General features: G+C 39.2%; 3 protein-coding genes and 1 long non-coding RNA gene across 6 annotated transcripts; 2 read left to right on the forward strand and 2 right to left on the reverse strand.

Annotated features, from left to right (window-relative positions):
- Window positions 1-22,391: 22,391 nt before the first annotated feature.
- Window positions 22,392-77,831, reverse strand: LOC116711210 (voltage-dependent calcium channel subunit alpha-2/delta-4-like). 3 transcript variants are annotated; one of them, XM_032550617.1, is made up of 39 exons: window positions 77,089-77,831; window positions 75,564-75,645; window positions 74,408-74,524; window positions 70,307-70,366; window positions 67,734-67,896; window positions 67,516-67,647; window positions 65,883-65,943; window positions 64,987-65,137; window positions 63,773-63,847; window positions 62,773-62,862; window positions 62,516-62,629; window positions 61,599-61,677; window positions 61,362-61,495; window positions 61,191-61,208; window positions 60,562-60,639; window positions 59,494-59,574; window positions 59,325-59,399; window positions 58,371-58,457; window positions 58,006-58,077; window positions 56,073-56,134; window positions 55,796-55,863; window positions 55,528-55,573; window positions 54,543-54,640; window positions 54,346-54,436; window positions 54,127-54,219; window positions 53,532-53,653; window positions 53,361-53,429; window positions 42,874-42,935; window positions 41,028-41,042; window positions 40,906-40,950; window positions 40,736-40,798; window positions 32,703-32,773; window positions 32,547-32,622; window positions 32,325-32,377; window positions 32,038-32,093; window positions 26,302-26,322; window positions 26,055-26,172; window positions 23,470-23,853; window positions 22,392-23,329 (listed from the first exon to the last, which is right to left on the reverse strand). In XM_032550617.1, the coding sequence occupies exons 1-38, from the start codon at window positions 77,187-77,189 to the stop codon at window positions 23,703-23,705; spliced, it is 3,150 nt and encodes a 1,049-aa protein (XP_032406508.1). In that variant the 5' UTR covers window positions 77,190-77,831; the 3' UTR covers window positions 22,392-23,329; window positions 23,470-23,702. The 3 variants fall into 3 exon arrangements, with proteins under 3 accessions (XP_032406508.1, XP_032406517.1, XP_032406525.1); XM_032550626.1 differs by lacking the exon at window positions 61,191-61,208; XM_032550634.1 differs by lacking the exon at window positions 26,302-26,322 and having other exon boundaries at window positions 77,089-77,830.
- Window positions 44,468-51,170, forward strand: LOC116711229 (leucine-rich repeat and transmembrane domain-containing protein 2-like). Its single transcript, XM_032550644.1, has 5 exons — window positions 44,468-44,732; window positions 44,830-44,919; window positions 49,335-49,455; window positions 49,615-50,289; window positions 50,381-51,170. Exons 3-5 carry the CDS (start codon window positions 49,422-49,424, stop codon window positions 50,842-50,844), a joined length of 1,173 nt encoding a protein of 390 aa, XP_032406535.1. The 5' UTR covers window positions 44,468-44,732; window positions 44,830-44,919; window positions 49,335-49,421; the 3' UTR covers window positions 50,845-51,170.
- Window positions 77,832-116,351: 38,520 nt separating the features above from the next.
- Window positions 116,352-128,899, reverse strand: LOC116709935 (uncharacterized). The gene is made up of 3 exons (XR_004337002.1): window positions 128,608-128,899; window positions 124,474-124,488; window positions 116,352-116,362 (listed from the first exon to the last, which is right to left on the reverse strand). It is a non-coding gene; the product is annotated as an uncharacterized LOC116709935 (long non-coding RNA).
- A 2,065-nt stretch (window positions 128,900-130,964) lies between these two features.
- Window positions 130,965-133,578, forward strand: myod1 (myogenic differentiation 1). The gene is made up of 3 exons (XM_032547618.1): window positions 130,965-131,779; window positions 132,566-132,635; window positions 132,951-133,578. Exons 1-3 carry the CDS (start codon window positions 131,027-131,029, stop codon window positions 133,181-133,183), a joined length of 1,056 nt encoding a protein of 351 aa, XP_032403509.1. The 5' UTR covers window positions 130,965-131,026; the 3' UTR covers window positions 133,184-133,578.
- Window positions 133,579-135,395: the final 1,817 nt, after the last annotated feature.

Genomic DNA, 135,395 nt, shown 5'->3' on the forward strand with positions numbered 1-135,395 from the left:
GGTTTCTCAGTCACAAGCTGGTTGCACACCTGAGGCCAGCAGGTGTCAGTCAGTTATGGTAGAGCTGAAATTTGGTTTGATGACCTCAATATGAGAAGCTACAGACTGATGGGAGGAACCAAAGAGCTCTGTAAAGGTAAAGGCAAATCTTCTGAAGTTGGGATATAATTAATTTAATTTCACATAATTACCACGGTAGAAGCCATTTGTCAAAATTTAATGAAATATATTTGTTCTATTTGATGTTTGTTGTGAATGACGTAAACTCACAAACGAACGAGGTAATTAGTCCAACATTTAGAGACTACAGTGGCTGTAATGCGCCACAGCAAAGGTAAACAAAGATAAAATAACCCGAACAGGTGACCAACTCAAAACCACTTGTACCTTTTTACTCTCTCTCTCTCTTTGTAGTTTAAGCACACCTGTTACCGTGGCAACCGCCTGCGCGGCGCAAGACGAGCAAAGATTACTTTAAAAAACAACATTCAATCCGTTACAATATCAAGTTTCCAGGCTTGATATTTATTTCTCGGTTATTAATCAGCGCTTCCCTGAACACAACGATGGTTGATTGACTAGCTGTACTTGGTGCTAGAGTGGCTAACAGTCCAAAGCCTTTTCTGCTAAAATAAAATCTTTAGTGTATGTCAGATACAGTACACATTGCATATTGATCTGTTTAGCTAACGTAAGACTGTGTAGCAGACAGGCTTGAAGGTGTAGAAGTTGTATCAGTGCTGCCATTATGCTGTAACGGGAAGAGTGTGTTTGTGAGACGGCCACACACGTGACCACGTAGAATTAGCATCAGCCAATGAAAATCAGCCCCTCTGGTAAGGTCCATGCTTGTCAGGTCTAAATACCTATTAAACAAACACAGGAAAGACAAGAGAGTTAGATTCTTTGTTTCTCGCGAGGAGAGCAGACAGAGATGTGCTTTCAGTTACAAATCTCCAACCGCTCTGAAAAACACATCTCCCGCTCCTCTGTTTTATTGATTTTAGGAACCCTGCCACACGGGGCGCTGCAACTCTAAAAGGGTGGAGGGGCACATAGTTGCAGCGCTAATGACATTCACTAATCTAGACACATGTTATCTATACTCTAGATCCCTTTTGCTCCAAGCACGGCATCAAATCGGACACGTTGTATAGCTTCAAAGCAACGGCTTTGTAGCACAAAGAAGCACAGAGCAGAGTTTATTGTCAGGCTTGTAAAACTCTGCTGGGAGCAATTAACACCTCCATTTCTCATAGGAAGTCCTGCAGGGCAACAGCTGCTGAGAGTAGCTGTCACCTCTCTCTTCCAAGGAGGGATTAGGAAAGAATCAGAATTAATTAACATACAGAAACATTATCTAAATGTAACTACAAGGCTACATGATACAACAAATATTTGATAATTACTAATAATACAATTTACCTAACAATGCTCAAAAGAGCAATAGAGCTTTGGAACGTGACGTCACTGCTCTAGGCGTAGGGATATGAGCGCCATCTTGTGAGGCCATATACATAACCGACAAAACGACTGTCTCAGATATTTTGAATTTTTGAATCTAAGTTACTTAAAATTATTTAGCAATGGTTCAAACTTGTTACGTTATTGGATGTAATGTCCGATCACACGACCGAAACGGTAAAAATATGGAAAACCGACTTTAGTTTCACTGTTTTCCTGCCTGTATACAACGGGAGGAGGCTAAGCTATCGGAGCTAAACAATCGGAGCTAACAAAAAGGAGACGAATGTCCTGGGTATCAGCAATGAGACGTCCTGATATTACGTTCTCCAACATCCCAAGATATCTACGAGTTTGCTCCAGATATTTCCATTCTGGTGAGTGTTTAAATTCGCTTTGTTGATGTTGTGTCATAATGTTTTGCTGTGATTTTGTCCAGGTGTACACAAGTTCAGTTACGTTGAGTTCATTTAAGTGGGTCAACCTTGCTTAGGTCGGGCTTATATTTTTCATGTAGCATAGTCCGAGTTTTGTCAGTGAACATCGAGGTTATTCCATTATTGTGAAGTAAACTATTTTACTAGTGTTATCAAATTTACAGTATTAATACTGATGTGTGTTCCGATATGTCCTCTTCAAGGCAAACCGACGTATGAAATGGATTAGATAAATCCAGATGGGTTCCAGAGCTGAATCTGGGTCACTGCGAGGTAAACGCTGCAACATCGGACCGACATGGGCGTCAATTAAAGAGGCGATACAGCAAGACCATGGTGGATCAACAAGTTACAGAGACTGTGTTTTTATGATTTACCCCAGAAGAGGTAAATCATAAAAACACAGTAGTAGAGGCTATAGAAGAGGAGCAAGTTGTAGAGGCTGAGGAGGAAACCCCAGGAGAGAAGCTCAGCAAGGCTGCACACTCTGAAGAGGAACATGAACCATTTGTGTTGAAATATGTGTTCAGTTGGAAGTGGCTGTTTTCTCTCATTTAATAATTTAATCTGGTAAACATTCATGAAACGTTTGATTCAAGCACTTCAAGTTGCATGTAAACAGGTGATGAAATGAATCACATTTTAAGTGAAAATTTGATATTTAAAATATTTCAGGTAATAAACATACATGTAATGAAAGATTATATTTTTAAATAAACATTTTATGTGATTAAAGTAAACAATTATATAATCAGACATTTTGCAGTAAACATTTAATGTAACAATCAAACCAGATGAAAGAGCCCATCTTTTTTTTTTTTGAACAAAGACTTTATTTTATCAGATCAATATTCAAAATCAATGATTAATACAATAAGTCAGAAACAACAATTTCCAATACAACCAGACAAACAGTTGAACAACAACAACCAAACAAGTCGGCGAGCTGAAGATCAAGGATTTTTTACATGGGGGATGAAATAAAAGAAAAATCTTTCTCGAGTGACTTTTGTCTTTATTATAACGGAGATATGTGTTAAATCTACATATAAAATATGTGCCTGTGTGTTTACATTTATCTTACTTACTACAATATTAATTGGAAATATGTCTTCAAAGGGTTCCATCTTTTCTTAAATAAGTCAGTGGACAAGTTTAATTTTGCTGTTATTTTCTCCATCGTATAAACGTTCACTAGTTTCTCTTTCCATTGATTTACAGTAGGGGGTAAAAGTTTATACCAACATACTGTTATCATTTTTTTGGCTACGAGAACAAGGATTCCAAACAAGTACTGTTCTTCTTTACTGTTGGATAAATTGTATTTTTAGTAATTATCAAATATTCGTTGTATTATGTAGTCTTGTAGTTACATTTAGATATTGTTTGCTTATATGCTTTTACTCTTTATTCTTAGTATAAGTAATGCTTCTGTGTGTTAAATAATTCTGATTCTTTCCTAAGGCTTCCTTGAGAGAGATAGGTGATAGGTATTCTCAGCATGACTCCCTGGGAAATGGAGGTGTGAGTTGCTCCCAGCAGAGTTTTACAATCCTGCAACAAACTCTGCTTTGTGATACAAAGCCGTTGCTTTGAAGCTATGCAACGTGTCTTAGTCGACGCCGTGCCTGGAGAAAGAAAGATTTAGAGTATAGATAACATGTGTCTAGATTAGTGAATGTCATTAGCGCTGCAACCATGTTTTGACCCCACCCCATAGAGTTGCAGCGCCCCGTGTGGCAGGGTTCCTAAAATCAATAAAATAGGGGAGCGGGAGATGTGTTTCTAGAGTAGTTGGAGATTTGTAACTGGAAGCATCTCTCTGTCTGCTCTCCTCGCGAGTATAAAAGAATCTAACTCTCTTGTCTTTCTTGTGTTGTTTAAATTGTCTCTAATAGGTATTTAGACCTGACATTTACTTAAATTATTTGGGGGAATTCCCAGAACAAAGATCCGGGGGTTCCAATCAATATAAGTGTGCAAAATATTTGAAATTTCCTCTCTAATTCCCTCCCAAAATTTCTTAATCTTTGGGCAATCCCAAAAGACATGAGTGTGATCTCCAACTAGTCCGCACTGTCTCCAGCACAAATTTGATTTAGCTTGATCAAATTTGGAAATAATATATGGAGTTTTGAAATATCTAACGATTATTTTCCAATAAAATTCTTTCCATGTTGGACTGTTAGTCAGTTTATGTCCAGTTGCACACACTTGCTCCCACTCTTCATCTTCAATCACAACATTCATTTCTAGTTCCCATCTTTCTTTTATCCCAGGAGATCCCGTCGACAGACATGATTGTAAGCATTTGTATAAATTCGACACAGTATTATTAGATTTTTTTTCTTTGGTGATCTTTATAAAGAATAATTCTAAATCAGTAGGTCGTGACTTAAGAAGGGACCATTCGGTGTGGGACATCAGGTAACTTCGCAACTGTAAATATCTATAAAAATCAGATGTGCTCAATCCGTACTTCTCCTTAATCTGGCTAAAAGATTTCAGAATCTCCCCTTCAAACAAGTCATCAATAAAAATTAAGTTCTTGCTTTGCCAGGTTCGAAATCCTGGATCTTGTCGCCCTGGTTTAAAGTCTATTATATCCAAAATTTTTGTAGCTCTGGATATATATTGAGGAGCTTTCATATTTTTTCTAATCATGTTTAAAGTCTTTTGAGTGCTTTTCATCCATAAATTTGTAATTTTGTACTTATGCCAGATTTCAGTCGAGCAGAATACATGGGCCTGTAAAGAAAGTTTAGGGCTTGCGCTCTGTTCCAATGTCAGCCATGTTGTTTCTTTGTTCTGTGTTAGCCAGCCTACACTTGCATGTAGTTGTGATGCCCAGTAATATAATTTTAAGTTTGGTACATTAAGACCTCCATAAGGTTTACCACTGGTCAATTGAGTAAGTTTTATTCTGGCCTTTCTCTTCTGCCAAATAAATGTAGAAATCATTTTTTGCATTTTATTTAATTTTGTCGTTGGAATCCAAATAGGAAGGGCCATAAACAAATACAACAATCTAGGGAGAATATTCATTCTGATTGATTCAATCCTTCCAAAAAAGGAAAGCGGTAAAATATCCCATCTATCTAAGTCTTTTTGAATTTGGTCCAATAGCTTCCCAAAATTTGCCTTATATAATTTGGAAACATCCGTGGTAATATTGATTCCCAAATATCGAAATCCGTCAGGTGACCAGTTGAAATTCACTGATTTGGATAGTTCTGCGGGCCAGGAGCCTCTTAGCATCATGGCCTCTGACTTTGATTCATTAACTTTATATCCTGAGACCACACCAAAGTCCTTCAAACATTTTAAAATATTTGGTATAGAAGTTATTGGGTCTCTTATATACAGAATGACGTCATCAGCATACAGTGATAGTTTGTGAGTCCTGATTTTATCTGGTATGCCTAGAACTGATGAGTCTGTTCTTATTAATTCTGCTAGTGGTTCTATACTGATAGCAAACAGGATTGGTGAAAGGCAGCAACCCTGACGAGTTCCTCTTTTTAAGGGGAAACTTTCTGACATATAACCATTAGCGCGTACTCTAGAGGTTGGACTGGAGTACAGCACCCCAAACCAACTGATAAAGTTTTCATTAAAGCCCATCTTCAATAGAACCTGCTTCAGGAACAACCAATCCACCCGATCGAATGCCTTCTCGGCGTCTAGGCCGAGAAGCATGGATGTGTGAGGGCTTTGTTGTCCAATTGAAATTATATTTAGGGTACGTCTGATATTATTTATTCCGAGTCTATTGGGAATAAAGCCTGTCTGATCAGGATTGATAAGTTTATTAATAATCTTTTGTAGTCTTTTGGCCAAGATGGCACTTAAAATCTTAACGTCATTACACAGCAGACTTATTGGTCTGTACGAGGCGCATTGTGTGGGGTCTTTACCTTCTTTGTATATGACCGAGATAATTGCTTCTGCCCATGTTTTAGGTGGATCTTTGGAACCTAGAGCATAATTAAACACTCTGTATAAGAGTGGGATAAGCTCAGCCTGAAAGCATTTATAGAATTCTCCTGGAAATCCGTCCGCTCCAGGTGATTTATTATTTTTAAGCTTTCCTATAACAGATTTTATCTCTTCTTCGGTAATTGTCCCCACTAATGATTTAGCCTCCTCCTCGTCAAGTTTATTAAGATTAATTCGTTGCAAAAATTGCCTAATTTTATTTAATTTGTTAGGATTAGTCTCCGAATTATATAGTTGTCTATAGTATTTTGAAAATGCATTTGCGATTTCTTTGGGATGAGATACTAGTTTTTTGGATACTGGGCACGTAATTTTTTGAACGGTTCGACTTGCCTGCGATTTCCTTAGTTGAAATGCTAATAGTCTACTTGCTTTATTTCCCTGCTCATAGTATTTTTGGTTTGTGAAACGTAAAGCGCCCTCTGCTTTATAAGTTAGTAACTCATTCAAATCTTGTCTACATTTTCTAAGTTCCTGTAATACATTATCTTCATTTGTTCTTTTATGTTTAATCTCAAGTTTCTTAATCTGTTCTTGTAAGTTTTCTTGTTTTTTCTCACGTTCCTTTTTAACTTTTGAAGAGAATGAAATAATTTTACCCCTCAAGTATGCTTTGGCTGTGTCCCATAGAGTAGATGGTGAAATCTCGTCCTTATCATTAATATCTAAAAAAAACTTTAATTCGTCTTTTATATATCGGATTGTCTCCGGATTATTTAAAAGTGATACATTCAATCTCCATAACTTAAAAGGTTTCTCCAGGTCGACATTTAAAGACATTATCACAGGTCCATGATCTGAGATAGTTTGAGGTTCAATATGACAGTCCACCACTCTGTGAGTTGCTTGTTTGGGAACGCAAAAGAAGTCTATTCTGGAATGGCTTCTATGAACTTTTGAGAAGTGAGTATAATCTCTGATCTTTGGATGTTTTGCACGCCATATATCAACCAGCCCCAACTCCTCCAATAGGCTCTTCAACGCTTTTGTTTTTGATAATTGATATTTTTGTTCTAATGGAAATTTGTCCATGTAATGATTCAAGACACAATTAAAGTCTCCACCTAAAATAATCGTTCCTTTTGAATGACCCGCTAAAATTTGGGCTAGCTCTTTAAAAAAACCTGGATTATCCTCATTTGGGGCGTAAATATTCATAATTGTAAGAGTGGTTCCTCCAACTGAACCAACAACCATTATCCAGCGGCCTTCTTTATCTTTGAGTACGTTTTCTGCTACAAAGCATAAAGAATTATGAAACAGTATTGCTACTCCTCTTTTTTTGTAGTTTCCATAGGATGCGCTAAATATCTGTCCCACCCAGTCTCTCTTTAATTTAGCATGTTCTATCTCATTTAAATGAGTTTTTTGTACAAGCCCAATTGTACTTTTTAATTGCGTTAGAATTTTTTTCCTTTTTATAACGTGATTTACTCCATTAATATTGTAAGTAACAATTTTCAAAGTCGTCATATTTATATGAAAACAAAAAAAAAGTTACATACCTCCAGTAATATATTGATCCCTATGCAAATATCTCTAACATTCAAAGTCAGCTCGCCGAAAAACAATGAACAGAATGAACAAGTAGTCAGATCTTCATCTTCACAGAACTTCCAAGTATTCCATGTGCTGCCCTTTTGGAAAACACAGGCAGCACACTCCTGATGTAAAATGGACAGGGATAATGGTCTCCCTGGGCGGAGTACACCTTGTGTGTAAGCAGTAGACCACATAGTCTCCTATTCTACTGCACTAAATGCCCAATAAAAAAAAAGAAAAAAAAAGGAAAAAAGTAAAACACTCACTGCGAATACGCCAACCGATAGTCCATAAGTATTAATGTAATATTTTACCTGCATGTCCTTATTTATACTTTTAACAAGATCCACCTTTAAATAAAATGTCGGTTAAATCAGGATAGAATCAGGTAAAACAGTACCGTCTCAACCCTGCTTGTGCTGATCCACCGAGTTTAGTATGGCCCTGATGTCCATGTTATCCAGACCTGGATCGGCCCTTCCACGTCTCCCCTGGGTCTGCCAATTGTTGTTTAGCAAATCTCTCTCCAGGACGTCCCGCTCATCCACCTCCACCGGGATCCCGAGTTCCTTCAGAGTGGATTGGGCCTCCAAAAGAGAGGAGAAGGTCTTGACACCCTTATCCAAAAACAGTCTAAGTTGAGCCGGGTATGGTGACTGTGCCTTTATGTTGCGTTCCTTCAGCTTTTTAATGACTTCACGCACTTGTTTTCTTTTTCTCTGTACCTCGGTGGAGTAATCTTGGTCAAAGAAAATTTTGTTTCCCCGAAACTCCACGTCCCGCTGCTTCCATGCACACTGTAGTACCAGCTGCTTAACATTGGAATCCAGGAAGCGAACTATTATGGATCTCGGTGGAGATGTCGGCTTCGGCTTCGGAACTGTAGCTCTGTGGGCTCTTTCAATGCAAATGTCCGTGCCTTCAGGCAGCTTCAGCGCAGATTTTAAAAAATCTTTAATAAACGGGATCATCTCTTTTCCTTCTGAATCTTCCTTTATCCCATACACTCTTATATTGTTCCTGCGCATCCTATTCTCTATATCATCCAATTTTGCAGCTACTTTGGCGTCTTTTTTGAGTAAGTAAGCTAGCACCCTTTCCTGCTGTAGGCCACGATCTTCTGCGTTACTCACTCTCTCTTCCGCTGTGTTCAGTCTCTCTTCCAGTGAATCGATTCTCTTTTTTATTTCTGCAATCGATGCCTCCATCCGGGATTGGGATTCTAAAATGTCTCGTTGCGCCGTTCCAGATTCTTCTCGAAATTTGCGGAGCTCTGTTAGCATTAGCAAGTCGGTCCCTGTTTCATTCTGAGTTAAGCTAGCATCAAGTGTTAGCTGTTTCTGTGTCGTCTTCGCATCATCATTTTTCCCCATCTTTTGTTCTCTTCTTGTAGACTTTTGTGACGAGGTCATTGTAGTAGCGTCTTCTGGAAATGTAGGTGGAATTAAATTTTAATAACAGGTAAATTAAAAGATATTTCGGTCAGTGCGTCGTCTGCAAGCGTCTCTACTCAGGCATGCCGGAAGCGGAAGTCAAGAGCCCATCTTTAAACATTTGATGTGTAATTAAACAGTTCAGAGTAAACAATAAAGGTGACAAGTAAATGTTATGAAAAGATCACACTTTAAGAAATATTTGTTGTATTTAACATATTTTTGGTAAGAAGTGAACATGTAATGAAATAGATCCTGTCCTAGAATTTTATGTACCGTAATTGAACATTACAGGTAACAAATGTGATGATCATCTGAGGTAATACATTTTATGAAAAAAATTTTTTTAAACTTTTTTTAAAATATAAAATTAGTTAAAAAATAAAAAAGGGGTCAAAATGTAATAAAGATGAGTGTGCTTCATCTATACACTGTAAAAATAATTAGGGTGATTAAACTTAAAAACTTGAGTTCAACTGCTGCCTTAAAAACACAAGGCAGCAACTTGAAATAATATTTTTTTCCAACTTAGGATGGCAAGCTAGAAAAGTAGCCCAATTGCTGATAATTCATTGTTTAAATATGATACCATAAGTTGAAATGACTAACAGAACATTATTCATTCTCCAAAAATTGAGTACTCTAGTCAAGTAAAATTACAATCATATTCTATTTGAACTCAAATAATTAAGTTATACTACTTGTCTAACTAATGACTACTTGTTGTATGAACTTCATACTCTGAGTTTAAACAACTTGCAAAGTGACATTATCCATTCAAAAAAACTTGTTTTACTTTGTTAAAGTAGCAAACAATTATATATACTTTCAACTCTCATTTTAAAGTTAAACTGACTAACTGTATTCGCACCAATGACCTTTTTGAGTTAATTTAACTCAAGAGTTTAAGGCAGCAATTGAACTTAAAAATACAATTTAAGTAAACTAACATTTCCAAATATTGTTCACTTTCTCCACTAATAATGCCAAGTTTACCAGTTTCCTAAAAATAATTACAGTGAACCCTCGCTATTTCGCGGTTCACCTTTCACGGTCTCGCTGCTTCGCGGATTTACATCGTGCATTGTGTTCTGCATTCTGATTGGCTAAACAGTCTCTCCGCTTCTTCTCTACCTGTGTGTCAATAACTTTGCGGGTAACATGTACACGTACGTAAAACAGCTTGCCAAATTTAACATAATCGATGGTGGCATGTCGGTTTATAAGAATCTTTTTGCCCAGAAGAAAAAAGAGCGACAACAACTACAGATAACCATGTTCTTCTCTTGAACAAACACACCTGCACCGCGGGCTTTAGAAGAAAAAAAAAGAACCCGCTACAGAGCGGAGTCAGGATGCAGCGGCTCAGCCAGAAGAGAAGTGAAATACACGTGAGTCACTATTTATCCTACTGTACTTTTTTTTTTTCATAATCATTTTTAATTTTCTCCCGTTCTAATCCAATGACTCAGATCACGGTGGGGCGGCGCTGATCTCCGCAATTCGGGCACAGGAATCCGCCTTCAGTTCGTATTAAAATTATTATTTTACAGTACAGTAGTTATTTGTAAAAAAGGACCAAAACTGACAAAAACAGAAATACATTTTTTGACAAATAAAAACAGAACTATTTTTTTTAATATAAATCTCAATAAATAAATGCACTTAAAAGGCACCAAGTAAGAACTTTAACTAATGTTTTATTAATTTTATTGACCATCTATAATGTCCATATTTATTTTTCCACCTTAGTTCCAACAAATTATAGATTTTAGCACAATTTACAGTTTATCATTCTAAAAATTTTGTTTTTACCCTTTACTTGTAGATTCATTTATGACTCTTAAATGTTTATTTTTATCCTTTTTTCCCCCAAAACTTTTTTTTTCCAGGAGTTGCTTTTACATGTCTCATGTTTTTACTTTACCTTATGCATTTCTGCTTTATTGTGCAAATAAGGTGGGCAGTGACATTTTTCTAATGTCAGCTGGCTGTGGGGACCATTTTAAGGGGGGCTGTCCTTCTTGGGTAAGTTCAACTATTGGTCAACAGATCTGCACATGGAGTCTGCTCCTTCCTGTCTGTTGACCAGTAGTGGAGGAGCTGACCCAAGAAAGACAGCGCACCTTATTTGCAAAATGAGGCCTAACAAGACAGATATGTAAAAATAACAATTAAAAAGACTTGGGGGAAGGACACACACACACACACACTCTTAAGACATGAATGCATCTACAAGTAAAGGACAAACACACATATGTATTAAATTATGTGCTAAAAAATATAGTTTGTAGGAACTAAGCTGGAAAAATATGAAGGTAAATTATAAGACATGAGGTGAAGTTCTCTTATTTATTTAATTGGTGCATTTTAAGTGTATTTTATTGGTGAGTTTCAGTCCTCCATAGAAATTAGACCATTATTTTAAAAAACATTCTAACCACGTTGAACAGTGACAGTGCAAAGTCAATACAACTAGCTGCCATCTCTCAAAAACAGTCCAAAAAGTGCAAAACGATCAGTGTTTTAACAAACTCACAAAAACCCTGAAAGAGAGGTTTTTCCACGAATTCAGCACAATGCTAAATGTTTTAGTGCATAAACCATTAGTATTAACATTTAGAAAATGTGAATAAGGCATGTTTCCATCAACTGGCTTTGAGCAAAATAAATCAGGATACACAAAGTAATTACATCAAATTTTGATGTTATGTATGGCTGTAGTAAACAGGAAGTAATGTCTCTTAACAAGGACTAAAAATAAGTTTTTGCAAACACAAATGCTACAAAAAGATTTTAAAGAAATGATAGCAAGAAAGAGGAATAGGTAAATATGTAAACAGTTTTTGTAATAACATTTGTTAGTCTTACATCACACATCCTGATGACAGTTGATGGATCTTCGCCAGATATGTAGCGTGGCAAACCAAGCAGAGCAGCAGCCGTTCTCCTTTCATTTGTGTCCTGCAAGAGATGAGACATGCAGTAAGATGAATATCTTTTAACAAAAATAACAAATTATGCCTTGTTTTCTAGCCATCTTCAGTTCTGCTCACATCTTTTGCAAGGCAGTCCAAAATGTCTCTGAGTGGCTGCTTCTTTCCAGATTTGGTTGCTGCTTTGTAGACCTCCAGCAGTCTTAGAACCAGGCCATCAAGTCAGTCAAGAAAAGATTCCAGAAGGTCTATAGTGACGATTCTTGTAAATTCTGCCCTAATCTGAGGTGATAGAATATAAAATTTGTCAGGACACAGTTATTAAATCACTAAATCTCTTGGTGGAACTAATTCATTTGTGTGATTACCTGTCTCTCATGGAACAGAGCAGGCCATCGGGAGATGAGCTCTGTGATGTGTGGTTGATCTCCTATAGGCCTGTCACGATAACAAATTTTGCTGAACGATTATTTGTCTCAAAAAATTATTGCGATAAACGATAATATTGTTTGAAGACTTTTTAACACTGATGTAATGGAAATGACGTAATAATGCATGCGATTTCCTGCCAAAGATAGATACACTTTATTTTCAAAAGAACACTTAACACTGGAACTGATAAACAAAATAAACAAAACAACCAAAAACAAAAATAAAATGGATTCTCAGTCTCCATTAACAAAAAACGCACTTGAAAAAAAAACTAAACAACATAAAGCCAAAGTGGAAATAAATACTGCATTCAACCAAAAGAATAAAAATTATGAAGTCTGTATACTATGTTGCCCTTCAGTAATAATTAGATTTAAATAGAGAAGATGGGCACATCCGACTACCTGATGCAATAGTTCACACTACATGATTTTTTGCTACTATTTTTCCCCTTATGACAATCTTAGAACGTTGGTCTTTCTAAGAGTGTGTGGTGTGTTATGGTAGATCGTCGTTGCCACTCCGATCTAAATCAGGGGTTTTCCCCGACTGGGAGCTTTAATACAGTAATCTGTCACATTTTACATTAGAACGGGATTTACCAGAAAGTCTACACTCTCGTCTTTTCAGGAAGTCTTAATTTTTGTGCCATGCTTTCAGCCATCCTCTTATATCAGCAATGAAAAATTATAAATACACACTACGTGTTGAAAAACTGTGTTTTGGTGACTGACTTTTATTTCTGTCAGGCGTAAGTGACAAAAGTTGGAAAAAGACCGATTCTCTTGGCGTTTAAAATAACACAAAACAGCGTAAAAAGACCTCGTTTATTTAATTATTTTTACAATTTTGTAAACAATAGCTGCCGATTAAACTAAATGTTACAAGCTTGACATGATTAACTGAGTTGTTTTTACCGAGAAATCGATCAGAAGCGCCGTGAAAATGGTCAGATCCGCCTCTCCGGCTGTAGTGCGCGCTCCCGACACAGGGTGAACAGATTTTCACAGGGGAACAGAATTACGCACAAGTCCTCTTACCATTTTAAAACTCATATTGTCAAGTTATGTTCACACATTTAAATTTATATTTCACTGAACTGACTCACATCCTCGAGTTGAAATGCCAATAACTCAGGAAATTAAGTTGAAATTACATAACTCATTATGTTAATTGGAAGTAACTTATAGAAAAATGTTATGATAACTAATCGAGGGCATGACTTTTAACAGTGTACAGTATAGTAGTACAATTTCACACTGATTTTGAGTTAATGGGGCACACGATTTGGAAACTATTGAAGAAAACATTATTTAATATTCAAATTTTTTAAATACTGAATATGACTTAAAATTTTAATAGAGGATAGTGTGTCTCGTGTAATAGCATGAATGATCACTTTTTTGTATCAGTTGGTCACAAGGGAAGGCATTTATTTACAGGAGTGTTTGGTTCGGAAATTGACGGTCTCCGAACCAGAGAGCTTGAGGAGGGAGCGGTAGAGAACAGCTGGCCGGAATTAGCGTTCATAAATTGGATCAACCTTGAGCTAAACGCCCCTTAATCCGCGGAGCGCGAAAATTCAATATCCAACTTGAAAACAACTTCAATGCGGTCGGTAGCACAATGAAAACAGGAATGAAGTTTGTTTTGATCTGTGGCCTCAAAAACTGGCGCAGAGCGACTGCGCGAGATCTAAACGTCACACGCAGTGATGTCAGTTCCAAAGCTCTATAACCGGATTTAAAAATTGACAAGGCTTTTATTTTGACATTTTTATTAAGATTAATTTAAAATTGCCACACTAACCCTGTGTGTAACAATGGTTGGTTAAAATCAGTTATAAAATGCCCAAAACACAAGCAATTCTAAAGGCAGGCTCATTCCTCTTCTGTAGTAACTGACAGTTCTGCCATGTTGTAGTTCTAACCTGTATGTTCTGCCACAGTTCCATAGTTGGGGCCTGCCATGCAAAGCAATGGCAGGAACCTATTGCTATTCTCCCAATTCTTTATTTTTCATCCGTAACCGTTAATGCGGCTCGTACCGCTGCGTGCACACCTACAAATGAGGTATCAAAACGTGCAGAAAATTCACGCCATTGGAGCTATTACTTTTGGTGGGATTCGGGGTTAACATGGCGACATAATTCGCAAAAAACTACGAAAAAAAACCCATTATAAGTCAATGGGAAAAATCCTAGAAATACCCTATTTTTGAGGATTTTCTGTGTCGTCACGAATTCACGTAGAAATGCCATTCAAATTTCATTTTGTAGATACGTCTGTGATCTCTTCGAAAGTGAAGACGGCTCATCGATACCAATTACGGTTTGTCCACAATTTGTCTCTAAGCGACCCAAAGTTTCTCATTTTTCCTAAAATTAGAGTGCGTCTCTCACTGATTAGAGTGAGAAATCAAGAGAACTTTTTCACCCCAAAATAATTTTGAAATCGCCATCACGCCCACAAATATCGCACGATTGGTATCAAAATCGGTCCTGACATTGATACGCATGTCTGCTCCGGTAAAATGTTTTCGAAATTTATCTAGATCGTACGGTTTTCTGTCACGGTGCTTCAGAGCAAAGTCATGCGACAGGATTTTCTAGGCTGTCTCAGGCTCTGTCACTAACAGTTCACACCTTGGTGAGAAACTTATTTAACATAGCAACGGAACTCAAGAGGCTATTGGCTGCTGATTAGGACTACAAATACGCATCACTGTAGTTCTATCTATAGTGGAAACCTCAGTTGAAACAGATCAGGACTGAATTGGCCTTTAGAACTACTTGCTGCTATGGGCTGTATATAACTGATTTAACTCAGTAACTGTTACACATGGGATTAGTTTGGAACTTTAAAATTAAGCATAATAATAATTTCAAAATAAAAGCCTTGAATATAACAAAAATTCCAAAATAAAAGCCTTGAATATTTTTACATGACGTAATTGCTCTTTTTGGCTTTCTTTGACTTTTTCATCCAAAGCACTGTTACACATGGTATTAGTTCGGAGCTTTAAAATGAAGCATACTGAAAATTTCAAAATAAAAGCCTTGAATATTTTTACATGACGTAATTGCTCTTTTTGGCTTTATTTGACTTTTTCATCCAAAGCACTGTTACACATGGTATTAGTTTGGCCCTTTGAAATGAAGCTTAACAAAAATTTCAAAATAAAAGCCTTGAATATTTTTACATGACGTAATTGCTCTTTTTGGCTTTATTTGACTTTTTCATCCAAAGCACTGTTACACATGGTATTAGTTTGGAACTTTGAAATGAAGCATACTGAAAATTTCAAAATAAAAGCCTTGAGAATTTTTACATGAGATTATTGCTGTTTTGAGCATTATATAACTGATTTTATACAATGACTGTTATTCATGGGATTAGGTTGGCCCTTTGAAATGAAGTTTAACGAAAATTCCAAAATAAAAGCCTTTAATATTTTTACATCAACTACTTGTGTTTTGAGCATTATATAACTGATTTTATCCAATGACTGTTATTCATGGGATTAGTTTGGCCCTTTGAAATGAAGCTTAACAAAAATTTCAAAATAAAAGCCTTTAATATTTTTAAATCAACTACTTGTGTTTTGAGCATTATATAACTGATTTACCCAATGACTATTAGACATGGGTTTATTGGGGCAATAAAAATTAAGCTTAATGAAAATTTCAAAATAAAAGCCTTGAATATTTTTACATCATGTAATTGCTCTTTTTGGCTTTATTTGACTTTTTCATCCAAAGCACTGTTACACATGGTATTAGTTTGGCCCTTTGAAATGAAGCATACTGAAAATTTCAAATTAAAAGCCTTGACAATTTTACATCAGGTATTTGCTCTTTTGGGCATTATGTGAATTTTTTATCCAAAGCACTGATAAACATGGGATTAGTTTGGCGCTTTGAAATGAAGCTTAACAGACATTTCAAAATAAAAGCCTTTAATATTTTTACATCAACTACTTGTGTTTTGAGCATTATATAACTATTTTAACCCAATGACTATTACGCATGGGATTAGTTTGGCCCTTTCAAATGAAGTTTAACAAAACTTCCAAAATAAAAGCCTTGAGAAAATTTTAAATCTTACTGAATGGTGCACGTCCACCTTACTTAACGTTCTTGTGATTCTCCACATGCTATTGATTACGTTGCAGCGTTCTTTAGCATCGATGCTAATTTGTAGCGTGACAACGCCGGGCCCAAACCGATGGGCACGCCTTGGCAGGCCCCGGCTAAATTTCTTCCGAAATTTTCTAGTTAGAACTACAGTGATGCGTTTTTGTAGTCCTAATCAGCTACTCTCCCCTGCTCTTTGTTCTGTTCTCTGGTAATGAAGCCTGTCTGTCAGCTGTGAGTGTGTCTCACTCACAGCTGACAGAATACTATTTCTTTGAGCCAGCCAGTTTGACTGAAAAAAGCAGTCCGAAAAACTCCTTCTCGTTTGGGAACTGTGCTACGTATTCGAAAACCGTTTGAAGCGTCTGAGAGAGCTATATGTCATCTCCGATAGTACCACGATTCATATCTCTAGCTCACTCAGTAATAACAGTGATGAGAGAAAGATGGTGTGCGCTGAGCTCAGAAATTTTTCAGAAATACATGGAAGTCAATCTGTGATTATCCTCAGAGGGATATTAAGGCTTTTATCTTGAAATTTTCAGTAAGCTTCATATAGAATTGTTGTTTGGGTTAAATGAGTTATTTACTGGCAAACAGCCAGTTGTTCTAAATGGCAGCTCAGTCCTCTGTTTTAACTGAGTGTTAGCTAGAACTACAGATATGGCGTATTTGTAGTCCTATCCATTAGCATTAGCCTTTGACCCTTTCCCTTACCTGAAAGAACAAGATAAAGCAGGCTAATATTATTGCATCGCCTATGGCGGTGCACTAATCTGACAGGAATATTGTGGCTTTTATTTTGAAATTTTCAGTAAGCTTCATTTAAAATGGCCACACTAATCCCATGTGTAACAATGGTTGGGTAAAATCAGTTATAAAAAGCCCAAAACACAAGTAGTTCTAAAGCCAGCTCAGTCCTCCTCAATAGTAACTGACAGTTCTACCATGTTGTAGTGCTTACATTCAGCTCTGACCTCTTTTGTAGGCACTGAGTGTCCTCCATGTTGTAGTCCTAACCTTGAGTCATTGTAGTTCTAAAGAGCAGCTCAGCTGTCATGTGTGTGTGAGACAGAAAGGTGGAGAAAGAATTCTATCTTTGTGAGATACCCAGTCAGTTTATATGATAAAAGCAGTCCGAACAACTCCTTCCCATTCAGGAACCGAGAGATGTATTCAAAATCCGTTTGAAATGTATTAGAGGGCTATTTGTCGTCTCCGATAGTACCGCAATTCATATCTGTAGCCAGTGATGGCATAGCTACTTTGAAAAAGTAACTTTAATCGGATCACTGATTACTCCTTGAAAAAGTAACTCAGTTAGATTACTGACTACTTGATTTGGAAAGTAACTAAGTTACATTAAAAGTAACTTTTTTAGTTACTTTCAGCAGCTGCTAACAACAACACTGTGAAAATTACATTGATCTTTGCCAATACTTAATTGAAAGCTATTTTATAATGGTAACATCAACAATGTGTCTCCATAAGGTTGAACTGAAGGGGAGATTTTTTAATGGTTACAGTACAAAAAAAACGTTAGTAATTTGTGCATGTTTCTGTATGGTCCACTATTGTCTGGAAAACTCTAAGAAGGATTTTAAATCCCCCCCACCCCCCAGCCTCCAGGCTGCGTTACGGCCCTGCGTTTGGTGTCAGAGCGCAGTGCTCCTCCTGCGGCTCCACAATTCAGATGGCTGCTGCACAGATTTGTGACACTTATCTTAATATTAATAATTATAATGGCATTTAGTTGCACAACTTTACGGACTCGTTCATTCGTGGCTGTTTTCACATTTATTGCGCTGTTCATATTAGTCTCGATGTTTCCAATGTTCTGGATAGCTTGACGTAATTGACAGGTATTAACTTGACATTAACACAGACACAGCGGGACGGATCATCCGGGAAATGGACAGGGAGAGCCTGAGTAAAACTAATTGGAGGTCGGACACATTCTGGGGTTTATGTCTGCTTATTTTCAAGCCCAAATGAGCAACTTCACGTTCAAAAACGAGCCCAAAAAGCGCAACCCGTGACTCATTAAATTTGCTAGCGACTTAAAAAATAAATAAAAACCCACAACCGCTTATAATAATCGGACTTGGCGACAGAAACTCAAAATAATTCCTGTTTTTTTTTTTACCAACAAAATGCGCATCTCCCTCTTCCCTCCATTGTTTACGTTTCTGTCGCTGCTGATACTGTAGCATAAAAACGGCGATCACTCGACAAGACGCGAAGAGGAAATAAAATAAAATTCCAAAAGAAAATAGTAATGCACAGTACGCAAAAATGATTTTGATAAGTAACTGCAGTCTGACTACTGGATATGAAATAGCAACACGTTAGATTACTCGTTACTGAAAAAAGTGGTCCGACGTCAGTAACGCGTTACTGATATCACTGGTTATGAATGTTACCTGTGATCTGTTTAGCCATATGTCTTTCTGTGAGAATGTTTATGTACAGAAGAAAAAACAAAAACAAATACATAGTACACTGCTCAAAAAAATAAAGGGAACACTCAAATAACACATCCTAGATCTGAATGAAAGAAATATTCTCATTGAATACTTTGTTCTGTACAAAGTTGAATGTGCTGACAACAAAATCACACAAAAATCATCAATGGAAATCAAATTTATTAACCAATGGAGGCCTGGATTTGGAGCCACACACAAAATTAAAGTGAAATAACACTACACGCTGATCCAACTTTAATGTAATGTCCTTAAAACAAGTCAAAATGAGGCTCAGTATTGTGTGTGGCCTCCACTTGCCTGTATGACCTCCCTACAACGCCTGGGCATGCTCCTGATGAGGTGGTGGATGGTCTCCTGAGGGATCTCCTCCCAGACCTGGACTAAAGCATCCGTCAACTCCTGGACAGTCTGTGGTGCAACGTGACGTTGGTGGATGGAGCGAGACATGATGTCCCAGATGTGCTCAATCGAATTCAGGTCTGGGGAACGGGCTGGCCAGTCCATAGCTTCAATGCCTTCATCTTGCAGGAACTGCTGACACACTCCAGCCACATGAGGTCTAGCATTGTCCTGCATTAGGAGGAACCCAGGGCCAACCGCACCAGCATATGGTCTCACAAGGGGTCTGAGGATCTCATCTCGGTACCTAATGGCAGTCAGGCTACCTCTGGTGAGCACATGGAGGGCTGTGCGGCCCTCCAAAGAAATGCCACCCCACACCATTACTGACCCACTGCCAAACCGGTCATGCTGAAGGATGTTACAGGCAGCAGACCGCTCTCCACGGCGTCTCCAGACTCTGTCACGTCTGTCACATGTGCTCGGTGTGAACCTGCTTTCATCTGTGAAGAGCACAAGGCGCCAGTGGCGAATTTGCCAATCCTGGTGTTCTCCGGCAAATGCCAAGCGTCCTGCATGGTGTTGGGCTGTGAGCACAACCCCCTTCTGTGGACGTCGGGCCCTCATACCATCCTCATGGAGTCGGTTTCTAACCGTTTGTGCAGACACATGCACATTTGTGGCCTGCTGGAGGTCATTTTGCAGGGCTCTGGCAGTGCTCCTCCTGTTCCTTCTTGCACAAAGGCGGAGGTAGCGGTCCTGCTGCTGGGTTGTTGCCCTCCTACAGCCTCCTCCACATCTCCTGGTGTACTGGCCTGTCTCCTGGTAGCGCCTCCAGCCTCTGGACACTACGCTGACAGACACAGCAAACCTTCTTGCCACAGCTCGCATTGATGTGCCATCCTGGATGAGCTGCACTACCTGAACCACTTGTGTGGGTTGTGGAGTCCGTCTCATGCTACCACGAGTGTGAAAGCACCACCAACATTCAAAACTGACCAAAACATCAGCCAGACAGCATAGGTACTGAGAAGTGGTCTGTGGTCCCAACTGCAGAACCACTCCTTTATTGAGTGTGTCTTGCTAATTGCCAATAATTTCCACCTGTTGTCTATTCCATTTGCACAACAGCAGGTGAAATTAATTGTCAATCAGTGTTGCTTCCTAAGTGGACAGTTTGATTTCACAGAAGTTTGAATTACTTGGAGTTATATTGTGTTGTTTAAGTGTTCCCTTTATTTTTTTGAGCAGTGTATATTGTTTATATAGTAAAATTACTGGGAGTTACCATGAGAATGAAGTGTGTAGAATAACTTTCAGAAATCAAAATAAGGGACGGCGCCTCGTCCTACTCTCATGGGGTGGGACGTCCGCTGCAGTGATATACGTTATTTTATGGCAGTGTTTTTTGTCTAAGTGATCCATAGAGCAATCGTTCATGCATAGAGGTCAGTTAGAATACCCCCAAATTGTGCTCCAATTAGGGTAGCATACCTTAAACAAGTGTAAAAAGTATTTGGTAAACTTCTCAAGTACTGAGTAATTGATCATAACACCTGATTTAATATTCAAAATGTATCCTCAGACTGCTAAAAGCATATAAGTTATGTGAACATTCTGGTATTGTAAAGAGTATTACCAAAATATTTATACAAATATTCATGCAAAGAATATAGGCCTATTCATGCACTGCAAGCCTCTGGAGGAGCCTCCACCTTGAGGCTCCAGAGGCACCAGCAGCTTCAAATAACTGTTTGCTGCTTTGTTAGGGCATTTTAACAGCTGCTCTCTTAATCCGATGAATTTGTCTAACAGAAACCTTTCTCATTATGTCTTTATCTGTACAAACCCATAAACCCATCTTTGTTCTGAATCAGTCACAAATCTCTTCACAGTACAATAACGCTTCAGTTTTCGTTAAATATCTAATGTTCTCATACCTTGTCATACGGCACTACACTATCTGATGATTTTCCAGCAGAGAGATCCTTTCTCTTTCCCATATTGCTTGAAGCCTGTGGCCTTCTTAATAATGTGGAACATCCTTCTTACGTAGATTCCCTTTAATTGAGCTCATCAGACAAACTAATCAACCAGCTCTCTGAAATTAATTATAGTGAATCAAAGAGCCCTGACACACAATACCATCTATAAATTTAATAGCACAACAAAAAATTTTTATCTTTATGACAAATCCAATTTGCATAATAATTTGGAACACAGTGTAAATGCAGTGTAGATTTTTATCCAAACATGGTGCCTGTGATTGTGGCCAAATACTTAAATTTTGGACTCATCTGTCCAGAGAATGGACTTCCAGAAAGGCTCTTTTTTGTCCGAGTGCTTTCTGGCAAAGTTTAAATGGGCAACTTTGTTCTTTCTTGAGAGCAGAGGCTTCCTTCTAGCAACTCTCCCATGAATACCATGTTTATTGATATTTCGCCTGATTGTAGACACATGTACATTTATCCCAGAGGTCTGCAGCTCTCTGGAGGTGATGTGTGGGTTGATCTTTACCTGCATTATTGTTTTTCTGATGCTTCTTTGTGTAAGTTTTGACAGCCATCCACTTCTTGGCAGAGTTGTGGTGACTCCTAGTGCCCTCCATTTGCAAATGATTTTTCTTACAGTGGATGGATGAAGCTGGACTCTTTTAGAGATGGTCTTGTAGCTTTCCCCAGACTGATGGGCAGTCACCACCTTCTTCCTGATGTCCTCAGATGTCTCCTTTCCTCTCGTCATTGTTGATCTGTTCTTTATGCCTTGACCCAACAGTGGTTTGGTTAGTTTCCTCTCCTTTGCGCCTCAAAACTTTTCCCAATTATGTCTCATTTGATTGGTCTGCTTAGTTGATTACTTGAGCAATCACATGTGTTACACCTGAGTCTTTTACCTAATTGACTTTACCAGTGCAGCTGTGGTTCAATTACTTTTGCAGATGCTCTAATTCCATGTTTCATGTAGTCTGCTTGCAACTCACACATTTCCCTCAAAACAAGTACGGTAAATGGAATCGATGAACATAAACCTGACATTTCATATACAAAAACTGGTAATGAGAAAATAAGAAAATTGTAGTTAAAAAAAGAAGAAAAATCTAAACTACTCAACCAGTTCACAAGCTTCCAAGCAGCATATATATATTTATATTTGATCTTCTTTCACTACTTGGAGAGATGGCCACAGTGTCACTTGACAGTATGCTTCATTGGGTTGCTAATCCCTTCACAATTTACATAACATCCTGCCTCAGTTGTCATCACTGTAATCCAGCCTTTAGTATAATATATATTAATGACAATGTCTCAAAATATCAGTTAAGGTCAGAAGAAATTCTAGAAGATTCAGGACCTACTAGGTGCAAGATAATTTAATGTCTTCTGAGTTTACAGCTAGCAACTAGATTATTTCTGACTCACCCTGTTGGTGCTAAAATAGCTTTTTCTGTCAATAACTATGTTGTCTTTGTTTATAGGTTCAACTCAAGGAAGTCCACAGGAATATGCTGATCCATTGTGTTTTGGGTACTGAGTGTTTCATGAGTTAATAAAAACAAACAAAAAAATAAATATAAATTTAAAAGACTTGGAAAGTCTTGTGATATTTACAGAGTGGTGTGTTCCCGTTTACCTCTGACCAACAGATTTTTTTTTACAATGTAAATCTGAACGCATACACAACATTTCTGTATGAAAAAGCAACAAGAATGCTACATCTCTGAGTACAACGGCAACGACTCGCACGCTGAAGCTGCACTTCTTAACCCTGACCAGCAGGAGGCAACAACTTCCCCCACCACAAGTCAGCTCAGGAGAGTTGGCTGCTGTTTCTGCTTCTACATATTTTTGATCCGATAATACTTATTTCAAAAATATTCTAAATTGAATTAAACAAAAAATATTACGGAAAAAAATAGTCCTACACACAGTTAGCAAAGAAAAACACAGAATGCTTGTTTAAAACTGACTACAGCAAAAAATGCTTGGTGTTTTCTTGTCTTCTGGTGGTTTGATGGGTTTTTCCTGGTTTATGTCCACTGGAGGAGCACTGAGAAAAGCAGAGATGCAGCAAAAAGACAAAGAGACATGGAGATGGCAGATGCTCCTCCACAGTCCTTGGCATCCTCCTGGTGGACCAATCACACATTTTGACATTTTGTTAAAAATAATATTTGCTAAAACATGCCCAGATTTTGCCTATGTAGTTGCTCAGCACTTAAAAATATAAACTTGCAACAACATTAACATGTTCACTCTCAGCACTGACCTTTGGGTGGTAGGAGTGGCAGGACTCTGGACGCCTTCGCACCTTCTGAGATTTCATCCTGTTGCACTTCACAGTTGCGTTATGTTTACAGATATTAAGAAAAGCTTTCCATACACAGAGGGCCGATGCTGAGCAGATCTCAAGGTACAGAAGCTACTGACGAGACGATATCAGAGATTTCGCTCTTATTTTTTATTCTTTTTCCAAGACCAGAACAGAACCTATGTATGCATTTAGTTGGGAGCCGTTTTGAACAGTAGAAGGATATATTTAATTTCCTTTGGCTGCAGCAGGATGGGTCCAAACTGACGGGAGCAGTCACAGGTGGCTTGTGTCACAACCAGAACCAAGTTACTGTCAGGAACCTGCTGCACCACAAACATCCTGAAACACAAACGATGATGCCAAGTGAATTTAAAGCGACAGAGACCCACTGTCAAGGCCTTAAATTACAAAGTCAAATTTCCTTTTAAATCCTATTTGATATATATATCATTCTTATATAAACTGAAGGCACCATAGTAACTTGATTATGCTACACTGTTGAAAATGGACTAATTAATATAACTGTGTGTGTAGCACTTTAAGAGCTCAGGAAGCCGCCTGAGTAATGTTTGCTGTGATTGGTTCTGAGCAATGTTAAGCTGATAGTGAGAGCACATGTTCAGTGGTAGACAAGCAGAAAGTTGAAGAAGTTGGAGATCGTTCAGAGCTGTTGTACAAGAGACTGAGAGCGTGTAAATGAATGAAAGTAAGTCTTGTTAGTGTTCGATCAGCATTTGTATACCTGTGCAGTTTAAACATGTATGGCAATGTAAAGAGTTAAGTTTGTGATAATGTGCTTTGTGGTTGGTTTGTTTGTGATCTCTTGCTGCCATCTGGTGGACAAATGGGAAATAACCGTTTATAGCGAGCGAAAAATAATGGCTTTTTTGTTGTCTTCTGTATTTCTTGTAGAACCACTCTCAGCTCGGTTAAAAAACCAAGACCGGAAAACTCTCCTCATTCTTTACCGGATGCTCGTGGTGGCTGTACTATTTAAGGAACTAACACACAAAATAAAGGGAGCACAACATATACAATAGCACGATGTGTCTGGAAAATAGATACTGCTCCTTAAAAGCTGCTTCTTTTATTAGTATCATCTATATGCCACAAGCCTTAATCTCCTTATTTTTTATGTTGACAAAGATTAATAGGAGGTTGAAATTAATATCTGGATCATATATTGAATAAAGGTCTATTTTATTGCTTTTAAGGAGCTATTTGTTTGTATTTGAATGAAGTTATATCAGATTTCTTAAAAGGTTGAACAGTAATTGAATGCAAACTTCAGAAATTCAAAATTGGTGATGTTGATAAGGGAACAAAACGATGAGGCGTTTTAGTTTTAAGCATATCTTTTTTTTTAACAAAGTGATTTTGATTATGAGTTTTGTTATGGTTTAATAAACCATAGAAGAGTTAAACATAATCTTATTAAAAATATGTCGCTTAGAATTTTTTGAACGGAGATGAGTAAAAAAAACAAAAGCTGATTATTGTCCCACGATGCAGCCTCGCTAAAGCCCGGACTAAGTTAATACCTAGCCATAATAATAACAACTCATAATTCAGTGGCTTTCCCTTCAAAACTGTGTTGACAGACAACAATACATTAAACATCTGCACAAGCAAGGTTTATCAATAAAAGCATTAGCTCCTTTCTAAAAGCAGTTCTGCAATAAACTCGCAAAGTTGAACTGCCTCTAAGCTCTTTATGACCAGTCATAAATCAATTGAAGATGGCGATATGCTGCAGAGCTGGCAGTTTTAACAAAATAAATCCTGAATTGTAAAATACCACAATTCCACAACAACACCTGCTATCAATGCAGGTGTTGTGCTGCATCAGCAGCAGCATGCATAATATCTGAAGGCTCTCAGACCATAACTCCATATTACGCTCTACGATAATTTGTGTCTTCATTGTAGGTTTGTTCTGGATTCTTGGAGCCATTTTGCTCAGCCACACCCTGCTGGGAAGCTCCACCACTGTTGTTCACTGAAGTTCCAAATATTTAGAAATGGTTTTCCAAACTTATAGATGTCAGTTATTTTGTTTTTCATTTATTCTTAAATGTCACTAGACTTTAAGAAAAGTCTAGTGACTTATGTCTTACTTCCTTAGGAAGTAAGATATGTTACTTCCTGAGGTCTTTCAGCATCCTTCAGATGGGATCTATTTAAATAATTATTGATTGTAGAAGTAACCATGTGCATGGCTAATAAGACTGATTCCAAGAAATTGGAAATCATAGCTCATTTTTGATTTAACAAAGGGGCATTTACTTGGACATCTCTCTCCCCAGTACATGGAACCATTGTTTGAAAACTGCAATTTATTTAAACCTAAGGTATATCTGATATTAAAATTTGCTTAAAGATGTTAGCGCAGTTTGGTCCCTTATAAAGATGATCTGAATAAAGAAATAGGCCATAAAAACAGGAAGTTATTAGAAAGTTTTAGATTTGTGTGTGTGTTTTTGTTTGTAATACCTTGTGGGGACATGTGTGTGTGTGGGTGTGTGTGTTAACATTCGTACTTCTGACAGCGTCCACACTTGATGAGACTGTTGGCCTCCCTGACCGATGAGTCATACATGAAGCCGGGGTAAGCAGTGTCACAGGGCTGCAGCGCATCCACTTTCTTTTGCTTATGAGCTGAAAATACAAAAGCACAACATGAATGAATGTTTACATTTCTGATCAGTTCAGATGAGATAAATTTAAAACAGGATTTTCTTAGTAGTTGTCCTAATACCACCACACACTCAGGCATGTTGTACTCACATGTGTGATAGCCAGCTTTGGCTGAATGCATGGAGAATGGTAGTGACCACACAGAGTGAGAGGATGGTGTTGGAAGTGATGATGATGATGATGAAAATGAAACAGCGTGTTGCATTTGAAAATGAGAGATAAAGCTGTCATATGACGAAACGTAGAGCAAAAATATCACATCTCCAGACATCATGATTATCACACACAGTTTCGGAATGAGTTGGGTTTCTGGACAAAAAGAACTAATGAAGCAGCACCTGTCATTAACTATGAACACTTCCTATTGAAATGATTCCAGGAGCAACAGATGAGCCTGACTACTGCAGCAAGACAACAGCTGCTCACTCAGTCTCATCCATATCTTACGGAGTCCCCTAGGGAGCATGGGGGGAAAAAAAATTATTTTGCATTCCCTTGCAAAAGAAAATTTTGCAGGAACTATTGCGTTACCACTCAATAAGTTTTGCATTCCCTCACAAAACCTATTTTGTATACAGTCAGAAATGTCAATTCAAAATTTCAAGTAAGAGACTCAGTGAAAACGTGTTTATATATTCTTAACTCTGGTGCAAAAAACTGATTGAAAACTGATTTATTCACTGCATGTTTACAAAACAAGGTTAAAATGACTTAACTTCACAAATGTTGTCAATAAATCTAATACAAAGAAAGTACAACACAATCATCATAAAAAGTATCAGAAATAATTAAAGCTAATCTAATTCTTCATCTAGTCGACAACATACAAGTGGTCATATGATTGGTTTCACTCAGTCTGTGTTTGGATGCAGACTCATCTAAATACTTTAGAGCTGCTTTATGTTCTAAAGCAGCTGGTTTTAGAGCATAAAGCAGCTCTAGATGATCACAGACACTGTTTCAAATTCAAAATAATAAAAAAGAAATCATTCCAATCATACATACATTCCAATTGAGCCTAGTTACTGTGCAGTGCATTCAGGTTCTAATTACTAAAAAATTGGTTCAAAATGTTTTCTGTTTTAAGAAATCCAGTAGATTGCATCGAGTCATTCACTTTCTGCATCCACTCCTGGACATAGCAACAGCAGACAACGACCTGCATTATGTCAGTAACTTTGCAGCAATCCACCGACTGGTGGTTTGAGAATACACAGCACACACACAAAAAAGAAATAGGAGCTCTAATTCCGGAGTACTGTGTATAAGTCAAAAAGAAGACATTAATAGCAGTTGTAGCTCTCTTAGTAGCTTCATTTAGGAGAGAAGCATCTCTGAGATGAGTTATGAGCTGGATTTAAAGGCTAGAGGGTAAAAGAGAAGATATGCAGTTAGTCACAGCAAAAGCTTGACTAGCAGCTTTACAGGAGGCCGGGCTAAACACTGAAAAACACGATCAGCTGTATCATGTATAGAAAGAAAACATTAAAACTGCCAGATCAGATGTGGCTGTAATGAAGAGTAACAGACATAGAGAACATAAAGCTTAAAGTTGAAATAACAGCAAGTAAGTTAATTTGGAGACGAGCAGATCCAGCGCTCACGTAGCAGACCTCACTTCATTTAAGCCACCTGACTCTAACTTCCCAGAGGATCCATCACTCTGCGTTTCTGAGGTCTGAGGCCGGGGTCCAGATTTTATCTTTACACCCTTCTTACTCCAGAATGTGTCTGGCCCCCCGGCACTGCAGAACAGGACATTACCTGTCCGGGTCACTACAAGAAAATTTACAAGAAACAGAAACATAAAATACAGCTGTTTTAATTCAAACATCAGACTGTTCCCTTGCCTAAAGGAACCTCAGACTGAAGAATTCTTGGCTCCAAGTCACTTAAACTAGCTCTTTTAAATACAAGATCTCTCTGTGCTAAAGCTCTATTAATTAATGATTTCATCACTGAGCATAATATCGATGTTATGTTTCTGACAGAAACATGGTTGAATGATAATAATGAACCGATCGTACTAATTGAATCTGCGCCTCCTAACTACAATTTCTTCAGTGAGAATAGAAAACATAAAAAAGGAGGAGGCATGGCTTCAATATTTAAGAATACCATAAATTGTAGTAAAATCTCTTTGGGTCACTTCACCTCTTTTGAGTGTCTTGGAATTGAGGTAATAGGCCACAAACGAACTTTGACAGTAACTCTATACAAAACTCCAACTTTTGTGGAAAATTTCTTTACTGACTTGAATGAACTTCTATCTCTCATATGTATTGATTATGATTGTTTAATAATTGTCGGTGATTTCAACATTCATGTTGACAACCCCCAAGACAGAGGGGCAAAAAAGCTCTCTAATATTTTAGAGACTTTTGGTCTAACACAACATGTCAAACAAGCAACACACACTCAAGGACACACACTGGACCTGGTTATCAGTAAGGGTGTGAATATTTCCAATCTCTCTGTAACTGATGTCGCCCTGTCGCATCACTTCCTGTTATCTTTGAAAGTTCTTTATCTTTTAACCCACTTGGACAAACAGCAACCATCACAAAACGTTCTCTCACTGAAAACACAGCAGAAACTTTTAATCAAATCTACTCTTCTTCTTCACCCTTAAGCTGTAATGATGTAGATAAGTTGGTAAATGATTTTCAGTCTAAAGTCTCAGATATTATTGGTTCCATTGCCCCAATTAAAATGAAGGTTGTGTCTGGTAAAAAAGAAATCTCCATGGAGAAATACACAAACAGTTAGATCTGCAAGACAACTCTGCCGTAGGGCAGAACGAAAATGGCGTAAAACTCAACTCCATGTTCATTGTGACATCTATAAAGAAAGACTACGTAACTATCATTTAACACTAAAACATGCAAGAGAGGCTTACTTTGCAGATGTCATAAACAAAAACATTAACAATGCTCGAGCTTTATTTGCAACAGTTGACAGAATCACAAACCCTCCTGTGGTGTTACCGCCTGAATTCCAATGTATTGCCGCCTGCAACCAGTTCTCCAGCTTCTTTTCAGAGAAAATTCAAAAAATCAGAGGATTAATCTGTACATCCACTATAAAGCCAGTACCAGTGCTGTGCCCAAACAAAACAAATACAGGAAAAATGACCCAATTCCAACTACTTAATTATAAAACCCTACAGGAAATTATAAGTCAACTAAGCTCCAGTTCCTGCTGTCTGGATATCCTACCCACACATTTCTTTAAGAAAGTCCTGCCTGTTATTGCTACTGATCTGATCCAAATAGTAAACTCATCACTCTCATCAGGCGTTTTGCCCCAGGCTTTGAAAACAACAGTAATCAAACCACTTATAAAAAAGAACAATCTGGACAAATCACTACTGCAGAATTACAGGCCGATCTCCAACCTCCCATTCATCAGCAAAGTTATTGAAAAAGCTGTGTGTAAACAATTAACTAGCTTCCTAACAATAACCAACCGCTTAGACTCTTTCCAGTCTGGTTTCCATGGTTACCACAGCACGGAGACCGCCCTCGTAAAAGTGCTCAATGACATCCATATAAATACGGACTGTGGGAGAACCACAGTGCTGGTTCTGTTGGACCTCGGTGCAGCTTTTGACACTGTTGACCATGACATATTACTGAATCGACTGGAGAGTTGGGTCAGACTCTCCGGTCCAGTGCTTAACTGGTTTGAATCTTACATAAAGAACAGGGATTTCTTTGATTCAATTGAAAACTTTTCATCAAAGAGGTCAAAGGTCACATGTGGGGTACCCCAAGGTTCAATCCTAGGACCCCTTTTATTCAATAGTTATACGCTCCCACTAGCTCAGGTTATAACAGGAAATAATATTAGCTACCATAACTATGCAGATGACACACAGCTCTACATTACGATGTCACCAGGGGACTCTGAACCCATCCAATCACTGAACAGATGCTTAGAACAGATAAATGTGTGGATGTGCCAAAACTTTCTCCAGCTGAACAGAAACAAAACTGAAGTTATTATTTTTGGACCTAAAGAGGAACGATCTAGAGTCAATGCACAGCTTCAGTTATTACAACTGAAAACCAGCGATCAGGCCCGAAACCTGGGAGTAGTGATGGACTCTGACCTGAACCTCCAGAGCCACATAAAGACAGTTACAAAGTCGGCTTTCTATCACCTGAAGAACATTTCCAGGATTAAAGGACTAATGTCTCAGCAAGATCTAGAGAAACTCATCCATGCGTTTATCTTCAGTCGTATTGATTATTGCAACAGCGTCTTCACAGGTCTGTCCAACAAATCAATCAAACAGCTGCAGCTGATCCAGAATGCTGCTGCTCGTGTTCTCACTAAAACCAGGAAGATAGAGCACATAACACCAGTTTTAAAGTCCCTACACTGGCTCCCTGTAGCTCAAAGAATAGACTTTAAAATACTGCTGGTAGTTTACAAATCACTGAATGGCTTAGCACCACAATACATTAAAGATCTGCTGTTATTGTATCAACCCTCCAGATCTCTCAGGTCTTCCGGTTCTGGTCTGCTCTGCATCCCCAGAACCAGAACCAAATGAGGAGAAGCAGCATTCAGCATCTATGCACCACAAATTTGGAACAAACTTCCAGAAAACTGTAAAACAGCTGAAACACTGACTTATTTTAAATCTCAACTAAAAACTCACCTGTTTAGAATTGTATTTGAAATGTAATCAATTACAAATTTAATGATGGAACTTGACTTAATGTCATGTTTTGATTATTGATTCTATATTGCATTGTGTTTCTGTGTTTGTAATGATGTAAAGCACTTTGAAATGCCTTGCTGCTGAAATGTGCTATACAAATACAATTTGATTGATTGATCCAGGAGAAATGGTCAGTTTGTCCTCCTGCAGACTAGATCTACAGTATAGCAGCATAGCTACAGAGGTTAGCCTAAGCTACTATAAGAGTACTATAAGGTAGTATAGCCTAAGCTATAAGTTTTAAGCTTAGTGTTAAAACAAGACAGGGTGTCTGTGTCACAGACTAAAACTGGGAGCTGGTTCCACAGCAGAGGGGTCTGAGAACTAAAGGATCTGACTCATATTCTACTTTTGCTAATTCTAGGAACCAGCAGTGAACCTGCAGTCTGAGAGCAAAGTGTTCTGTTAGGAATATATGGACCAATCAGGTCTCTGGTGTATGATGAAGTTGGTTATTGAGAGAATCTTATATTTTATTCTGGATTTAACAGGGAGACAATGAAGAGAGGCTAAAACAGGAGAACATAGAATAAATATGATCTTTCTAAAATTATAATCTCTAAGGTTCCAGTTCTGTAAAAGATGTTAAATCTTACCTTAAGTCCATCCCACCACAACAGCTATTCACTAGTTGCTTTATTTTATGATAAATCCAGGTCAAACTGGTTTCCAATATGTGTGCAAAGAAGCATAACGCTAGACCTGCTCAAAGTCATATGCCTTTACTTCAAAACGCCAAACTCTCCCTGCTTCAGAAACACGGTAGAAGACTGTGCCTCAAAGTTCTAACTCACACTGCAAACATCAGAAAAAAATGTCTCTGATCACCTGGCGTTATGGGACATTTTGTGAAATAAACTCATCTCAAATTGGAAAAATGGATGTTCGGTGCAACATCCATTGCAATCAGTTTATAACGCTTTCTTACTAAACTAACTTCACAGAGTTCTCATGTATAGCTTAGCATTTTTGGATGAGTACACACATTTTTATTTGAAATATTTTATTCAGACTTTTTCTGTTTTTAACTGTGTTTGGGAGAGCTTAAAAATATACAATAACTAAGATTGATGACCATATTAACTTCATCTTACCATCAACAAAATAGTCAGAGTGCCAGAGACCGCAGAAGTTGAAGTCCAGCACAAACCTAAAGGATAAAACAGACACACACCTTAGAAAAAAACTGTAGTTTGATTTACCAGGAGTCACTGAATGTGAACATTAAAATGCTGGGTTGGGGCCAGTCTAATTTTCTTCTCTGTTACTGACCCAACAGTTGAAACTTTCTGTGATACCAATGTTTGAGTGGTGGAAATCAGATCTACAGTAATCACAGAGTATACGGCACTGATCCTCCATTACAGATACAGATACTTACATCAAAGCGTTGGAGAAGAGCCATCTCATCAAAGCCAAAATCATGTAGAACGGCTAAACAGGAGGAAGGAATTTGCAGATTTCAAAGGAAAAAAAATATGTTGAACTACACACAATAATAATAACAGTCATAATAAATGATTTCCTGTGATTCACTCTGATCTATGCTGTCAGAACTCTATTATATTATATCACAAGTTGCTAAGTATGCGGAGAGACTTACACTAAGCAAAGGTCGAGCACTGCTGGCATGATGGTGGCTGTTCTTGCACATAGCCTGGTAGTCAAACAGAGACACTCTGCAAATAAACATTCAGGTTGGGTTGAGGTTGGCAGCAAACAGAACGGCTCAGCTGAAAGGTGTCTGACAAAGTCCTACTTTTTAAACATTCCCATTTTGATCAGTGAAGCCATGACGGACCCATCCACCTCCCCAAAGAAACGACCAACCTGCAAAGAATATTGTGTTTTATTACACTCCCATAACATAGACATATAGAACAGTTCTATTTAAATTAATGTTAGCATTTAGCAAACAGGTGCTTCATGTACTGTACACTGTACTGCTCTTCTGACTGGTTTCTGTCAGAATGTAAAAAATACAAGTCAGAGCACATTAACACTGAAGATCCAGTCTGCGGTCACCTATAACAGTACTTATGTGAAAAATGTGACTATGCTTGTGATAATCAATGGAATACCATTTGAATGAAGGAGAGATTATCATTTTTTGCATATTAGAAGTTTGACAACATCGGACTGTTTAATGAAATTTCTTGTAAAATTGTTATAAAAGTCACCCTATGCTTTTACAAGTGTAGCCCAAGCTATAACACTGTTATAGCTTTCTAAATTAGAAGGAGTTAAATTAGAAGGAGTTCTGACCACAGGTGACCTTCCTGTTTACATAAATAACCAACTATTGTTTAGATCTGCTTATCCGGACAGGGAAGCTGGTGCCTATCTCTAGCGGTCACTAGGTAAGAGGCGATGTACAAATCTCTAGTCCATCAGACTGTATGACAAACGACCATACACGCAAACCAATTCAGTTTATTTATAGTGTAGCGCCGATTCACAATGCATTTTTCACAGCACTCAAATCATACAGTTCAAATCACACACACGCATTTCAGTTGCATACATTCCAAATTGATTCTACAATGTGCGCACAATTATGCAAGTCTTAATTTGAGAATTGATCAATTAATTGCCAGCTACAGGGCTCCCTTAATCCAAAATGTTTATATACTGCAAACATCAACGTTTAAGAAAGCAAATGAGGTTTTGGTTTTCTTAGGAGAATATCTGTATATCACTGTCATTGTGCAGAATTATTAGGCAACTGTCATGACTCAGCTCATGCCAAAACAGAGCAGTAAACTGCTTGCTATGGGGAGAGTAAGAGCAGTCTGTGGTGGAGTTAGTAGCTGACTATGTGATCCCAGTCAGCTGCCACACCCACTTCACCAGAGGCATAAAAGAACAAACATTAACCCAGGGAGAAACAGGAGTTGTCACATCCACGACCAAAAAGAAAGGATCCCAAAGGGAACCCTACAAAAGTTATACAAAACAAAACTGGCAAAAATGTCTTAGCCAATGCCATGGCTAGACCTAGTGATACTAGGTCTGTCTCACTACCTTCCTCACTCTGGAAACTGGAAAAAGTGTAAGGGGTTTGGACGGAGCAATAAAGAGAGCCTTAAGAAGTTACATGAACCCTTCATATGTCTTTCCTTAAACTTGGGTCAGGTTAAATGACCCAACAGGGCATTTATTACACAGAGATTTGAGATTCTTTATTGGACTATACACCATTTGGTCATCCAAACAGTTTGCTTCTAGGAGGACAGCATGCTCTGCTCTGCCTAGCTGGATTAATCACTGATTTCTACTTATGAAGTACAAACTAATTGTAAATGGCCTTTACTTCTATAGTGCTCTATCAAATCCAGAGGACCCCAAAGCAGTTTATACTACATTTACACAGATTCACACCCTGATGGTGTCGTGCTACATCATAGCCACAGCTGCCCGAGGTCAGATTGACAGAAGAGAAGCTGCCATGAACCATCGGCGGCCACCAGCAGACAAGGCAGACAACTGAGACAGACAGTGTGGGAGTTAGAACCGCCAACCCACCGGTTACAGGAAGAACTCCTACCTAGGCCTGTCACAATAACAAATTTTGCTGAGCGATTAATTGTCTCAAAAATTATTGCAATAAACGATAATATTGTTTGAATACCTTTGTGCAGTGATAGACATTATTTTATGGCAGTGTTTTTTGTCTGAGTGATCCATAGAGCAGTCGTTCATGCATAGAGGTCAGTTAGAATAGGTCGTCAGTGGTTTTCCATGGCAACACTTGAAAAAGAATGAAACAAAAAAAAACAGAGCAATACTTCATTTGAATAAGTGAGCCAAAGAGCCACTTGTGTCACCAGAGATCCAGGTTGCAGATCCCTGGCAGATGGAAAGCATGATCATATACAGTAGCTAAAAGTGGAGCAATATAATTTTTAATTAATTGTTAAAGTAAATTTGTGAAGGTTAAAAAAATCCACCACTGAATATTAACATGAGACATTTAGTATAATAACTGCTCTCCCTATGCATTGCTATGGGCAGGGCCCAACTAGAAAATCCCTGAAGAAATTTAACTGCCTGCCAAAGTGTGCCCGTAGGTTTGGACCCAGCGTTCTGATGCTAAAAATTAGCATCAATGCTTAAAAAAGCTGCAATGTAATCAATAGCATGAGGAGAATGACAAGAATGTCTACTAACATAGACTTGCACCATTCAGTATGATAAAGTAAGTGTATCAGCTAAAATTAGCCAAAATGCTAATGTTAGCATGAATGCTGTCAGTAGCATGTGGGGCATCACTAGGATGTTGTCTATAATTGACTTACTCCATTCAGTATGCTAGACATGGCTAATAAGTCAGAAAAATAGCTAATACCTTATTTAAGCTAAAAGGTTAATGCTAATGGACCCAGCGAACTGCCTTGCATAGCTCCCTTACCTGAGAGAAAAAGATAATGCAGGTTAATATTATTGCACTGCCTGTGGCGGTGCACTCGTGGGGGACAGTGAAATGTTAATGTTTTTGCTAATGTTAATATACTGCCTTGCTAAGCAAGGCAGTGCACTAACCTAAGAGAGAAGGATAATACGGCTAATATTATTGCACCGCCTATGGCGGTGCACTAACCAGGGGGGAGTATTAAGGCTTTTATTTTGAAATTTTAAGTAAGCTTCATTTTAAATGTCCAAACAAATCCCATGAGTAACAGTGATTGGGTTAAATCATTTCTATAATGCTCAAAAGAGCAATAATCTCATGTAAAATTTGTCAAGGCTTTTATTTTTACATTTTCAGTAAGCTTCATGTTAAATGGCCACACTAATCCCATGTGTAACAATGGTTGGTTAAAATCAGTTATATAATGCCCAAAAGAGCAATTACCTGATGTAAAAATGGACTGTTCATTCAGCAATAAGCTGTAGCACTCATAAACAATTAGCATTGTCATTAACGGTTCAAGGAGAAAATTTTAAGCACCTTATGAATGTTGGAGTTAGTTCTCTGAAAAGACATTTCAGATTAAACTTGTCTAATCTATTTTTATATAGAAAAATATTTAATTCCTTCAGTTTTCTAGTTTCTAATCTAGAGGATGAATCACAGGTATTTGGATATAATAGTTAACATTTTTGCAACACAAACTTAAAATCTCTGCTCAAGCCTTTTTTGTTTTTTGCTGGGTCGCCATGCTCCCTACAATTTTCTCTGCTCTTGTTTATTCTTATTAGTAGTGATGTCATTTCTCTACTGTAAAAGTGTTTGTTGCAATATTCTATAGGCCTAATGTTTACGCAATGGTGGTGTAGCACTTGGTAGATTCTCAGTGTTTCCACACCTGCCTGCAAAACTCAGAGCTCAGCAAACACGTCAAAGCAGCACTTTGTCATATGCTTAGTAATGCCACTGGGAATACAGTCAACATGCAAATGAAAAATGAGCTTCTTCTGCAGGTCACTTTAGATCAGACTATATCTGGGTACGTAGTTGTATTTTCTACATTTGAACACCACTTAGCTGGTAAGTCTAAACCTTACCGATTAAACATTTTTGATTTAAAAAAAGGTTTAAATAGAATAATTTATCTGTTTTGTAAAGTACAGCCGACCTGCCGGACGTGTGTGAATGTGGTGAATAAGTATATTTATAGCAAGTTGGTGGGTTTAGGATTAATCCTCATGCTATGATTCTTAGCAGTTAATCCAGATCTCACAGGCAGCTGTAATGTGGACATCTGATTACTAATCCATTTCTGTCTTGAGTATACAGTATTACACTTCTACACAAACTCCAAAATTTTACAAATCCTGCCCCAATCAGGAACGTAAAAAGTCTACTGACATAATTTAATAAGTCTAAAAACAAGCTGTACTATTTGATGCATAAAATAAATGCACAATTTGCAGATTCTAACCAAATCCTGAAAGACCAAAAGTGCTGATTACTAGCAAATAGCTCTCCTTATGCATTGCTATGGGCAGGCCCCAATAAAGAGGAGTTCTATTGGGTGTAGAACAATAGGTGCCTGCCATGCAATGCATGGAGACCCATAGCAAAACAATGTCTCACAAAAGGACTTATCCTTCAGGGAGGGAGAAAAGAAAGAGGAAAAATAGAAAAAGCCAAGATAAAGGTGTATTTTAATGTGTCTTGGTAACGTAATGTAATGTAAAAGATTTATAAAGCTGCTAACAGAAAATTAGCTTGATAGCGGCCTGGAATGGTCCAGTTCAACAGCCAAACATTTATGCTAGGGTCTTTGTGTTTGTATGAAACTGAGTTTAAACTTTAAAGGAGTTGATTCTCCTGCTTGGCTCTGTATATTTCTGAGGTATTTTTGACTTGAAAACAGTGTGTTTCATAACGTTTGATAACAATAATTAAAACTTGTCAATGTTTGACATTGTCTAGCAAAATGTTTTTACGTCAGGCTACATAGCTGCTACATGGACCTTAAAAAGCTCCACCCACAACCGACCCACGTGACCGCAAGTCTCACAAACAAAGCCTCGCAGCGCGTTGTTTCTATGTAAACATGACTTGATTAGTGCATCATTTCTACCGGATTTTCACAATATATCAGCTACTACAATGGACAGAGGAACTAACAAGTTCATGTCATCATCTGGGAGCAGGTTACTGGTTTCTCAGTCACAAGCTGGTTGCACACCTGAGGCCAGCAGGTGTCAGTCAGTTATGGTAGATCTGAAATTTGGTTTGTTGACTGAAATATGAGAAGCTACAGACTGATAGGAGGAACCAAAGAGCTCTGTAAAGGTAAAGGCAAATCTTCTGAAGTTGGGATATAATTAATTTAATTTCACATAATTATCGCGGTAGAAGCCATTTGTTTGTTAAAATTTAATGAAATATATTTGTTCTATTTGATGTTTGTTGTGAATGATGTATACTCACAAACGAACGAGGTAATTAGTCCAACATTTAGAAACTACAGTGGCTGTAATGCGCCACAGCAAAGGTAAACAAAGGTAAAATAACCCGAACAGGTGACCAACTCAAAACCACTCCTACCTTTTTACTCTCTCTCTCTCTTTGCAGTTTAAGCACACCTGTTACCGTGGCAATCGCCTGTGCCCCGAAAGACAAGCAAAGATTACGTTAAAAACATAACATTCAGTCCGTTACGATATCAAGTTTCCAGGCTTGATATTTATTTCTCGGTTATTAATCAGCGCTTCCCTGAACACAACGATGGTTGATTGACTAGCTGTACTTGGTGCTAGAGTGGCTAACAGTCCAAAGCCCTTTCTGCTAAAATAAAATCTTTATTGTATGTCAGATACAGTACACATTGGATATTGATCTGTTTAGCTAACGTAAGACTGTGTAGCAGACAGGCTTCAAGGTGTAGAAGTTGTATCAGTACTGCCATTACGCTGTAACGGGAAGCGTGTGTTTGTGAGACGGCCACACACGTGACCACGTAGAATGGGCATCAGCCAATGAAAAACAGTCCCTGTGGTAAGGTCCATGGATGAACTGCTCTATGCTGTAGTTGGGGATATGTTTCTTGCTGCTGAGCATAATTATTTTGTGACTGAAACAAACATTGTTTTTACATCAACTTCTAAGTTATGTGAAACTTCTGTTAAAATCATTTGAAGGCTCAGAACCGGTACCGGTCCACATTATCAAGTGAGAAAAACTCGCCTGGTATAAATTACATTTTTAGCTATTGGAGTAACGCTTAAGAGAAATTTATTTAATCAAAGAATGTTATGAATATGTGTGCATGTATTCCATCTTAAGTTGGACTGCACTGATTGCAGTTTTCTGGCCGATCCCTGGTTACTGATCTTTAAAAAGCCTGACCTGCCAATTTTGATTTTGGTTGATATGAATTTTTTTTTGTCTGAAATGTTGCTAAATGTAGCAAGAAAGTCGCTGAGTTGGCAACAGTGAATATTGCTAAGTCTAAATGTTCAGACCTGACCTGGTGGGTCAGTCTGTCAGTCACACCTCTCACTGAAGAGCAGAAGAGGACAGAGACTGATTTTTAAACCTTTGATGACGAAGATAAGATTAGGAGATAACATGGGGTTCACATGTAAGTACCGGCCAATCATGATCCCCCAAAATTAAGGAAATAGGTGCCCAGAAATCAACTGGTCGATAAATCAGTTGGCCAATAAATGTATCCTATTATACATGTATATAATGTAAACAGCACTGCCAGAGATGCAATACGTTTATAGCAGGTGTGTGAATGGTCTAATGATCGGACTGCTGATTACAGCCAGTCCACAATGTTAGCAGAACTAGAGGGCCCCAAAACCAAATTTTGCTTAGGTTCCCATGGAGGCTTGGCCTGGCCCTGCTGTTCAGTCTTGTCTGACAGACATAACATTGTAGTTTTTTGAAAAGCAGGTTTGATGAATTTTCCCTGCATGGATATAAACCATCAGACCTTCTGCAAACTGGCACCTCTCTATAATGCTCCACCAAGGTCAGATGACGCTAGCAGGTGTAACAGCTGCTGTAATCTCCTTAATGCAGCATAAACACGTGGGTTAAATCCTAATCTGCATTTAAATCCCATGAACCATCCAGATGTTTTTGATAAGACCATAAAATGATCCAAAGAGTCGCAAAACCCTGAAATTCCTTTTTCATCCAAAATAACAGTCAGAGAGATGAAGAGCAGTTCCACAACTAAATCTGAATAATTATAAAAAAAATGCAGCTTTGGGATTCCAAGTAGCCTGGACTTATTGGTTCAAAAATAAATAAAACTTAAATTAATTTCAAAAAGACTTTGCTCACCACCATAAGGAAAAATATCTTTAGAAAGTACTTAATCAATATGTACCTTTTGCTTAATGCAGATCTTTGAAATACAATACAGGACTACTGAGCATTGCAGATGAAACTGATGCATTTTATGACTTTATTCTTATGTTAGGTTAAACCCCAAACTACTTAAATCATTGGGAGACTTTGGTAAAAAGTCATATTTTTATCAGCATTTTTCTTTTTACTGGAAGAAATATTAACATCTGTTCCAAAATTCTCAAAATATTCAAAAAACTATTTGTTTTTTGATAATTGCATTGAGAAATCAGCTGACCGGGAGTAACTATTTAAATGTAACAGACTCACATCGAGGCGATTCCCACTTAATAAGAAAATTACAATATTAATAATAATCACAAGAAAGTCAACATGTTACTTTAAATGTTTTGTCATATTTAGTAGGATTTCTATTTGTTGGCGTAGTCAGTGACATTGCAAATGAGAAAGGTACTAAGACACTTTGAAATACCTACTGAAGAAAAACCAAAATACAAAAAAACATATTGATAATTTGTCAATATTGCACAAAGAACCATGTGTGATTTCATATTTTGCTTCCAAAGTTTTAGATTAAGAAACCTCTGGGAGCAGAATTCATTACTCAAAGAATCAGATTAAACATTTCATTGTCTGGTTGTGCTGCCATTTTGTTGCGCTTCTCTCTCAGACTATTTTAACGAATACAAAACTGTTGTCTTTAAATTACTACATGAGACAAGATGTCTTCAGCTAAAGTGAAATAAATAACTAAAGGCTAATAAAGTCTCCAGAATCAAGGTTTTATTAAAGAGGAATATCATAGTGTTTTAACTCCATTATGACCACATTTATATGCCTTACTTACGTAAGGATTCCACACAGACAGGCACCAGATATTACTTCTTGTTTAGCTGCTCTCATGGTTTAATTGTAAATAAAATATAACTTACCTGTTATTGCACAACTGTGGTATTTGTTTAAAGCTACATCCGAGTTATAACAAGAGCAGAATTGCCGATGAAACTTACTTCATTCCTCTCTTTAGACAGCAGGATGAAACCATTGTTGTCAACTAGGTAGCAACTCAGGTCCTGATAAAATATGAGCAAAACTAATTCTTGTAGTTATTTGTTGTTAAAATCAAAGGGAATAGCTTTTGTGAAGATCATCATATAAAAAGGTAAAGTCATGTACTTACATCACTTTCACAGCTCAGAGGACACACCCCCTCAACATTTGAGCACTGAAAACAAAAGAAAGAAGGTCATTTTAACTTGATGAGAGTAGTAAAAATAATAATAATAAAACCTAATTACTTACATCTGTGTCACTGGGCTAGAAGAAACACACACAAAGAAAAGTGATGAAGACCAAAAGCTACAGATTTAAATCAGTTCAACATTATCATGCTCCACACACCAGTCAGTCCTATATTTATGACTTGGGAGGGAATAATTTGAGGGAATGGGAAAACAAAAGTATTTTCTGATGCATCAAGATGGATGATTCTGACTTTATTTACAAAAGACAAAATTTGATTATCTTCATGATTTGAGAATCTGGGCATTTTGATGTTGAATATAACATGAAAAAACAGAATCACTTTTCCAGGATCCATGGCATGGGCAGAATGAGTGACAATGAAATGAAATTACTTGAAATACAAAAAAATAAAAAAAATAAAACAATACTAAAAGTTTCAGTTTGGAGGTTGATGAAAAACAACACTGCAAGCCAGAAGCCAGTCAAGCTAATGATTCCAAACATTTCTTGTTACTCAAATAGGCATTCCACTAAAACCTGATCCTGAACCTTTACCTACCGAACACAACAGGTAAAAAACATCTAACAGTGATCTCTTTTGATACAATCTTATGTCACATATGCATATTGTCATACATATTTTCAGCATGGTGTCTGCTCCAGACAGGAACAGTGAAGAAGAATCATGAGTGTCCAGTAGAGGGATTTAGTTTAGTTAGAGATAAATCAGGTTTGTGGCTGGTCCCTCCCACCTCTAATCAACAGAGCAAATCACTGATTCCCTTCTTTTCACTTTTGCTTTATCTCATCTTCATGTTTGCATAAGTCTGGTTATGGTTAATTTAGGAATGTCTATTAATAATGATAATAAAAATGATTATGATTGTATCTTCTATTTCATATTATCTTAAGGCACCAAGATAAAATATAACTTAACATCTTGTTCCATGATTGTCTTCCATTTTTGTTACCCAAACAGTATTGACCAGTGAACAGCAAAACACTAAGCAGATAAACCAACAAAAAAAAAAGAAAGAAAAAAACCCTGTATGAGTCTTTTGGGGGTCTGTGAGCTAGCTGCTGTCGCTCACCAGACATTTAGACTTTGAGTTTCAGTTTAGTTGAGGACAGATATTTAATACAGAATATATACTTAGCTACTAAAACAACAGCTGGAAAAAAGTATCTTTAGCTTGCTTTTTTTTTTTTTAGTGAATGTAAGTACCAGAAATTAAAAAGGGATTTTTGGAAATGTTAATAACATTGTGGAAAAGATTCTTTGTTATGTCACTAAGCAAAGATATGTTTAGTTCTACATTGTGCAACAAGCAGTCTGTAAAAAGATGTTTTTATGTTTACAGAAAAACTATCTCAATTATTCACTTTTTCTCACAGATTGAGGATGACGCATCAAGAAACACAATAAAATAAGGAAGGTTCAATGGTAGTGTGAGGTATCTATTAGGAGTACACCAATTGCAGTTTTCTGGCCAATTACCAATCTTTAAACGCCTGACCTGCCGAGTGAAATGTCGCTAAATATAGCAAGAAAGTTATTGAGTTGATAACAGTGGGAACGTTTGGACATGACCTGGTAGGTCAGTCAAGCCTCTCTCACAGCAGAGCAGAAGAGAACAGTTGATTTGTAGAACTTTGGTGAGGTAGATAAGATCAGAGAATAAGATCAACTTCACATGTAAGTATCAGCCGATCATCAATCCCCCAGAATTAAAGAAATCAAGGCTGATTTATCAGCTGGTCGATTTATCGATGCACCCCTAATAAATATGAACTTGAGCAAAGGAGGGCACTTAAAAATGAAAAGAGACGACTAACAGTCAACATCATTCAGTTTATCAAACATCCCACAAATTGCTCATGAGTGCTTTCGTCTTGCATTCACCTGCTTGGCAATGGCCCAGAACCTTTTTTCCAGCCAATCCAAGGACATCTGCACCCCTATAGCTAAAAATAGGAGACACAAACACACACACAGTGTCAGAACAGCTGCAAGACAAGTTGGAATCTGCAGAGGTAACACTTTGTTTTGTTTGCTGAAGAAGGACTAAGGGCAGAAAATCGCCCAAAGCCTTACCTCTGTCTGTACAGAGGACGGAGCTGTTAGCACTTTTGCTTACAGTGGCATCTTTCTGCTTAGAAATGAGCATATCCCACCTGTGCATAAATTGGTAGGATACATGCACAGGTAAGAGCTTTCTCCCCCTGCCCCAAAACATGCAGGTTATGTTTACTGGCCTCTGAGTTGCCATTAAGTGTGAGTGTGTGCATGTTTTTTTTTGTCTATTTTTTGTGTCTCTAGTTTGTCCGGTGTTGGACCTGCGACCTGTCCAATGTGGACTTACCTTTTCTCATAGGAATAGAAAATGGATGGATGGATTTATGGAAATAGGAATTTAACCTTTGCTTAAATGACTGTAAAGTTTTACTGCCATGTGTTCTGTTTCCCTCCATGATAAATATAGAAGCTGTCAGACAAAAGTCCTGTATCTTCATTTTAGGTAGTGGTGGGACTCTATTAAAATTGCAGGGTCTGTAAATAATTAATCATAATTAATCACGTTTTAATCAAACTATTTATTATCAAAATTTAGGTTATTTAAGCATCAGAATGGTGCAAAGTGTTGCTATACCCATTAGAGTTCAAGTGTTTCAGGAAATGTGAACTGTGAGTGTTAGCATTAGCATTGGGGACATCTGTGCTGCTGTTAGATGTTTAACATTGAGATGCTATTTTAGTCTTGAAAAGCTTCACTGCAAGGCTAACTGCTTTTAGCAAACCTTGAACACAGTCTTACAGAGAATTAGCTCTCACTGGGAGAAGCAACTTAATCGTCAACGCTGTTGTTTCTAAAGGCTGATTGTGCATCAGATTTATGGGCATACCAGAAACACACAAATACAAAGGCACCTTTGTATGTAAAAAAAAAAAATTATTAATTGCGTAAAAAATTTCAATGTGTTAAAATCAATGCAATTATTTAATCAAAAGTAACCACGGTTTATCCTGGTCCTAATTTTAAGTAATTTAGTTTTTGTGTAAGAATCCAATCTACTGGTCATCTTTTGTGTTGCTGTCTGGTTCCCATTAATAAACTCATATTGGAGATAGAAGGTTTAAGTTCAACAGAGATAACCATATTTATTTTTTTATAGAACATAAATTATTAGTCAAACTCCAAGTGAAAACTTTTAGGTCATCTGTAAAGAATGACCTTTAAGTCATTAAATGTTCAAAGAAATGATTATGATGATGATGCTGATGATAACTCATCTGTATTATAAAGAAATATTTCATGATAGAAAACATTAGATTAGGAACTATTTTGGAAAACTAGGTGGAGTTAAAATAGCATAAAAGCTTTCCAAAACTTAGTACTAAACCTAATCTAAAAGCAGCACTTCTTATGAGGCCCAGGCTTCGGGAACGATAAGAAGAAAAACATAGTATTTGTTGGGAAATACTGTGGAGAACTCTGTGTGTGTGTGCAAGAACACACACCCCAACACACGCCCGCACACACACAGCAGGAGCACTGTGTGTCTTGTCTAGTCTCTGTTTGCTCTCTTTCTCTCTCCTCTGCTCAGTAAGTTGGCAGATTGCACGCTGGATGGAGAGCTCTGCCTGACCTAGGAAGCTCAGTGAGCCAGTGATGACGATGAAGAGGAGGAGGCAATAATCACGGGTGGATGAACTGGACTCAATTTCAAATCCAGCTATAGATTCCTACTTTACAAAGAAGAGTAAGTTCCTGTAGCTTTTATACATTTTCCCTTTCAGGGTAATTCTAGCTCGTTCAGAGTCAAGATTTTTTTCAAGCTAAAACCCTTTTCTGTATAGCAGGTACCTCAGTGAAAAATGCAGATAAAGAAGAACAGGAATGATCTATCTTCGCTGCCTCTCTCTGGAGTCTAAAAAGCCGAGCAGACGGTGAGTTGCTTGACAGTTTTGTCCAGATTATGTGCACAAAATACAATAACCTAAGTTAAGTCGTTCTTCTGGACGTTGTAAAATTTCAATGCTGCAATAAACCACACATAATATGGTAATCATAATAGCTTACAATCTATTTCTTATTATCTTTATCTAGTTTGAAAACTATTTGAAAAAACAACTATATCTTAGTTTTCTAAACTTCTGTACAGTACAAACATTTTGCAGATGTGTGACAAATGTTAGTATTTCTGTTTGCTAAATAAAAACAGCAAAAGTCGGTTTGCCGATGTGAGTGGGGAAAGATGTAGGAGGATTTGCAGAGATTTTACCTTCACCGCAGCCACTGCCTGACAAGTAAGGTTATGCTGGCTGAGAGAAAGACCTTCAGTGCTGAGCTTCTCTTTTTTATTGATGTTCTGTAAAGGAGCAGCAGCATGACCCTGAGGATCAGCAAGCACATGTAACACACAGAGATATAGCAGTATAGTCTGTAATCCCCATGATGTTGGTGACATTAATTCATTGTGATTTAAAGTAAAATGGGCGCACCGTTATATCACACTGAGTGTGTATGTCTGTGTGTAAATGCATTAGCATACTTTTTTCCCTGCTCATCTCTGCCTCAGTCTGGATGCTGCAGTGTGATGGTACTGCAGAACTTTTGCCCTGCTGTTTCTCTCGAGCTGTTTGAAAGAAAAATTGCTGCACTGGGGCTCAGGGGAGTGGGGTGTTAGTGAGATAGGGATGTTAACTAAAAACTGGAGGAAAGTGGAGAAATTGCAAACAGCAAAACTTCCAAAAATGATTGGAAGTTTTACTCTGAAGAGTAAAACTTCCAATCATAAAGACAGACTGCTAGTTTTCATGAAACAGAATGCTACTTGTGCCTCCTGCCAAAGGTTCCTGCCCCCTTTATTCGTAAAGGTCCTCCCTTTACAAATAAAGGGAGGACCTAAAACTCCAAAAGTGAGCTTGAGGTAAGACAGCTGCGTTGTCTAACTTTGTGTTATGATAACATTGTGGCAGCAGGTAAAGATATTTTCTATTCTTTTAGCTGTCTTCAAATATGTAGGTGTTGTGGTATAAAATAAAACTTCTTTGGGAAAAGAAAAAACAAATCCAAAGGGCCACAAGTGACTAAGGGCTGTCATAGGAGTAAAGCTACTGCACATTTCAAGAATATTTAAAGAGGAAGTAGATGATTTAGAACTAATTTAGTCACTTAGCCTATAGTAGAAAATGTTATATCTGTTCCAACAAGTAAAAAATGGAAAAGTAAACATGCCAGATTTACAGGGAGTTGTAATATGACTGCATTGGAAATAATTATGTTGAATAAAATTAATTAGATTGCATGTAAATAAGAATTCATTTGAGGGACCGGGCCAGGTGTTTGACCACCATCTGAACAGGCTCCTGGAGCCTCAGTCTTACTCCACACCCTTCAACTGTTGTGTTAGCTGTCTAAACTAGCTGCTGGTGCCACAGCTGTTTCACTGGCCCTCTAGTCATCATTCCTCTTCAGCAACAGCACAAACTTTTACTGGAACGTTTGCAGGGCTGGTCTGGTTGGAGAAAAACGCTGGTCAACCGATCAATCCTTACTTGGCTACACCCATGGGCGTAGGTTTGGGTATGGACGGTCGTGACATGTCACGACCAATATTCAAGGGATATAAAATAGTCCCGACCAATTTTTGCCATATTAATTAAAAAAAAACAACATATGTATTTTTTAACAAAAACAAAATAAATAAACGAAAATCTAGATTGATTAGTTTAATATTTCAATATACTACGCAGTGGTAGCATTCATTTTAAAATTCGCTGTTATGAACTATGACGACCCATGCCGCTATTGGCTCAAAGAACGTGGATCTCCGTACTTTGATTAGCTGACAGGCGGCGGCCAGCTGGCCACACGCGGAACGGAAGCTTGGTCCATGGTGCTGAAAGTGAACGCGTCTCCTTCTGAGTTTGACATTTATTATGAGTCTCCGAGACCATGTCGCCACCAAAAAAGAAAAGGACGACAGACATTAGAAGTTATTTCGCTACCTCGGCTGTAAGTACAGTGAGTGGACCCATAAGTTAGATATCTATCACGCAACGCATTTGTTGTAAAGTCCGGTGTTTAGTAAGGTCAGCACTGAATGTGAGGTAGAATAGGTCTGTTAATTATGTAATATTTTTTCACATAGGATGCTCAGACAGCAGAGCAAGGGGCAGAGCAGAACGATGGAGAGGTGGCTGGAGCTTCAAATAATTTTATGTTGTTATCTGCAATTGTGTTTGTTGTATAATCAGTAGATCCAGAGGATATTTCTTTTGATCTTACTTGTCATGTTTGCTGAATTTTGAACAGGAAAAAGTAAAGTGTTCTTGAACTGATCTGCTGAGTATGACTGTATCGAAGTTATGGTTATGGTTGGGAGCGGGGGGGGGGGGGGGGGGGGGGGGGGGGGGGGGGGGGTCAGTAAGTAAGTTGTAAGGTCCCACCAAAACTTAGACCAAACCTACGCCCTTGGCTACACCTATCAGGTTAGCTCCAGCCCCATCAGATCATCAGCTACTCAAACCAAACACGCTAAGCTCTGCTTATTTCTCCCTGGTGTTCTCCCTCCATTAGCTCCTTCATTTTCTCCTCCATAATTTCTATATCTCTTCCCAGTCTTGTCTTCTTCCAGAAGTTACTGTTCCCATTCAACAGGATAACCTGGACAAAGATCTGCATCATTTGCATGTTCTTTGTTAAAGAAACTTTTGAGCTTTTTTCCTGTCTGCTGAGCATCTAACTTATGTGGACCAGAAGCTTAAATGACATGACATGCTAGGCTACTTCTGGTTTTAAACAGTCCTTAGAATGAATGAAAAAATATTTTTTTTTTTTTACTAGAAGGTACAATATACAGTTAAAAATGAGAACTTGAATTCAGATTTTGGTCACACAGATACTGTATATCAATAATCTAATGTAGCCAGTGGGTTTCCTGAGTTTCAATATGAGTGATGTACAAAACATACATGGTGCATGTACACATAAGACAGTGTTTAGTATTATTTTTATGTGGTGGGATGGAAGGGACTGATGTAGGACGGCTGCAGTGGAGGTGGTGATTATTGAGTATTGGGTATGTATTCATCCAGATTTGTTTACCCATTTTACAACAGCAGTTGGTCATACTGATCATGCTGCTACAATCACCAAAAGTATTTACTTGTCTGCCTTCGCCCACATACAAATGTAAGTATCATTTCAAACTTTAATCTATGATGGTTGTGCACCCCTGCATAAGCTCATCAAGAAAGACTTTTCACAAGATTTAGGAGTGTGTTTTATAACTACAGAAACACATTTATAAGGATAGACACAGACATAGGATGAGGCCTGGCTTACAGCATCTACTCCACTAATAATTTACCACCTTTAGAATACTAATTCATACCAAAGATGGTCTTTTGGGTTGAAGACAGAAAAAGATGAATGCCAGTCAAGTTCTTCCACACCAAACTCTTTCTTTGTCTTTATTGTTTTGCTTTGTTCACTTTTTTGGAGTCACGTGGGAAAAGGAATAGGGCCACCCCCAAATCCCAAATCACTGGGAGCATGAAACTTTCCAATGTATCTTAGTAAGAGTTCCTTTTACTGAAACTAAGAGCCTGAGACCGGCTCCTGTGAATCAACCCTACGCCATAATCCTCCCTACAACAAACCTTAACATTTAACTCAACCGAGTCGAACAAGTGCTGTTCTTCAGGGAACAGTCAAATTCATATTTGTCCATCATATTGTCAAACAGCAAGGCATGATTGAGAGAAAGTCTGATGCTCAACAAACCAGTTCTCTACATCACCTTTCATTGCAACATTTAGACCCATCTGCTTGGCCATGGTGACAAGCAAGACAAGTTAAATTAAGCTTTCCAGGCAACAGAAGGTTGTACGAAGTTTGAAAGTTGGTAGCTAACGAGTGTGTAGAAATTTGAGGATGCACTATGCTGCACTGACAGCATAGTAAACTGATTCAGCTCTGTAATTTTTTCTGCCCTACTGCATTAGAGGTGAGTTGTTACTAGTTTCTTCAAAATTTTTGTAATAGCATCAACAGTTGACTATAAATTATTTAGTAGTGAGAAAAACTCTCTACTGTAGTTAATCCACTAGTGACATCCTGTCATGGTACAACACAGCAATTTCTTAAACCCCTGAGAGTGACTCATCCTGCCACAAATATTATGAAAAGTATCCTGCATCCCAGATTTTATAAACCTGTCTATGGAAGTGATGGACTCATCTGAATGTTATACTTTGGAAACATGTCTTTTTATGTTTTCCCCATCAAAAACTCAATTCTACTTCAATTTCATAACCCCATTGTGCTTTAACATTTTCTTTAACTACCTCTTCAGGTTGAACCTGGATGTCAGGGTTACCCAGCGACAAGCAAGACCAGCCAAATGTAAACCAGCGCTTACGGCAGAGTTAATGCTGAAGACATGAGGCATGGACAGAGTCACCATGGGAGTTTGGGTGAGTTTCTATAAACCCACCCTTCACACTGTAGGAATGCAGTTACTCCTTCTGTTGTTGTGCAACTCCAAACTAAGAACGAGTTTGTAAGAATTTTAATATCTCTGTCCACAGGAGTGTTTCTAAGAATGCTATTCTTCATTTGTTCATGTCTTCTAGTCTATGAGGCTTCCACTGGAGTGGTGCTGGTTCTGCTGGGGCTTCTGGGCTCAGTCAGTGGCTGTCCTACTATCTGCACCTGCTATCACAACACAACTGACTGCTCTGCTGTGGGGCTCGTCTCTCTGATGCCCATCCAAAAGCAGCTAGGCTTGGATTCACTAGTGCTCCATCTTTCTCAGAACAACCTGTCCTCCTTGGGTAGCAGTGACATGCTGAACCTCAGCAACGTGGAGCTCCTGGATCTGTCCCACAACCATTTTCACAGCTTGCAGCCTAGAGCTTTCATTGGCCTGAGCAGCCTTCAGTGGTTAAATCTCTCTTCTAACTACCTTGGTGTTATTGTAACAGCCTCTGACCTCCCTAACAGCACAGTGACTGGCCACGGACTGAATGGAAGTGTTGGTTTAAGCAAGGAGGTCTTCCAGGGATTGTGGCAGCTTCAGGGGCTTGATCTGTCCTCTAATAGCCTTCTATTGTTGCCAAAGGGCCTCCTGGATGGGCTTCAGAGACTCACCTGGTTGTCCCTGGCTCGCAATCGGCTTAAGACCCTGGACAGAGTTACATTTGAGCCCCTAGTTAACCTCCAGCAGCTCCAGTTGGCTGGAAACCATTGGGAATGTGACTGCAAATTGAGGGATTTCAAGAACTGGATGGAGTGGTTAATTTACAGAGGTAAGCAGGTCAGCATGTCCAAAATAGGCGATGAGAGTAGTTTGATACAACATTGTCATGTTGTCTACTCACCTGTCTCTTTGTCTTACAGATGGGCAGGTAGATGTGATGCAGTGCAATTTCCCCAGGAACCTGAAGGGCAGGGACATCCGTAGCATTCCAGCAGAGATGTTCACTTATTGTGCAAGTCCAACCAAGGATGTTGCATTGAATCAGGCCACTAAGCCTCCCTGCCCGCCAGGGCGGCTCAGCAGCACGGATGAGTGTGTTCGGCAGCGACATAGGCCAGTCAGCGTACGCAGAGCACATGGCACACAAATAGTGGCGGGAGTGGTGTGTGGCACAGTGTGCATCATGATGGTTGTTGCAGCAACTTACGGCTGTATCTATGCCTCACTCATGGCTCGGTACCAGAGAAAGATGAAGAGCCGTGGGCAGCCTCTGATAGCCAAGTCTGGAACTGAAACTGACCTGGATGACATCCCAGCTTTATCTACTGACACACCCAAAGACGGCTATGACTTTGTGTATGGATATCGAATCAGCAGCTTCTGACACGCCGAGATCCAATTGCTTTGGCAACTTTGCTCTTCAGTTCTCAAACAGTGTCTCCACGGAGAAACTATGCAATTCTGTCACTGTGCTAAAACTCTTTGGGCATGGAGTGATTGTATAACTACTTTAAAAAGTTAGACTAGGTGAAATTTAAAAACTGTAGCACATTTGAAATGCATTGGTGTTCTTCATATGAAACATATAGGTGTGCTGATTGGCACATCTGGACATTCTAGTTTTTTTATTTGTGTTTTCCTTTCTCTATCAAAGCATCTGACTACAAGCTTAAGATGCATAACAATACAAATTAAATTAGTTTCCCACCAGTTGTGTCCGTTTAATATTTGACAACTTGTAAAATTATGTTAATTTAGTATTTTTCTATCATATCTTCTCAGTACAGACAATGATATATGAGTGAATACAGCTTTAAGCTTTAATGTAACAACTACATCTAAATACTTACAGACTTCTGCTGTCACCTAGAGGAGAAGCTCTGAACTACAAACCCCTTCTGTCAAGGTACGACATTTATGGCAACTCTCCCTTTAAATACCAACTGCTGCATTAACATGTGAGGACGTCACATGACCAATCCTTAATAATCAAGGATTTCTCTGGAAGTTTCTCTCTTTTGAGGAATGAATTTGTTTGAAACATTACCTCAAACTCAGTTGCACTCCTCATCAAGCTAAGGATAGCAATTCATTTTCTCTCAGCAGTATTTTTTTTTCAAAATAACTTCACAAAGTTCAGTTTTTGGCCAAATTACATCACAATGACAGCATCTGCTGTGATTTCCAATTGAATCCCTTAAAAATGTGTAAGTTGTGAATCATCTGAGGTAGGTTTTATTTATAAACCTGGAGCATTATTCTGTCCTTATTTCTTCTGGATGATCTCTATCTCAAAGACCCCTGCTGTTTTGAAAGGTGGGTCAGAATTTTTATAAATATCCTTTACTTACACTACTGTAGGGAAATTTCTGATCATTATCAAAATTATTATTATCAGCGTTTTCATTACCAAAATGCAACATTTCTTTAGGTTATTCTGTTTTTTTAAGTGAACTTATGTTAGAAAATGAATTCACATCTAACATCTGTGGATAAAAGTCAGTGGTAAACCTTTCCTCTCACAGCTGTGTCATGTCTACTTGGATGACATCCAAAATGTAAAACCGCCACCATCAAAACAGGAACAGACACACAGCTCACAGTGGTTCAACACTGAAGCTGGTGACTTATTGAACATGTTCAAATGATGAATATCAGCATGAATTAATTCATTTTAATCAATTAGAAAAATTGGTTACAACTTATTTGACAAGTTGGGCATAAGGCTGACTGTCATAAACATGACATAACAAAAAGATGAAGGCGCCTTCATGAATGTTTACGACTGTTGTCATGACATGTCATTTGGTAAATAATGACACTTTTCATGCAAAATTGACACATTTAGTGAACGTTTAGTGCAAAATTTAAATCAATTATGCATGAAAAGTGTCAATATTTACCAAATGACACTTCATGACAACAGTCATAAACATTCATGAAGACTCCTTCATGTTCATAACAGATGTTATGTCATGTTTATGACAGTGTCATGTCACTCTTATGCACAATCCGTCAAACAAAGTGTTATCAAAAAAAATCTACAATGAGAGCTGAAGCAAATTTCAGTTTCATTGGATTTACTGTAAAATAATATTTGGTGTGATGTTCAGATGACTGAGCAAATCATGAAGTAGTGGTTTAAGACTATGCATGCTTTAGCAACCAGATTGATACATCTTTTTTTTCCCGTTTTATTTAATTTTCAGCTGAATGCTACAGAATGCTAGATTTGGAAGAATTATTTTTTTTATGCCATTAAAAGGTGGCAAGTTGACACCAGTGATTCTCTGTAGTGACTGATCTGTCAGGGACTGAATTGATCCTTCTCAAGCTGCTCCAGAGAGAGGTTATATTGTAACCCACCATTAGCAAGATCAGTTAAATCCCAGCAACTAATATTCTGTAGCTGCAGGCGACACATTCTGAATTATGTCTGAATTTGTTCTTTTTATGTAAACAAAAATATATCAGGAGCATCAGTAGATTTGAGTTAAATTTGACACTTTTTTTTAAAATAAGAAATTTTTTGTCAAAAGTGATTTATTTAGGTAATAAATAATCAATAAATAAATACTTTTGGCAAAAAAAATTGACTTAGCACTTTTTTTTAGGAAGGTGGCCATATGTTTGTTTTTTTTTCCAGCAGGTCCACTTCAGACAAGTGGACCTGAATCCCTTAAAAATGATTAAGGGATTCAGACTAGGTGAAATTTAAAAACTTCACCTAGAAAAATCAGAAACTAATTGCTTCTGATTTTTGATAAAGCATGAATTCATGTTAACATCAAATGTTGTTTTTTATTTCCTTTCTCGTGATCAATCCATATTGTTAGTAGAAAATGTATTTGACACGACGTTCTCCAGAAAGTGGATCAGGACTACAGCAGTGACACTGACCTCCAGCCATGGCCATTCTTTCTCCAGATGACACGGTGACAGCTGTTGTTGCTATAACATACTTCACTCCTGTTAGGAGAACAATAATTCTCAATAAACTCATATTTACTGACTGGTTATTTGCAAAGAATAAAAACCAAATATGTTTAGTTAAGAGATATGAGTGTAGACCTTTGTCATTAACAGCATAGTACAAAAATCTCCCAGGAGTGTTTTCCACCGCCAGGCGGTACCAGAGGGGGAAATGGTCAATGGTGAACAGGTTGTCTTTGTCTGATGGAGTCAGGAATTTTCTGTAAGTGATAAATTTAACTTTAGATCAACTTTTACTTTGTTTGTTTTAAACAAATTAAAAAAGTGATTTTGTCCAATATCACTTTCAGCATCACTGAACATCAGATTTGTTCAGATAAAAGTACATCAGAATAAAACACATGCATTTCTAATCTGTTTACTACATTAAAAGTACATATTAAAAAAAATCTTTAACTTGGCATTAAACATATTTTCTATTCTAAGAAATTAAATGTCATGTTTTCAGTAGTTTTTAGAGGAAAATCATCATAATTAACTGAAATAAAAGTTCAGTTTATATACTGTGCTTCACTTATTGAAGTGAACTACTGAAATAAACAAACTTTTTGATAATATTCTAATTTAATGAGAGCCACCAGTATGATGTATCATCTACATGTTCTGTTATGTAAGTGAGATTTACTTTCTGCTACAAAGACAGACTATGACAAGTCGGTGTTCTCATCCTTACTTTGCCACTCTTTTCTCCGTTCCTGCATATCTCATTAACCTCATCAGGCCCGAGCGAGTCCCAAGAAAAGCTGTCTCCACCCCCGGCTCCACCCTGCACACACAATACATTAGACAGGAATGACATACATATTTCTATCAGAGAACTTAAATTACTGTTACAGCAGCAGATTATAGTCCAGTTGTAAGTTCACACGAGGTTCAGTTTCAGGGGTCTGACCTGTCATTAAGCATCACTGAGTTCCAATAAGCCTCCAGTGGGGCTGTTATAACGGCATCAAACAATATCTGCTGGAGCAACAATTCATCACCTAAAACCAAAACACGTGTGGAATCAAATACAAGCACGTCATTCTGCAAACTGAAAGCATTTACTCAAATAATGTTGAGATGTTTTTGTGAGAAGGTAAAACCTACACTCCAGGTCAGGCTCCTTCCCCTGTAGGTATCTGATGACCGCTTGATACTGAGTGTATTTTCGGTGATCTGGGTCGATGTCTGTCTCACAGTAAGTCCTGTAGAAAAAACGATTTTGTCAATTGGATAAACAAAGCAAAGGACTGTTGATCCAGTTGGAAGCCTGATTTGTTGATACCTACAGCTCCCACTGGCGAACGAGAGGAATTATGGTTCTACACTCATTTTGGATGGCTATTCTCAATATCCCATCCCAGATCTGAGCTCATGTAGCTGTTTTTGTTCAAGCAGGCCTGATTTTCAGTGAAATCAGTACATTTTTGTTGAGATCCAGCTGTTTGTTATGTTACCATGTCACCAGTGATCAGAGTATTTGAAACCAGCTCTCACAATGGAACTTTTCTGTAACACTCCCCACCGAGGCGTGAAGTGCGCTACAGGTACTATAGCACACATTTGCAGAATGCACAGCAGCCGGACAATCAACATCCAGTATACAAAACAATATAGAGAAAAGAGCATGGGCACTGAGAACAATTCAGTGCACATTATAATAATTTTCTAAACTATGTTTACATTTTAACGTTAGGAAAGTAACTTGTTTAAATTGCTATTGTAGCATGTAACTTAACTCCAAAAGTTCTTAAACAACTGCAATGCAAAATCATTTCCAACTTTAACATTCAAATTATGTATCAAATATAAGCAGCTAAAAGTGGTAATATTCATGAAAAACATTCAGCACTGACATGATAAGTGGGACTGAAAAACGTTTATTCCATATTTTCAGTAATTTTGTTTCAAATATATAAATGTAAATACCTATGCTGTTGTACCATTGCTGTAAAATGTAATTTAACATCTGCATAATTTAGAGTTGTTTTGGGAGTAATTTTAATAGCTATTTGTCCGTCACTAAAAAGAATTAGAAGGACTGTAAATTCTCTAGATTTACTCTAAATATCAGTTCACATTTCAGACGTACCACTCGGAGGCGATGCTGAGGTCAGGGGAGGTCATGTCATGCAGACCTATATTGGAAAGTAAAAATATGTAAGTCAGGAAAATAAATCACAGGAGATGATATCAGTTGAAGATCGTATTGTTATGTGTTGAAGTTTCATTCGCTATGCATTAATAACAGCATTCAAGAGAATTGTCAGATAATTCAACTAAGTTCAACATATTGTTTGATTTCTTATAATGACAAGATAAAATATTGCTGGTGTGTAGAACATAACCGAAAATCCTACCTTCTTCCACTGATACATTTCCTGTAAACATCAGACTGCCGTGACCCTTGGTCAGCACCAGGCCAAAGCTAACGGGTAAAACAGGGACAAAGGTAAACTTTATACCGAATAAACAACCGATAGATTCCACTGGTGTTATTGAAGAACACAAGCCACGAAAAGGACATTCATTTCAGTAGATTTTTTCCATTTGTATATATGGAAATCTTATATATATATATATATATATATAACTTTTCTGCAGCATGACAAAATGAAAAGATGAACTGTGTTATACCTGAAAGGCGTTTCAACAATGTCTGTATAGAAGTAGTTGTTGATGAGGTACATTGGTCTTTTCTGTTGGATAAAAAACATATCTGATCATGCAATATTCAAAACAGAAATTGTAATTAAATTGCCCATAGCATGTAAAGAACATGATGCATGTCAATAAATCAGAATAACATCAAAACATTATTTCAGGAATTCAATTCAAACTCACACTTATATGGATTCATTACACACAGTGATACTGTATATATGTCAAGCAGTTAGTTCTGTTAGCTTTGAAAATTATGAAACCCCAAAATTCAGTTTCTCAGAATATTATAACATTGCATAAGATCAATATAAAAGCATATAAAAGTGAAGAAATAACAAAAAGTTTTTACGCTTTAACTCAATATATTTCTGTTTTTCTTTTCTCCTGGGTGGCAGCTCTAAGAATCTGAGGTTTGAAATCTATACATTTTATTTTAAGGTCATCTTATGGGGAAGTTGGCTGTTCAAAGTGTGGAAGTTGTGCGGTAGAAAAAGGCGAGGACAAGAAACAGGGATAAAAGAAACGTTGTTAAAGCAGTCCTGACACAGAGACAGCTGGGATAAATCAAAAAGGACTGTGGACTGCTGCTCAGTGGCAGACTGTCCTCTTTTCAGACAAACAAAACTGACAAGCAATGATTATAGCAGAAGCAGCCCTGATGAAGAACTGATTCCAGATACGTACAGAGAACACAAGTTTCAGTGTTAAAAATCATTTCTTATTGCTCTGATTTAATATTTAATTTTATGATAAACTGAATTGTGGGTTAAGTCAACATGATTAGAATTACTGACATGAAAGAAACTTGTTTATTAATCTTCCAGTTTCTGAAGATTTCCCTGAGCACAGTCAGAATAATATCACTACTTCCTTGCCTGTGAGATGCCCAGTTGTTAACTCCAGTTTTTAAGCTCCAGTTTTTACAGCGTGAGCAGAGTTACAACAACAGTACTGGTAAAACAGTCATTGTGGGTGAGCAAGTGTTGTACAGGGGAAAATATGATTGTGTTTTTATTTTTGTTGTGCTTTGCATGCTTGGGGTTTGTTTTTCTTTTTTTTCCCGTTAACAATCCAAACGCACTAGACTGAAGGTGCTTGTCTAGGGAGGCGGAGCGCACTAATTGGCCGCCGATACAGGTGTCAGCAGAGGCCGATTAAAGCCAAAATAAAAGGAGCCTGGATGGAAGGAGGGGAGAGGAACAAACAACCTGTTTCTGTAGGCTACAGAAACCGACACGCTGCGGAGCGAGGGGGAGACGGAATCTGCACGTCAGGCGCAGAAGACCGGGAGCTAGATAAACGGCCCAGTACAGAGGATTAGGGCAGAGGAGAACCTCTGCCCGCGCCTGTAAGTAGCGCTCTATTTTGATCAGAGAGTAGCCATTAGCAGGAAGTACGTCTTCCGGCGGAGTTTTGGTGCGGGGATGCTGGCGCTTTCCTGCTCTTTCTTTTAGCTGGATCGGGCGGAAGAGGGGCGTTGCGCGCCGAAGAGTGGAGCGGTGCTGGAGCATCGTCCCGTCAGCTGGGGATTGGCAACGGAGTGCGCTGCAGACGGATTACCTCCACCAGGAGCAACCTAAGAAGCGGAGCCCAGCCTGTGGCCTCGGATTGGTGACTTTTAGACAATTACTGAGCCTTGGATTTTATTGAGGACAAGAGGGCGGTTTTATTGTGCCACTATCCGTGACTTTTATTATTTTTTTGGTAATAAAATACCTTGCGCCTGATCGCTTTGCCATTTGGGTTTTTGAGTTGTTTGCTCTCCCTTGTACCAAGGACAGAGTGTGGGGCCATATTGGCTGTCAACACAAGAATCACTTAAAGTTAATAATATAACACATTTTATTTGACTACAGTCGTCTCTAAGGATGGATTAAAAAGCTTTCGTTGTACAGAACTTTCTCACCCCTTTATCCACAGAGGCTCTGATGTTCAGGGTCATGCTGCCTGTCTGTCCTTTCACCATAGGTGTCCTCAGCTATAAGAATAAAAATACAGATTAGACTAGATAGAACTGAACAATACCAAAGCACGACATCTGCATCCACATGAACAATTACTAAGCAAATATCTGCCTGTCTTTCAGTCAGTGACTCAACAACATCTCTGTACTTCACGTTACACACGTAACACTTTAAAATTGCAATAATAGTGCAAAAAGATTCTTCACATAACTAAATCAGGTCCATAGACACAATCTGTTGGGTCTTTCCTTGAATACATTCAGATTTAAATTGCAGCCATTTTAGTCTTAATCCTGTGTGTGTTTACCATTTCCTCTGTGTCCTCCCACTCCACCTCTGACAGATCCACACTGTTATAGTTTGGTTTTGGCTTCAGCTTCTTGCCATCTTTATACTGTAGAACAGAGGATCACTATTACTGTGTATCTGAGCTGGGGTCTCTGCTAAAATACTCAAAGGGCTGGCCAGACTTCATTCACCCAGGACAAAAAATCAGAGTCAATAGCAGAATAAACTGTCTGACATGGACAGAGGAACCTAATCTATGGCACCAGTTGATTTTGCAAAGATTTATTATAAAGAAGAATTGATATGAAAAAAGTGATAGACCAAACACATATTACTCTACTTTTGTGCTAACTATGTATGTGTATGCATATGTTATTGGGTTATGTTAATGTGTGGTATATGAGTTCAGATCATTCCTTTTCATTTCCTTCTTCTGCATAATTTCTTCTACTTTTTTGTTAAATTCTTTGTGCATACTTGAACTTTTTCCTTCTTAAATTTTGTGTTATTGAAGAGCGGACTGTTCTATATTTTCCATCAAAATTGATCTAGTGAATAATATACAAGCATACTTTTGTTTCCATTGTCTATACATTAATATAATAATTTTACATCCCTCTAACATTTGGATAAATGCGCCTCCTCATGTTCTGACTGTATCGAGTGTTGGAGTTTGTTGTCATGAATGTGCTTTGTCAGCATAAAGTAAGAAAGGAAGGCAGAAATGTTCTGCTTTTAGAAAAAATAAATAAAAGATTGCGTCTGACCTGTTCTGGTCTTTGGCCACTAACTGAAGAGGATTTTAAGTTGCCTTAAAGTCTGTTCTGTTGCTAAGCAGTCAGTGACAGTGACTGCCACAGTTTCTTACATCTTTCTATTTCTGGGCACTAAGTTTGGATTTAGTTTGATGCTCAGCAGCACTGCCTTATCCATCACTATGTCAAAAAACAAAGTGTTCAGAAGCTGAACTCACCAGAGGTCGGAGGTCAGGATGAGCCAGGATGTAGCCATTGTTGTTGAGGAGGAAGGCATAGCCATGCGGGCCCAGCTAATAACACACAAAACACTGCTTTCAGCTTTATTCACAAGTGTGTGAATAAAAGTTTTGAAAAGCTGGAGAAGTGAAGAACACTCGGCCTCACTATGTATCTCGGTGCCAGCTTCATCACCTCCATGAGGGGAACATCAGTGCCAACCACACCCAGCAGGATGCCATGCGACAGCTGAAGACAGGAGCATCATGAAGGCAGAGTTTACACACAACCTCTCTTAAACGTCTTGTTTCAGTGATTCAGTTATTTCTTTCTCTGGTAATGTCAGTGTTTAAATGTCTTCTGTTAATATATGAATATTTTCAACTATGAAAACTATTAACTAGATCTAAGATGATTTTTTGTTTTGGATTTGTTTCTATTCTGGGTCGGACGTTGGTATAAATTCTTAAACCTGTTTGAATGTGTGCAAAGCAATAAGTTGAACATCTTTTAACAATTTGTAATATTACCTTTCTTATTTATTTTATTCACTGACTGGTTTTAAACCTACTTTACATAATTTATATTGTGGGTAATGTCCATGTTACATGCAGTGGTGGCTGCATTCCCCCCCAGTTCAGGTTGCTGCTGAACTCCGGCGGGTTAAGCAGGCCCAGCTGGTTTCACTCTGCCTCTTGATGAGCAGAGTATAAGACTAGCTGGGAAACTGACTTTCAGTGCCTCTTGGCCAATTGGGCAGCATGTGTGCTGCAGCTTTGTGGTGCTGTGAATGAGGATTTTGGTCTACTAGAAACCCTGGTTTTCATTGTTATTCTCCCTTTTCTTTTCTTGTAGGTTCTCATTTTCATCTTTGAGATTTCTCTGGATCCCCCTTAAAGAATAAACCCTTTAATTTTACCCTCCTGGTTTTTGTCTCTTAATTTTTCCTGGTTTATCTATTGTTACAGCCCCCCTCCAAAACCCCTAGACTGCCTTGGGGATGTAACAGTCCACATATTGTTTTTTGTGTCTTTTATGTTTTTTATGTTGAACATGAAAAGAAAAAAGCTATTTCTTTCAGCCATGTATGAATGATTTTAAAGTTCACTTATCAATTGTTCAGAAAGTTGTTCCATTACAATTTACACCGAAATATGGATTAAATATTGTACCGCTGATCAAATAAATATGAATCTGATTTGCAGAGAATATCATCGGGCGAGTTGTTGAACTGACCGTTTCCTTCTTCTTGCTGAAAACTGGCATGGCCACCGAAGTCATCAGCAGCAGACTCTGAGCTTTGGTGTAGAAAAGCTAAAAGACAATAGAACATGGTTCCTCATTAATTCAATTGAGTTCATATACGTGCATATTCACAACAAGGCATTTACAAAGAAATATCATTTCAGAGAGCAGAAAACTGATTGACCAGATAGCATCATGAAGCTGAATTTTGTTTTGTGTAAAATAAAGGACATTTTAAATGCATGTTGACAATTCTGCCCATCCCAGCCTGTAGTGTGAAGAACGTCAGATTATGTTTTCTGCATTCCCTGATAAGTGGAAAGTAAAGAAGTTCTTTTCAGCAGAAGTTTGTGCTGCGCAACATTACCCTGACTTAATGCTTGGAATCCAGATAGTTTGAACTTTACTAGCAGACAGTAACTAATAACATAATAAACATGTTGATAAAATATTTGGCTTCTACCATAATGGAAGAAATTAACTATGAGCACAAAGTTTGCAATAGGATCAAATATTTGGCCAGAAAAAGAACTTGAAGAAATCAATATGACAGAAACGCTCAACATTCATCTCACAGGAAAAGTTTTTATTATTTTTTTTATTTATTTATTTATTTTTACCTCCTTTGTGTTGGGAAGCTGCCGGCAGGTTCATGGGAGAATGAGTCCAATTACAGTTTAAGGAAGTAGAAAGATGGACATGAAGTCACAGACATGAGGAAGATGAAAATGAAGATGATGAGCAATGTGCAGCATGTTTGGGGAAAGGACACTGTGGACGGCTCAGCTTACCACTGTGTCCATGTAGGCTTCTGTCCAGATGATGTCATGGTCGTGGTTGATAACCATTGGTCGACTGAGAACATGCAGATACTCCATGACATTCTCCTGAACGTCAGCCAGAGTTGAGATGTGTGTGTAGTAACCTGACAAAACCACAAGATCATAGTCTCTATGACTGTGCCCGTTCACAGAGTGGTAAGATCTAACAGCCACACACCCACACACACCCACCCCCACTGGACTGACCCTTGTTGTTGCAAGCAATCCACTTGGTTTTTTGAGCAAATGTCATCTCTCTACCAATCAGGTAAGTGAACACTCTGACCTAAACAGAGAATAATGTTAATGGAAAGGTGTGTTTTATACAACATTCACAAATTGTTACATGTTGTGCTGAAGATGTTTTCAACTTTGATGTAGAAAGAATCATGCTCACATAAAAAGTACAGTTCAGTATTGTGAGAGAAGCCAGATGAGAGGGTTTAGGGAAAACACTTCATCCATAAAAATCCAGGTCAGTGAGCTTTTCTAAATGCAAACAATGTTTTTGCTCTACTGGACAAGTTGAAAACCATCAGTGTGTCTTTTATTGTCACAAACGTAGAACTTTATAAACATATGATAAACATTTTCCTATTTTGCACATTGTTAACATGAAGTTATATGCATTTATGTGATATTCACATGTGATATTCACAACATAAGTAGAAAAGAAAATACATCATCTAACATTTAAAAAAATGTAATTATTTCTTCCGCGGCCCGGTACCAATTGGACCCGGGGGTTGGGAACCACTGTTTTTGATGATGATGCAGCTCGGGACGTCTCGCTTTGCAGTAGGGGGAGGGGTTGTTTACAGCATTTCATTTTTCATAAATTTAAGCTTCATAGCGTAGCTTCCATCATGATTGAGTTGGCGCAATACATAGGTCATAGCCAAACATTAGCGATTGGGTAAAATCAGATTCAATCGTTTAAAACCTCAACAGAGTTCAGGCCTCCAGCATGCAATATTTTCTCCATAGCCAAAGGTCCAGTAAAGAGTAGAACAAGAGACTGGTTTTTACCAGGCTAATGAATATCAGTCTCTAGGGAAAGATGGAAACCTTGATGCTAAAATCATATTGGTAAGAACATTATTGAATTCCTTCCTATTCCTTACCCTGCGCTCTGGCCAGTTAAATTCTTCAAAGACAGACTCAAAGTCCTCCATGGCTCCATCTGTGATTAGCATGATGGCCTGGTTGCACATGCTGCCCTGACCATTCATCCTCGCCTGTGGGCAAACATACAGATGGCAAAAAAAGATGATGATCAGTAAAACTCCTCCCCACATTCAAGGCATTCCTTTCTGAATGATTGAAAAATAACAAAACAGCAAAACTGACTTCCAACCCATCATTCCAAAAATAAACAAACCTCATTTAGGATCTTAAAGGACTCCTTCATGGCATTCTTTATTTGTGCTTCTCCTTTAACATGCAGCTCCTCCACCAGAAGCTTAAAGTGCTAAAAGAGAAATGGCAAACTCTTTTACACCACATGCAACACTTACAGAATTCTGGCCACATGGCAGAAACTGTGTTTCAGTTGTGATAGTAAAACACATGTGTCACTACTGTTCTAACAAGGAAAGATACTTGGGCTCTTCTGTTTTATTCAGTCTGTAATTTAGAGATGAAGACATTTTGTATGATAATCTTTATACTACAGTATTACTCTGTTTGCACTGAACAGTACCATGGGTCACTGCTATTCTGATGCTATTTTATTATCACAAAATCAATTCCACCACCAGTTGGTATCAAACTGGGCTAAAAAAAACGTCCAACATGGCATCATACAAGTGCAACAACAATTGTAATGCACTACAATGCCTTGAGCTTGTTGCAGTATGGGTCAGCTGTATATAAACCACTTTTACAATAGAAATAGACAAAATAGCATACAGAACTGACCTTTACTGTAATGCTCTGTGGAAACGAGGCTGAGAGGCTACTAACCATAGTAACAGGCTTCCAGAAAAGGGAGTGAGTGGGTTCTCTTCAGATATTCCAGTTTCCTCCTGTAATCTATATATATAAACATACTAGCTCAATTTGTCTCTCCAAGTGCCCAAATGACTGATGGTTTCTGTAAGTATGGATGTCTGTCCCATGTGTCTCTGAGTTGCCCTTTGATGGACTGATGAGCTATCTAGGATGTACCCCACCTTTCACCTAATTACCACTGGGAATGCCCCATCCCCTGGAGGTCAGATAACATTCTTACCTAGATTTTGACCTGGCATTAGAACAGACCATGAAACTGATCTTAGAAGTTGTGTGTGTGCATGCGTGCTTGTATGTGTTTGTTAAATGTCAGCTGAGATGCATGCTCAGCTCTTTAAGCTCTCTAAAGAAGATGATAATTATCTTACCTCCCTGTTGTCCAAGTCAGCCTGCACCAACGTTCCTCTAAAACATGGCTCCACGTATCGAACATAGTCAGTGTACTACAGAGAGGCAGACACAAAAAAAAGTACATTCAGAAAGCATGTGTGAGACTACTGAGGCTCCTGCTGAGGCTTTATAGCATATGTACCGCTTCTGATTCACTCCCGTTATGATGTGCACATGTGAAAGCGCTCATAAGGTCCCTTTGAATTAGCATCAGTTCATTGAAATTTACAGAATTCCGTTGTACCAGGACAGATAGTGTTTCTTTTTTGTAACAGTGCAGTCTGATGTCTTTTATATTAAAGGAACAGTTGATTGTCTGGAAATTTCATTTTAATGCTCTATAGGGTCAAAAATAGCCACATTAACTTTCAGTGTCAAGCATTCGGTATTTTGAAGTGAGACAAATGTCTGGATGTAATGTTACGGTTTTTAAATCACAATTGTGGTGTTTCTGTAATAAAGGTGTACATATGAGGTATACATGTGTGGGACTTGTGGTACTCTTACAATATAATTTTTCAGTATGTCCAAAAACTACATTTTGCTAACATGGTTTATTTAGTGATCAATTTATGTATGCAAACTGACAATATATGAACAGTATTTTGCTATGATCTCATGCCTTCCAACACTTCTGCAATGAAAGTCTGATACATAATAGTGTTATGGTGGAACAAGCACAAAATTGAAGGATCAATCTGTCCCACCCCTTCTAACTAACACAGTGTCTAGAATAGAGACACAAATTCAAATTCATTTCAGTGTCGGCTCTAGAAAAGATTAAAATTGTTAGCTTTTTGCATAAGAAAGGCCAAAAAAAGCACACTCCTTTGTCAGGTCGTCCATTTTAAATAACAGATTTAAGGTCTTTCTTCAGTAATGATTTCAACAAAGGCATTTCATAATGATCAGTAATGCCAAACAGATCACCCTTCCTACAGTCAATAACGTGTTCAATAGTAGGCTCTGCCACACAATTTTCAAAATTAAACTTCACCATGTTCAACAAAAAGATCCCGGACGAGCCCCCACTTATGAACTGTGGGGATGTAACACCTATGTTACATCCTAGACTAACAGGGTGTAATATGAATAAAGAAAACAAGTGCAACTCAGTAAGCACATCTAAGCAATCACTTGCAAAGTAGCATTGTGTTTATGAATAAGGAGACTTGTTAAAAGTGCATCTCACAGCAATGACATTGACAAAATCATTCTCTCCTAGCGTGTCCAGGATGGTGTTAATCGTGTGTTTGGCTATGGTCATCTTTAATCCCTTCATGCTGCCACTGATATCCACCATGATGATAATATCCTTGGGAGATGTAGCTGCCTGGATATACCTGTGAAACATTGGAGCAAAAGACACATTTATATCACTATCAGAAACCTAGAGTTAATTATTTAATTAAAAAAGTATTCTCACATTTTTTTTTTATAACACATTTTCATAGATCTAGCAGTGTCTGGGGTCTCAGGTGAAAACTCGCTTTGTGGTGAAATGTTCAGGGACATACAGTTCTCTGGTTTTATTTAGAGCGCATGAACAGTCACATATGGTGCCATGTCGGCTGCAGTGACCTGGCTGAGGAAACAGCTTAACGTCTTTTAGAGAGGATCACAGGTCCAGGTCGCCATTCAGTCTACTCACATTCAGGGGAACCAGGTCTCTGTCTGACCAGAACTCTACAGAGCAGAGTTATTCCTGCTTGTTAAAAAAACAATGAGCTAAAAAAAATATGCACCATGCAACACAGTACTCTGGTGTGAAACATTGAAATAATAATAAATTCCCATGACTTTATTATTCTGCATGTGCAGTTTATTTATCTCACAAGTAAGCAGAAAAAGACCATGTCTAGTAAAAAACAAGTCGAAAGAGTAAAGTAGCTAATGAAGTGTCAGTGAACCAGAGAATCTATTAGACCACATCAATCTATTGCCTAAGAACCATTCAATAGCCAAAATTCATTCTCCACATTTACTCCAGAGACACCAGGGCACAAAACATAATAAGAAATCCAAAAAATGTGAAAATACACATCTAATATTGACGTCAGTGTGCTCTGAGAACTGGATAGTACTCACCAGTTTCTGTTTCTACTGTCAAAGGCTACCACACCGTTGTTGTCAGGAGTCCATTTAATACCTGGCAGAGGTAGTTTACAGTCATGAACGTTGTCACAATAAAAAAGTAATAATTTGATACCAATACTAAGAAAATTACTTGAGATTCATATCACTCAAAACTTCTGCAACATGAGTTTAAATATGAGCACTTACAAGGTGAAAATATTTCAACTTCCTTAATTAGGGCAAAACCAATAAGTAAGGCACAGTTTTGTCTTAGTTAATATATTTTCTAATTAAGAAAATATGACTTAAATGTGTCATTTATTTTCTTTTTTTTTGTAAAATAGGAAACAACATAACAGTATAAATAAGTGCTAGCTGCTAATTGTCTTATTAATGTGCACTTCCATTTTCCTTTCAAGTTGATGTTGATACAAACAGATATTACTACTAAGGGAAACAATGAATTATTCTATATGACATAACCACTTTTCAAAACAAACATGCATCTGGTGCATATAAAGCATGCGTTTTGAAGAGCAAACATGTATCTGGTCGTTGCATTCAGCTGCTGGCCTGTACAGTTTCTGTGTTTCTAGAAATTTTGGTAAACATTTTCCTAATTTTTCGGCTCTATTTGCCAGGTTCAGTCCAATGCTGTTACAACTAAAGTTTAAATTAAAGAATAATAGAGGGGGGCACACTGGTTTCTTTTGTCGCATCACTATTTAGTAGGTCATGAAAATTATTCTGGGTTAATTCGTTCCAGAATGGAGTGGAGGTTTGAATGATAAAAACAGACAATTGTATAATTAGAATGAAGAGTTGTGCATTTGAAAGTTTGCACCTGAGAATTGAATCTCAATTGGATAACTCAAATATGACTGGGCTGGCTGTGACCATGAAACTAATACTTACACTAATAACATTAACATGTCATCAGGGAGATTTACTACTTCTGTGTTGCAGATACAGGAGCTTTACCAACATTTTTAAGTTGCTCTTAATCATCAGTGTTGTAGTGTAGCTTGTAGCATTTTTCCCATCTCATATTTGGCATCCTTCAGAATTTAGTTTGTTTCCTGTACCTCTAACAATGCTTTTGTGGACATTGTCATCTAAAAAAGCTTCCTCTATGTTTTGGCATCTTCCTAACATCCACACACCTTAGAGAAGACTTTGATAAACTAACTAGCTTCTCCTTCATATCACAAGATCAAAATTAAAACATAGAAGTAATCAAATATTCCTCTACATGTTCTCATTGCTTTTTTTTTTTGACTGATTAAGTATGAGATACTTAATAGTTCCCAGATGTCCTAATTCTTCTGTGTTTTTCCACATTATTCTAGTTTTATTCTATATACTGTTTTGTGGTTGTCATGGTTGTTGTGGAGCACTTTGGTCAAATGCTGATGTTTTAAAAAGTGCTAAAAAGACACATTTGTAAAACTTTCAAACAGACATATGTTTCAGAAAGAGCTTCTTTGAACCTGATGTGATAATCCCACATTTGAAACAGGCACAAACAAACATAAAAGAAACTTATCGAAATAAATTTGCAGTTTATTATACTGCAAATTTATTTGCAGTATAATAAACTGGAACATAATAACCAGGAACATAAGAAAGGTTAAGATAAACTTACCAGGGTAGATTCTAAAAAAGCCATAGGAACTGCCAAAGTACTGCCAAGTAAGTGTGGGATCTCTCAGAAAGTTGTTAATGTAGACATCATTCAAAGCCTCGGAGTTGTAGATGGCATTAAGCAGTTTGGGATCTGCTTGGGAAAATGACAAAATTGTGAGAAAGATTTGGACAATTTTACTTCCACGAGCAGTTGTGTGATGTGATCCTGCTAACAACCTTTGTTGTAGACATTGGTGGGAACCTGGATGTTGCTCTGTTGAGTATTCACAGGCAGGTTGTTAAAATGTTCGTTTTCTTCAAGCGGAAACTCTCCACCCAACTCCACATAGTTCCCGTCTTCATCCATCGTGTTGATCAGCATGGAGTTGTAATAATCAAACTGAAAGACACAGTAAAAGGGAATTAAACTTTTCTTTACCAATCATTGCAAATTAAAAAATGTGAAGGGTTTTCCAGAAGAATTAGATGTAGTTCATCTTTTGCTTAAATGACAAAGAATAGTCATATCACCAAAGACACTGTTGTAGAGTGCCATAAAAAGTCTTTCCTCCTACAGAATTCTGTTGTTGCCTTTTTATCACACTTAAATATTATCTATCATCAAACAGACAAATTTAACATTATGCTCACAAACAAGGTGTTGCTAATGTGATGGGTCTAGGGTAGTTATGGTGCTATGTACTGGGACGCCCTTGTCAGAACTGATGGGGAAAAAAAGTACATTTTGGTTTAGAGGTTCACTAAACCTCTGAATTAAGTTCAGAGGTTTAGTGAACCTCTGAACTTAATTCTGTGACACGACTTTAAACTCTACAAACATTCTTTAAAACCTTCCACTATGGCAGATATAAAACAGTTTCATGAAGAAGAGAAGACCTATGCTACTCCACAGAGATAGAAAAATCTGATGTCAGTCTTTGCAAGCACTAAATGGGAGGTGTTAAAAGCAAAGGTGGCACAACCCGTTTATAGGTTTATGGGCCAATTACTTCTTCATGTTGGGCCAAATTAGTGTAACATTACATTGAAAGTCAGATGGGTAACTTTAGAAAAGATGAATATCTGCAAAAAAAGCACAAAGGGCATTGTGAATCTTTAGTTCTTCTATATCACGACATGGATGTCTTTAAACATTTTTTTTTTTTTGTTGCTATTTTCTTTTTTATAGTAGCCAGCAGAAATCGGTTATGTTAGTGGATTCACATAGGATTTTTGTTAGGACTTCTTGCATTGGTGTTGACCCATTTTCCTCACAGCGAGCTAAAGTTGATGTAATCTAATTTCAGGTGTCGGCTGAAGTCGTAAAGCTCCTGTGTGTGCAGCCCCAGCTCCAAACAAACCTGCTGTTACCTCCAGTTCACTCACAGTCAGCATTATCCATTATCTAACAGTGAAGGCCAATTATACCTCTGACTAACAAATTAGATAGACACACACTCATACATGCCCCTATTCATTCACCCCCCCCCCCCCCCTCCACACACACACACACACACACACACACACCCACACACTTGCGCGCGCACACACACACACGTGTCAGTATTCCCATTTAAATGGCACCACGTTTTAAAGGAAAATGCTTTTGTGGGTTGAGTAGTAAATAGGTTTTTGTTTACATGAAAAATCTGCCAAGTTGATTCTGTCAATGAAAAACAGATTTTGGTGTGAGCAGCCTCTCCTCTCCTGCCACCTTATCGTGGTGGAGGGGCTTGAGTGTCCCAATGATCCTAGGAGCTATGCTGGTAGGGTCACCCAAGGCAGACAGGTCCTAGGTGAGGGACCAGACCAAGCGCAGTCCAAAGACCCCTTATGATGAACAATAACAATAGATCTAGATTACCCTCGCCCGGGTTACCGGGGCCCCACTCTTGAGCCAGGCCTGGAGGTGGGGGCTTTTATCCGGGTGAAGAGAGGTATGGAGCAGTCCACTGACCACTACCTGGTGGTGAGTTGGCTCCGGTAGTGGGGGAGCATGCCGGTCAGACCTGGCAGGCCCAAACGTGTTGTGAAGGTCTGCTGGAAACGTCTGGCAGAGTTTCCTGTGAGACGGAGCTTTAACTCTCATCTCCAGCAGAACTTTGAACACATTCCAGGGCAGGAGGGGGACATTGAGTCTGAGTGGACCATGTTCCGTGCCTCCATTGTCGAGGAGGCTTATTGGAGCTGTGGCAGCAAGGTTGTTGGTGCCTGTCACGGTGGCAACCCTCGAACCCGTTGGTGGACACTTTCAGTGAGGGATGCTGTCAGGCTGAAGAAGTAGTCCTATCGGGACTTTTTGGCCTGTCTGTGGGACTCCAGAAGCAGCTGATGGGTACCGGCGGTCAAAGTGGCATGCGGCTCGGGTGGTTGCTGAGGCAAAAACTCGGATGTGGGAGTTGGAGAGGCCATGAAGAAAGACTTTCACACGGCTCCGAGGCGATTCTGTTCCACCATCCGGCGTCTCAGGAGGGGGAAGCAGTACAGCACAACACTGTTTATGGTGGGGTAAGTGTGCTCTGACCTCGACTTGGGACATTGTGGGCCGGTGAGCAGAATACTTCGAAGACCTCCTCAATCCCACCAACATGCCTTCCATTGAGGAAGCAGGGCCTGGGGACTCTGGGTTGGGCTCTCTAATCTCTGTGGACGAGGTCGCCGAGGTGGTTAAAAAGCTCCTCGGTGGCAGGACCCCAGGGGATGGATGGATCTTGTGGGCAGTGTTGTGTGGAGCAGCATCTCCCTTGCTTGAAAAACAAGGTTTTTAGACAGACAGATGTGTGTGATAATGAAAAGGAGGATCCACAAACCTTAAGTGAACTGTTGTATTCATGGTACAGGTCAGCATCTTCTGCAGACTCCGCTAACCTCTAGCAAGAAATAGACCAGACAAAATAATATTAAATTAAAACTAGACATTGGATGAACAATGTCTAGAACCTCTGTGTACAGTGACTAGAACAAAAGAATTGGTTTTGCACCAATGCTGGTTTCTATGTAGTTTGTTGTGGTCTCACCTGGAGAACCCTGTTTCACTTCTAACACTCCAGTGGTCTGGAACTGTTTCCAAGGTACAAATCACCTTCAGTTTCTAATTTGTTCATACAGCTGAAGTTATTTGAATCAGCATAATGACAATCAGTGAGAGCCTTAACCATTTCTAAACCTTTTAAGTAGCCTGACATAATCTGCTCACAACAAAGACCACAACCCAGATCTTGTTGTAACATAAAGCCTGTCTGCAAATAGATGCATTACCTCTTGTGTTTACCTTGGTCTGTCAGACCAAAATTACTTCTGTTTCACAGATGATGGTTTTAAACTCCATGAAATTCTTTCTTTAGACATAAGACTAACAAACACAGAGCAAGCATTTTATTGCTGGGTTTGTGACCCGGTTGACGCTCAAAATTCAGATGGAGGTCTGGAAGTGGATTTCTTCGGTTCAAAGCAAAATTGATCACAATTTTGCTTTAAAATGCCCTAAATAGGCTAGAACAGACGAGGCATCTCGGAAAAAATACCGTATATTTAGGATATGATCCGTATTAAAAGTCTTTTAAAAGACTTTTAAAATTATTTTAAAAGACTTATTATTAAGTCTTTAAAAGACTTTTTTTTTAAAAAATGTCTTTTTTACTTTAAGAGAAGTAAAAAGGACTTCTCTTACAATCTTGAGAATTTATCCAGTATAGAGTCACAGCTCATGGTGACTGTATGGCTGGGTAGGTTATATTTACCGTATTTTTCGGACTATAAGCCGCTACTTTCCCCCTACACTTTGAAACATGTGACTTTACAGCCCGGTGCGGCTTTTCTGTGGATTTTTCTTCAACCGCCACTGGGCTCTTTAGCAGGAAGTGAATCACTGGAAGTCAAAATTGGAAATCAAAGAATTTTCATTTAGAACAAGCACATGCTAGTGTAACATAGTTAATGTTGTATAGAATTCCACTTGTCATTACTTTCAAGTTTGGGTTCATGTGTAATGGGTGAAATAGCACCCATAAGGCACTCGTAAGGTGCTGTACCCGCTGTGATGAACCTAATTCCTGATCAGTCCATATTCTGTTCCGTACAGATAAACATCATTTCATCTCATCCTGTCTCCTGGCCCTTATTCACACAACGCAGAACTGATTTGAACTAAGCTAGAACTCAATCACAATTATCAAGGCAGGCACGACTGGAAAATGTTTTCAAACTTATAGCCTCTCATCATGTAACAACACGCAGAAGTTCATATAATGCCACTTTTAAGTTGAAGGTTGTCGATCTGGCACTATCGATCTTTTTTTTTTTTTACTTTATTTATTATAATAAACAACAATACAATTGTACTGTGAACAAAACTCAGGAAGATAATAACAATAATTTATCAGGGGGAGCATAAGATAAAGCAAGAAGATAAGAAAACGACAATCAATGTAAATATGTATAAAGGAAATAGCACAAATTGTGATATGTGTGCCAGATGTCACAGTGCATTAACATAAAAGATAATCCAAAATTACAGGTTGATTACAAGCCCGTACTGTTGATTCTGCTTTTTGATTAGTGGAGGATTGAATTGTTAATAAATAATGTTTAAGTTCGATCAAAAAAACTAAAAAACTTGTTTTTTTCTTCAAAAATTTGCATTTATGTAGGTGAAATTTAGCCTTAATAATTAGTAAATTGATAAGGAGACTCTTTACATTCATTCCTCCATTTTGTTGAAATCCAAATAACTGGCACTATCGATCTGCTCTTACACTGCAGGCAAGCTCGGCGTGAACAAATCCATGGTTCGGTGTTGACGCAGGACTGGGTCCTTAATAGCAGATTTATTAAGGAGGGCAGGAAGTAAATGCCCTTCTTAATGTGGAAAACCAAGAGCGGCGGAGATACCAGCGCCTCATAGTCCGGTGTGGCTTATATATGTACGTTTTCAGTTTTCTTTAAAAACTTTGTGGGTGCGGCTTATAGTAAGGTGCGTTCTATAGTCCAGAAAATACGGTAATTTATTTAGCTTTTTTTTTTTTATCATGAAAGTCCCACTGAATAAACATTATATTTTCTGTACGGGACTAGGCACTGAACTATCAATCAATCAATCAAATTTTATTTGTATAGCACATTTCAGCAGCAAGGCATTTCAAAGTGCTTTACATCATTACAAACACAGAAACACCATGCAAGATAGAATCAACAATCAAAACACAGCATTAAGTCAAGTTCCATCAATAAATCTGTAATTGATTACATTTCAAATACAATTCTAAACAGGTGGGTTTTTAGTTGAGATTTAAAGGAAGTCAGTGTTTCAACTGTTTTACAGTTTTCTGGAAGTTTGTTCCAAATTTGTGGTGCATAGATGCTGAAAGCTGCTTCTCCTCGTTTGGTTCTGGTTCTGGGGATGCAGAGCAGACCAGAACCAGAACCTGAGAGGTCTGGAGGGTTGATACAACAACAGCAGATCTTTAATGTATTGTGGTGCTAAGCCGTTCAGTGATTTGTAAACTAACAACAGTATTTTAAAGTCTATTCTTTGAGCTACAGGGAGCCAGTGTAGGACTTTAAAACTGGTGTTATGTGCTCTATCTTCCTGGTTTTAGTGAGAACGCCAGCAGCAGCATTCTGGATCAGATGCAGCTGTTTGATTGATTTGTTGGACAGACCTGTGAAGACTCTGCTGCAATAATCAATAGAACTGAAGATGAACACATGGATGAGTTTCTCTAGATCTGGCTGAGACATTAGTCCTTTAATCCTGGAAATGTTCTTCAGGTGATAGAAGGTCGACTTTGTAACTGTCTTTATGTGGCTCTGGAGGTTCAGGTCAGAGTCCATCACTACTCCCAGGTTTCGGGCCTGATCGCTGGTTTTTAGTTGTAACTAGCTGCTAAAAACATTAGCACTCTGAGGACAACAACCAACGTGTAAAAATAATATATCTTACCTTACATATGAATGCTTATCTTTCTAAGTAACTGTCCAATAAAATATCTGAAAATACAATTTAAATGAGGTGATCGTTACCGGTTAGAAAGTCGGCGCTGCAAACTCTGGCATTGATAGTTTTCACACTGCCTGTTTTTAGCCGTAGATTGTTGATCCACTTTTCTCCTCTTTTTTCGGTAAGTTTTTCTTAAAATTAACTCCCTTGTGACCAACTACCTTCGAAACACAAACATAATGTTTATCTTTGTCGCTATTAGAACGTGGAACAACCGTACAGGACACAAACTTTAGACATTTTGATGCTGGATCAACAGAAATAAATGGGTTGCATTTACTTCCTGCCCTCCATCTGCATTGGGTGACCTCGGTGCTATGTCATCTGAAACCCAAAAATTGCATGAACCTTTGGAGAGTTTGACATCTTCTGTCAATTTAATGCAGAAACTGCAATGAATCTGTAATTGATAGATTAATGCAGCTCTGGCCTTCCCACAGAGAATGGAGCTCTGCTGCCACTGTTCCAAAAAATGAGCTGCACAGACGCAGACCAGAAAGCGAGCTCATATGAAACCATTTTTTAAGTCACTGCATTTGCTACATGTACAATTCAGAATTTATTTTAATGTTGTTTAAAGATGTTTTAAAAAGACTAAGGTTCTCAGTCTGCTCTATTTATTGGATGTGATTTTGATTGGCAGGCTTCCCATATGGCTCTGAATTTAAAATACCCAACATAAGAATGAAAACCTACATTGAGAACCGATACGCTTAATACAAACACAGAACTTTGAAACAGCCTTACAGAAAACCCAGCAACTCGGTTTTGGAAGCAAACTTAAGACTTTTCTTTGATCCAACATTCAGCTACATTTTAATATTTTGTTCTGCCATTAACAACAAGAACTAGGTCTTTCAAGCACTGTGTTTAAACATGCTCTATTATAACCTAGGAGGGGTTTTTGTTTTACCTTTACAGACTTCATCTTACTTCCCAACATTCGTTCGATTTCCTCAGAGTAGTCCCTCAGTAAATCATCTCCATTCAGCTCCGTAATCTTGATAATGGATTCTACATCCTTTAGTTTCTGAAAAGAAAAGCAGATCTAGTTTCAGTTTGAGCAGAAACAACAGCAGATTAGTTCAAATTACGTTAAGTTATCTTTGGTGTCAAATTATCCACCTCGCTACCTGGACTATTTGTAAAAGACCCAACAAGTAATCCCAAATATCTCTGGTTCAAACCGTAAGGAAGATATGCTCAGTGATTAAAATAGTAATAATGGTTTGATGAAAGTACACTATGTCTCCAAAATGTTCGTCAAGTAAATGTAACCAGAACTACCCACCTCTGAACAACAACAACAAAACTACAGTAGTTGCCTAAGCTTGTCAACAAGCTTAAGGTGACATATTGCTTTGGATTAACAAAGACAGCTTCACATTACCTTTATTACTTATATTACTTGTCCCCACTTACCTTAACTTCTTGCTGTCACACTTAAATTTAGCCATTGGGACCAACACTTTTTCTGTTCTATTCTATTCTATTCTATTCTATTCTATTCTAACTGATTGGAGGTGACTATTTTAAACCTGAAAGATAAACAGGTTTTGTCTAAAATCAGATCAGACCAGGTCCTGAATCACAATGATTCCTACATGTGTGTTTGTGTGTGTAAAAATCTAATAACACCTAGCCTTATAACATGTCTGTCATTACTGTCATTTAGACCTGCTTTATATTCGCTTACTTTTAAAAAAAATGTATTTAACAATATATTTTGTTATTTTTCTGCCACAGGATTTCATTTATATACACTTGTTGGGTATTCAGCTGATTCCCTCAAGCTAATTCTTAACTCTGCCCTACGACAGACTGGCGACCTGTCCAGTGTGTACCCCATCTCTCGCCCGAAATGTTCGCTGGAGATAGGCACCAGCATCCCAGTAGGAACAAGGGTGTACAGAAAATGGATGGATGGATGATTCTTAACTCCTGTATTGGATTATTCAAAAAGGGAATTTATGTTTGTCTAAGTGTGAGCAAATGAAGCAAATTTAGTGAAAAATCAAATCATATCCATCTGTGAAGTTTGTCCATCCATTAAAGCGTTTTTGTTTTACCTTCTGAAGTAGCAGAGAGCCAGAGAATTTGGTTGAAAAGTCTCGGAGCTGAACAGAGAACACAGATGCCCACTGCTGCACCCTGGACAGAAGGTAGACATGCAGTCAGAAGGATAGCATCGCTATGCAACAGAATCTGGACCATGTCTACCACATTACTGTGATTTCTGACCCTCTTATTTGTGATTCTGCTTTATCTGGAGCCAATTACAACTTCATGGAGTTTCCTTTTATATTGGCTATGGCTATGAATTTAACACTATGGCTTTGAAACTAAATGGAAAGCAATCTCTGTAGTTATGCTGCTATGGGTTTCTGCTGATGGAAGACAAACTGACCACTTTGTTACTCTACTACTTTCTTCTTTCCTATTTGCATTATTTGCTGTTATCTCAACAGCTGACTGTGTTTTCTCTGAGTTTTTTCCTCTCGTAGAGTATACATCTGGGTCTGGTGTTCTGTTTGGCTGTGATACCTTCCAGGAAGCCTTCATCAACTGATAATGCTGCCAACAACTTTATATTTTCCCTCTTCTTCTACTAACTTTTTACTTTTCACTATCATAAAAGTACTTCCACATAAGGTCTTCTGTTTCTTCTTGTGAATCCTGCTCTGTCTTCTCAAACCTCCAGTCAGTCATGGCAGCTGGTCACTTGTACTGGGCTCGGTACTGGTTCTGCTGAAGATTTCTTTCTGCTGTTGCTACATATGGTACATGCTCAGTATGAAGGATTGCTGCAAAGTCAACGACACAACGCAAGCAATTGTCTGCTGTTGCTACGTGCTCAACTCTCAATGCAGTCTCCTGGGTTTCCTTTAATAGAAAACTTTTTAAACTGAAAGATGAACTGACATCCATTGCAAGATACAAAAGTTATTGAATAGACTGATGAGTAGTTTTCTCAACTTATTAGGTACTTGGGAATCTACTGGACTTTTTTAGTCAAAGTCATCAAGTACTTCTGCTACTGCACGTCTCCAAATCAGTTATGTCTAATGGACAGAAATTAGTAATTTCACATTGTTTCAAATTTAATGATGAGTCTTTGAGGTTGAAATGCCTCTGTGCATCACCTTAATCTGGATCTCCTTCCACAGATTCAGAGTCAGCAGTATTACTCTAGACCAGGGGTCTCAAACTCCAGTCCTCGAGGGCCGCTGTCCTACAGTTTTTAGATGTGCCACAGGTACAAAACGCTGGAATGAAATGGCTTAATTACCTCCTCCTTGTGTAGATCAGTTCTCCAGAGCCTTGCTAATGACCTAATTATTCTGTTCAGGTGAGGCACATCTAAAAGTTGCAGGACTGCGGCCTTCGAGGACTGGAGTTTGAGACCCCTGCTCTAGACAGAAGAAACTTGTTTGCCAAGAAACTTTTAAACTTTCAAGGTTTAAAAGTTTGACCATCACATCCAAGAGAAGTTAATTCATTTGCTGGAAAACCCTTTACTGTACGGTGCTCCATTTTGTGTGACTGAGAAGAGAAAATTAACATCCATTAGAAACAGTACAAGGTAGAACTTACGTCTCTGGTGGGATCTTCATTTGAGCATCAGCCAGAATCCACAAGCAGAAACATCCCAGAATCCTCAGTAAGCTCCTTATTCCCAATGTTCCTGTTTCCATCCTGCTTTCCCAAAGTTATTCCCAGTTCATATGTCTCAGAGAATTCAGATTTAAAGTTCAAAGGAATAATCAGGAGTTTGAAGAAAATGGTTTCCTCATGCTTGCAGCAGGCAGAGAGTACCAAGGTTTCTGCTGATGGACTTTTGACCCTTTGTGGCTTCCGTACTGTCTTGGTAAGCGTGTTCTTTAGGTGGCATCTTCTGTCAGCTCTGATCCTTGTCATGGAAAAAGGCAGTCCTTGAAGATCTCAGAGCCATCTGCAATGAACTGAATGGAAAACCTAGCACAGACTGCTAGGACCTGACAAAGACAATTTTATCTGTCTTTGGCTCCTTCAGTTTTTGCTTTTTTTTCACACTCGCAGTGGTTTCTGCTCCTCTCCATGGCTGCCAAATTTGCTGCACAATCCATTTGGATTAAAAACTCTGCTTCCATATGTAACAGGCAGGCAGACAGAGGGAGAGAGAGAGAGAAAAGTAGGAGGGGGAAAAGGATTGGTGAAGGGGATTGGATGAAGGCTCTGTTTTATCTAAGAGGATTAAAGTGATTGCTGGAGACAGCCTTTCCAGCAACCAATCAGCTGTCAGAGGGGAGCAGCATTACAGTGCCCTAACACACTGACACTCTCATGCAATTATCTGATTATGATCACAAACACCTTTAGACTTCCTGGACCTAACTTAGTTGTTGGATGAATGTTTAAAGTCAAACATTCTGATGTGTAGATTTAAAATATCTTTCTGTCGTTTGAGAAGTAAAACAAACACAGCTCAGCATCGCAGAAATTCAATTTCTTTCATAATTCTGTTAGCCTGTAATGTTAACTTATAAAAAAAAGGTCCTCAACCCAAACCAAATGTAACACATATTTAGTGTATTATCTCATCTTGGTGTTTGTTTTTGGGTTTTTCTTAATTCTTTATTATTATTCTACCTATTAAGAACTAAAAAAAGAATACTGTTGCATATAGTTCAAATCTTTAAATGATGGTATATTTGTAACAATCTACTGGCCTCCAAAGTACATTAGAAATATATCTCTAAAGACGTCTCCTGCTGTATATTGTCTGTATAGATTTTGGCTGTAGAACCCAACAGTTCATGAATTGACTGTCTTCACTTTTACATCTTTTATTTGGAGCAGAGCAGACACTAACTATTGGCCTATTTTTCCCAAGAGAGCAAGAGCTGTCACAGTCTGATCAAGATTATACAATATTAGAATAGAATAGAATAGAATAGAATAGAATAGAAGTACTTTATTCATCCCAGCAGGGAAATTACTTCGCAGTTACAGCATAGAGACAAGACACAATAACAACTACCACTGAGTAGTAGTTGTAGATAAAATAAAAAATAAAAATAAAATATAAAATGCTATGAATTGTAAAAATATAAAATGCTGTTAATATAAAAAGCAACTTAGAGCAGTCCTTGCAAAGATTTAAAAAAAAAATGCAGATATGTATATGTAAATATATGTACAGCAAGTGTGCCACAGTGCAGTTGTGCAAAATTGGACTGATTAGTGCAGAACAATGATTTAGCTTTTATTGTACAGTGAAATGGCATGTGGCAGGAAGGATTTCCTGTATCTGTCCCTACGGCAGCGGAGCTGGAGCAGTCTATGTGAGAAGGTGCTCCACTGTCTGTCCACTATGTGGTGGAGAGGGTGCTGTTTATTGTCCATAATAGACAGAACCTTCTTCAGTGTCCTCCTCTCCACCACAGTTTCCAGGGACTCCAGCCTTAGTCCCAGTACAGAGCCAGCTTTCCTGATGATTTTGTCCAGTCTATTAGAGTCGCTGGCTCTGATGCTGCTTCCCCAACACACAGCAGCAAAGAAGATGGCACCAGCAACAACACTGTGATAAAAGGTCTCCAACATCTTGCTGCACACATTGAAGGATCTCAGCTTCCTTAAAAAATAGAGTCTGCTCATCCCCTTCTTGCACACAGCGTCAGTGTTAGATGCCCAGTCCAGTCTGTTGCCGATTACAACTCCCAGGTATTTGTAATCCTCCACCTCCTCCACCACTTCCCCTTTGATCTTCAGTGGCCGTGAAGATGTCTTCTTCCTTGTGAAGTCAATCACCATTTCTCTGGTCTTACTAATGTTGAGCCTCAGGTGATTCTGCTCAGACCACTCCACAAAGCTGTCCACCAGTGTCCTGTACTCCCCCTCCTCTCCATCCCCTATACACCCGACAACCGCTGAGTCATCAGAAAACTTCTGTAGGTGACATGACTCAGAGTTGTACTGGAAATCAGTGGTGTACAAGGTGAAGACAAAGGGAGAAAGCACAGTTCCCTGTGGAGCTCCTACGTCACTGACCACCACATCAGACAGGACACTGCCCAGACGGACAAACTGTGGCCTGCCTGTCAAGTAGTCAGTAACCCAGGAGATCACTGAGTCGTTGATACCCATCCTCCGCAGCTTCTCACCCAGTAGCAGAGGCTGGATGGTGTTGAAGGCACTGGAGAAATCAAAGAATGTGATTCTCACAGTGTCTCCTCCACCATCCAGGTGCGAAAGTGCTCGTTGCAGCAGGAAGATGACGGCATCGTCCACTCCTAAGTGGGGCTGGTAGGCAAATATCAGGGGGTCTAGAAACGTCCTCACCCGAGGCCTCAGCTGGGCCAGGACCAGTCTCTCCATGACCTTCATCACATGAGATGTGAGAGCAACTGGTCTGTAGTCCTCTGGGTCGGATGGCCTTGGCTTCTTGGGAACAGGAACCACATGTGATGTCTTCCACCGCAGCGGGACTCTCTTCAGCCTCAAGCTCAGGTTGTACATGTGTGCCAGTACAGGGGACAGCTGGCCAGAGCAGGTCTTCAGGATCCGTGTTGTAATGCCATCAGGTCCTGCAGCCTTCCCCTGGTGTAATTGCTCCAACTGTCTCTTAACCTGGCCTGTAGTCACCGTTAGCTGGGGGTAGGTGTTGTTGTCTGCAGTGGAGATGGAGGAGGAGGGGGGGGTGGGGGGCTGAAGGAGAGGTGGTGTGCAGGAGAATGCCGGTAGGTGGTTTGAACAACTTGGGGCAGTGTGGATGTGTGGGGGGATGGTGGTGGTATTGGAGTAGCAGGAGGTGAGCTAAACCTGTTGAAAAACTGGTTGAACTGGTTTGCTCTATCCAGGCTCCCAGATGTCTGTGTGTCTTTCCCCTTCATCCCAGTGATGTGCTTCATTCCTTTCCACACATCTTTCACACTGTTCTGCTCAAGTTTAGACTCAAGCTTCCTCCTGTAGTTGTCCTTGCATGTCCTCAGTGTCTCTCTGAGTTCATGCTGAACTCTCCTCTGCCCCTCCTTATCTCCAGACCTGAAAGCCATCTTCTTTTTGTTTAGAAGTGCCTTCAGGTCACTGGTAATCCAGGGTTTGTTGTTGGAGAAGCAGCGCACGGTCCGGGCTGGCATGACAGTGTCCTCACAGAATCTGATGTAGTCCGTGATGCAGTCAGACATGTTGTCGATGTCCTCCCCATGAGGCCCACAGAGCACATCCCAGTCTGTCGACCCAAAGCAGTCCTGCAGTGCCTCAGCTGCCTCCTGTGTCCACCTCCTCACCGTCCTAATGCGCACAGTCTGCCTACTCACTAGAAGGACATACTTGGGAGTCATCCTTACCAAGATGTGGTCCGACCTGCCAAGGGGGGGGCAGGGCTGTGGCGCTGTATGCATCTTTGGCATTAGATCCAGCATTTTGTTTTCCCTGGTGTGACAGTCAACATACTGCTGGAAGTTGTGTAGAGTTTTGTCCAATGAGGCATGGTTAAAGTCACCTGTGATGACCATGAAGGCGTCCGGGTGTTGAGTCTGGAGTTTGGCAGCGGTAGAGCTGATGACGTCACAGGCCACCGCTGCATGCCAGCTGATGGGGGAATGTAAACAGCGATCAAAATGGCGGACGTAAACTCCCTCGGTAAATAATACGGCCGCATTCCCACAGTCAGAAGTTCAATGTCCGGGCTACAAATCTGTTCCTTCACGTTAACATGACCGGGATTACACCACCTCTCACTCACATAAAGTGCAATCCCGCCGCCCTTCTTCTTCCGACTCTTGGAAAAGTCCCTGTCCCCCCGCACCAAGGAAAATCCAGGGACCTCCACGCTGTAGTCCGGAATAAGCGAGTGCAGCCAGGTTTCCGTGAAGCAGAAGATACTGCACTCCCTGTACTCCTTCTGGGTCCTAACCAGCGCTGTGAGTTCGTCCGTCTTATTCCCCAAAGACCTCACATTCCCCACAATAATCGCCGGTACCGCTGGTTTGTGCCGTCTCCTCTTCTCCCTCCGTTTAACTCCAGACCTGCAGCCCCGTCGTCTCCTCCGTAACTCCTCTGGGACCACAGGCCTGTCTCCGGGCAGCAGCAGAGGCTTACACAGCGCAATCAGCTGTTCACGCGAGTAAACAATGCCGCTACTCCATTCGGCGAGGTTCTCCGTAACAAAGAGTAGAAAAAGTAGCAGAAGAACGCGGAGAACAGCGACAGAACCACATCCAGCCATTGTGGAAAGCTTAACTGATGGTCTATGGGTTCTTGAAGCATGGATCCTTAATCGGTTACAGCAAATATACACAGATTAACACACACGACGGGAGCTGCGTCTGCAAGCAGCCAGCTGTGCCGGTGCCAAAAAAAAAAAATTACACAAGCAGACATGAGAAAAACAAGTATAGAGGCAAAAATATTATAACCAAAAAGCGTGGAGTGCAGAACTTCAACCTGGAGACCACATGCAAAACTTATCTGGACAAAAATGTGCTTACTGGGAAACCAAAACACACATTGTAAAAGAAAGCAGAGAAGAAAACAGTCAAGTTTATGTTGTGACATTATTAGATGGTGAGTGGAGTAAAAATAATCCTTCATAAGAATATCTCAAAATGTTGACAAAAAGATTACGTGACCTCCTTTGCATGTCATCAAGTACTGCAGAAGTCTGTTAATCCCCCATTTATTCAAGTCAAGCTTGTGGCAGAAGGGAAACACCTGAAACATGCAGGACGGTGGCCCCTGAGCACCAGAATTGAGAAAAACTGAACTATAGGCTAAAGATCCAAAAGAAAGCATAACCAAAGGAGACAAGTAAACAGACAAACATGCCAAACTAAAAACAATATGCAAGAGGATTCTAACAGCTGTAGTGAGGAGGAGTACTCCACGTGGATTCCCCTTCAGCTGTTCATTATAAAGGTACATTGTGTAAATATCTTTTTCCACAGGAAAAAAGATATTTAGACTTTTGTAAAAGTTTTGTAAAAACTATTAAAAGTGGGAAAGTAATAGCATAAAGAAAATGTCTTTACAAGCTGCATGAGTACTACTGTGTTATATTTATTCAAACATTATTTTAGAACTGTGCTTGTAATAGTTTGACTTACCTGTATTTTGTAAAATCTGCAAACTGAACCAGTCACATCATATAATCATAAAGCACAATCCATAATGTTAACCAAATTAAGACTGTACTATATACTTCATATGAACATATATGTCTCCGCCATTAGAATTTATCTGGCAAATTCAGAAATTCAAGTTTATTTAAGAAGACTGTCACTTAAGCAATATTTAATATCTAAATATTCGACCCAAAGTTTTCAAACACACTCAACCCAGAACCTCTCACAGAAGGGTCTGATGTTCAGACTCTGAAATGCCCCAGAACTATATGTACAGGTCTACTGGCAGAAAATCAAACATTCCCATGAATAATTGATCACAGCCACTAGAATAACCACAGATTAATCAATAGAGCAAAGTGTCAGATAAGATCTGATCCCTGCCTGCTATGACTGACCTTTTTATATCAAGATGCAATCTATGATATCTTGACATTCTCAAAAGCTCTGCTGAGAAAATCCTAAATTACCTCACAGGCTGTCAGGGGTTTTATGTTAAATTGGAAAATGCCAATGTGCCAAAGGACTACAGTTCTCCTCAGTATCCCATAAAAGATTTTCTCTGTTATAGCAACTTATCAAAGTCTGTACTCTTGACTTTTTCAGACATTCATGTGAGGGAGAAGTTTTCTCCAAATGATGAGTCAGTACTGCCCTCTAATGACCAAATGTGCAACATGCAACTACAGTCATGTTATGGTTACACACTGCTGTTTGTTCACTTCCACCCTGTAGCGCTGGAGACAAAAGCTGGAGCCAACTTTGATTTATTCTAAGTGCTGAACAGCAAGTTTTCGAGGCTCTGAGTTTTTTGGGTAACACTTTATTTGAAGGATTGTGCATAAAACGGATATGACACTGTTATAAACATGATATAACACCTGTAATGAACATAAATTAGTTTTCATGAACATTTATGACTGTTGTCATGAAGTATCATTTGGTAAATAATGCCACTTTTCATGCAAAGTTGACACTTTTAGTAAACTTTTAATGGACTTTTAATGCAACTTTTAGTGCAACAATGGTGGTAGGAGATTGTTCTGCAATTGGTGGGTTGTTGGGTTGTTTTCTGCTCCGTTTATCTCTGTTGTGTCCTTGGGTAAGGCACTTGACCCGCCATGTCTGGTGGTGACCAGAAGGGCACAGTGCTGCCAATGCATGGCAGCCTATGTCAGACCGCTGTGGCTACTATCCAGTAGCTCACCATTGGATAGTAGAATGGGTGATTAACTGAATGTAGTGTGAAGAGCTTTGATAAAGCTCTATTAAAGTTCACATTTAGCATTCTTTCCAATCAAAGAGTGCATTAGAGTGTTTGTACAGATTGAAGCTTGATCTGTAAAATATAAAATGCTTCTTTGTTCTGTTCTTGTCTGTACAGAACGTTGTGTGTTTTGAGCAGTGAACGTTCTCTGTTCTCATACAGCAAACAGCTGCAGAGTTTTCAAAACATATCACCATACTAATGACTGTTGCTGTGTGTGTGTGGAGTGGGGGTGGGGGGTCAAAAGGTGGGTTCATCCCTCTTCTATCCCAGGCTTAGCTGGCTTGGAACACAACAATGGCTGTATTGATGGACTATTTTCCCCCACGTGGCTTGGCATGGTCAGAGTTTTATGTAAGTGTTTCGGAATTATGTTGAGGATTTTGTAGAGGAGGGGACAGACCTTGAGCCCTGCAGCTGTTGCCTGGCACGCTCCGGCCTTAGAGAGAACAGACAGCTCACATCAGTTCCAAGTATCCTGCTGCGGCCAATAGTGGGGGGTCTCTGTCATCACTGGGCATCTGGAGAGGTGCAACGGGTGGTAGACCAGTGGACAGCATCTCCTGAGCGTAGGCTTCTCCTGTCAGACTTCTGAGCTTCAGGTCACCCAGCTGGCCCATGCTTTTATTGCCCTTCATGGTGAATCATGCCACACTTTGAGTGTTGGGGTGTTTATATCCTTAACACTGTATGCAAAAGGTTGTGAAAGCCCAGCTTGAAATATGCATATTTTTTTGGGCATCCTCAACTCTCAGAAAAACAGACAACAGACCGTTTGACCTCAGACAGAAAAGCATCAGATATCATGGATCGAGCCATCAGATGGGGTCTTCTTCACCATTGAGGGAAAAATGGAGCAGGAGATTGATGGGGGGCTTGGTGCTGATCTGTTGTGGTGAAGATCTGTCTTGTTATAACGGTCAATCTACGTTCCAACCCTCATCTGTGGTAACGAGCTTTGAGTTGTGACTGAAAAGAATGAGATTGTGAATATAAATGATTTTTTTCCGCAGGGTGTCTGGGCTCTAACTTATAGGATAAGTTTGAGAAGCTTCATTATTTGGGAGAGGCTTAGAATAGAGACGTTGATTCTCCACATGGAGAGGAGCCAGTTGAGGTGGCTCGGGGATCTGGTTAGGATGCCTCCTGGACGCCTTCTTGGTGAGGTGTTCCGGCCCCGTCCCACCAGGAGGAGACCAAGAGGAAGACCCAGGACACACCGGAGGGACTATGCTTCTCTGCTGGTTCAGGTCCTCTTGGGATTCCACTGGAGGAGCTGGAACAAGTAGCTGGGGAGAGCAGAGTTTAGGTCTCTCGGTTTAGGTTGTAATCCTGGATAAATGGAAGATAAAGGTTGAATTGGTAACAATCAGCTCTAGATCAGGTTCATTCGGACAAAACCAGCCCATAACCAAAGGTATCTGGACAAAACACCATTAGGAATAAGAAAGAATTATTTTGCCTAATGACAGTTTTAATTTAATGTAATTAACTATTGTACATCCTTTCGGGTTCCATTTCACTTCCCACACCCTTTCATTGTTCAGTTAGCAGTAAGAAATATTTTTGGGCAAAAATATCATCAGTTCACAGCATGAATCTTAAACATAAGGATGTTCTCTTTTACCCACAAAAGGTTGCACTGGGGACACACACCTGTGAGATCTTGTTCCTCGTTGATCAAGAAAAGAACTGCTTCTTTAAAAACAAACATCCATCCATTATCATACACCCTTCTCCCTAGTGGGGTCAGGAGGGATGCTGGTGCCTCCAGTGATCAATGGGCAAGAGGCGGTTATTGGGTGACCAGTAGGTCACATAATAACCGCCTCATTTCAATTTCTTTACAATTTCTTGAGTTTATCTGACCCATCAGAAGCGTCACAATTTTAAAGGCTTGCAACTGCCTTGTTTTTTTTGGTCCAATACTAATACTAACACAATATTTACTGCTCATGAATTTTACATGCAACAGTCTGCATACAGTATGCAGGTAGGTTGCTTAAATTTTTTCCATTAGTTTTAGATTATTGAAATGTCTCCCCATGAGCAACAGTCATAGGCAACATGCAAAATATACATGAAGCAATCCAGACTTTTGAAAAAATGCTGTTATTGCATTTTCTTCAAGCTGCAGTATATAACTTTAATAAAAAATATGTTTTCTCTATATTTGTTAAAGCTGTCACCATGTCAGATAATATGTGAAAACAATCAATCTCCTCCACCTGCTCTATGAGTTGCTATTACTAGCCACAGTATTGTAATGTTCTGGCCAAAAACAACCAATCAGTACCAGGAGGAGGGTCTTAGCACTGTCAATCAACATCATTCACTCACTGCTAAAAGTGCAAATAGTGCTAATAATACTGTATAACTTATCATTACAGGAAAAATGTTTATCTGCTGTCATTGGTAGCTATGCTAACTAGGCTGAGTATTCACAACAGGCTGTACTAGCTACAGCATAGGACAGAGCGAGGAGGAGAAAGGATGAGCAGCCACATAAGATTGTGATTGACAGCACTAAAACTCTCCTGCCACTGACTGGTTGTTTCTAGAGAGCACTGGGAGAAAGCAGAGGAAATAGATTTTTCACAGATTATCTCTCATGCCATACTGTGACAACATAATGACAGTTTTAACAAAAATGTAAAAAAAAAAAAAATTACAGAGTTACATACTGCAGCTTTAATTTCACTTAAGAGATGACGGGTCAGGAGGGACATGGGTTAGAGCTGCTGCTGACTGACTCACCTGTTGTTAAGTTTGGTAAAAGGTACAGGTACAAGTTCAATATACGAATATGTTGGTAATGTCTTTCCTTGATTCATTAAATTTTAGTGAAATGGAGGCAAACAGTCTGTAGCTAAACTACTGTGTGAGATTATGGTTGATAATCTCACACAGTCTATCCACCTCGCGGAGAAAAACTGGGTTACAAATTGGCACTTTTACCTTTTTCTCTCTCTGTTTCTCTATTTTTTTAAAACTAACTTCATTATTTTTCTTAGCAGTATAGTAACTGCCACAGTCGTTCTTGTCTTCCACTGTCTGCTACTGAACACCGTCACCGTCCAAGCAGGAACGTACCATTTCATGCAGATATAGGGGGGTGTTTAGGGCAAATGTGTGCTTTTTGGTCTGGGAGGGATAACATCTAATTTTTACTGCTAAAAACAACTTTAGAAAACACAATATAATTAATTTTGTAATTGACAGCCCCCCATTTTTTTTATTTCTATGAACAAAAAAATAAAAAATTGTGGCCCTGTTGGTCAAGTGCCCTTGAAATTATCATAAATTTCCCCCCCTATACACTTTTCACCCCTGCATGCACATAAATTATAACATTTCAAACTTTTGAACACATTTATTTTTAGTTTAATACATAAAGTGACAAGGCTCAATTCTCATGGCAACAACCAGTTTTTTATATAACCATTCCAAAGTGATCAGAACACAGAAATTCTGACATATCTGAGATCATATTTTTATAAAATATCAGAGTATTTTATAACAATAAAATACTGACCACACACAGAAGCTTGATTTTCTATCCACACACACTGAAACTTGAGTTTCTGTGTGTGTGTGGAGTGGGGGTTCTGTTGCAAATCTGATTATTTTGTTTCACAAACAAGCATGTTTTTCAGGTCAGAAGGAAGACTTGTGTGATCACCTCTTGTTACTTCAGATATTTACCTTTGATAAATCCTTGGCTGTTCAATAGGCCAGTGGACAGACAAGGGAAGGCAGGAGGTTCTGTCAGAGAAATTGTGACTCATTGCTTGACATAATTAGGTTCAAGGTGGCTTGCAGTGGTGCAAAAGCCTATTTAGGCTTTTTTAAAATTGAATTATAATCAATATATCAAATCTGGCCAGTCATAAGTTACAACTCTGTATAATTTACCACAGATTAAACTTTATTTGGAAGCTCTCCAAGACTTTCTATCCAGTTCTAATATGCTTGTCTGAAGTTGGTAAATGAAATTGGTATTTCCTTGGATAAATCCTTGGGTAGCTTCCTGCTACAAAATTTCAGCTTTCCAAGTCTTCTTGGAAGTAGTGTTCATGGAGAAACACATGACATGATCTTTTCACTTCAGCGGGCCTATGTCAAATTCAGCAGAATTTTCAGAAGTCCTGGCCTGGTGCTTTGCCTTTTCATGCCTCTCTTAATGCTTACATTAAGAGAGGCATGAAAAGAAACTTGGCACGACACTCGGGTTCAGCAGATTGAGTCGATGCTCAACACACAACTGGCTCTTAGAATATCAGAAATTCTCTTTCTGCTGCATGGTGTTTTGTTACGGAACAGGAAAAGGGTTTCTAAAGTCAGTGCTGTAGGACAACTTAAAATAAGGAATAAGAAGCTGAGGAGGATTTGAGGTTTTTTCCTTAAACTTTAAAGTTTTGTGCCTAAAGTCATACCCAAAAACTGTATGTGTATAGTTTATTTTATGCAAGCTCTTTTGTCCTCCATGGCTGGAGCTGATCACAAATCAATCAGATAAGCAGCAACAAAACCAGGAATAACATTTTGAGTTATTTACAGATACTGAAAGTGTGGATTCTAAGATTTATAATGATGTCATTCATGCAGAAATAACAAACAGAGGAAGATATAGCCATTTGAAAGTTGACAACTCGGCAAACAAGATAAGAGAGAAAACAGACCTCCATGTTTCAGAAGAACTGTCCTGTATCTGATGAGCTGCCTGGGGGTGTTAAAGCTGCAGTATATAACTTTTATGAAAAATATATTTTTTGTATATTTCTTGAAACTGTCATTATGTTGTGACAATATGTTATGAGATCATCTGTGAAAAACTTGAGATATTCTGCCTTCTCCCAGTGCTAACAAGAAACAACCAATCAAAGGCAGGAAGCGGGTCTTATCACTCTCAATCATTCTCACTATGTTGCTGCTCATCCCTCCTTCTCTCTCCCCCTGCACTCTGCTGCGCTGCAGCTGGCACAGCCTGTTGTGAATGCTCTGATTACAGTGGATAAACTGCTTTCCAGTAATGGTGAGTTGTTTCTCCACCATTAGCACACTTAGCTGTGAGTACATGAGGCTAATTGACAGCGTTAAGACCTGCCTCCTGGCTCTAATTGGTTGTTTTTGGTCGGGAGCTTTGCATTTCTTCAGCCGGTAATAGCAGCTCAGGGTGGAGGTGGAGGAGAGCCATCTCTTCACAGATTATCTGTCACAACATAGCAACAGTTTTAACAAATATGTATTAAAAAACAGCAACAACATTTTTTTAATAAAAGTTACATACAGCAGCCTTAAAAAAGGCTGTCCATTTACTTATTTTGCATTAACTCCATTCTACCCCTCAGCTTTGACTGTCAACAGGTATGCCTGGGATGGTTGGCAGACAAAAGTCAGCTTTTGCCTGGTTTATGTTTATGTAGTTAGAATAGAATTTTTTTTTCAGCTCTTCTCCCGTTTTCCAATAATGCTGTCAGTTTCTGTTTTGTGAGCCTTTGTCATGGAGTTATCTGTGAATGTTGAACTTTGGAGGCATAAATACAACATGTCAGACAATGTTTGCTTTCATCATGAGGAACGTCAGACACAAACAATCATTTTATTTTAGGTGTTACAGTTACTAGACGCAGTGAGTCAGCGCAGGGTGCACCACAGCTCACCCATGTGGTCACTGTCGTAGTGCATCCATACAGCTGCAACAGCGCAGTGACAGGCCGCTCAGTTCCAGATCTATGTGCCGATGGTATGCTATGTATGGTAATCGTGTTCTAAAAACAGTAAAACATCTGAAACTCACCCAGAAACTGAAAAGTATTCCTGCAGACATAAATTCCTCTGATCATATAAGCAGTACTGGAGTGATTTCTTTTCACTGGAATCTTTTTGGTGGAAGTTATCTCTGAAGTAAGGACGTACCCCTGCTGGCTTCAAGATGTCAAATTATTCTCATGTCCTGCCACTCTCTTTCTGCTTGTTATTTTGGGAGATAAACCTCTGACCAAGTCTCCAGCTGCCTATAACAGATTTCCAATCAAGACTGAAAACAAGACAAGGTTGTATGGAAAAGAATAAAAAATACCAACAACTCAAAATACTACAACGAGCAGCAGAAACGTCAAAACCTGCAACTCACATTATATGGAAAAACATGTAAAGACTTACATCAGGTTAGGCTGGATATTGCCTTCCTTTGTGGTTAAAATCTCTCTTTACAGACAGTCTGGTCTTCTCCCATTTACTTGGATTCCCCCAGGAGATTTTCTACTGGACCAATCAGTCAATAGAAGGAGACGTTGTGAACGACGATGTTGATTTTCTGCACTGTTTTAGAATTGTAGTCTGCCTGTAGCTTTAGCAATAACAGCAAAGGAAGTGAATGAAACCGTTCGGTCCATGTTGGTCACACTTCCAAATATTGAACTAATATTCAAAGCCGCCTTGTTCAGATTAATGCTTCTCTCTTCGCAGTGGAGGAAGGTTGTTTACAGTTCAGGCAATTTCCAATAAACTTCATAGCGTCGAACTGGCACATTACATACGTCCCAGACAAACGTTATTGATTGTGTAAAATTTCAAACCTCAACAGAGTCCAGGGTGCAATCGTTTGTTCCCTTAGTATTATGTGAAAAACTCCAGTTACATTCAGAAGTTAATTGTGATGAATCAGTTGTTTGATATGGAAATGAAAAAAACACATTTCTTGATTTTTTGCAGCCATCCAACTAAAGAACAAGAAAAAGCAAAAAAATTGGGACATATTGTGACATGAAAATTGATTTAGAGTGGAGAAAACCTTGCTTCTGGTCATTTAGGGCCTTTTTTAGGGAAAAAAAAGTATAAAATAAAAGCTCCTGGAGCTTTCCTTTCAAGAAGTAGTAAAAGTTTGAAGCCCGGCCTTGATACTAGAACTTAAAGCGCTCTGTGTGCAGGGTTTTAACGTCTCTAGGGAAACACACACATGGAAGTAGTGCACAGCCTAATCCCTGTAAAACTTCAGTTTTAGTGCAATTCACAATGCAGCTGTCCACTGCTGGAAGAAGTGAGAAAATGTACAGCTGCAGGAACAAATGTCTCAAACCAAAGAAAGCAAGAACCAAGACGGACTCCAGAACCTCAATACTTCAAATAGTTTATTAATCACACAGACACTGACCCATGTACAGCATGAACATGCACATACCACAGGCTGAATGAAGCAGCATTATGTGGCTTTCAGACCGAACACAGCATGTGCTAAGGTCATCCTGTAAATTGGCAGCGAACTCTTTATCGCTGCCAAACATCAGTTTCATAGAATCTGTTTTCAGATAATGGCTGATTCTATGTAGAAAATTACAGTCCCAGCAACTAGCATGGAGCATTGATACATGTATCCCAAAGTAATACTTTACAACAGTTTCTCCAGATTGTCATTACTTCTAATAAAAGTGTTAAATGATTTTTCTTTCTCACATTTTATTTCCAACTCTATAAAAACAGTTTATCAAAATGCACAACAATAAAAATAGGTTAGTACTTAGTACGCCATTTAATTTAGAATGACCTATTGCTCACTTCAAAGAGCAGAAATGAAATTACACAATGGTAGTAGCCATACAGTAATGAAACAGATAATGTTGCTGACATTATCAGCAGCTCAATAAAAGTTCAAGTCAAATTATCACAACTGTTTGTATTTTTATATGTATTTATCTTGTAGTGATACAGGGTTGTCTTTTACAACAAATCAAAAACCCTAAAATCTCAGACAAATTTTAATTGCATCTGTGCATCACATAGTGACATTACATAGGGAGGACTGAAAGCACTCTTGCTGTCCTCCCTTTATGCTCTGAGTTCCAGGTTCTGCCTTCTGGCCTCCAGCTCAGACCTCTCTGAATGAACAGTAACTGGTACAAGCACTCCTTCATCCAGTAATTTCTCTGTTTAATGCAAGACAAGGTAATAGGACTCATATCTGATTGTTAGGTGGATTTCTATTTTCATTTAAGATATTTCTGAATGACTTACATTCTTAAAGATAGACACTGGTCTCAAATGTCCCGTTGAAGAGGACCTGGGGGTGCCATTTGTGAAACATTATCATAAATAAATTATGACTAAACCTAAATTAAGAGCAATGTTGAAAACTGAAAACTAAAATTAAACTGACAATGTCATTTTCTGCAGGTGTAGAATATTGATTCAGAAATCAATATTCCACCAAATATTGATTTCTGAACTCTTTCTGAATTAAAACATTAGTATTGTTATTTCTAAACGAACATGAACTTGTTTTCTTTGCATTATTTGAGGTCTGAAAACTGAAAGCACTGGATCTTTTTTGTTATTTTGACCATTTCTCATTTTCTGCAAATAAATACATTTTTGCTTGGAATTTCGGAGACATGTTGTCAGTGGTTCATGAACAATGTTCATTTTACTCAAACATAAAGAGTAAAATCAGATCAACTGATAACTTCAAGTAGTTTCTTAAGGTTTTCTAAAGCTGTATATGAATAATTTTTAAAAAGAATGATATTAAGAAATGTCATCCCTTTCTACTCAAACAAGCCATACAGGAGAGCTGGTCCCGTCATCTGACCTCAGACATGCAGACTGTGTATATATAACACTGAGATTCTGATTCCATCCGATCTACACACAGACGAAGATTAGCCACAGCTCTGAAAGGGATCTGTTGTTTGAAGTCAAAACAAAATGAAAACAAAACATATCACAGCGTTCTCCCAGTTTTCTTTTTCATTTATATTTGCTCAGAAGAAAATAACAGACCTATTAGTGCTGAACTTCAGCCATAAATATCAAACAATTTCTCGACCCAGATGGGAAGGATTACGCTGGTTTAAAGTCATTACCTTCACATCCTTTCCTTAAGCTTCCAATTCCCCTCAGCTGCATTGTAATACCCTACCATGGATCATTTTTCCATTTTAAACTCACTGTTTGCTTATTAATGCTATAGCTTTTCTCTGCAGGGACAGTGTCCTCTACTCAGGCATGCAAGATTGATGAGCTTGATTAATTTAATTTAGTCTCAAACTGGTCTGGAAGCTTTGAAAATTCACACAAAGTCGCAGTATGTCTTTTTGTAGGTGTTGTAAGAACATAATTTCTCATCTTCTACCTCTTTTGTAGTGAAGACATGCAAGTTTCATGCTGGAAGTGGCTACCAAAAGTCAGATCAGGCTTATAATGGGCTGTAACCTGAGATCACAAAGGGACTTAGGTTTCCCACAACAGAGTTTTGATATCAATTAAATTTGTTGCCACCTGACACCTCCGACTGAACATCTGCATGGGATAATGAGAGGAGGAGAGGGGCCTGCAACTCTGCTGTGTGATATCAGAACTGCTGGAACACACAAAAAGCATCAGTCAGCACTGATGGAACAGATCCACACAGCAGTGTAGTTTAAACTAACAATCGAAAATACATAGTAGACATCTAAAATACAAAATTTTTGCTTCGAAGTTTGGAGACATGATGTCAGGAGTGCATAGAATAAAAGAACATTGTTCATTTTACTCAAACATAAACATAAAATCAGAGAAACTGATCATTTTAAGTGGTCTCTTAATTTTCTCATCAGCTCTATAGCTGATAGATAGATAGATAGATAGATAGATAGATAGATAGATAGATAGATAGATAGATAGATAGATAGATAGATAGATAGATAGATAGATAGATAGATAGATAGATAGATAGATAGATAGATAGATAGATAGATAGATAGATAGATAGATAGATAGATAGATAGATAGATAGATAGATAGATAGATAGTATATGTTGGGTTCTGCATCAGCGAAGGCCTTAAATAGGAGCGGCTTCCCTGAGGCAGACGCCAGATGATTTTGCTTCAACAGTGGTACACTCTGGCTCTCTGTGCTGCCGTTACTGTGTTTAACTTGTTCTGATTCCTCTCTCATCTATTCCCTCCTCAGAGAACCAGCTCTGATCACCCCCTGGTGCTCAGACTACCTGAATTACCTGATCCTCGCTGCTCCACTAGGCCTAGCTCCTGGATACCTCCACGACCACCAGCCAGCTACTGCCAGCACCCTCAGTCTCGTGCTGGAACTCCTCCACCTGGAAATCCCACACTGCACCAACTGCTGGGAAACCCATGTACCCACCTCTGCTCATCCTAACCCTCAGACAGTAAGCCATCACCAGGTTACACCATCATTCCCTTCATTTGCTTCCTTGTTTAACCGCTCACCTTTCCTCAGTTCCTCCTCTGGCCCGGTTCCTCCCTGCTGCTGCAGATCAACGCCTCTCCATTCTCTCCCCATTGCACTCAACTATTCAATAAATCTGTTAAACTGCGTTTGGTGTCCATAGTTGTTGCTTGCCTTCGAGTCCTGGTAACCTCTCACCATGACAGTATATGTGGGGGTGAACGTGTGTGTGTCCTGATACACACACATGCACACACCCCCACATACAGGATAGTGCTGCTTTGAATCTACTTTCCAGATGGTTTTACGTTTTAACCAAAACACAAAGTTCCTTGGATACATTTCTCAGATAATGATATGACAAATAGTCATGTAAACTGACATCCAATATTACACAATTTGTTCTAAAAGGAGCGGGTAGAAGATACAAGGTCTCAGGCCCCATTTTTATACTTGATGCCTCAAATTTTTGTTTTCTTTTCATTGTTTTTAATCTGTGCATCAGGTGGCCTGCTTGTGCCCCTCAACAATAAGTACTTAGTTAAAAATACAAATTTAGAAAAATAAATGACTCTGGCTACCCTCTGTCTAAAGATGATTGAACGATTCTCAGTGCCTCTGCCTCCATGTTGCTAAGACACCCGACTCATGGTAAATAGAGGCGGAACTGTGCCCTCTAACAATCAAATTATGGACAAGAATATTTTCCCAAAGGTCTCTGCACGGCCCTGCAAGGTCTTATGATTTTTGGTGCAGTTGTCCTGTTGTTCCTGTCCAGCTTCTTTTGTCTCAAGGTCACTAGTGCCTTCAGCAATTAAAGAAAATAAGGATTCGCATTAAGAGTAAAGAAAAGTAAGAAAAATAATGTGGATATGCACGACTGGCCAGAATGACAGCACACTTCCCCTAGAGAATGTGAGTTTCTTTTAAAAAGCCCAGTGAAGACAAACAGGACGGGTGTAAACCAGGTGTAAGTTCCTTCCCACTATAACTGTAGAAGAACCTTCAGCATCAACAGTGATGAAAACTTCTCTTTTGCCCAGAATCACTTCGTTCAGAGTTTATGACTAAATTACTTCATATTTGTAATTCAAATTCATACTTACAGTACAAGTCCAAATAATTTTCAATTCCTTCATTGTGTTTTTTTTTTTTACTAAATAAAACATACAGCAGTCACAAAACTCTCACCTTTATGGAAAATGTCACTAGTATAGAGAGCTGCTTTTTCTGCTGCTAGGGATAACTCTTAAGTTCTAAGTTCACCAAAAAAGTTCACATCACTCATGAACCTGCTTTAACACAAGTTAGCAGCAAGGACTTCATCAGTCTTTCACATTGTTACAAAGGAATGTTGACTGCAGTTTGTAACTCCTGCTCCAGTCCAAAATATTGGTTGTTTATGTTCTGTTTCATCACACTCTGCCCTTGACATTGAGTGTTTTGCCTCTCAGTAATCTAACTGAGGTCAGCTCCTCCCCTTCCATCCATGTTGACCCCTCACAATAGCAGGCCTGAATTTACATTCTTCACCAATCCTTTAAGCTCTGCAACCAAGACACTCTCATCCCCTGATCAAAACAGACCTGTTGACACATCCAGCTAAGTCCCAATGCACAGTTTGTTCTCATCAGTTCCTCTAATTGGCTTGCTGAGAGGAAAAACAATTCTTCAGAGGGTTGAAAGAAGGAGGAGATGCCCATTTGGCTAAAACCCTTGCTGCAGACCGTCAATGCGCTGTACAACTTTATCAAAATGTAAAAATAACTTTCTATATAAGACCTGCAAAAAACTATACACCAGTTCTCATGTCAACACTGTGGTGGTTATCCCTAGCTTTAGAAAACGGGACCCTTTTAAGGCATACTGATGCACAAAAAAACACACTTACCTAATTTCACTGTCTGCTCATCCTTTGCAAACTCTTATTTTTGCAAGTATATGACTAAGTATCATATTTTCCAGTCTATAAGTCATTCCGGAGTATACATTGCATTAGTCAAAAAACACAAGATGGAGAGGAAAGAAACATATATGAGACGCACTGTAGTGCATTTATTTAGAAATTGTGAAACATGAGAGGGAATTTATTCATGTTCATTGTGTTCAATTGCTTTTCAACTCACTCACGGAAACTGTGGAAGTCTGTTGGCAGATTCTAATGCACAATGTCCATGCTCTAAATCAGGATGTTCAGGAGTGACTATGCTCCGCCCCGAAGAGGTAACACCAAGAAGGCCCGACTGCAGAGTCATTTATATTAATCTCCTCACCAGGGCCTGGAGATGTAACTGCATCATTAATAAACCCCAACAGCAGTTCCAGCAGTTTCAACAGATAGCACCGACAGATATCTATCTAGATGGGCTATGATACGAGAACCTGATAAGGTAGCACAGATCGTCATAACAACAAAAGCAAATTCTTTATGCATCCACGTGTGAAATCGTTCCTTCAGTTCTGACATTCAGCCCATGACACACTTGTAGAAAATCAGGTATCAGTGTTTGCTGGATTTCCAGTGAAATAGATACTAAAAGTTTTCATTCTTGCAGGTTGAAGGGTTTCTCAATCCGACTTTATTTCTAGCAATGACATTTAATCTTAAAAATGTACTTTAAAATTGCACCCATAGTCATTTCTCAAACATAATTAAGTTTGCCTAGCCCAGACATTGCCTTCATGTGCTATACCACTCGATTCAAACCTCGCTTACATCTCAATTGAGACTTTCTCCCATTATCTTGGATTCCTCTGGTAGAATTTCTACAGGCCAATCAGCAAACAGAAGCAAAAGTTGTAAATGATAACATACATTTTCTATGCTGTTTCAGAATTGTAGTCTACCTGTAGTTTTAGCAATGACACGTACTGAAAGCAGTCGTTCAGTCCGTGTTGGCCATGCTTCCAAATATTGAATTAAGATTACTAGCCATCTGGCTCAACTCCACAGTTCTCTCTTTGCAGTGGAGGACGGATGTTTAAAGCACAGGATATTTCCAGTAAGCTTCTTAGCACCAAACTGTCGCTTACATATGTCACGGGTAAAATGTAAAACTTCAACAGAGTCCACGCCTCCAGGAAGCAATTGTTTCTTAACAACTGACAGCCCAGACTCTGAAGAGTAGTACAAGGGGATAGTTATATCAGGCTACAGTTATCCCAGTAGATTACGCTAGTTCAGTCAGGAAGATTCACAATCATCTCTTGTAAGTGTAAGTTTGGATCTCAATGAGACAAAGAAAATACATTTGTCATTGTTTTTATTTTACAATAAGTATAAGAAAGATTCACAGCTTTCTAAAAAGAAGTCCTGGTATAAAGAACCACCATGAGGCATGAGCTGTTGCTGGATGTCTAAGGCCTGACTGTCATAAAACTCATTCTAATCAATTACAGCATACATCTGCTATGTGTCCAACTGATCATGTTTCCATCTCACAGCACCTGTTATTGTCGTGATCACAACTCTCTGAACCCGCAGCCTGCTGAAAATCCATCGACTCAAAGCAGACTCACAGTTGGCCTGACTACCAACAGAGCACACTCACACACAGTCGAACGTATCAGCTTACACAGCGGCATGCATGCCAACAGCTAACACACTCCTCTCCCCACAGTCTTGAGAAGTATGGCAGTTTATTTTCATGTTGCTCACAATTTCACTCATCTTTTTCCATCGGAGGGTAAGAGGCTGGTAGGCTTCATGGAACACCCAACACCTCGGTGCTTGATGATTCATTTGGCTCTTCCCTGTCCTTTTCACATAAATAAGAACAAACTGTGCTATTTAACCCTGTAGAATTGTAATGCTACAGGACCTTCTTGCTGTAGCAAGAACCTTCTTGCTGGAGCAAGAACCTTCTTGCTGGAGCAAGAAGGTCCTGGGTTAGGATCCGTGAATTTGCATAATCCTCCTGTGCACTGATGGGTTTTCTACAAGTACTTCAATCAAAACAACTGCATACATTTTCAATACTATTGCATAATGCATTATATATATATATATATATATATATATATATATATATATATATATATATATATATATATATATATATATATATATATATATAGTACAGACCAAATGTTTGGACACAACTGTGTGTAAAAACTTTTGGTCTGTACTCAATACAGACCAAAGGTTTGGACACACTTTCTCATTGAATTCAATGAGAAGGTGTGTCCAAACGTTTGGTCTGTACTGTATATATATATATATATATATATATATATATATATATATATATATATATATATATATATATATATATATATATATATATATACAGTACAGACCAAACGTCTGTACGTTTGGTCTGTACCAAACGTACAGATATATATATCTGTATATATATATATATATATATATATATATATATATATATATATATATATACATATATATATTTCTAAAATTCTAAAATTCCCTTCTCACCCACCGCGGGTGGTTCTTATCCTCTGAGCTCGGGTCCTCTACCAGAGGCCTGGGAGCTTGAGGGTTCTGCGCAGTATCTTGGCTGTGCCAAGGACTGCACATTTCTGGACTGAGATGTCTGATGTTGTTCCTGGAATCTGTTGTAGCCATTGGTCCAGTTTGGGGGTGACTGCCCCGAGGGCCCCGATGACCACAGGCACCACTGTGGTCTTCACCTTCCAGGCCCTCTCCAGTTCCTCCCTGAGGCCCTTTATTTCTCTAGTTTCTCGTGCTCCTTTTTCCTGATGTTGCAGTCGCTTGGTATTGCTACATCTACCACAACGGCTTTCCTCTGTTGTTTATCCACTACGACAATGTCTGGTTGGTTCGCCATTACCATTTTGTCTGTCTGGATCTGGAAGTCCCACAGGATATGTGGGATATATATATATATATATATATATATATATATATATATATATATATATATATATATATATATATATATTCTTACTGTGTTATCGATACATTTGTAAGGATTGCTCATACTTCAAACATGTTTTTACAATAATGATGAAGGCGCCTTGTCTGCTGCCAGAGGGGGAGCAGACCCAGGTGCACAACAAGGTTTGTTCCATAAAAGTACATCCAACTTTTAAGTGTGTAGCAGAATGACAGTTGGACATTTCTCCCCAAAAGACCAATGAAGGACGATCGGTTGAGGGTCTGTCCACTTGTGGAGTACAGCTATTCTCGGTAAGGAGTTGAAACGTCACTCACTACATAAAAAGAGTAGAAACGCAACTGTAATGTTAAAGTTTATCTGTCAGATTAAGATTTTCCTTTAATCTTAAAGGAAAAGATTAAAAGCTGTGTGCTCGAAAAAAGAACTCCTGTAAAGGCAAATGTTAAAAATATGACCTGAAATACAACTGCTGGAGGATCAGTCAAATGTGGTGAGGTGATCACAGAAGTGGCAATTTATTTTCAGTGGCAATTTATTTGCCACTCTTTGTACTCTTGTACAAAGAGTACAAACAAAAATGTTTCCATATCTGGAAGAACTTGTCAGCATTTCCTGTTTACCTAAACTTGATTTTTTTTCTAGTTTTGAGAAAGATATGACAACCTTCATTCAGAGTGTTGCCACCAGGGGGTGAGCAGCTTTTCAAGTCAATAAAATTCGGCGTCGTGCCAATAATGAGGCAAAGGTGATAACATTTGCTTTCGACCAAGGTTCATCGTGGAATTCTCAGGAAAATCAAAATTCACCACTAGTGGGCAGGGTTTTAGTGTAACATTCAAACCATAGAGAGCACAACAAAATAATAAAAAAAGTTTGAATCAATGACCAGCTGAAAAAGATATGAGTTAAATCACAAGGGGAGGCGTTCCATCTGCTGCACAGTTCACACACACTGGGATATATTTCTGATAGTCTTGATTTTGATAATGAAGGTTGTATTCTGTCTTAAATTGAATAAGGGAAAGCCTAGCACTGTCAGGATCTGTGTTTTTCTGTGTTTATTTAGAGTTTTCTGTGTCCTTAGTCTCTTCGTTGTCCTGTCCTCCCCTTGATTGATCCCAGGTGTGTCTCGTTTCTGTGATTACCCTCCCATGTATTTAACTCCACCTGTGTTCCTTGTTCCTCGTCGGGTCCTCGTCTATGTCAACGTCAATGTCCAGTCTAGTCGTCGTCTATGTTAGCTTCAGTGTCTCCGTGTGCCTGCTGTCCGTTGTTTGACTTATTCTTCATTAAAAAATCATCATTTTCATCTGACCTGGGTCCGCTGCGCCTGCCTCACCATCAACACCACCGCACTTCATGACAGAAGGACCCGACCAGACCGATGGTGAGACAGCAGCTTATGGCCCAGCATGACCCGGAGGTATGGTTCCAGCAGCAGTTGGAGTTGGCTCAGCGGGATCTCTACAGGGACGTAGAGATCCTGCCATCTCCGCTGCTGCTGGAAGAGTTGGGACTGGAGTCGGACTACACCCTGGCGATTAGCCGCCAGATCCTACCAGTCACCACCCCAAAGCCCTCCGGATTCGGCCCCCGCCGTTACTCACGCCGGGGGAGACAGCGACGTGAGCCGCCGGTGAACCCGGCCCCTCGTCGCCTTCCGGATCCGTCACCTCCGCGTTCAGCCCGGAGACAGCGACGTGAGCCGCCGGCAGACCCGGCCCCTCGTCGCTTTCCGGAGCCGCCACCTCCTCGGTCAGCCCGGAGACAGCGACGTGAGCCGCCGGTGGACCCGGCCCCTCGTCGCCTTCCGGAGCTGTCACCTCCGCTGCCGGTTCCCAGGCTCCGCTCCGGCTCGCCCCCGCAGCCGTTTCCAAGGCTTCGCTGCGGCTCGCCCCCGCGGCCGGTTCCAAGGCTTCGCTGCGGCTCGCCCCCGCGGCCGGTTCCAAGGCTTCGCTGCGGCTCGCCCCCGCGGCCGGTTCCAAGGCTTCGCTGCGGCTCGCCCCCGCGGCCGGTTCCAAGGCTTCGCTGCGGCTCGCCCCCGCGGCCGGTTCCAAGGCTTCGCTGCGGCTCGCCTCCGCGGCCGGTTCCAAGGCTTCGCTGCGGCTCGCCTCCGCGGCCGGTTCCAAGGCTTCGCTGCGGCTCGCCTCCGCGGCCGGTTCCAAGGCTTCGCTGCGGCTCGCCTACGCGGCCGGTTTCAGCCGGCGTTCCAGCCGGCGCACCCGAGGCCGAATCAGCCGGCGTTCCAGCCGGCGCACCCGAGGCCGAATCAGCCGGCGTTCCAGCCGGCGCACCCGAGGCCGAATCAGCCGGCGTTCCAGCCGGCGCACCCGAGGCCGAATCAGCCGGCGTTCCAGCCGGCGTTCCTTCCGAGACTCCCAGTGTTCCTTCCGAGACTCCCAGTGTTCCTTCCGAGACTCCCAGTGTTCCTTCCGAGACTCCCAGTGTTCCTTCCGAGACCCAGACCCCCAGCGCTCCGACTCAGACTCCCTGTGTTCCTCCAGAGACTCCCTGTGTTCCTACCGAGACCCAGACCCTCTACGTTCCTTCCGAGACCCCGACTCCCGAGACCCTCTGCGTTCCTCCTGAGACCCTGACCCTCTGCGTTCCACCCGAGACCCTGACCCTCTGCGTTCCGACCGAGACCCCCAGTGTTCCACCCGAGACCGAGACCCCCAGTGTTCCACCCGAGACCGAGACCCTCTGCGTTCCACCTGAGACCCTGACCCTCTGCGTTCCACCCGAGACCCTGACCCTCTGCGTTCCGACCGAGACCCCCAGTGTTCCACCCGAGACCGAGACCCCCAGTGTTCCACCCGAGACCGAGACCCCCTGTGCTCCGACCGAGACCCCCTGTGCTCCGACCGAGACCCCCTGTGCTCCGACCGAGACTCCCTGCGTTCCACCCGAGACCGAGACTCCCTGCGTTCCACCCGAAACCGAGACCCCCAGCGTTCCGACCGAGACCCCCTGTGCTCCACCAGAGACCCTGCCTCGGGGGGCTCGTCGTCGCCGTCTGTGGGCGGCCCCCGGGACTCATCGCCACCTCCAGCGCCGCGGACGGCCGCCGGATGGCCTCCGTAGTTCCCGCCTCCAGCGCCGCGGACGGCCGCCGGACGGCCTCCGTGGTTCCCGCCTCCAGCGCCGCGGACGGCCGCCGGACGGCCTCCGTGGTTCCCGCCTCCAGCGCCGCGGACGGCCGCCGGACCGCCTCCGTGGTTCCCGCCTCCAGCGCCGCGGACGGCCGCCGGACCGCCTCCGTGGTTCCCGCCTCCAGCGCGCGGACGGCCGCCGGACCGCCTCCGTGGTTCCCGCCGCCGCGGACGACCGCCGGACCACCTCCGTGGTTCCTGCCTCCTTTGCCTCCGCCCACCCTGTGGGTAGTTTTTTGTTTGTTTTTGGACTCTTGACCCTTCTTGTGTTTCCGCCCACGATGGTGGGTTGTTTTTTGTTTTTTCTGGACTCTGGCCCCCCGTCCAGCGCCCCTCCGCCCGCCCTTGTTGTGTTTTTGTTTTTTGGGCGTCTGGTAGCCGCCCTTGAGGGGGGGGTACTGTCAGGATCTGTGTTTTTCTGTGTTTATTTAGAGTTTTCTGTGTCCTTAGTCTCTTCGTTGTCCTGTCCTCCCCTTGATTGTTCCCAGGTGTGTCTCGTTTCTGTGATTACCCTCCCATGTATTTAACTCCACCTGTGTTCCTTGTTCCTCGTCGGGTCCTCGTCTATGTCAACGTCAATGTCCAGTCTAGTCGTCGTCTATGTTAGCTTCAGTGTCTCCGTGTGCCTGCTGTCCGTTGTTTGACTTATTCTTCATTAAAAAATCATCATTTTCATCTGACCTGGGTCCGCTGCGCCTGCCTCACCATCAACACCACCGCACTTCATGACAAGCACAAGATGATGATATACGAATCCGGTCAGTTATTTTGTCTCAATAATCTTTCCCAATTTTAAAACCCAATTCCTGCTCCCATTTAGAAGCAATGTTTTTTATTGAATGATTGCCCCAAGCAGCAATATTAGTATGTATTTGTGATATGAAAACCTTACTGTTGGGTTTCAACTCAAAAAGATCCTCCCACAAATGTTTGGACATAAAAAGGTTATATAGTTTAGCAAATGTTCTATTTGCTAAAAGGTTACTTACACATAGAACACTGTCAAAATTTGGAGCATAAACATTCATCACAATCACTGGGTACCCTGATGGATTGTTCATCAGGGCAGCAATTAAGTATCTCCCATTGTTGTCTGAGATTATCTTATCAAAAGAAAAGTGTATTTTATTCTTAATTAAAATTGCCAAGCCTCTGACACTACAATAAAAATTTGAATGCAATATGTGATTTACCCATGGAGATTTTAGTCTGCTTTGGTCTCAGATCCACAGATGAGTTTCCTGGAAAAAAATAACATAAAATAAATAACAAAAAATAACATGTTTACTGAGATCTTTTCACTTGACTGCTTAGGCCATTCACATTCCAGGACAGGAATCTAACCTTACCACTCATTGTACTATAGTGTATCTATACTATAGTCAGAAGTAAATGAAAAAATGAGAATATGAAAAGTTGACAGGTTGTAATATCATGGTAAAAATAAAAATAAAAAAGACAAGAGGAGATAAACGCCACACTCACACACAATAAACACCACACACACACAAAATAATGGGAAAAAAAGACACTTGGTGGTCCACATGCCATTGGTCTGTAAAAATAAAAATGTTTTAAAAAAACAACTCAGTATTTAAATTTTTTTTAAGCCAACCAAGCTGACAAATTCAGTTATGAGGGTTACTACAGGGGAGTAGAGTTCATCACTTATAAAGGAGAAGGTTTTAATCCTATCAGTTTGTGATAAGTATATTCTGTCTCCTTGTCCACTTCTTTTTCTTATGTTTTATCTTTTCTTGTGAAATAAAATAAAACTAAGTTTGACATTTAAGCACTAGCTATTTCTATCATCAGTCTGCTATTCTCTACTTTAAGGTTTAATATTAACAGGAAGTTAAGAAGTGTCAGAGTAGGTGGGAGGGAGGGGGTCCCAAGTGGCAGGGGTTCCTGTGAACGGCAGCGGTGGGCTTCACCAGGCAGGGGAAGATCAGGTTTTATTTATGAAGCTGGGATTCTGGTTGCTGGTACAGACAGGAGGGCCTTTACCTTGCCCATGGGGATAGGAAGTTGGTCATGGGTCAGAAGTCGAGGGGGCGGGGAAAGCAGTTATGAGGGAGCATGTTTGTGGGCATGGAGGGGGTTGGGCTCAACAGGTGGGACGCTGCTACTGAGGAGCCCCACCTGCCACGCCTGTCAGTCAGCGTACAGCCACAAGTGTGTATTTGCAGTAAGAACGCCAAATGTTTTTCTGAATGAGATGAGAGTTGCACAGATTTGGACTGAGAAGTCAGACAAATGTACAGCAGAGACGAGGCAAGTGATTATTCATGGCTTCAAATATATTCTGCTAAGGTTTTCATTGTTGTTTCTGTGAGTGGATGAATAAATTTATGAGCTATATTGTTACACAGTCACAATAATAATTTGCTAATTCTTAGTTTCTGTACATGTTGAATCTTTTTTAATTTCACTAAATATTCTGATTACAAAAAACAAAACTGAGAATTGTTGAAAGACAAAGGATAAACACTAATGGTCCCTACTTTCCCCAGCTGATTAATATCTAGCTGGATGTCAGTCTCCCAGCATGCCTTGTAGTAAATCAATTGGACATTGTTCTCCTGTGTGTGGACATGCATTTGCTGTGTCAGTGGCAGGTGCAGATAAGATGGCTGGTTGTCCTGACAGTTGCAGTTAACTCAAAACAACATGTGCAACATGTTCTGAAAGACAAAGCTGTAGTGTGTGTGCAGTGTGTGCCTGTTTGACACTAGAACTGCTAAGCTTTTTAATTTTGGGGGGGAAATACCAAAATCTACTAAGTCTGCATAGATTTGTGTAGGCCTCCAGTACCATTGTCTGGTTATTGTCGTGCACATTTATTCACTGACTGATCTGCAAAATTGAAGGACAAAGGTTCACAATATCTGGAAAACACAATTATTATTTATAGAGAACTAGAGCAGAAACAGAATGAAATGAATAGATTGAAAACATGCTAACACATCAATCTATACCAGGGGTGTCAAACTCCAGTCCTCAAGGGCTGGTGTCCTGCAACGTTTAGATGTGCCTCTGCTGCACCACACCTGAATAGAATAATTAGGTCATTAGCAAGGCTCTGGAGAACTGATTTGCACAAGGAGGAGGTAATTAAGCCATTTCATTCCAGCGTTTTGTACCTGTGGAACATCTAAAAACTGCAGGACAGCGGCCCTTGAGGACTGGAGTTTGACACCTGTGATCTATACAAATGTCATAAGCTGAGTGAAGTGCCTGGTTCATTTTAATGTGTTATCAATTTGTTAGACCAGCATTTTTGTTTGTTTGGTAGGGGTAATATGTGTGATCTCTCCAGCTTTGCGTGTTCTTGAAAAAAATACCAAAATTGTAAAAATAAAGATGGGGAAAACACTTAGACTCTGTTCCAAGTTGATCTCCTCATCATCTGTCTACATTTTGTCTCAGATATTACTCTCCTCGTTAAATATGCTAGGAGGTTTTGATTAAAGCATTCTTCCATTTCCATCTCCAGACATTGTAAGTGGGAGTTATTTCTTCCTTCAAAGGAGCAGTGGTATGTAAAATTGAAATAATACACAATCATCTCATTTTTAATGTAAACAAAGCAAAGTAATGTCTGGAAATAATGATGCAAAGAAGGATTCTTCATATAGTCAAGAAAATGATGGACAATCCTGACCAACCTCTTCATGTGAGGCTTCTTCAAATTCACTGTCATACAGAAAGTGATCTTTCCTGCCAGCAGCCATCACTATCTACAATAACTGTTTGAAAACTTTGAATTAATGAGTTACAACAATATTTAATTTCCCTTTGGGATCATTTTCTTACACCCTTGTCCCTAGTAGGGTTGGGAGGGGTGCTGGTGCCTATCTCCAGCTAACGTTCCGGGCGAGAGGCGGGGTACACCCTGAACAGGTCGCCAGTCTGTCACAGCCCTTTGGGATCAATGAAGCGTTTTTGAATTGGAATTGAATTGACACTTTTCATCTACAAGTTACTGTGCTCTGTGAAAGAATCACCGTTCACACAAATGGACGATTTCGAAGATGCTCTTGCAGAGCAGGTCCTCTTGCATTGGCATTTATATAAACCTTCTATGAAGCCTCATTTTCTGAGAATACGGCTCCAACTTACGCATTAACCATAAGCGTCATAAGCGTTGCTATATTCTCTAGCGTGTGCTTAATGCAAACTTTCAAAAGCGCAACTGTAACTCAGCTTTTACTTTTATGTTACAGCAACAACGCTACAGAGTGATTTTCTTTTGCTGATGCATGTTTATTTCTTATCTGCATGTGTTGCACACTTAAATACGTCCATGTAGTTGGTCTCTATTGTTGGACAGAGGTTGGTGGGAAGAAAAGAAGTACAATCGGCACACAGGGATGGACACAGATGATTGTGCTAAGAGACAAACTAGCTTGAAGGTTTTATTAAAGTTATAAGTGACAGAGGTGTGACCAGATTTCATTACAGATTAAATCAAACCATAAAGTGAGATGGAAAGATGCTAAGTATTAGATGATTCAGATAATTGTAGCATGAATGGTGGTTAATGTAAAAGAAGTGCAAATAGACTGGCAAACGATGAATCAAGGAAATAAGAAAAGTAACTGAATCAGATGTAGAAAGGAGAGAACTATACAAATGGAACTCCACAAGGAAGTGTATGTAGACCAATACTTTTTAATATGATTAATGAAATCTTTAATAATATAGATTTCAGCATCAGTAAGCACTATGCAGATCATGAGTCATTATGGGTGAGAGGTGGTAATATTAACAATCTTAAAAATAAAATGCAATCAGCGATGATAGAGTTGATAGATGGTCACATGAATGGGGTTTTATTTGTATGTTGAAAATACACAATATGCTTCTCAAGGAAAAGGGCTAATCCTACAGTGGATCTTAGATTAGATGGGCAAAAACTGAAGCAGATGGTAATGTGGCACATAGGCCATGTTGGTGTAATAGTCGATGTAAATTAATATTGATTTCTGTGTTATTTACTTGTCGTGCCCTTGGGGTTAGATCAGAAAGATTTGATAACTTTGGTTATAAAAATAGTAACACGGTGTGTGTGTATTTAGGCGGAGAAACCCGCTGCCTTTCTGAATCCAACTGCGATATGTAAAATATCAGGAATGTCTGCTATGTTTGACTCTATGTTGATTTTCTTGGGAAATATGCGTTAGATAAAAAGATAACCATTGCTAAGACGATTCTGTATAAGCACCACTGTGTAGAGAGTGTACTTCTAATAGTTATTTTGTGTTACAGACTTTCAATTAAATGTTGGAGCATCAATCAACAAATCTCTTTTGATTGTTTTGCACCGTAACAATAACATAAGGTACTTAGGTGTATAGTTTGATGTAAAACTCTAATTTAAGTTACATGTACAGAAGAACATTGATAAACGCAATGTATAATGTTTTAATTTGATCTGTGTTGGATTATGGATACATTGTTTATTAATTAGCTGCTAATTCCTTTTTATTAGATTTAGACAGGATCTAAGCTGAAGCACTCCGGATATGTTCTGGTTCTTTTAGAATTTCTGCAATCCCTGCCCTTCAGATGGAAACTGATGAAATACTATTGGACCTAAGGCGAATGAAACTGTCAGTACATTATTGGTTAAATGCTGGGAATATGGTCACAATATTAGGAATTTTGGATGAGAAGGCAATATCTATGCAGCTCATTTAGGGATAGCATGTTGTTTGTTAGATTTTAAGCTGTCAATGAAACGCCACAGAAGAAGTCTCTGTTGTAGCATATTTTGGTCACCAGAGGGCACTGCTGAAAATTGATTACTGTTTTCCCAAGACTGGGCAAGAAATGCATTTTGGGACTTTCTGTTTTGCTGTACTAAGCTTGGATGTGAACTGTCATTTATCATAAGGCGCTAATTCATTTACATTACATTACATTATTAATTCATTACAGAGACTCATTTTACCAAAATGCAGCACAGAGTGGCACAGAAAATGTTTTCTGCCAGTAGCCATCAAACTCTTAGTAACTTTACTTAAATATAATTTTCTCTGCACTCATTTATAGATTATTTATAGACTAACATATTTGCATGTGAATGCTTATTTATTTATTTATTTATTTATATTCAGTCATATTGAAGTACGTACACCACTTATTTAACAAATTTTATATTTTATGTTTATATTGTATTATTAATATTTAACACCTTGGATGGGGAAGCTTGTCAACTAATAAACAGTTCCCCTTTGGGTTTCAATAAAGTACATTTTAATTCTCTATTCTATTCGCTTGTGCAGCCAAAGACCACTGACTTCTTTTAATTTTATCTTGTAAATTCTTATGTGCATTTTGTTATTCTGGAAACTTGCAATATTTTATCTGTGGTAGCCAAATACAAGTCTATCTTCTGCTTGTTGAACTAAACAGACAGGACAGTTTTGTGTAATCTTCTATGATTGAAAATAGAAAAAAACCCTGTGCATTAAGAAGCCCAGTTATTGTCTCATGTGAAGCAAAATTTTCCCTAGTCTACATGAATATAGCTTTTCATGTTGCTCAATGTTTTTTTCTTTTTACTGAAATTATCGGACTAAAACAATATTACAGCATTTAATTTACACAGCCTCAGTTTTTTGTTAAATGTTAAAAAAGGTGAAAAAAGGGACATCCTGGATCTGTTTCTTCAAAAGTATTGGATCGGGACTTGGTGTCGGTCAGTACTCAAAATCAAAGGACTCAGAATGGCGGAAAAAAAGAAAAAAAAAACTGATCGGGACATCCCGAGTTTAAATTACAATTTATTATTGCTGCTCCACCACAAAGTCTTTTTGTTGTAACTTGCATGCACTTTCTTTCTAATATGTTTCAGTTTCAGACTTTTGTTGTTAAGAACAAATACTGTGAAAGAATCATCCTATAAACATGTTTAAGCATTTTTATATACAATTACTCTCAGCTGTAAACTTTAGGCATGAAAACTGTCCCATTGATCAGCAGAGGCTCAGTGTTTAGGAAGGAGGCAAGGCAACAAAATGCAGTCGAGGTAGATTTATTTGGAGCTGCAGGTCACATCTACATCAACACCCATTTCACAGTGAGACAAAGAAGCTGGCTTTTATACTTTGGACAATTACAACACTCATACCAGGTAAAGGGATGATAAAACAAAAGAAATAAACATTACTTACACAAACCTAACACAAAACAATAAATGGTACCAATAAATATTTACATGCATGCAAATCATTAGAACTAAACTAATCTAAGGTCAATCAAAGAATAAATTTAACTTAATATAACTCCTTGGAGTATTACCCCTCTTAATTGAAAATGGTATGTGCCAGGAACTTTTCAGCAGCACCTGGAGCTCCCTTTGCTGCTCCACCCTGCTGAGGAGACACACCCAACAGGTAAGACTCAAACAATTTACCTCTAATTGAAACAAACTGACATTTTCCCTACAATCTCCCTGTACAGGAAGGATGGCCAGTCCCTCTGCCTGGAAGAATGTTTAAATGTCACAATGTAACTGAAATAAAGAACTGAAACAAAAAGCATTTGTTCTGTAAATAAATTAAACATAATATCAATACTCATTTATTAGGGATGGGACCCCTGGTCTCCATCTCAAAAACATATTAAAAGACATCAACAGTTAGACTGCATGATGATGACTAACCAGGTAGTCTTCTACTCACCATTAAGATTATGGATGAAGTGTGCATTTCCTTTCTTCCTGAGAGGGACCTAGTGCTGTTGTGCTGCCTGTGTGTGAATGCGTGCACGTGTGTGAGAGTGCGTTTTGAAGGCCATGCGAGACCCAAGGGAGTCTCTAGTTGCAGGCCTGCAGACTGGCTGGCACCCTCAAAGTAGCTTCTTCATCCTGGAAACAGCTGTTGTCTCTGTGACGACATATTGAGCCAATAAGGATTGGGGTGGGGAGGGGTCTGGAGTTTCATGCATGGGTGTGCTTGCGGGTTATATGATGTAGTGTGTGTTGGTGGTCGTAAGAAGTGTAAATATTGAAGTGAGGTTATTAAAGAAATGTGCCAAGATGTGTCCGAAAAGGAGCTCCAGTTCTGTTCCAGTGTGTTTGATGGGCTTTGAAGCCCAGTTTGAGTTTTAATAGCTGTGCTGCAGTGTTTGTGGTAGTCTCACAGGCCAGTTGGCTATGTGCAGTAAACACCATTCCTTCAGTCCCACTGAGGCAGAGGAAAAGGCTCCCCATCAGTCCAACAACAAGGAAACATAACGCTGGATCTGATTCCACAGTGGAAGTCTGCCATGAAAATTCCCTACTGGGAGTAGAGTCAGGCCTTCCTACAGCAGCACATAGGAAAAGACCTGTTCTATGTACTTTGATATCCAGCTGGCATAATCATGCAATAACAAGAAAAAAAAATCACAAATCATTCAATGTTTTTCTTCAGTTTCCCAGGTCACTTGAATTTTAGGACACATCAATTACAGATAACTCAATAAAAATGGCATAGGAAAATATCTAACAATTGTTGGTGCTTATGAGGAGTTTAAATATTTTAAAACGCTTAATTGTTTCTTTAAAGTGTGGTTTATTGAAGAAGAATGAGGTGCCGTAAGAGGCCGCGGCGTTTGTTCCTACGGAAGTGACCTACACCTTGATTATGTTTTGCCCTGTGAACGTTTGACCTTCACAGAGGGCAAAGTGCTGGTTTAATCAGAGCACAGTCATGGGATTAACTAAAACACATCTTCTCAAAGGCAGAAATCAGTCAAAAGAGACAGGTGTTTAAGGATGGAACATCTATTGTTTCGTTCCTTTATGGCTTAAAGGGATACTCTGCATTTTCACCACATTTTAAATTCACATAAATAACATATAAATCCATAAATTTACCTGTTTGGTGGAGTTGTTGTGGAGATAGCAGAAGAATCTTGATGCAGGTGAAGATTTAATAATGTGAAAGAGAATTAGAAAAATAAAAAGTCCTAAGAAATCTCAAGGCAGGGATGACATAAATCTGGAACCAGGAATGGAACAGTGTTGATTCCTGGTATTTTAGGTCCTAACCTGCAAAGAATCAACCAGAGACACAAATTACTTTTCTGCAGAATAGGAGAGCTGAAAACAGACGAGGATAGCCGCCGTCAAACAGTGTCTGTGATCAACTCTACCAGATCTTTCTCTGCATTTGCTCTTTATTATGTATAGAAAAAGGTGGTTGGGCTTCTTTACACAGTCACACAGAAAATTGACCAACGATCTTTACTATAGGATGTTCTGGAACCTTCTGTGGACATGCCCTTACAAGGGCATGAGGCTGACCACAACCAATCAGTTTCACAGGAAACTGATAACACATGAATGTTTTAACGTTTTTAGCTTCCAGGCAAACATCCCAAACAAAGTTAATAATGTACTACAAAAGAGAGAAGTTAAGTAAACATAAAACAGAATAATAATATGAAAACATAACTGTTAAAATAAACTCATAAGTAAATGAACCTAGATAATAATTCTTCTAACAAGTGTGGCCAGAGAAGAATAAACGGATCAGCCTGGAATAAGGAGAAATCTGGCAAGGAGTGACAGAAAAAGGCTTACAAATACTGGAAGGGGATTAGTGGCACCGGAACAGCAGCTCATAGACGGTGGAGCTCTGGGAAGTTGACTAAAGTCACAAACTATGAAAAAATTCTATAATCCAGGAAGTAAGAACTGATACACGTTTAAAAAAAAGTCTCATTAAAAGGCACGAAAAACTCAAAACACAAGAACCAGAACTCAGACAAAACCACACTGAAAACAATGGTTTCAATTTATCTCCCAATGACAAAAACCTTCTTAAAACAACTTCATCTTGTTTCTAAGTGAATATGGAGTCCCATCCACCTATGCCTTCTGAAACGCTAAATTCTTAGGAGAGGAAGAAAAATGGAGCCCACAGTAAAGTGGTTGGCTGTGGTGCTTAAAAGTGAATAGTTTAACACATTAGTAAAGGCATGAACCCTTTGACTTGGACTTACAGGATAGATGCACTGTTTTGGTTGGTTAAATTCTGTGTTTATAATCAGTAGAACTCAGTAAATATCTCACTTTAGAATTCCAAATCCCATTCACATTTCCCCACAAATGTTTCTGATGAAGTGGTTTTAATTTGGAAAAAGTTAATCAATCTCCTGAAAAACGGTAGCAACTTTTTTAGAAAGTAAAAAAACAATATCATTGCTGTGTTGGTTTTTACAGACTTATTAAAGCTGTATTAAGTCTAACACCACAATTTCCCAAAATATTTCACAGACAGTTGATTTCTGTCATTAAGTTAAAATAACAAGGATTGCTTTTAATTCAGGCCTTCTCTGAAAAGAAATCTCAGCAAAATCTTTTGAGATGGAGTGCTTTAAAACCCCAAAGTCTATTTCTTGGTCAGAAAGTTATTTTTCAGTATTAAGGTGGATCGTGTCAGGGCCATATATGTAGTTGCAGGGATTAGGATACAACAGTTGAGCAAACATCAGTTGAAGTATCACTTTCAACCTGGCTGTTGGCCTCACCTGAGGGTAAATAAAAGCAGCAAACCTGTTCAAGTGATCAGGTATTCAACTAACTCACAAATGGTTCTACAATTCTTATTTTATTCATGGAAGCAAGGTGTAAGCAGACAGTGATCTTATGATCTGTTTTGTGTGGGTGACGGCCTCACACAAAAGGTCAGCATGTGGCAGGCGGAGTTTTAGAAAACTTTATTATAAAAATAATAAAGTAAGTAAGGAGGTGTGATCGGGAAATTCTTCAGGCACAGCGGGAAAACCAGGAGGACTGGGAAGAGGGAGACAGGTAAGTTGTGGAATTTGAAGAATAATCGATTCTGGACCCTTCTTACAGTTCTCAATGCAGGTTTTTCCAAGGTGCTGGCCATTGTCTTCCTGTGAAACTCTGCTCAAAACGAATTCTTGCTTCCAGCACAGTTTGGGAATTCTCCTCTTGACTCACATTGTGAACAGAAGGAGAAGTTGTGAATGTTGATATCAGTTTTCTGCACTGTTTTAGAACTTTAGTTGCCCGTAGTTTTAGCAATGAGAACAGAGGAAGTGAACAAAGAGTGTTGGTTAAGCTTCCAAATGTCAAATTAACCTTAATAACTGCCTCATTCAAATCAGCTCTTCTCACTTTACAGTAGAGGATGGTTGTTTACAGTGCAGGCAATTTCTGGTAAGCTTTCTAGTATCAAACTGTCATGTTGCATAGGTCATAGACAAGGATTAGTGATTGATTAAAATTTAAAACATCAAAAGAGTTCACGCCTCCAGGAAACAATCATTCCTTAACAGCCAAGAGTCCGAACCCTCTAGTGTACGACTGGACAGGTTTGATTTGTGAAACATGAAAGGGTAGCATGGATCCCAAGGCTCAAGGAAACATGGAGATACAGAGCTGGGGAGGTTTTCATCTGGACCTATGAATTTGGGAGATAGTTTTCTGGACATGGGTTTTAATGTGATGTTATGAGATGAGAGTCAGATCTTTTGACCAGGTGTATACTGGGGTGATGGGGTTCTTTTCTGATCGGCGAAGTAGCGGGCAGCAAAGCGGTTATGCTGGAGGGATGTGATGTGACCAGATGTGCTTGCAGCGGTGGCTGTGATGATGGACCAAGGTAACGGAGACGTCATTTTTATCTGTGAGGAAAAGTGGAGTTTGTGCACCACACTGTACATACAGGACTAGTGGCTGCTAGTCTAACATTTGCATTTGAGCAAATGTAGCATGTATTTTGTTATAGACTTATAGATCTATATTAAAATAGATCTATTGGCCTGACAAGGTACAGCTTATGTTTACAGTGTTAGAGGTATGGGTTATAAATTGTGTAGTTATAACAATCCAGCATTTTAACCAACTGGTTAATAACCATCTGGCAGGTATCTCCAGTCAGCTTATCAACATTTATTTCCAACAATATAGAAATCCTCAGTCCTCTGTCCAAAACAAAAATGCAGTTTACTGATGACTGACAGCCCTTATCCAAGCGATACGTAAAGAGTGGACAATAAGATTACAATATTGCTGCAACGTTTTTGTGCCTGTCTTGAAAAACTAAATGTCTTTCTCATCCCCTTTGATACTGTACATTTTCAAAGGAAGCTTCACAAGTTTACATGGGACTTCTAACAAGACTGTGTACACTACCCATTAATTCTCAAGTGAACAGTTTCATACTGAAAACAAACAAGGAAAAACAATGTTGGCTTACAAGAAAAATGAAATTGAATTGGCCTGGCACAGTGCAGCCAATTTGTTTTTTAAATCCTGGCTCATCAACCAAATCTCAGTTATGCCAGTAAGAGAGAGAAGTCTCAGAAGTAGAACAATTGTAAAATTGTTGCTAACATGTTTTTAATGTTTCAAAAGGAAAGGGTGTTCATCCTAAATACTCAACTATTTTCTTCTGAAAGATTACTTCACAAGCTAAATCACCAACCTAACTACTCACAAAAACATCAGCACATGCCTGCCTGCCAAACTCTGCCTTGAGCCAAACAAAGGTTCTTAAGTAGCAGAGGGCCAGAGCAGAATAGATATTCAAGTTTTAGAGCTCTCACAGAGATGAAACATGAACCCATGTTTTTCCAAAACAAAATTATGAAGGCGAAAAAAAGCAGGGATGGTTGCGTGAGTGTGCCGAGGGTAACTGAGGAAGTTGAAGCAGTAAGCTGTCATCTCCATTTGGCTTCTGCCACGCTCTCTTCATTTCTCTTCATTTCTCATAAGCCTCAACATTATCAGATCCCTGAATACGAGCTGACAAACACGACAAGAAGGATGTGCTTATCATATCATGGTTTACTAATGATCTTCTTTTCTTGTCACATAAGTATCAGAATATTTGCTTATTAATTGCAATAACACTACCCGTAACTCAAAGATTTCAGATTTACTGATGTATTTTTTTTCTTCTTTTAAAGGAGCACTATCATATAAAATCCTTTTTTTAGGATTGATTTTATCCTAAAAACAAAAGGACTCATAATTATGTTATGAGTTACTCAAAACATAATTATGAGTTACTCATAACATAATGATGTTACTCATTATAACATGAGCAACATCATGTTATAATGTTACTCAATCATCAAAAACATACCTTGAGTGTTACTTGGATTCTTTTGTACATGTTTGAGGTGTTGCGAAGTCAAATTTCTTTCAATTTTTGTTTGATTGGGGAAATATAGCACTACTTAATAGTGGTATAAAATGGCTCAATGTGCCTGGAAAATACATAATATTTCCTCTTTAAGTGTCAGTGTCTTCTTCAGAAGTTTTCGTGTTGGTTTTTGTCAGTGGTTCTTGCTGTAGCGCCACCACAGGTGAGGGTGTAAACAGGCTTCATTTGACACTTTCGGATTTTGGTCAGACGTGAACGCCCATAAAAACCAATTCTTGTCGAAATAATGCAAATCTTTATTTAAACAGGATAGAGCACAACAATTTCTCCCATTTTTTTATCATGTTCATTATTTGTGATTGATAAAACAGTATAAAAATGGTTATTTGATTTATATAAAAATATGTAAATGCAATGGAATGTCAGGCTACAAAGAGGCATCAGGAAGTGAGAGGCATCAGCCGAAGTGAGAGCTGTTCCTTTTCCTGGTGAGGGATTGTTGGCAAACCTCAAGCTGTGATTAGAATATAAAATTCACCAAGTTCACAGTGAACTTGGTGAATTTTATATTCTAAGTACTGGTAGTAGTGGCATCAAACAGCTTTTGAGTCAAGAAAGGGTGGGGTGCTTTCTAACTGCATAAGCACAGAAACAAGAGTTGTCTGTCTGTGACAGTGTGTGAGCTGAGCCAAAACAAATCTGCGCCCGTAGACATTTCTGAGCTTTCTGGACTTTTTCATTTTGTACTTTACATTAACAAACATGACAATATGTCAAATGCTATTTCTTTGATGTTCTCCTTAATAGTACAGTAATATGAATGTTAGAATGTGTCATCATTAATAAAATTGTACTAGACATAATTTTGAAAATTAAATTGGAATGTCAAATGAAGGAAAAAAACTTTAAAATGTGACGTTTTGTGTTTTACATTTATACAATGTTTTAATCCAAATTCAGTCTTTTTATGTAATTATTCACAATTGTAGCCTAGTGAAATGTGGAGGGACTAGATTTCAAGATAACTGAATAAAAAATTTTAGTCGAGTTAATTACAGGGCCTTCTAATTGCATTTGAATCAACAACCATATATTGACAAATATGCAACATTTTAATGTCAAAAACTTTTTTTACTGATGAACTGAGTAAATAGAGATATGAACTGTGATGGAAAAATTACAATAAGGTCACATCTGCTAGTGATGTTATATGAAATGCTTATGAACTCTCACCAAAAGAACTATTTGGGTTACATGTAGAAGGTTGGAAGTTGTTTTCTACAGCTGCATCAGAACCAGGCTGTCTCGCCTTTATTGTTAATTCTTTATCCTTGGTATAAAACTCATGTGTTGTCTCTGCCTGACAGAGCTTTTCATCCAGACCTTCTTCATTATTGATTGTCCTATGAGCTCCCTGTATTGTGCGCAATATATGAATAAACCTGATTGAGTGATTTCACCTGAACAGTGCTTGGAAATAATATTTTTTCCACGACAGAACTCAAACTTTTTAATGTGGGAAACATTTATGTATTTACTGTTAATCTATTAGTATGATTTGTTATTTAAATGGACATTTATATTATTTGGCTAACACTGTTATATATGAAAAAAATGTTTCATCCAAACTCAACATCCTAAGCAAATAATCAAACCAATATACTCTACTAAAAGCACAATAAAAAGCGGAATCAATCATGAAATGTTCTTTACCATATCAGCCTCAGGAGATGATTGAATGATGAATGTCTGTTTTTTTAGGTTTTGGCGGGTCTGCTGTGTTCCTCTCCTGATCCATTCTGTCTGATATCATACAGCACACTGTGCCATGATGGACACATATTTTTTAATTGCCTGTATTCATCCTCATTGACAATGTTCAGCCTGGGATGTGCAAAAATACTTCTGCATTTTTGTAAGAGTTTTAGCTTGTGAAACGTGGGTTGATGCCAGCTTGCTACTGCTGCGTAGTGTCCATCTCTGGGCAACCGTGACAATAGCTCAGGTCCACAGTGTTCCGGGGGTGGGGGGGTCCTGTGAAGGTCCCACCATGACAATTTAGCTGACCTAACATTCCATTCCTTGTGTTTTATTTTGATAATTATTATTGAACTTAGGGTTGATAAAATGTGTGTGATAGGCATGTCTGTCGGGCAATTCGGACAAATCGCATCCCGTATCAGTTCAATACTGGATGAAATGTTTAACAGCCAAATTGGGAAGATTACATATTTTTCTGTGTGTATTTTTACACACGACTCTAAATTCTGGCATGAATTATAGTAGTCAGTGGCGTGCCATGGGATTTCAGTCAGGGCCTTCAATAGACGTCGACTTTACCTGAACAATACACACTTTGTGTAGGACAATGCAAAAACTATGCACCACACCAAGCCACAGGCCTCCAATAATATGCAAATAAATAAAAACACGCTAAATAAAGCAACAATGCAATTTTTCTTCATTAAAAGTTAAATAAAATGACAAGTTTGGTTTGCATCCTTGTCTGGTTGTGCAGCCGACTGCGCAGCAACCTATGACAATTTTTAACGTGAAATCAGCTAAAAAGAAGCAATATTAGGATACAAATGTCTGAAACAAGCAAGTATTGCTTGTTTCAATGTCCTTAATGGCAGAGTGGGTGGAGTTGTTGAAAGAGTGACATGTGAATTCTAATAGTTGGATAATTCAAACCTAGACTGTGGTTTGTGGAACCTTTATCTAATTTTAGTGTGAAACTTCATTAAAAGGTGATTTCCATACTTTTTTAAACATTTGAACAGAATTAAAGTCAAATAAGCAAATGAGTGTGGGTTAGACAATAAAACAAGTCTCAGGTAAAATTACAAAAAATGCTAAATTAAAATTTGGAAGCATTATTGAACAGCTTTATTTATGTTAGATATTTGGAAAAAAAAACAACAACATAAAACAACAACTCAGTTAATGTTAGCCTTTCTGTGTTTACTCTGTAGATTCCAGTACAAAACAGACCTACCCATGTCATCAACCCAGCATGCATTGCACAGGTGAAAAAATGGCAAAATCCATGGGTGAAAAATGATATATATTTATATATACAGTATATATAACTTTTTTGAAGAAATTATGATTTTTTAGGTATTACAAAAAGCTATTTTAATAGATGGCAAATAAAAGAGCAGTCTTTTTATTCACATGTGCAAAATTTTCAGATGTAAACAATAGCATAAAATGCGTCTGTATGTTGAACGTGGGCGTACCGAGGACAGATGCTGGGCTGGGATCTTGTGCACAAACTTTGAGGTACAGCTGTGAGTCATGAGGGAAAAATAAATGCTGGTGTGGGTGTGCATGGTGTTATAAATTAGAAAAATGTTTTGCCGTATGACATTTTTGTCTTGGTGTAGGCTATGCACTTTTAAAATGAATCCTATGGAATCCTTTATAAATGAGACCCTGTTTTTATTCTGCTTGCTCAGTCCATAACTCAATGCTGACTAACTGTTGCAAATAGAATAAAATTACTTTTTTAAAGTAACTATGCCAGTGCTGGTCATTTGCCTCACATATTGTTTAAATAGTCATGCAGGGCAAAAATGCCAGGGCCATTGTTTTGTTTCAGTCCAGCTGTTTTATTGCACCATACTTTTTACTTCTGCTTGAGTAAGAACATTTTCAACTCTGCAATTTCTGGATACTCCACCAAAATCAAGTTACTACACTAAATGACAAACATATTTAAACTGAAAAGACACATGTTTTGAAAACAAGTTTTACTATTCGGATGTTATTTCTTGTTTGATGAGTCTGACCTGTTAAATATTTTCACTGAAAGTACTTTGCACCTGTATGTATTTGTTACCTGCTGTAAATACTGGTTTCAAAAGTTGCTTGTAGTGGAAAATTGGGATTTTTGGAAGGTGTTTCTTCTGCCTGAATTTGTTATTTTGAATTGAGGTCATTTAATTTTGCTATTATTGAAAGTACCGCAGCAAATATAATTGTATGTTTGGTTTGTGTGAATACTTCATTGTCACAAATCAGGTTTAAGAATACAACTCAAGTACGCAGTACTCCAGGAGCCTTTTTATAGTATACTGTTTTAAATCTTAAGTGAGTTATGTTTTTATGACTACTTTTTACTTTGAGTTGAGCCAAAGCAGTGCTACACTTACTTCAGTAAAATTTTTGAGGTATTCACTATTGCCTAACAAAATGTCAAGACATGAATAGATTGTAGAACTATTCATTAACTATTAATTAATTGACTATTTACTTAAGATTACTGAGATAAAATAAAAGACAGAAAAAAAATGGAAAAAGTGTTAATGACATGAACAAGGGAGCACTTGGCCTGCTTTGTAGGATATGTAGGTTAGTAAAGACCAGGTAAGTTAGTAAAGATCAGGTAAATTCAAAGCTTATTTAATTTAACTGATCAGTACAGAAACTGTCCACACGAGGAAAAGCTGGTAGGTGCAGAATAATGGAGGAGAAATGACAAAAATAAAGTCTGTTATGGTTCGGGGTCCTTTGGTTCTTCTTTGTGGGTTTTCTTCTCTCAAGAACCTCTTTGCCAACGCACCCATCCTCATTCAACTGGACCCTCAAGACAGTTCATTGTGGAAGTGGATGCGTCTGATTCCGGAGTTGGAGCAGTATTGTCTCAGATATCACCCCAAGACAATAAAACTCACCCCTGTGCCTTTTTTCACGCAGATTAACTCCACCTGAAAGGAACTATGATGTGGGGGACCGGGAACTACTAGCCATAAAGTTGGCCCTGGAGGAGTGGAGACACTGGCTGGAGGGGGCAGAGCTTCCAGTGTTGGTCTGGACCGACCACAAGAATTTGTCCTACCTACGTTCCGCGAGACGGCTAAACCCACGACAATCACGCTAGTCGTTATTCTTCTCACGGTCCAACCTCTCTATTTCATATCGCCCAGGATCTCGCAACATAAAACCTGATGCCCTTTCCTGTCTCTACTCACCTAACGACTTTGAGAAGGTTCCAGCCACCATCCTTCCTCCCAGCTGCACAGTTGCAGCGATAACCTGGGAGATAGAAGACATTATAAAACAAGCACAACTGTCCAATCCAGCTCCTGACTCCTGGTACGGACCTGCTTCAAGTCTACCTCCATCGTCCCAATCCCCAAGAATCCCAACCCAACCAGACTCAATGACTACCGCCCGGTAGCCCTTACCCCCATCATTACCAAGTGCTTGGAGCGGCTGGTCCTAGCACACCTCAGATCCTGTCTCCCCCCACACTAGACCCCCACCAATTTGCATACAGGCAGAACAGGAGCACAGAGGATGCAGTCTCTATAGCGCTGCACTCTGTCCTTTCTCACCTGGACAGTAAGAACACTTACGCCAGACTGCTGTTCTTAGATTTTAGTTCAGCATTCAACACTGTCATCCCATCACAACTCATTACCAAACTCACAGACCTCGGCATCAGTCCACTCATGTGTAACTGGTTGCTCGACTTCCTGACCAGTCGACCTCAACATGTCCGGCTGGACAACCACTTCTCATCCACCATCATCATAAACACCGGAGTGCCACAAGGCTGTGTGATGAGTCCCTTCCTCTACTCCCTCTTCACCTACGACTGCAGACTTGTCCATGGCTCTAACGCCATCATCAAGTTTGCAGACGACACCACGGTGATCGGCCTCATCAGAGATAATGACGAGGCCGCTTACAGGGAGGAGGTAGGACGTCTGGCTGAGTGGTGCGACAAAAACAACCTGCAGCTGAACACCGAGAAGACCAAGGAGCTTATCGTGGACTTCAGGAGGAAAGCTGACCTACATCCACCCATCCACATTAAGGGGACAGTAGTGGAGCTTGTGGACACCTTTAAGTTCCTGGGAGTCCACATCTCCGAGGACCTGACTTGGACGACCAGCTGCTCCAAACTCATTAAGAAGGCGCATCAGCGCCTCTTCTTCATGAGGACCCTGAGGAAGAACCACCTGTCCTCAGAGATCCTCACGAACTTCTACCGCTGCACCATTGAGAGCATCCTCACCAACTGTATTACAGCTTGGTACGGGAACTGCTCTGTCTCCGACCGGCAGGCGCTGCAGAGGGTGGTGAAAACTGCCCAGTATATCGCCGGGGCACCGCTCCCTGCCATCAAGGACATCTACAGGAAGCGGTGTTTGAAAAGGGCCGGGAAAATCACAAAGGACTCCACTCACCCAGCACACACACTCTTTTCCCTCCTGCCCTCTGAGAGGCGTTACAGAAGCCTACGGACCAGAACCACCAGGCACCGGAACAGCTTCTTCCCCACAGCTGTCACGCTTTTGAACACCTCCTGACATAAAACATAAACTATAAGGACTGTACTCCCCTATCCTCTCATACAACAATAACACATGAACTATCCTCACACACACACACATCACGGACTGTTTTCTTCACACACACATACAACCTGTAAATTTTGTCTGCCATTATTTATCTTGTATTATATTATATACATATATAATCCATTCCCTAACATTCTTGTATATTCTGTATATTCTGTATAATCTGTGCATACAGCTCCCATATATTTTTATTATTTTATTTATATTTATACACAATATCTATATCTCTTTGCTATAACCCCTTATAGTCCATACATACATAGTCTTGTACATCTGTAAATAAATATTTATATCTCGTAGAGCACTTCTGGATAGATGCAAACTACATCTCGTTGCTTGTACTTGTGACAGTGCAATGACAATAAAGTTGAATTCTATTCTATTCTATTCTATTCTATTCTATTCTATTCTATTCTATTCTATTCTATTCTATTCTGTCCACTCAATAAGATCTTCGTTCCTTCCTCCGCCCGGGCCCGTTTTCTTCAGTGGATCCACGCATCAAGGTTTTCTGGTCCTCCCGGCATCAGTCGCACCGTCGCCCTGGTCAACCGAAGGTTCTGGTGGCCATCCGTCCACAAAGATGTCCGGGATTATGTTCGAGCCTGCACCGTCTGTTCCCGTAATAAAACATCCCATCAACCTCCGTCTGGTCTCCTTCAGCCACTTCCCATTCCGAAACGCCCATTGTCCCACATATCGATAGACTTCGTCACCAGGTTACCACCCTCTAAAGGCATGACCACCATCCTCTCCATTGTTGACCGCTTCTGCAAAGCCTGCCATTTCATTCCCCCCTGTGGATTCTTTTATACCCACAGCCTTCCAAACAGCACAACTTCTGGTTAAAAACTTTTTCCGGCTTCATGGCATCCCGCAGGACATCCTATCAGACCGAGGACCACAATTCATCTCCCAGGTTTGGAAGAATTTTTGTTCAGCATTACACGCCAATGTTTCACTCACGTCTGGTTTTCATCCACAGTCCAATGGCCAAACAGAACGTCTCAATCAGGATCTCGAAACCACCCTTCACTGTTTCTCATCCTCCAACCCCTCCGACTGGTCCCAATACCTCCCTTGGGTGGAGTATGCCTATAACAGGGATGTGTCCGCTGCTACAGGTCTGTCCCCATTCGAAGCATCCCTCGGCTATCAACCACCTCTACTCTCATCCGAGGAAGAGAATATTTCTGTCACCTCCGTCCATCACCACATCCGTCGCTGTCAGAAGGTTTGGAAGACGACTATACACAATCTCAACCGCACCGCCGAACAGATTAAACGTCAACAGGTTTGGTTGTCCTCCCGAGACAATCCCCTCAAATCTATGTCTAAGAAATTAGCTCCCCGTTATATTGGTCCATTTGCTATAGAAGCCATCATCAATTCATCCGCTGTCCGTCTCCGTTTGCCCACCTCCCTCCGCGTCCATCCCACCTTCCACGTGTCCCACATTAAACCTGTCCGGACCAGCCCGCTCCGCCCTCTGGCCGACACCCCTCCTCCCCCCCCGTGAAGTTGATGGCCACCCTGCATATTTCGTCCGCCGGATCGTGGACTCCCGTCGGCGAGGTCGCGGCTGGCAGTACCTCGTCGACTGGGAGTGTTACGGTCCGGAGGAGAATTCCTGGGTCCCGGGTTCTTTTATATTAGATCCATCCCTCATCACCGACTACCGTTCCTCGCTGCCATCCGGTTCTTCTAGGCCGCCAAGTGGCGGCCATTGAGGGGGGTGTGGGGGTACTGTTATGGTTCAGGGTCCTTTGGTTCTTCTTTGTGGGTTTTCTGTGCATACACTCACCTTTTACTACAGATGGCGCGATACTCACCCGACTGGAGTGTGTGTGTGGACCGTCATCAAGCACACCTGAACCTGATCAACCTATCAGCAGCATGTACTAAAGGAGGTTTCTGCCAGTCCTTCGGCGCCCGAGTGTTAGCCAGTAACGGTTTTTCCCTGGTGAAGCCCTGGAGAAGCCCTTACAGATCCTGTCTGTTTCTCTGATCGAGATTCCCCTCGTGACGCCGTGGGTCTTACCCACTGGTTGCCTGAGTTCCCAGACTCACCTCCTCAGTCTGACTACAAGTTCCCCCCGGATTCCACGACTGGCAGTTGCACCGCTCCTTTGTCCCCGCAGAGCCCGAGCCTACCTGTTCGCCCTCTGACACAATCCTCTGTTTTCCTCCTGGTCACCAGCCGTCAAGCACCGTACCACCTGGACCACTTAAGAGACTAAGATCCCGAACCTTCCAGTAAACTCTCCTAAGACCTCGAACCATCGAACCACAAGTAAGCTCTGTCTAGTTTGTTCTGTGACTTTCCCGTTTCCGACAACCCTGAACTCACCATTCTGCTCTGCCTCTTTAGTGAGCCGATCGCTCCGTGAACCCGTTTCCTCCCTGGACCAGACCAGAGCTTCCACTACCTTCGCTTGCCGTGTTACAATAAACCAATTGTTACCATATATACCTATCCTGAATTGTGTTCTGCATGTGGGTCTGAAAATAGTAATCCATCATGACAAAGTCAGGCTTTTGTAAAATATTGCTGCATCCAGAGTGTTTAAAGCAAAATGAATGTTTGTGCATTAAATTTAATATGTTTGCAGTTAGTCATGTGATATTTAGTTCTATAATCTTAGATCAATATTGTTGAAATAACAGGTTAATTCTCATAAGGTAAGTGAAGTATTCTTTGGCATAATTTCCTGGTAAGAAATCTATTTTTTGACTTTTACAACAAATCTTCACAGCTGAATTAATCCAGAATTATAAATAACATATGAATATTATGAAATGATGTTGACTTCTAAGTCAGGTCCATGTATGTCATTTGAAATGATCTGAAGTTCAATAGAATATCTTCACATAATTTAATGAAACCTTGTGTAGAAGTGTCAATACTGAGCTTGTAAAATAGACACATGATGTTCGGCACCATTTAAACAAATAAAGAATGTAACAAAGTGTGTAGGCCAAAGGCACAGAGAAGGCGGGACCCCCAGGAGTCACTCTTGTTAGCCAGCCAGAGAGGAGGGTCCAGCCTTTTATATGCTTCAGTCTTAGAACTATGCTCAGGTTATCAGCTGCTCCCTCATACTGTGATCTGTGGGATTTAACCTTTCAATGCTATGTGCAATGGGTGGGCACCAATTAGCCATCATTGTGTGCAGGTACTGTTAGATAGAGAAATTTATATTGTACAAAATATAAATAAACCAGAACCCTCATGAAATTTAACCTCTCTAATTTATTCTTTCAAACTATGTGTTGTTTGCTCAGACCTGATGAGGGTGTATCCCATCGCTCACCTCAAGACCCTCAGCATGTTCAAGCATGGAGGACATACATGTATCTTATTATTCCTCTTGACTTTTGGAAAGTTTTTGGAAATATTGTAAGCTTGTTCTTACAACTTTGGATTTTTTTTCCAAAGTTATTCAGATGCATGTAACTCAGGAATTCTAATTATTACCAACCTCTCTCTGTAAATTCAATATTTTAATTTAATATTTTACTTTTGGGTGCTCTGTTGGAGATGGGAACTACAATTTCCCTGAGGGAAAATCCAAAGTTTCTATCAATCTATCTATTTATCTATAATTATAGATAAATAGTTATCTATAACTATTTATAGATAACTATATAAGTTTCTATCAATAGATAGATAGATTGATAGAAACTTTGGATTTTCCCTCAACTCAATTGAGTTCTATTATAAGTTTACACTGTTTCATTACAAAGTTTTTCTGTTTTATTTTTTTTACTCTATATCTTTTTGATTTTGTTGCGCTCGTCTCTAGTGGTGTAATGTGTTTTGTTTTTTAACTATACTTTCTCACACTTGACTGCATATTCTGTAAATAAAGTTTCCCATTTTGCCCTCACAAGTTTATAGGTAACAATGCCCTGTTCCTCCCTCCAAGGTGGTGCAATGATGTAATGTTGGTGGAGGGAGGAAACTTTAATCCCCCAATATTGCTTATTATATTTCAGGTGATGAGATGTAAGCAACATGCAGATTGTGGATTGAAAAAGTTATTCAAAATATACTAATTATTCATGTTTCTCTTTTTCAAGACACCAAGATAATTTTCTTAAACTTACAGAAACGTGTAGGTCCTCAGAGACAACCACTGTGAGCTGGTTTCACTCTGTCACTCTGTGGGAAGATGATGTTTGGATGTTTAACGTGTGAAGAGCAGCAGCAGGGACATAGAGACTGAGTGTGTTGATTCAGACACTGAAAGGGTAAAGGGTGACAGACCACACAGAGAGCTGGGGGACTTCATGACCACACATATACATGCATGAAGGCACACACACACAACAGGAGAGAGAAATGGACACACATAGACAATGACATAGAAAAGATCACAAACATAAAATGTAACCTGAGTGTCATTAGTGTGTAAAGGGTCCCTGTGATCTGTTTTCTGGTCATCACAACATTAACTGCTGTATGACATTCTCAGCAGAGTGTATAAGGCTACTTGAGTGATTAACACCATCACACACACACACACCCCCACACCCCCACACACATACACCCCCACACGCATGCAGATGCCGTTCACATTTATAAAAAGTGAGTCATTCCTTCCCACTGCTGCTGCCTGCTTGCTCAGGAAGACGCTACATTTGATTACATTGTACTGCATTACATTGTATTGTATTGTACTGTAATATATGTACCTGAATTTTAATCTGTAAAATCACATATTATCATAACGGTAGGAGACATTGTTTTCTGAAATAATAGCTCCTAAGAAAATTGTAACTTTCTAAACTGTGTTTTAAATATTAACACAAATGTTCTGTTAATTCTGCTCCTCCATGTTAATTACATGAAATAAAGGAGCTTTTGTTGGAAACCTGAACAGGAACAAGTTGAATTAAAGCTATCAAAACCTGAAAAAAACCTTCCCAGGTTAGGAAACGTTTAGTTTTCAGTCCTGCTCCGTCCCCTAATGTTCAGAGTTGGGCTCTACTACATTAATAGGAAGTCTTACTATTTAACTAGTAAACTTTCTCTAGTTAACTAGAGCACCTTAAATTTACAACACTGTTTAGATAACCCAGCTCTAGGATAACTCTTGTCTCTTTCTGTGGCACTGCTACATTGGAGTAGACAAAGCACGCTGGCAGAGGAAGGCTGCCAGCGTGCAGCTAAGGGATCCTTAGCAAAAAGGGCTAAGGGCAAAAAGGGCTAAGGGATCCTTAGCCCTTTTTGGGCTAAGGATCCAAAAATACTTGTTACTATTAGTGCATCCAGTACCTAATTACAGCTGGATCCTTTATTCAGAATTCTGCAAAAGGAACCTTGGAATTACAGGTTCCCCAAAATTGCTGCTGGCAACCAAAAACTGGTTGCTAGCCCCTCTAAGGGAGAAGATGAAACAGCCTTTTGAACTCCAGAGCTGAGAGTCACAACTTGACCGAGTATGACCATCTGACAGCCAGACAGGAGCTAACAGGATGCCTCAGCGGTTCAAGCTGACCTTGTACTAGCCATGCATAGCTGGTGCTAATCATTCTGATTATTTTGAGAACCTGAGCTGAGAAACAACATTTTACCATTGCTGGACACTCATGCCAGCCTGATGTGGAACTAAAAATGCCACGTTGCGAGTCTTCTTGGTGTACAACACACTCCACAAGCTGTTAGCCAAGCAGCTAGCTTCTGACAAAGATGCAGTCAGGTGAACAATTAAGCCCACCTTGTTCATCGGAACTCTATTCACAGTCCGTTGATTCTGGGCAGAAATAATATCTTAGGAAGACCAGTGTAAGTGTTTTTATTTTGTATTTTCATTGTATTTTTCCATTTAAAAACTTAGAAGTGTTCCAGAAAAAATGGCCTGAGAGCTTGGTGCATCTAAAGCTAATAAGAATTTGGATTGTTCAAACTTCTTTCCAATGAGTGTTTTTAATGTAAGGTGAGTTTCTCTTTTATGGTTAATTTTGTCCCCTTATTTGGCCACTCAGTTACATAAGATAGTTCTAAAAATGTTCTGAGATGTCCCACTTTCTTAAATCTAATGGCAGCTAAGCTACATGTGGCTGACGTCTACTATAGCATGAGCAGCATATCCTCATGCTGCTCATGTAGGCAGTGAACTATTGACGCTCATAGACAATCAATATTGTTATTTATGGTTCTTTGAACGTAAGAGATTGTTTAATAAGCAAAACATTAAAGTCTTTGTCTTGACTTAGGCTGCTTTTGTGCTATTCTAAATTATTAGATAATTGCTAAACAATAACTAAGAATAACTATTTTGCTTTTTTCCTTTATCATCAAGTTGTGCCCCAACTTAGTAATTTGGATCTTAATAACAAAGATATAGAAGCAGGTTAATTAATTTAAAGTAAGCATGTCAGATCGTACATTTAACCCCCCAATCTGACATGACTTGACCTCCCCAATTGTTCCAGAAAACTGGAAAGATTAATGTTGCCACAAAGATAGAACGGTGATAATGTCATTTCCAGGTGGCTGATGAATCGGTGGTGTTGGTTTGTCACAGAATGGCCTTTGACCATTCTCTGCCCCAACTTTATTAGCTAAACCCCAGATTAGCACAACAAAATTCTCTGACACCTGTTAACTGTCTCGTGTTCTGGTGTTGTGTACCACAAGTCATGTCAGATTTCTTTCTGTTACTCATAAATGATGAGTCAACAAGACAAAATATGGAGAGAATCTAACTGAGCTCCAAAGTATTTCAAACTTTTCCAACTTGACTATTGAATTTAAAATAGATTTGTCAATGTATAAGGTACATAAGGTACATAAGCTAAAAGGTATACACAGACGCTAGGAGTACATATTGCTAAGAATGTGATGCTAGCATTCTCATGAGACAAATACTTAAAGTTAGAAATGAGAGCAGCAGAACTCTGAAGGCTTCCTCCTCAAAAGGACATTTCCTAGAAATGTGTCTATTATTTTCATACTTTACAAGGGTAATGTTGTTCTGAAGATGTGGGATTTAATACCTCCAAGAGTTTAATAAACTAGAATTTTTAGCACTTAAAAAAGCGAAAGAAGAAAAAGAAAGGAGTGGAAACTATTTCCCAGAATGCTTAACAGCATGTTTTTGTATCATGTGTGTGTTACATTGATATGACTCTTGTGTGTTATTAAGGCAAATGTTTATTTTAATGCAACTGACAATTTGCAAAGCTTGTGGATAAAGTCCTGTTCACACTAAATGTTTTTGAGCAGAATTCATTACCAGATCAGAAATTTTGTTCATGCAGTTTGAAACAAGAATATATATTATTCTAAATGTTAGATCGTTATTTTATCTTGATATTGTGAGTGAAAATAACAGAGAAATATGGCTCTTTAAGTAGACGAGGACAGTTTTTCTTGCATGTTGTGAAAGAATTATTTGATTTAAATTCAGTTAAAACTCACAATTCAAGATTAATTAACTTAAAATAAATTAAACAAAAAACAATGTTTATACACTTGTTCCTTCTTGCTAAATCACCTTCATGAACTTTAATTTCTGAGTGAAAAACCATTACAATTTTCATGGTGACTTTAATTGTATTTTCAGGGCAGCAGTTGGGTTTTCATTTTCAAGTTAACCCACCTATAAATGTTATACAGTGTATGGCTTAAGGTTTGGAAGGTAATACAAGTGCATTAATTATTATTCAGAAATCCAGAAGCTGAAAGTGTGATTAATTTATGCAGAAAATATTATATGAGATATGCCAATTGTAAATGTAGACAAAATTAGGTGCAGCAGTGAAAATGAAACTTCATAGAGTATTTAAAATCAAACTATATACGAGAATATTTAATACTTCCTTGAATTATGTTTAGCAGGGTAGGATACAGCTCTGGAAAAAATTAAAAGACTACTTAAAATCAGTTTATTTTTTATTGGTATATGTTTGAGTAAAATGAGCATTGTTCTTTTATTCTATAAACTAATAACATGTCTCTGAGGTTCCAAGTAAAGGTTTATTAGTATTTATTTTCAGAAAATGAGAAATGGTTAAAATAACCAGATGCAGAGCTTTCAGACCTCAAATAATGCAACGAAAACAAGTTCATATTCATTCAGAAACAACAATATTGATGTTTCAATTCAGGAAGAGCTCAGAAATCAATATTTGGTGGAACAACCAGGAGGTTTTCAATGGGGTTCAGATCAGTGGTCTCCTCATTTTTTAAGATAATTTTTTCCCAGATATTTTATATTTTATTTTATATATAACTTTGTTGTTTCTGTCGTGTTTGGAAGGTTAGCTCACTACATCCTCAGAAAAACGGAAAAAAAAAATCAGTGTTCACTGTGAGTGGAAATTTTGAATTATGGATGAAATTGTAGTAGTAACAGCTGAGGGGTGGGATGCAGGGAGCCAGAGGAGAACGACCCCCGAGAGAGCAGGGGAGGGGTTCATCTGTCTAAAAATACGCCCTGACATTAGATGTTTTTTGTTTGTTTGTTTTTTTCATGTAGTGTTTACATTCTCCGTGGATGTATTTCCAATATGAACATGAGCTTCTCTGAGTTGGGACGGAGTGAAGTTTTAGAGTTGGTTGAGAAATTCATTAAGTTAGTTTTATTGTATTTATACTCATATGACTGTTTCCAAAAATAGTATGATGACATTATACTTTTACTACCAGTACTACTATTAATAATAACAAAGATTACATTTTAAAACACCCTTTTGTTTTATCAACACTGTTTCACTTCTACAAGATTTACAATTTAGTTTATTGAGGAACTTATTTTCCACAAATCCGACATTAAAACTCCTTTTTATGTATAATTTATGATATTATTTCAAGAATTAAAATTTACAGTACAAGAAATATTGGTACAAATATTTACCCTATGATTTTTCGAACCATTTTACAATCACAATTGATTTTATTCAGATTTTATGTAACAAACCAACCCAATGTTCTCTGACCCAATTCTAATTTGATTTACATTCAACTTTACAATCGAATTACAATGAGAATAATTTTTAACAATCCTCTTGCTTGCTCTTGCATAATTTGATCTGGTTCATTTCTTGCTCTAATCGTTGCGCGTTGTTGATTAAATAAGTAACGGATTGTCTTGTAAAATGATGCAAAATTAATGAAAACACAAGAGCAATCGGAAACGAAAAAAAATAAAAAATCATGCAGAGCTGTTTCCCGTATGAACATTTGCGTTGTTTCTGTCTTCGTGTTGTTCGGCTGCGGGTTTCTGACTCCATCTGCACTTTTTTAAAAATCTCCTCTTGGGTTAATTGCAGGACTGAGCTAATTACCGTGAAGCTGTAAACCCCTCCTGCTGGCAGCAGATTGGTCAGGTCCGGGCGGACCCCCAGTGCCCTGACCCTGCCCGCTGCGACGGGGCCATGTATAAGACAGAGGGGCCCCAGGCTGACAGCTGCTATGATAGCAGGAATCAAACATCACTTCTTCTTCTTCCTCTCCTTCTTCTTTCTTCTTCTTCTTCTTCTTCGCTGTTGCCTGAACACTTCACATCGACTGAAAGCGAGCTGTTGGTTTCTGCTCCGGCGGATCTGTCTCCTGCTCTGCTCTGGTTTGGACTCACTCATGGAGCTGTCGGATATTTCCTTCTCCATTCCCTCTGCTGATGACTTCTATGATGACCCCTGCTTTAACACCACTGACATGCACTTCTTCGAGGACCTGGATCCGCGGCTGGTGCATGGGGTCCCGCTGAAACCCGAGGACTCCTTCTCCCCCTCCTCCTCCTTGTCTTCATCATCGCCCTCACCGTGCTCCCACCTGCATCACCAGCTCCAACACCCGGAGGCAGAGGACGACGAGCACGTCCGCGCCCCCAGCGGGCACCACCAGGCGGGCCGGTGCCTCTTGTGGGCCTGCAAGGCTTGCAAGCGGAAGACCACCAACGCGGACAGGCGGAAGGCGGCGACGCTGCGTGAACGCCGGCGGCTCAGCAAAGTGAACGACGCCTTCGAGACACTGAAGCGCTGCACGACGGCCAACCCCAACCAGAGGCTTCCCAAGGTGGAGATTCTGAGGAACGCCATCAGCTACATCGAGTCTCTGCAGGCGCTGCTGCGCGGCGGCCAGGAGGAGGGCTTCTACCCAGTGCTGGAGCATTACAGCGGGGACTCGGACGCGTCCAGTCCCCGCTCCAACTGCTCCGATGGGATGGTGAGTCCAGGAATGGTCGGTGCGCTTTTACACACCGACGATCTTTAGCATTCTACCTGCTGACCTGATACCGTCTCAGGCTAGTTGTAACTTTCCTTCCTATAAGACTATTTTAATTTCAACGAACACTATAAGATGAGCAGTGCTTTATTGGTGGCACACGTTTATTTTATTTTTTTACTTAAAATCTCAAACGGACATTTGACATGTTAAATTACCTGCATTCACCTGCTTTCGATTATTCGTTTTTGTTAATTTTTTTAGTCCACTATTGTGATTTATGAAGCAGACAGTACAACGCACACACCTGGTCCGCTAAAATTATTATTATTATTATTATTATTATTATTATTATTATTATTATTATTATTATTATTATTATTATTATTATTATTAACTTGAGACCATTTCCTTTGATTGGTGTATTCTGAATTAACTAAAATGCTATTTGTTTTTTCCCATTCTTTTCAAATGCGCATTTTAATCTAAAGGTTTATGGAGAAATACATTAAGATGTTAAGTGTTAACATGTATCAAAAGCAGAGATACATAAAAACGAGACATGATTTGTTAATATTTCAGCGCAGGCACAGGATGTGTGATTTATTTTGAAACACGTCAGGTCAACGAACTAAATTATAGTTTTCTTTTGTTTCACTTGAAGAAAGTCAAACACTGAGGTTTATGTAAAAACTGGTCTCCGGAAAAATACTTCCGGAGACCATTTTCACTTTTCCTGTGAAAATGCTGTCTGACGTCAGTAAGCGGCCTTTCTATTCCTTCCAGATGGATTTTAACGGACCGAGCAGAACAAGAAGCTTTGACAGCAGCTCTTTCTTCTCTGAGACGCCAAACGGTGAGCGCGTTTCTCAGAGCCTTTCGATCAATCAAATGAGTGTTATGGAATATTAGATTTAACTGGTTATGAATTTGAACCACTTCCGGTCGCATAATTTATAACTAAGTTAAATCGTTGAAAAATTCAGAGTGAAAATGTGTTGCATCAAAGTCAGAAATTTAAGAGTCCAATTCCCTAATAGAAAATAAAATCAAGTAACTTTATTTGTACAGCACAAGGGGGGAAGCAACAAATTTATCTACAGTAAATGCCAATAAAAATATCAATAAATATATTTGTATCAGATGCATTTTTGTTGTACTGTCTGTGCAGCTGGTCCGAAGAGGGGTCGCAGCTCTGTGATCTCCAGTCTGGACTGCCTGTCCAGCATTGTGGAGCGGATCTCCACGGATGGCAGCAGCCTGCAGCTCGGGCTTGAAGCCTCCGGCTCCCCGGCCTCCTCAGCTCCGCTCAGCGAGGCAGGAAAGGCCCGAGAGGCCACTCAGATCCCCTCCTCTTCCTCCCCCGACAACCAGGACCCAAACCTCATCTACCAAGTCCTATAGAGCCTCCCGCTCAGCACAGCTGGAAAATAACACGCTGCCTTGTTGTAGAGTTATTACTGGAAAACACGTACTGTAACAAAATGGCCTCATTATTCTGCTTTTAAAGAGTCTCCGGCAGCTGTTAGCAGCCTGACACGCATCCATCATGTCAAAGCTCCTTCCTGCTGGGAAGAAAAAACTAATTTATCTCAACTAACTAAACCTGTCAAAGTGTTTATCAGAGGACAGTGGACATTTTTTTTATTAGTTTTGAAATTTAATTAAATGTGATTTTATATTTCACTAGTCTTAATTGAAACTTTAAACATATTAATGAATCTCAACATATTTTTCCAAATAAAAATCTAAAAACTAAGTGAATAGACCAAACTTATTATTATTATTATTATTATTATTATTATTATTATTATTATTATTATTATTATTATTATTATTATTATTATTATACATTTTTCATCCCTGTTGAAGAGATAACTAAGTAGAAACTTGTCATTACTTTGGTACCAGAAGGTTGATTGTATGAATGCTAAACTAATAAGAATAATTTATTTTCTCACCACAGATGATTTTCAAAGACTACATTATTCCAATTTTTGGGTTAAGTGAGTGGATTCAACATTATTCTACTAATAGCTTTTTTTCTATTTAAGTTATATGAAAAAAAGAATTATTTTGTTCATTTGATGAAATGAGTCCGACAAGCATCCAGTAACATTCCTCCACTCTCATCCTTCCTTCTAAAGTCCTGAAGGTTCCAGTAGATCTGAAAATACAAAAAAAAAAAAAAAAAAAAAAAAAACTCCTGCAGAGAAAACCTACTGACAAAATAACAGAGACAGACGAAGCAGCAGTTGTTGGAGAAGTAATCTACTGTTTGTGTTTTATTGTTTGGTTTTAATCTCCTGTCAAATCCAGACCCAGAAGTCTCCATCAGGACCATTCAGTTTTATTTAGTTCTTGTTTCTGTACATATCCTGTAAATAAGAGCTGATTTGTTTCATGTGAAGTCATGCATTTGTATTTAATGTTCCTGTTTGTATTGTTTGTTGTTGTGAGAAGATTGCCACCTTTATATTTATACTGCTGAAAATTGTGTGAAATTTTTAAGGAAAATAAATCTACTGGCTTATTTATACAAAAAGCCTAACGTTGATACTTTATCGCATTTCAAGAAATTTTATTTAAAGATTAAAATAATTTTAAAAATTACCTCTGGATGGATGTAACCTGACCCATCCTCAGGTTGGCTCAACACAGACCAGCAGGTTTTGACAAAGGAAGGATGTCGACAGCGTCATCTGCTGGTAAAGCTGAGAAAGTACCATGTTTTTTTTCCCCCAGCTTTTAAAAACATTTTTTGGATTTCAAGTAAGTCGTTATAGAAGAAGACATTTAATCAAGAAGCTTTGATCGCTCATTGATGTGTGCCTCACTCTTTGAAATGCATTAGAATGTGACAAAATGTTACAACCCATTTTGGACAAAACAGCTTGAAACACGCTGATCTATTTGAAATAAAAGTAAAGATATTGGAAAACAGAGGAAACACAAACTCTTTCCATGTCACTAAATGTTGTTTCTAGTCTTTTGTTTAGACAATAAAAGTTTAGTTTCCTGTATAACAGGTTAAACCTGCTTACAATAAAACTATATTTGACTGTTAGGAGAAATTCTATAAAACTTTTCTTTTCTGCATTATTGATTACAGGAGCAATTTTTTGTGTGTTAATGAAAACAGTGAGGTGTAATTTAAATGTAAAGTCTGATGGAGAGTGAGAGTCAGAAGTTCTGACTCAGAACTTTGACTGGTTCTGATCTACATGCTTTGGGTTTCTAAGGGCCACTTATCTGCTCTGAAAACAATCCATGTTCCCAGAGTCATGGTCCATTCCAGACGACTCCTAGTCAACATGGATGTTGCCTTTGAACAAAGTTGACACTTGGTTTCCTTTAGGCAGCAGAAAATTGGAAGTGTTGTACCACACCCAGGTATTTCTCTAAATTCTCTAAAACTACTGATGAATGAATTACATTCACAACACTTGAAATCCCATCATACAAAATACTAAATAAGCATAAGAATCCCCTGTCTCAATTATCACCAGTATTTTAATATCCTAACAGTAAATTGATTGCTAAATTAAAGAAAATCAGCAGGACAAACTTAAAATTTTATTTGAAATATTTCTCTATGCTGAGCCATGTAATTAAT

This window comes from Xiphophorus hellerii, chromosome 2 (genome assembly GCF_003331165.1).
Source record: "Xiphophorus hellerii strain 12219 chromosome 2, Xiphophorus_hellerii-4.1, whole genome shotgun sequence".
Classification (NCBI taxonomy): Eukaryota; Metazoa; Chordata; class Actinopteri; order Cyprinodontiformes; family Poeciliidae; genus Xiphophorus; species Xiphophorus hellerii.

Bases quoted from the DNA above. Each gene is read 5' to 3' on its own strand.
- LOC116711229 (XM_032550644.1), top strand. From the start codon at position 49,422: ATGAGGCATGGACAGAGTCACCATGGGAGTTTGG. The intron at 49,456-49,614 runs GTGAGTTTCTAT...CATGTCTTCTAG, and splicing joins GAGTCACCATGGGAGTTTGG to TCTATGAGGCTTCCACTGGA. The intron at 50,290-50,380 runs GTAAGCAGGTCA...TTTGTCTTACAG, and splicing joins GGAGTGGTTAATTTACAGAG to ATGGGCAGGTAGATGTGATG.
- LOC116711210 (XM_032550617.1), bottom strand. From the start codon at position 77,189: ATGGAAACAGGAACATTGGGAATAAGGAGCTTACTGAGGATTCTGGGA. The intron at 65,944-67,515 runs GTAAGTTTATCT...TACCTCTGCCAG, and splicing joins CTTTTTTAGAATCTACCCTG to GTATTAAATGGACTCCTGAC. The intron at 40,799-40,905 runs GTAAGTACATGA...ATATTTTATCAG, and splicing joins CTCTGAGCTGTGAAAGTGAT to GACCTGAGTTGCTACCTAGT.
- myod1 (XM_032547618.1), top strand. From the start codon at position 131,027: ATGATAGCAGGAATCAAACATCACTTCTTCTTCTTCCTCTCCTTCTTC. The intron at 131,780-132,565 runs GTGAGTCCAGGA...TATTCCTTCCAG, and splicing joins CCAACTGCTCCGATGGGATG to ATGGATTTTAACGGACCGAG. The intron at 132,636-132,950 runs GTGAGCGCGTTT...CTGTCTGTGCAG, and splicing joins CTTCTCTGAGACGCCAAACG to CTGGTCCGAAGAGGGGTCGC.